We start from the raw sequence: 119,653 nt of genomic DNA on the forward strand, positions 1-119,653 counted from the left end.
TTTTTTTTTTTGAGAGACAGGCTCTGTTGCTCAGGCTGCAGTGCAGTGGTGTGATCATAATTCATTACAGCCTCGAACTTCTGGGCTCAAGCAATCTTCCCACACAAGCCTGCTAAGTAGCAGGTGCATACCACAACATCTGGCTCATTTTTAAATTTCTTTATAAAGAAGAAGTCTTGCTATGTTGGCCAGGCTTGACTTGAACTCCTGGCCTCGGGTGATCCTCCCACTCTGGCCTCCCAAAGTACTGGGATTACAGATGTTAGCCACCACACTCAGCCTGTAACTGGTTAATTTTTTTCTTTTATTAAGTTTTGGGATACATATGTAGGATGTGCAGGTTTGTTACATAGGTAAACATGTGCCATGGTGGTTTGCTGCACCTATCAACCCATTACCTAGGTATTAAGCCCAGCATATATCAGCTCTTCTTTAAGACTCTCCTGCCCTTGCCCTCCCTCAAAAGCTCCCAGTAGGTGTTGTTCCCCTCCCTGTTGCCATTTGTTTTCATTGTTCAGCTTCCACTTACAAGTGAGAATGTGCAGTGTTTGGTTTTCTGTTCCTGCATTAGTTTGCTGAGGATAATGGCTTCCAGCTTCATTCATGTCCCTGCAAAGGACATGATCTCACTCCTTTTTATGGCTTCATAGTATTCTATGGTGTATATGTATCACATTTTCTTTATCCAGTCTATCATTGATGAGCATTTGGGTTGATTCCGTGTCTTTGCTATTCTAATAGTACTGTAATGAACATAAGTGTGCATGTATCTTTATAATAGAATGATTTCTAATCTTTTGGGTATATACCCTGTAATGGAATTGCTGGATCAAATGGTATTTCTGATTCTAAATCTTGGAGGAATTGCCACATTGTCTTCCACAATGGTTGAACTAATTTACATTCCCACCAACAGTGTAAAAGCATTCATTTTTCTCTGCAGCCTCGCCAGCATCTGTTGTTTCCTGACTTTTTAATAATTGCCATTCTGACTGGTGTGAGATGGTATCTCATGTAGTTTTGATTTGCATATCTCTAATGGTCAGTAATGTTGAGCCATTTTCATGTGTTTGTTGGCCGCATGTATGCCATTTTTTGAGACTTGTTTGTTCATATCCTTTGTCCACTTTTTAATGGGATTGTTTTTCTTGTAAATGTGTTTGAGTTCCTTGTAGACTCTGGATATTAGACCTTTAACAGATGGATAGACTTTAAAAATTTTTACCCATTCCATAGGTTGTCTGTTCATTCTCGTGATAGTTTCATTTGCTGTGCAGAAGCTCTTTAGTTTAACTAGATCCCATTTGTCAATTTTTGCTTACAATGCAACTGCTTTTGGCAATTTAATCATAAAGTTTTGCCCATGCCCATGTCCTGAATAATATTGCCTAGATTTTCTTCTAGGGTTTTTATAGTTTCAGGTTTTACATATAAGTCTTTAATCCATCTTGAGTAAATTTTTGTGTAAGGTGTAAGAAAGGAATCCAGTTTCAATTCTCTGCATATGGCTAACCAGTTATTCCAGCACCATTTGTTAAACAGGGAATCCTTTCCCCACTGCTTGACTTTGTCGGGTTTGTCAAAGATCAGATGGTTGTAGATGTGGGATTTAATTTTTGAGCTCTCTTTTCTGTTCCATTGGTCTCGTGTGCCTGTTTTTTGTACCAGTACCATGTGGTTTTGCTTACTGTGGCCTTGTAGCATAGTTTGAAGTCGGGTAGCATGCTGTCTCCAGCTTTGCTCTTTTTGCTTAGGATTGTCTTGGCTATGTGAGCTCCTTTTTGGTTCCATATGAATTTTAAAATAGTGTTTTTCTAATTCTGTGAAGAATGTCAATGGTAGTTTAAAGGGAATAGCATTGAATCCATAAATTGCTTCGGGGCAGTATGGCTATTTTCATGAAATTGATTCTTTCTATCCATGAGCATGGAATGCTTTTCCACCTGCTTATGTCCTCTCTGATTTTCTTGAGCAGTGGTTTGTAGTTCTCCTTAAAGAGGTCCTTCACTCCCCCTTGTTACTTGTATTCCTAGCTATTTTATTCTCTTTGTGGCAATTGTCAATCAGAGTTCATTCATGATTTGGGTTTCTGCTTGTCTGTTCTTGGGATATAGGAATGCTTGTAATTTCTGCACATTGATTTTTGTATCCTGAGACTTTGCTAAAGTTGATTATCAGCTTAAGAAGCTTTTGGGCTGAGACAATGATGTTTTCTAGATATGGGATCATGTCATCTGCAAACAAAGACAATTCAACTTCATCTCTTCCTACTTGAATACCCTTTATTTCTTTTTCTTGCCTGATTGCCCTGGCCAGAACTTTCAACACTATGCTAAATAAGTGTGGGAAGAGAGGGCATTCTTGTGCCAGTTTTCAAAGGGAATACCTCCAGCTTTTGCCCATTCAGTATGATATTGGTGGTGGATTTGTCATAAATGGCTCTTGTCTTTAGTACCTAGTTTAGTACCTAGTTTCTAACATGAAGGGATGGTGAATTTTATTTAAGGCCTTTTCTGGATCTATCACGATAATCATGGTTTTTGTCTTTAGCTCTGTGTATGTGATGAATTATGTTTATTGATTTGTGTATGTTGAACCAGCCTTGCATCCCAGGGATAAAATGGACTTGATAGTGGTGAATAAGCTTTTTGATGTGCTGCTGGATTTGGTTTGCCAGTATTTTATTGAGGATTTTTGCATCAGTGTTCATCAGGGATATTGGCCTGAAGTTTTCTTTTTTTGTTGTATTTCTGACAGGTGTTGTTATTAGAATGATGCTGGCCTCTTAGAATGAGTTAAGGAGGAGTTCCTACTTTTCAATTGTTTGGAATAGTTTCAGAAGAAATGGTACCAGCTCCTCTTTGTACCTCTTGTAGAATTTAGCTGTAAATCCATCTGGACCAGGGTTTTTTTGGGTTGGTAGGCTATTTATTGCTGCCTCAATTTCAGAACTTGTTATTGGTCTTTTCAGGGATTCAACTTCTTCCTGGTTCAGTCTTGGGAGGGTTTATATGTCCAGAAATTTATCCATTTCATCTGGATTTCCCCGTTTATCTGCTTAGAGGTGTTTATAGTATTCTTTGATGCTTGTTTGTATTTCTGTGGGGTCAGTGGTGGTATCCCCCTTATCATTTCTGATTCTGTTTATTTGAAACTTCTCTCTTTTCTTCTTTATTAGTCTTGCTAGTGGTCTATTTCACTGATTTAAAAAAAATCAGCTCCTGGATTTATTTTTTGAAGGGTTTTTTGTGTCTCTATCTCCTTCAGTTCTTCTCTGAGCTTGGTTATTTCTTGTCTTCTGCTAGCTTTGGGGTTTATTTGTTCTTGGTTCTCTGGTTCTTTTAATGTGATGTTAGTGTCAATTTTAGATCTTTCTAGCTTTTTGATGTGGGCATTTAGTGCTATAAAATTTTCTTTTAATACCACTTTAGCTGCATCCCAGAGATTCTGATAGGTTGTCTCTGTTCTCATTGGTTTCAAAGAACTTCTTGATTTCTGCCTTAATTTCATTATTTACCCAGGAGCATGTTGTTCAACTTCCATGTAGTTGTGTGGTTTTGAGTGGGCTTTTTCGTTTTGGGTTCAAATTTGCTTGTGCTGTGACTGAGAGACTGTTTGTTATAATTTCCATTCTTTTGCATTTTCTGAGGGTTAATTTCCAATTATGTGATCAATTTTACAATAAGTTCCATGTGGCACCAAAAAAATGTATATTCTGTTGTTTTGGGGTGGAGAGTTCTGTAGATATCTATGAGGTCCACTTGGTCTAGAGCTGAGTAAAGTCCTAAATATCTTTGTTAATTTTCTGTCTCGATGATCTGTCTAATGCTGACAGTGGGGTATTAAAGTCTTCCACTCTTACTATGTAGGGGTCTAAGTCTCTTTGTAGGTCTCTAAGAATTTGTTTTATGAATCTGGGTGCTCCTGTATTGGGTGCATATATATTCAGGATAGTTAGCTCTTCTTGTTGAATTGAACCCTTTAACATTATGCAATGCCCTTTGTCTTTTTTGACCTTTGTTGGTTTAAAGTCTATTTTATCAGAAACTAGAATTGCAACCTCTGCTTTTTTCTGCTTTTTATTTTCTTGGTAAATTTTCCTCCATCCCTTTACTTTCAGTCTATGTGTGTCTTTGCAGATGAGATATGTCTCTTAAATACAGCACACTAATGGGGTCTTCTTTTTGTATCTAGCTTGCCATTCTGTGTCTTTTAATTAGGGCAGTTAGCCCATTTATATTTAAAGTTAATATTGTTATGTGTGAATTTGATGCTGTCATCACGATACTGGCTGGTTACTTTTGCAGACATGTTAATGTAGTTGCTTCACAGTGTCATTGCTCCGTATTTTAGTGTGTTTCAGTAGTGGCTGATAATGGTTTTTCCTATCCATGTTTAGTGCTTCCTTCAGAAGCTCTTGCAAGGCAGGCCTGGTGGTGACAAAACCCCTCAACATTTGCTTGTCTGAAAAAGATTTTATTTCTCATTCGCTTACGAAGCTTAGTTGGCCGGATTTGAAATTCTGGGTTGGAATTTCTTTTCTTTAGAAATGTTAAATATTGGCTCCCAATCTGTTCTGGATTGCAGGGTTTCTAGTGAGAGGTCCACTGTTAGTCTGATGGGCTTCCGTTTGTAGGTGTCCTGGTCTTTCTCTCTCTTAACATTTTTTTCTTCATTTTGACCTTGGGAAATCCAATGATTATGTGCCTTGGGGTAGATCTTTTCATGGAGTATCTTATTGGGGTTCTTTGGATTTCCCGAATTTGAATACTGGCCTGTCTAGCTAGGTTGGGGAAGTTCTCCTGAATGACATCCTGAAATATGTTTTCCAACTTGGTTCCTTTCTCCCTAACTTTTTCAGATACTCTAATCAGTTGTAGGTTTGGTCTTTTTACATAGTCCTGTAATTCTCAGAGGTTTCATTTATTCCTTTCCATTCTTTTTTCTCTAATCTTGTCTGCCTGCCTTATTTCAGCAAGTCCCAGGTTGACTCCAGACTGCTGTGCTGGCAGTGAGAATTTCAAGCCAGTGGTTCCTAGCTTGCTGGGCTCCATCAGAGTGGGACCACTGAGTGAGACCACTTAGCTCCCTGGCTTTAGCCCCCTTTCCACAGGAGTGGATGGTTGGTTCTCCTGTCTCACTGGAGTTCCAGGTGCCACTGGAGAATGAAAAAATTCCTTCAGCTCAGTGAGTGCCTGAACAGCCGCTCAGTTTTGTGCTTGAGACCCAGGGTCCTGGTGGTGTAGGCTCGCAAGGGAATCTCTTGATCCATGGATTGGAAAAATTTGGGGAAAAGCATGGTATCCTTGGTGGGTAGCACAGTCCCTCACCAGTTCCCTTGGCTGGGAGAGGGAGTGCCCCTGGTTTGTGTACTTTCTGGGTGTAGTGAGACCCCACCCTGCTTCTGCTCACTCTGTGTGGGTTGTGCCCACTGCCTAGCCAGTCCCGGTGAGATGAACTGGGTGCCCCAATTGGAAATGCATTAATCACCCACCTTCTGCATTGGTCTAGCTTAGAGCTCCAGATGGAAGCTGTTTCTATCTAGCCATCCTGGACCCTTCCCCTCTGTGAATTTTTATCAAACATTTCTTCTGCACTAGTTGATATAATCGTGAGGTTTTTCTTGGTCTGTAGTTTTCTTCTACTGTCCTTGTGTTATGGTTTTGTAGTTCAGCAAGCAGGAGGGAATGGCGCTCAGCAATTCTTTTTTTCCTCCTTCATTGCTCAGTCGGTGGGAGGGAGGGTTACAATGTTATAGAATTCCTTTGATGCTACTTTGCCAGCTGGAAATCTCTGTGGCTGCTATGAACTCTGCCCAGGACCTCACTTGAGCCTGCCAGGCTCACTCTGTGGCTCAACCCAGTAGGCTGTGTTCGGTTCATGCCCCAGCCTGGATCCTGAATAGGCTGCGAGATCTGAGCTCAACCGGTGGCTGGACCAGGCATACTGTGACTGGCTTCCATGTTAGGCACTGGTGTCTAGATGAGGGGAATGTGATGGCACCTGAAAACTTGGAGATGTTGGCAATCATGGATCCCCAAGGGGTATTACATCTCTTGCCTGGAGAGTCCCAAAGTCTAAGCCCCCAAGAAATGTTACAGCTCTCTCTCATTCCTGCTGCCCACAGCTTGGCAAATGGGGGCATGTTACAGCTTGTTCCGTCCTGCCACCCACAGCTTGGTGAGTTCTAGTTTTTTGTCCCACAACAAAGAGTAGTAAGGTACACAGACACCAGAGGGTGAGTAGGGTGGAGAAGAATTTTATTGAGTGACAGAAAGAATGCTCTCAGCAGAGAGGGGACCTGAGAGTGGATAGTGAGGATGAGTCCAGGGTTTTTATGGGCCCAGTACATACTAACTGGTCCGTGGGTGGGCCTGGAAAAAGCGCCATTTGATTAGCTAAAAGGCATCAAGGAAATTCTCACTCCACACATGGCTCTATCCACAACTGGCAGCTTGGCTTTCAGGCTTCAGGCCATCTTTGGCTTGAAGGTTGGGTTTCACCAGGGACCTGTCTCTGTCTGCCTAGGAATTAGTCTGTTTTCATTTTGCTACCACTAATCTGGTTTTGATATCAGGGCAATGCCCTCATAAAATGGGTTAAGAAGTGTTTCCCTCTCTTCTATTTTCTAAAAGAGGTCATGTACTATTGGTATCATTTTTCTTTATATATTTGGTAGAATTCACCAATGAAACCATCTCAGTCTGGAATTTCTTCTTCAGAAGATTTTAACTGTAAGTTCAACTTTTTTTTTTTTTTCCAACAGAGTCTTGCTCTGTCACCCAGGCTGGAGTGCTGGCTGCCCTTAGCATTTTCTCCTTCATTTCAACCCTGGTGAATCTGACGATTATGTGCCTTGGGGTTGCTCTTCTTGAGGAATATCTTTGTGATGTTCTCTGTATTTCTTGGACTTGAATATTGGCCTGCCTTGCTAGGCTGGGAAAGTTTTCCTGGATAATATCCTGAAGAGTATTTTCCAGCTTGGATTCTCTCCGTCACATTCAGGTACACCTATCAAACGTAGATTAGGTCTTTTCACATAGTCCCATATTTCTTGGAGACTTTGTTCATTCCTTTTTACCCTTTTTTCTCTGATCTTGCCTTCTCATTTTATTTCATTGAGTTGATCTTCGACCTCTGATATCCTTTCTTCTGCTTGGTCATTTCGGCTATTGAGACTTGTGTATGCTTCGCGAAGTTCTCATGTTGTGTTTTTCAGCTCCATCAATTCACTTTTATTTCTCTCTAAAGTTGTTTATTCTCGTTAGCATTTCATCAGATCTTTTTTCAAGGTTCTTAGTTTCTTTGCATTGAGTTAGAACATGTTCCTTTAGGTCACAGAAGTTTCTTATTACCCACCTTCTGTAGCCTGATTCTGTCAATTCATCACACTCATTTTCCATCCAGCCTTGTTCCCTTAATGGTGAGGAGTTGTGATCCCTTGTAGGAGGAGAGGTGTTCTGGTTTCGGGTGTTTTCATCCTTTTTGCGCTGGTTTCTTCCCATCTTTGTGGATTTATCCATCTGTTGTCTTTGTAGTTGTTGACTTTCAGATTGGGTCTCTGAGTGGACGTCCAGTTTGTTGATGATGAAGTTATTTCTTTCTGTTTCTTAGTTTTCCTTCTCACAGTCAGGCCCCTCTGCTCTAGGACTGCTGAGTTCCACTTCAGGCCCTGCTTGCCTGGGGATCACCTGCAGCAGCTACAGAACAGTAAGGGTTGCTGCCAGTTTCTTCTTCTGCTATCTTTTTCCCTGTAGGATACCCGCCTGATGTCAGTCTGAGCTCTCCTTTATGAGGTGACTCTTTGGATATACGGAGGTCAGGGAGCTGCTTTAGGAGGCAGTCTGTCCTTTATAGGAGCTCAAGTGCTGAGCTGTGAGCTTCATTGTTCATTCAGAGCTGCTGGGCTGATACGTTTAAGTCTGTTGCAGCAGAACTCATAACCCCCTCCTTTTTTTCCCCAGGTGTTCTGTCCTGGGGAATTAAGGCTTTATTTATGAGTTTCTGTTGTGCTGCTGCCTTTTTTCTGGGCTGCCCTGCCCAGCGAGGAGGCAGCCTCATCACTGTCTGCCTGCAGAGGCTTTGCTAAGCTGCTGTGGGCTCCGCCCAGCTGCTGTGTGAACTTCCTTGCAGTCCTGTTTATACTGGTATAGTTAGAACTGCCACGGCAATGGTGGCCCACCTCTATAAGGCGGACTCTCTCTGTAATGGCAGGCTGCCTTGGCAATGACAAACTACCTCTGTAGTGGTGGACTGTCTTGGTAATGGCGGACACACGTCCCTCACAGAGCTGGACCGTGCCAGGTTCAGCTGTGCTTGCTGTGAAACTCTCAATCTAGAGTGTTTCTGATTGCTGTTTTTTTGTGGGGGTGGGGCCAGCTGAGCCTTATCACCTGGCTCCCTGCCTCAGAGCCCTTTCTGTTTTTTTAGTTGAACAGTGGATTCTGTCTTCCAGGTGCTCCAGTCGCCTGTTGAAAAGGTGCTGGGATCTGTGTGATTTCCTGTGCGGTGACCCACTGTGATGGCTGAAACAGCCACACTGATTGTTGTGGTGTTTTTTTGCCCGGGAATGTCCTGGCCGGGCTCCCTGTTTCAGTCCCCTTTTCTATCAGTTGAATGGGCTATTCTGTCTTCCCAGAGCTCCAATCGCCAGCTAAAATGGTGCCTGGACTCATGTATTTTTTATGGAGAACCGCTGCGCTGGGGCACCGGCCAAAATAGCCGCACCAGGGTGCTGGCCAAAAGAGCTGCACTGGCTGAAACAGCTGTGCCAGCTGAAACAGCTGCGCTGGCAACCCATGGGTCTCCTCTGCCTGGGAATCTCCTGGTCTGTGGGCAATAAAAATTCGTCTGGAAATGTGGCATCCACTCACTCTCTGCACTTTTGCTGGGAGCTGCAATCCTGAGCTGCTCCTAATCGGCCATCTTGGATCCGTCTCCTGGAACAACTTCTTGAAGGACACAAAGTATTAAAACTCATTCAGGATCAAATATGTATCCTGCATGTTCCTGTATCTTTTAAAGAAATTGAATTCATGGATTAAAACTTTGAAAGAAAACTCCATGCCCAGATTGTTTCAATGGTGAATTCTACAAAATGTCTTCCAGAACATAGAAGATGGAAAAATACTTCTCTACTCATTTTATGTGACCAGGATTACTCTGATGCAAAAGCCAGACTTACGTAAATATAGTGATACGGTTTTAATGTGTGTCCTCTCCCAAATCTCTGTTGAATTGTAACCCCCAGTGTTGGAAGAGAGGCCTGGTGGAACTTAATAGATATTTCTCCATAGATATACAAATGGCCAAAAAGCACATGAAAAGATATTCAACATCACTAGAGAAATGCAAGTCAAAACCACAATGAGATGCCACATCCATTAGGATGGTTATCATAAAAGAAAAAAAGAACCATAAGAAACAGAAATAATATAAACATTGCTAGTGGGAATGTAAAATGGTACAACTATTGTGGAAAACTCTATGACGACACCTCAAAAAATTCAATATAGAGTTAGCATATGATCCAGCAGTTTGTCTTCTGAGTATATGCCCAAAGGAATTGAAAGCAGGAATATCAAACAGATATTTGTATACACGTATTTATAGCAGCATATTCACAATAGCCCAAAGGTGGAAGCAATTTAAGTGTCCATCATTGAATGAATAAATACAGTGTGTTATATACTTACAATGTGTGATGGTTAACTTTAAATGTCAACTTGATTACATTAAGGAATACTCAGAAACCTGGTAATCCATTATTTTGGGGGGTGGTGTCTGTGAGGGTGTTTCCAGAGGAGATTAGCATGTGAGTCTGAGTGGACTAGGTAGGAAAGATCATGCAATCTGCTGGGGGCCCAGAGAGAACAAAAACAGAGACAAGGTGAATATGTTGAGGTATCTATGGGAGCTGGGGTACACTCTTTTTCTTCTGTCCTTGGACAACAACTCCAGGCTTCCTGGCCTTTGGGCTTCAGGACTTACATCAGTGGTTCTCCAGGTTCTCAGGCCTTTGATCTTGGTCTGAGAGTTCCACTCTCATACTCCTGGCATCTCAGGGTTTCCAGCTTGCAGACAACTTGTTTTGGGACTTCTCAGCCTCTGTAATTGTATAAGCCAATTCCCCTAATGATCTCCTCCTCACTCTCCTCTCCTCTCCCCTCCCCTCCTCTCCCCTCCCCTCTCCTCTCCTCTCCCTCTTCCCTTCCCCTCTCCTCCCCTCCCCCTCCCTCACCACCCCTTCTCTCTCTCTCTCTTTCTCTCTCCTTCTCCTATTGCTTGTTTCTCTGGATAACTCTAATACATATTCCTTTTCAGCCTTAAAAGGGAATTAAATTCTGACACATGCTATAACATGGATAGACCTTGAAGGCATTATGCACAGATAAATAAGGCAGGCAGAAAAGGAAAAATATGGCATGACCCCACTTACTTGACCTATCTGGAATACTCCAGTACAGAGAGAGAAGAAAGTAAGACAGTGGTTACTAAGGGTTAGGACCACTGTCCTGCTATCTGTCAAAGAGGAATGGGGAATTATTATCCAATGGGTGCAGAGATTTGATTTGGGATGATGAAAGTTCTGGAGATGGATGGTAATGATTGTACAATGTAAATATACTTAATGTCACTGCCCTGTACACCTAAAATTTGTTAAAAATGGTAAATTTTCATGTTATGTGCATTTCACCACAACTTTTAAAAAGGGAGGAAAATTATTTTAGCCATCAGTGACTCAGTGCTTCTGGTGATAGCTATGGAACTGCAGCAGTTTGCTACTTCCTTAATTTTCATAGTATTTTGTAGGTAAGCAGAGAAGCTGAGAAAGTCAAGTTCCATCCATGAGTTGTCTTATAATTTCTTTCTTGTCTACCATTAGTTCCTCCCTCTTTGCACATTTTGCCTCCCCTCTGCTGCTCTTTTTTTTTTTGGAGACAGAGTCTCGCTCTGTCGCCAGGCTGGAGTGCAGTGGCACCATCTTGGCTCACTGCAACCTCCACCTCCCAGGTTCAAGCAATTCTCCTGCTTCAGCCTCCTGAGTAGATGGGACTACAGGTGCCCACCACCACGCTCGGCTAATTTTTTGTACTTTAGTAGAGACAGAGTTTTATCATGTTGGCTAGGATGGTCTCTATCTGTTAACCTTGTGATCCACCTGCCTCGGCCTCCCAAAGTGCCGGGATTACAGGTGTGAGCCACTGTGCCTTGCCCTGCTGCTCATGATTAAACCCTTGACTTCATAGGATGGGAATACTAAGGAAAAAGGCAAGTTTTTAATAGACTTTCCAAACTGTAAATGTTTTATTCTATTTTTGTATACTAAAATGTTTTCCTTTAATCCTGAATATTTTATTAAATTTGTGATTTTTCTCTTGAATCTGTTAACATGATATATTATGGTAATATGTTTTCTGATGTGAGCATTCCTTGCATTCCTTGGGATCACCTTACTTAATCATTATGCACTGTTGGGCTTGATTTGCTATTTTACCTAGGATTATCTAAATTAATTTCTGCTTTTCTTATGAGGTTTTGTCCGGCTCTGAAATTTTACCCATGTTACAGACTACAAGTCAGCCTGTTACTGTTTCACAGATGCTGCAATGTGACATGCCTGGGTCACTGACAAAGCACTTTATGACTCACATCAATAAAGAAGTTTACATCAGTTCCCCTTGATCCCTGAGTCCCACAGGAGCAAAGTGAAAAGTTCAGAGTGGGGCTGCACATGCAGGGAGTTCAGGTGGCATTTAGCAGTTGAAGAACACTGGGCTTGGCGAATCCACCTCCTTTGTATTATACAACACCTGCCCTTTGCCTCAGGACCTCATCTTTCAAGGCTGTTCACTGATAACTGACCCAGGCAAAGAGTGGTCAGGTCCTTACCTGACACTTGGATATTCTTGACATATCCAGCAAGAAAGTGCAGGGACTCAGGATCCAAGGCAAATTGCCTTTCCTAACGTGGTTTTGGTATCAAAGTTACACTAACCTCAATTAACATGAGCTTTCTCTTTTAAATCCCAGAAAGTATTTGGATAAATGAGGGATTATGTCTTGAAGTTTTGGTAAAACACTGTAAACTGGGCCTATGTTTGGGGCAGAGAGGGAGATAATTTTGATGTGGGGATCTTTTTTTATTATTTTTTTTGAGACGGAGTCTTGCTGTTGCCCAGGCTGGAGTGCAGTGGCATGATCTTGGCTCACTGCAACCTCTGCCTCCCAGGTTCAAGTGATTCTCCTGCCTCAGCTGCCCCAGTAGCTGGGAATACAGATGTGTGCTACTATGCCCAGCTAATTTTTGTATTTTCAGTGGAGACAGGGTTTCACCATGTTTGCCAGGCTGATCTCGAACTTCTGGCCTCGTGATCTACCCGCCTTGGCCTCCCTCCCAAAGTGCTGGGATTACAAGCATGAGCTACCACGCCTGGCCCATTTTTTTTTTTGTTGTTGTTGAGTGAACATTTTGTATTTTCTCAGAAAATTAATATCAAAAAGTTCTGAAATTATAAGCTGAGTTTTTTAAATCAGTCTGACAAATTTTGTTCCTTCCCAAAAATCAGCCTTTGGTCCATATTCTACAGCTCTTGCATTTTCCTCTCATCTCCATCTTCTGAAACGGAATGATGGGGACTGTTTGAATCTTCCACATCCCCATTAACAGGTTCCAGCTGGAGTGGGAACCATAGTTCCTATTTCATCTTGTTTTTGTAGGCTGGTCCAGCACACCTTCTACCTTCAGAATCTCTGTGAAAGAAGGGACAAGTCTCTGCTCACCACACTCCTAGAGGTGCATTTCCAGTTATTACAAGAACTTCCTCACCTTGCACTCATCTAGCAGTGGCACGATGGTAGGTCTGAGTTTCTGAAGCAGAGTAATCTATTCAATCAAAGGGGATGCTCAATCTCATCCATGCAGGCACTCCCAAGCAGGTGTTATCCATCCCCTTTCATTTGGTCTGAGGAACAGAAATGCTGGTGATGTGGTCTCTCAGTAAGCTGTAGATGAAGGGGAGATGGTATTGCCCACTTGTTACTGAGCGTAGTGAATGCTTACAATTTTATGTGGCCTTGGCACTCATTGTGAATATAAGTTGGACTTTCCCATACAGAAGCAGAGTTCAGTCACCCTTGACAGTTTCCAGTTCTATGTCTCCTAGTTTCTCAGTGTGGTCCATCTAGGTAGCTGCCTTACACAGCTGCTCTATGTCAACCACTTTGCTATGGGACAGCTATATGCAGCTTGCTTGACTGGCCCCGCCGACCCTCACATGGGCTGTGTGGATATGTCACAGTGACCACCTCTCAGTCATAGAATGGTCTCCTGGAACTGATGCCTGCTTGCTTTCAACCTAATTAAAACTCCTCAAGAGAAATTTCTTTGAATAATGCCCTGGACTCAGAAAAGGCACTGGCCCACAGGTCCCTCTCTCCCTGCCTGCATTTCCTGACCTACATGTGTGTGGCCTCCAGATGTGCTATGTACCTCCCAGGACCTGTAAATAATAACACCTGGAGTCTCTCCCAAGCACTGAGTTTCATCCCAAGTTCTCCATAGTAAAGATCTTAAATTAAAACATTGACTCTCTTGAGAGTGTAGAGTAATACTAATGCTTATTCTACAGCTTTAGGCCCTGATTGTTTAAAAAAACAGAAGATACCTGAGAAGAAACCATGGACCAATATTTTTTCAAGTGCCCTTTGTGATAAAAAATTTAAAAATTGAATAAGGCCACTCAATACAATAATATAAATGAATTGATTAGTGTACTACAATCCAGATTATAATTAGTATACTACAATCCAGATTATAATTTTAAAAATCAGACAGCTTAATTTTTTAGAAACAAAGTAAAATGGTAGTTATGAGGGACTTAGGGAAAATGGGGAGTTGTTGAGTGGGTAGTTTCAATGTGGCAGGATGAAAAAGTTGTGGAGATTTGTTGCACAATGTGCATATACTTAAAACTACTGAACTCTACAGTTTAAAATGATTGATAGTAAAAAATGTTTTAAAAAGAAAAGAAAAACAGACGTCTGACACTAAGTGACATGAGGAATTTATTGTGTAAAAAAGAAATATCTAGAGAACGCCACAGAAAGGCCTAGTATGGTTACAGTACTGAATGTAAAAGGCAATTGCTTACAATGACAACACTGAAGTACTGAGAGATACTAAAGTACTTTCTGAATCGAAGTCAAATGATACTCAGCATGGTTTTAATGTCCTCGTGTATATCAAAGTTTTACTAGTCTGATACTTCTGTAAACCAAGTAACCAGAACACCCAATCATACAGCTTTTGGTGATATATAACTTGGCAATAACCAAGTCTGGTGATACATAAAACTACTCATGGTACTCATCTGGTATATATCCACACAAACATTTTGAAATTCCAATTCCTTGGTCAAGTGATATATTGCTTGAATTCATTAAATATATTTAGATTTCTGTATTATACAAACAAAGTTAAATGTACAACTAAATTAATATATGAAAAGTGCTCACTATGTCTTTACAGGAACATTAATCCTGACAAAAATGTTTAATGAATGTACTCTATGCTAATTCTGCCTTTTTATACTTAATTCTAAATTTCTCCCCTCTAATTTACAACAAATTTTGTGATTTTCATAAGAATCTATGCCTCCCCTTAATTCTCAGATTCTTCTCTTTTCCCCCTTATTTCTTCGCTTAAATTCAGTATAAGCTTTCTTGGTATTTTAGGTTTAATGCACATTCTTATTCCTAAACACCAGCAGTTCTTCAGAGACCTAAAATCCAGCATAGGAATTACTGTGTTAGTTCTTGAAAAAGCACTAAAGACATTTTTCCTGAAACATACAGAACATGTCATGCCAAATCTCTTATTTATACAGTAAACTGGTAATACTGGTGAATTGCACAAAAAGATTATATCTCCAAGATAGAATAACTTAAAATATTAAAACGTACCTTTATGTTACCATCATAATTGACTTTGTAACAGACGGCAATATTCAATACAAAAATCACAAAACCCACTAACTTTAATGCTGCACATTAGAGCATACAAACTCATCTCCCTAAGACCTATTCAAACTATAACAACTTTTTAAGCTACTCTAGCATTTAAACCCTAACTAGAAATTTATACGAAACACAATTTTATGTTCAAATATGGAAATAAGTAACATAATTCCAAAACCCAAAAGCATCCCAGCATTCTGTAAAAGGAAATATCCCCAGCGGCTACATCCATGGTCACTAGCATCATTGTGTAGCATTTCAGGCACCTAAAATAAAAAAGGGAAAATAAGAGTATATTAGCTTTATTTGTAGCTGGATATACTGTGAGTTAATTCCTTAAAACATGATTATATACATACTGACTCTAGCTAATAACGTCATACAGCGTTTCCTAGCAGTTTAAGAATGATTACTTTTGATGTTCTGGGAAAGTAAAAGTTTGTATTGGTTCAGTTTGCTCCACTGGAAAATGAAAAGCGATACTGATTTTCCTACGTCAGTTACTGCCTTCATATCTGAGCTGTAGTTTGTCTTTAGTTCAGAGATAGAAAACCTTATACTATATAAGATATATATTGTCTTTGATTGCTTACCAAGTAAAAAATAAAAATAAAATAATAAAGTATAATTTTAGCAGTAAATTTGGCTGGGATCATTTTGAGGACATTAGTGACAAAAAGATATGACTCCTTTGTTGATTAATAAGGAAACTAAGCATTCTGAAGTACACAGCATACCAACAATATGTGTCTCATCCTGGATTTCCTACAAATCTATAGAAAAGTCACTGCCTGATTACTGAGATTGTATTCTACAACAATACATCATAAGGATGTAAATATTTTTGTGAATCCTGATACATATTAAGATAAAGGTGTGATCAACAATCAAAAAAAAAACTCTAAAGAATCTATATTCTTATATTCTACATCTTTCTGCATATAGAATCACTTCTCATCACTACTGCATTGAAAACCTTTTTTAAAAAAAATGATTTTTTTTTTTTTTTGAGACAGTCTTGCTCTGTTGTCCAGGCTGGTGTGCAGTGGTGCAGTCTCAGCTCACTGCAACCTCCACCTCCTGGGTTCAAGTGATTTTCCTGCCTCAGCTTCCCGAGTAGCTGGGACTACAGGTGCATGCCACTATGCCTGGTTAATTTTTTGTTAATTTTTAATAGAAACAGGGTTTCACCATGTTGGCCAGCCTGGTCAACTCCTGACCTCAAGTGATCTGCCTGCCTTGGCCTCCCAAAATGCTGGGCTAAAAGGTGTGAGCCACTGTGCCCAGCCAAAAAAATGATTTTTATTGGGTCCTAGATACTCAGGAGGCTGAGATGGAAGGATCATTTGGGCTCAGGAGTTTGAGACCAGCCTGGGCTATATTCCACTTCCTGCTCCCCCAAAAAGAGAGAAAAAATGAGGCTTTACTGAATATTTTCTCTATTTTATTGTTAGTCAATAATGTAACATGACTTCTTAAAAACTTACCATATCAACTAGAGCAACATACATGAATAAGCCAGCAGTAAGTGCAAATATCCACATAGAAACATTTTCAGCATAATGACCAATGAAAATTCCTGTTGCCATTCCAAGATACGCCAGCATGGCTGACAAAGCATTATAAAGGACAGCCTGCTTCACGGTCATGCCAGCCTTTAGTAAAACAGCGAAGTCACCTTTAACAGAAAATGAAAAAGGAAGAAAAAGTCATTAAGAAATCATTGTTAAGACAGATACCAAGATACTTCTCAGATTTAAGAAAATTTTCTATTATTTTTGAGAGGGGGAAAAAAAAACAAAATTAAGAATTATCTAGCGTTAAAGCAGTGTTACTCAGTAAATCACCCCAACACCTGTATAAACTATTGTTTTTCCTTTTTATTCTTCATCTTTCAATCTTGCTGTGTCACCCAGGCTAGAGTACAGTGGCAAGATCTTAGCTCATTGCAACCTCTGCCTCCTGGGTTCAAGCCATTCTTGTGCCTCAGCCTTCTGAGTAGCTGGGACTACAGGCACATGCCAATACACCTGGCTAATTTTTGTATTTTTAGCAGAAATGGGTGAAACCCCAGTTTCACCATGTTGACCAGACTGGTTTCGAACTTCAGACTTCAGGTGATCCACCTGCCCTGGCCTCCCAAAGTTCTGGGGTTACAGGTGTGAGCCACTGCGCTAGCCAGATATCTTATCCAAAATTTTCTTAAGGCTTATACTTTGTCAATAAATGATAAATACTATAAATTTACCATTGTGATCTTGCACTGTCTTCAAGGAGCTTGGAATTTGGCCACAAAGAAGGGAGGGATGGGTGGAAAATACATGAGGTAATCAGCAAACAATAAAGGTATTACATAACTAAGAGCTGAAGAGTTTAATGCTACAATTATAAAAGGAGAAAACAGACATATGAAGATGGTAATAAGAGAGAGGCTTCATGGGCCTTGAATGTAGAACATAAATTAGAAGTTGAAGATTATAAGGAATGGCTGAACATATGACAAGGAACAAAAGTGAAAATGGCATCAGTGGTATGTGTGTGAATATATCTCCATAAGGAAAAAAAAACAAGGACATGAACTGGGATCCAGAACTAGGGAAGGATTTAAAGCCTAGTGACAAAGAATAATAATATTCAAAACACAACTCATCCACTTCCCTTCAATTCCAATGAGATTCTCTTTTTCAACTTCTGTTAACGGAAGATGATTCCTTTGTATCCTGTAGTCTTATTCACCTTGTAGGTATGAAGATGATTCCTGAAGTCATCAGTATGCTGGTTGGCAGACTTATGAGAAGGCATGGAATTGATGAAGAAGCTTGCTGAACTAACATTAGCAAAAGCCAGTAACACTAGGACATTTCACCCACTTGGCAAATACAATTTATGTGGTTCTCTCACCTAATTCATGAGGCAACTCATGACAGAACACAGCAACAGAGGTACTTAAACCACTCGATAAGCCTTCAGTAAAAGCAGCACCTGTGTAAAAATCAATCAGAAAAAGTTTGGCTACTTTGTGTGTTTTTTAATCTTTTCAGTATGCAAAATGAGGTAACAAAAAAACTATATTTTGGCTGTGAATGAACAGAAGTTTCCCAACCCAACTTTGTATCTTCTTTGTAAGAAATCTTAGAGTACATTCCATGAGGTCTAAATTTCCCAAAGTAACACATCAGGCATAAGAGAGAAGGGAAGGTTTTCTATGCCTTAGTGTGAGTGGATAGTTATACAAATCTGACAAGTAACTCCTACCATATAAAAGGCATATTCAAGAATATAAAATAAACTGTTTGAAAGGTTTAGGAAAAAACTCTACTCCTGTTAAGGGTATAAATATGTTTTACTTGCCTCGGAGGAATTTACTATGTAATTAGATTTGTTTACATTTATTCTTTCCCTATCTCACTGAGAAAACTCTAAGACAAATAGCTGTCCTTTTAAAAACCTGACATATTATACAATCAATCAATTATAAACCATGACTGTACATGTTTTTTTTTAGAGACAGGGTTTCATTCTGCTGGCCAGGTTGGAGTACAGTGGTGAGATCACAGCTCACTGGAACCTCAAACTCCCAGGCTCAAGCACTCCTTCTACCTCAGACTACCAAGCAGCTGGGACTACAGGTGTGTGCCACCACACCTGGCCAATTTTTTAAAAAAATTTGTAGGCATGAGGTCTCACTATGTTGTTTAGGCTGGTCTTGAATTCCTCCTGCCTCGGCCTTCCAAAGTGCTGGGATTACAGACCTGAGCTACCACGCCCAGCCGACTGTGCAGTTGAACATTCCTCCTTTGTCTGTTTTAGTTCCACATAATATAGTACAAGAGGAAGAGCACTCAACTCCCAGGGAGCCAAGACCTGGGCTCATCTTAGCCTAGTTTTAACACAGCACAGCCTCCTTGAGCAAGTGGCTCCACCTTTACAGGCCTCAGCTGCCTAATTACATGGTTCCTTCCGGCACCAAATTATTAAAACTTGTAAATATTCTATTATCTCTCAACTGTGGTATAACAATTTATTAACAAAAGTTCTGTAATTCTTCTTAGGATAGAGATTGATAACTGGACTGAGATGTATTAAGATTCCTTTAGCATAAAAGATGATGGCAAATATAATTTTACCTTTATAAATATTACTTATATTATTGATAAGAGAACTTCAATGCATAGGGAGAAAAAAAATCTCATATATGCATCATACAAATTAAAGGCTGACCTTAAGATCTTGCAACTTAAGAACAGCTTCTGACAGTTACAACTTAGGTCATGGGCTAGGGACAATTCCTAGCATTTAATCACACCTAACATTAACTGAGTACTTCACTGTCAAAGTCGTAAAAGAAAAAATAACATTTTTATAATCTTGGAAGTCACTAATATCCTCATCTAAACTAATCTATTCTTTGTCAGGTGTTTAATGTGACATTTTCAGAATCAATCAACAAGGAACAAATATGCAGATGTATACCAATTGCTAGGCCATCACTGAAATTGTGCAGGCCATCACCCATTATCACCATCCAGGCCAGAGTGGCGATGCCGGCATCTTTCAGCTCCTCCCGAGAGTAGCGCTGGCTGTGACTGTGAGGATGGTGGTTTTGGTGGTGGTGGTGATGCAGAATGTGATGGTAGTCATGATGATGGTGAATGAGATCATCCGACTGGCCGAGTGTATCGTGAAAATGTGAATGGCATTTATTCTTGCATCCTCGGGGTACATATTCATTGTAGACTTCCTGTGGATGAGCATGAGCTATCATGACCTCTTCTTCTTCCAAGACTGCAGGCTGCTGAGAATCGAAGTGGGAGGGCTCTTGTGAGTCTGCTCTTAAATAGCCTTCAGTTCCTAGGAATAAACATAAAGGGCATGTGGACAGTTAGAAGGCTTTGTTAATGAACTTGGGGACATTTCAAACTGCACTGAAAAAGTAAACAGAAGATCTTAAAGCATAGTAACTCCTTCATATCTGCAGAACTAAACACTGAAGTATTAGTGATGAGAAACATCCACAGGTTTTAATGAATTCCAGAAATGGAATGGTCTCAAATATTAAGAATGGATTTTACATGTTAACCTTCAATAACTACCTCTCAGATTCTCCCTTAACTTCTTCTACCTCCCTACCTTTTTAAAGATGACTTTTTTTCTCATCCTAAAAACTTGCTTGTTTTAGAAAACATGATGTTAGATATTTAAAATATTTATTTTAGAAAAATAGCGAAGGAAAATTAGAAATAAAAACCATGCATAATCCTGTCATCTGACTTCCTCTTTTTGGGAAGGCAAAATTCAAGGAAAAAACAGAGAATCTGAATTATTTCTCATTACCAAGAAGCATTTATTATTGGTGCAAAGAAAGTAAATTGCCACGATAAGGTTATTTTTCTGTGTCCTGTACATAGTTATCAATTTTCTTTGAACCACCCCTGACACTGCAGTCCATTTCTAGGGCAGATATTTCCTCCCCATCATTACACATTTCACTGGAGTCCATTCAAAAAACTGAAGAGGGAGCAGATGCAGGAAGAAGAGCGAAAGCATTTTACTTGGTCTTTAGAGAAAAACAGCATGTTGGAGAATACACAGTGGACAGGAAACCATACAAACAGGTGGCAGCAACAATACAGTTGTTCTCTCACCTCAGGTAACAACTGCCTAATACATACCAATGCTGAGCCAGGTACTCCAGAACTAGGCACTAGGGATAGAGCGGAGCCTGACAAAATATCTGCCCTCAAGAAGCTCATGATCTTGTGGGGAGACAGCCACTTAGCAAGGAAACACATGTATTAAAAAGGTACTGGAGGCACTGGTAAGTAGAAATTAGAGAGGGGCAATATGGAGAGTGACTGGGAGACCTGTTGTAGTTGGGTGCTCAGGGAAGGCCTCTAAAGAAGGAGGTATCTGATTTGAGACCTGAACAAGAGGAGGAATTTATGTGATGGTCTCAGAGAACAGTATTCCAAGCAGAAGGAATAGTGAATGCGTGGCCTAGAGACAAGCCTTGTGTGCTCCCAGGGTGAAAAGAGGGCCAGGGAGGCTGGAGCAGAGTGAACAATGCAGGAGAGTGGTGGGCTCAGCAGGACCTTGAAGATCATGGCAAGGAGCTGGGTTGAAAATACGAATCTTAACTCAGTCTGTCCAATGAGATATGCCAAGCAAACAGCCAAGTTACAGGAAAAAGAGGAGAAACATGGTAGATATAACTTTAGGCAAGTGATCACAATTAACACTGCCAATTAAGTGACAAAGAATCCTATCAGGTGGCACAACATGTCACAGGAAAGGACAAGTACCATTTTGTGGTATTCCTGCCAAAACTGATCAACCTAATCATGCAAAAATACTAAACAAACCCCAAATTAGAAGCAACTAATTTGATCCTGAATTGTACTCTGGAACAATATTGTGGTGGGAGTTGAGGGAGTGTTGGGGTAAAAAGCACTATTAAGGCATTTGGAACAAAAGAATACAGAGAATGGCACTGTATCAGTATAAATTTCCTGATTTAATAATTAAACTGGTTATATGAGAGAATGTCCATTTGCCTAGAAAACGCATGAAGTATTTAGAAGTAAAGAAACATCATGTGTATAACTTACATTCAAATGGTTTAGAAAAAAAGTCTGCGTCTAGCTGGCCCTCTAGGCACTAAAAAATTAAAGAAAAAGGTATGTGTGTGTAGACAGAGCTAGAGAAAGAGAGTGAAAGATAAATGTGTGGTAAAATAACGGGAATGTGAGTGAATGGGATACAGGAATTCTTTGTATGGTTCTTGAAGCTTTTCTATGAATACAAATTTAGCTCAAAATAAAAAGTTACAGAAAAAATAAATGTAAATATACATAAAACAACTTACTAACTGGCAATTTTTTAAGAAGTATGAGATATTGAAAAAACCAAAACCAAAAGGACATGGTCCCATTTCTTCCAGATGGTCCAAGCTGCCTGCAAATCATACAGCAATGAACTCCCTCTGGCCCTAAAATTTATGCATAAGGACTTACGATCATCTGTATCTACTTTCTCCTCATTTGTTGAAAGTTGAGATTCGTATTTGGACAACTGCTTCTTAATCTCCATATCATCATCATTTTCAGGTTTCTTCTGATTCTAAAACAGTGAGGGAAAACAATACTTTAAAACAGTAATTTGTTTATATGTACAGCTTTCAATCAATAACCAGGTAAGCAGAAGACACAGAATGCCCCCACAGTCATCTACTCTAATGGTCCCACACTAGCAGCACAGTATCTCCTGGGAACTTGTTAGAAATGCATACTCCCAGCCGGGCACAGTGGCTCATGCCTGTAATCCCAGCACTTTGGGAGGCCTAGGTGGGCAGATCATGAGGTTAGGAATTCAAGACCAGCCTAGTCAACATAGTGAAACCGTGTCTCTACTAAAAATACAAAAATAATTAGCCAGGTGTGTTGGAGGGCACCCGTAATCCCAGTGACTTGGAAAGCTGAGGCAAGGAGAGCATCACTTGAACTTGGGAGGCAGAGGTTGCAGTGAGCCAGGATCATGCCACTGCACTCCAGCCTGGGCAACGGCGCGATACTTTAACTCAAAAAAAAAAAAAAAAAAAAAAAAAAAAACCCAACCCCCCCCCCCACACCCAAAACAAAAAAAAAAAAAAAAAGAATATAAAAAACCCCACAGGTAAATAAAAAAAAAAAAAAAAAAAAAAAAAAGGAATCCATACTCCCAGGCCACACCTCAGACCTAATGAATCAGAATGTGGATTTAAACTACATCCCTGGGTGATTCATACAGACATTAAACTTAAGAAGCTCTACCTCAGCTTATCAATTTAAAGCTAGCCAGTGGCATTTCCTTCAGGCATCTAGTGATCCATTAGCCACCTGCCTGGCTTCCTCCATGCCTCTTCTGCACACTGAAACTTCAAACTTCCCATACTTTTTATAACCTATAACTATAGATTTTTAGTTATTAACCTTAAAATACTTTTCTTTACTAAAACACCGTTAACATGATTTCTCTTTTAAAACAAGCCTCTATTAACCTTGGATTCCTCACTGGGCTTTTTAACCATCCCAAATACTGTACAGGAGAGACTGCCCCTAAGTCCAAGCAACCTTTATGTTCTGTAACAATCACTGTTTGAACAATGGTGCCTGTGTATCACCTACTTCTACAGAACATTTAAAATAAAAGTTATCACATAAATAACAGATTTCTTATTTGCAGTACCTTTGAATATGACAATCACTACCATAACTAAGACTTCATTTGCACTCTAATAGCATATCAAGTGTCTATACATTCTTAAGTTTTAAGAGCTTTTAGGACATGGATCCAAGATGGCCAATTAGGAGCACCTCAGGATTGCAGCTCCTAGTGAAAGCATGGAGGGTGAGTGGACACCGCATTTCCAGATGGATTTTTATTGCCCACAGACCAGGAGATTACCAGGCAGAGGAGCCCCATCGGTTGCCAGCGCAGCTGTTTTGGCCGGCGCTGCTGTTTTGCCAGCGCCCTGAAGCAGTGGTTCTCCGTACAAAATACACGGGTCCGGGCGCTGTTTTAGCTGGCGACTGGAGCTCCTGGGAGACAGAGTCACCCATTCAACTGATAGAAAAAGGGACTGAAACAGGGAGCCAGGCCGGGAGATTCCTGGGCAAAAAAGAGCCACGAATCTCAGTGCGGCTGTTTCAGCCGCACGGGAAATCACACAGATCCCGGTGCCTTTTTAACAGGTCGCTGGAGCACCTGGAAGACAGAGTCGACCATTCAACTAAAAAAACAAAAAGGGCTCTGAGGCAGGGAGCCAGGTGATCAGGCTCGGCTGGTCCCACCCCACAAAAAAACTGCAATCAGAAATGCTCTGGATTGAGAGTTTCACAGCAAGCACAGCTGAACATGGGAGGGCCCAGCTCTATGAGGGAGGGGGATCTGCCATTACCGAGGCAGTCTACCACTACAGAGACAGTTTGCCATTGCTGAGGCAGCCCACCATTACAGAGAGAGTCCGCCATTACAGAGGTGTGCCACCATTGCCGAGGCAGTTCTAACTATACCCGTATAAACAGGACTGCAAGGAAGTTCACACAGCAGCTGGGCGGAGCCCACAGCAGCTCACCAAAGCCTCTGCAGGTGGACAGTGACCAGGCTGCCTCCTCGCTGGGCAGAGCAGCCCTGAAAAAAGGCAGCAGCACAAGAGAAACTCATAAATAAAGCCCTAACTCCCGGGGACAAAGCATCTGGGAAAAAAAAGGGGGGTTTATGAGTTCTGCTGCAGCAGACTTAAACGTACCTGCCCAACAGCTCTGAATAAACAATGGAGCTCACAGCTCAGCACTTGAGCTCCTATAAAGGACAGACTGCCTCCTAAAGCAGCTCCCTGACCTCCGTATATCCACAGAGTCACCTCATAAAGGAGAGCTCAGACTGACATCAGGTGGGTATCCTTCAGGGACAAAGATAGCAGAAGAAGAAACTGGCAGCAACCCTTACTGTTCTGTAGCTGCTGCAGGTGATCCCTAGGCAAGTAGGGCCTGGAGTGGACCTCAGCAGTCCTAGAACAGAGGGGCCTGACTTTTAGAAGGAAAACTAAGGAACAGAAAGAAATATCTTCATCATCAACAAACTGGATGTCCACTCAGAGACCCAATCTGAAAGTCAACAACTACAAAGACGACAGGTGGATAAATCCACAAAGATGGGAAGAAACCAGCGCAAAAAGGATGAAAACACCTGAAACCAGAACGCCTCTCCTCCTACAAGGGATCACAACTCCTCACCATTAAGGGAACAAGGCTGCATGGAAAATGAGTGTGATGAATTGACAGAATCAGGCTACAGAAGGTGGGTAATAAGAAACTTCTGTGACCTAAAGGAACATGTTCTAACCCAATGCAAAGAAACTAAGAAACTTGAAAAAAGATCTGATGAAATGCTAATGGGAATAAACAACGTAGAGAGGAATATAAGTGAATTGATGGAGCTGAAAAACACAACACGAGAACTTCGCGAAGTATACACAAGTCTCAACAGCCGAATTGACCAAGCAGAAGAAAGGATATCAGAGGTTGAATCAACTCAATGAAATAAAATGAGAAGCCAAGATCAGAGAAATAATGGTAAAAAGGAATGAACAAAGTCTCCAAGAAATACGGGACTATGTGAAAAGACCTAATTTACGTTTGATAGATGTACCTGAATGTGATGGAGAGAATGAATCCAAGCTGGAAAATACTCTTCAGGATATTATCCAGGAAAACTTCCCCAACCTAGCAAGGCAGGCCAATATTCAAGTCCAGGAAATACAGAGACCACCACAAAGATATTCCTCAAGAAGAGCAACCCCAAGGCACATAATCGTCAGATTCACCAGGGTTGAAATGAAGGAGAAAATGCTAAGGGCAGCCAGAGAGAAAGGTCGGTTACCCACAAAGGGAAGCCCATCAGACTCACAGCAGATCTCTCAGCAGAAACCCTATAAGCCAGAAGACAGTGGGGGCTAATATTCAACATCCTTAAAGAAAAGAACTTTCAACCCAGAATTTCATATCCAGCCAAACTGAGCTTCATAAGTGAAGGAAAAATAAAATCCTTTACGAACAAGCAAGTACTCAAGAGATTTCATCATCACCAGGCCTGCTTTACAAGACTCCTGAAACAGGCACTACACATAGAAAGGAACAACCAGTACCAGCCACCCCAAAAACATACCAAATAGTAAAAAGCATCAACACAATGAAGAAACTGCATCAACTAACGGGCAAAACAGCCAGCTAGCATCAAAATGGCAGGATTAAATTCACACGTAATAGTATTAACCCTAAATGTAAATTGGCTAAATGCCCCAATCAAAAGACACAGACTGGCAAATTGGACAAAAATCCAAAACCCATCAGTGTGCTGTATCCAGGAAATCCATCTCACATGCAAGGATACACAAAGGCTCAAAATAAAGGGATGGAGGAAGATTTACCAAGCAAATGGAGAGCAAAAAAAGCAGGAGTTGCAATCCTCATCTCAGATAAAATAGACATTAAACCAACAAACATCAAAAGAGACAATGAAGGACACTACATAATGGTAAAAGGATCAATGCAACAAGAGCTAATGATCCTAAACATATACGAACCCAATACAGGAGCACCCAGATACATAAAGCAAGTTCTTAATGACTTACAAAGAGACTTAGACTCCAACACAGTAATAGTGAAAGACTTTAACACCCCATTGTCAATATTAGACAGATCAACGAGACAGAAAATTAACAATGATATCCAGGACTTGAACTCAGGCCTGGAACAAGCAAACTTAAGAGACATTTGCAAAACTCTCCACCCCAAATCCACAGAATATACATTCTTCTCAGCACCACATAATTGGAAGTAAATCACTCCTCAGCAAATGCGAAAGAATGGAAATCATAACAAACAGTCTCTCAGACCACAGTGCAATCAAGTTAGAACTCAGAATTCAGAAACTCAGAACCACACAGTTTCATGGAAACCAATAACAGACTTAAAGAGAGCCACATCAAGAACGAACTGCCATTCACAATTGCTACAAAGAGAATAAAATACCTATGAATACAATTAACAAGAAACGTAAAGGACCTCTTCAAGGAGAACTACAAACCACTGCTCAACGAAATAAGAGGACACAAACAGATGGAGAAACATTCCATGTTCATGGTTAGGAAGAATCAATATCGTGAAAATGGCCATACTGCCCAAAGTAATTTACAGATTCAACGCTATCCCCATCAAGCTACCAATGACCTTCTTCACAGAACTGGAAAAAACCACCTTAAACTTCATATGGAACCAAAAGAGAGCCCGCATAGCCAAGTCAATTCTAAGCAAAAAGAACAAAGTGGGAGGCATCACAGTACCGGACTTCAAACTATACTACAAGGCTACGGTAATCAAAAGAGCATGATACTGGTACCAAAACAGAGACACAGACCAATGGAACAGAACAGAGGCCTTGGAGGCAACACAACACATCTACAACCATCTGATCTTTGACAAACCTGACAAAAACAAGCAATGTGGAAAGGAGTCCCTGTTTAATAAATGGTGTTGGGAAAACTGGCTAGCCATGTGCAGAAAGCAGAAACTGGACCCCTTCCTGACATCTTATACTAAAATTAACTCCAGATGGATTAAAGACTTAAACATAAGACCTAACACCATAAAAACCCTAGAAGAAAACCTAGGCAAAACCATTCAGCACATAGGCGTAGGCAAGGACTTCATGACCAAAACACCAAAAGCATTGGCAACAAAAGCCAAAATAGACAAATGGGACCTAATCAAACTCCACAGCTTCTGCACAGCAAACGAAACAGTCATTAGAGTGAACTGGCAACCAACAGAATAGGAAAAAAGTTTTGCAGTCTAGCCATCTGACAAAGGGCTGATATCCAGAATCTACAAAGAACTAAAACAGATTTACAAGAAAAAAACAAACAAGCCCATTCAAAAACGGGCAAAGGATATGAACAGTCACTTTACAAAAGAAGACATACATGAGAAACATATGAAAAATGTTTCTCAACAAATATATGAAAAAATTTTCATCATCACTGGTCATTATTGAAATGGAAATCAAAACTACACTGATACACCATCTCACGCCAGTTAGAATGGTCATCATTAAAAAATCTGGAGACAACAGATGCTGGAGAGGATGTGGAGAAATAGGAACACTTTTATACTGTTGGTGGGAGGGTAAATTAGTTTAACCATAGAAGACAGTGTGGCGATTCCTCAAGGACCTAGAAATAGAAATTCCACCAGCAATCCCATTACGGGGTATATATCCAAAGGATAATCGTTCTACTATAAAGACACATGTACACGAATGTTCATTGCAGCACAGTTTACAATAGCAAAGACCTGGAACCAACCCAAATGCCCGTTGATGATAGACTGGACAGGGAAAATGTGGCACATATACACCATGGAATACTATGCAGCCATCAAAAACGATGAGTTCATGTCCTTTGTAGGGACATGGATGAACCTGGAAACCATCATTCTCAGCAAACTGACACAAGAACAGAAAATCAAACACTGCATGTTCTCACTCATAGGTGGGTGTTGAAGAATGAGAACACATGGACACAGGGAGGGCAGCATCTCACACTGGGGTCTGTTGGGGGCAAATACGGTAGGGACAGCAGGGGGTGGGTAGTTGGGGAGAGACAGCATGGGGAGAAATGCCAGTTATAGGTTATGGGGAGGAAGGCACCACATCACACTGCCATGTGTGTACCTATGCAACAATCTTGCATGTTCTTCATATGTACCCCAAAACCTAAAATGCAATTAAAAAAATAGAAAAAAAAAAGAGCTTTTAAAGGCAAACACAGACAAATCTTTGCAGTTATGCTGAATATAATGCCTCAATCAGAGAAAGTACTTAAATATTTTTAAAAATAAATGAATTCAGGGTATCTTAAATCACTTTTCCTGGTGCTTTCTTATTGGGCAATTATTCTAGAACTTACAGTTTAACCTATTCTTTCATTCCATAAGTATCAAAGGCCCACACAATGTTCCCTATGCTAAATGCTAGGAGTACAACATAAAACAAGACACACACAATATCTGTTCTCATGGAGCTTATTATCCACAGGGAGAAGGGTTTTACACAGATAATAATTATACAATTCTTTGATTATAACTTTGGATACATTTTACAACAGGAAAGAACAGAGTGTTATTAACAGTGTATAATAACATGACCTCATTAATTTCTAGAGGGCCACTGAAAAAATGTAACATTTACACCAAGACTAAAAGGTAGGCAGGAGTTTGTTGGGGAAGGTGGGGAAGGCAGCATTCCAGGCAGGGAGAATAGCACTTGGAAGGGGTCCGCACTGTTCTGGAACTCAAAGAAGTACAAGGTGGCAAGGCCTACTAGGTCAGAGAGGGTGGCCAGAGATGAGGCTGAGGCAGCTAAAGGAGACCAGACAATAGAACTCTGTTGAGAATAGTGGGCTTTGTCCAACGACTAACGGAGCCACTGAGGGAAGGATTTTGAGTAGTGGTGTGCAACCTCATCATATTTTCATTTAAGCAAATCACTATCTGCTCTGTGAAGTCTAGATTGGGAAAGGAAAAAAATAACGTGACAGGCCCCTATTAGGAGGCAATAACTGTCACTCAGGTAGGGAGACAACCATGGCTTGGATTAGAATGACAGCAAGAAAGATGGAGAGGAATGGAGAGACCATGGACATATTTAATAAAACTTGACTGGATATGGGAATGAGGGGGTATCAGAGATGATTATCCAGTTTTCAACATGAACAATAACCTTCACTAGCAGAAGGTTAAGCTTAACTAGCAGAAGGCAGGTAACCTAAAAATATGATATATAGAATCTCCCAGGGGTGTAGCATGAATCTTTTAAGAAAAGTCCTAAGTAAAATGGCCAGTTATGAGTTTCAGGAACTCCTCATACTCACCATATAATAAATAGTATTTTTCTTTTTGAGAGAATTAGATTAAAAATTATTAAGTAACTTTAATATCTGGATGCCTTTAAAAAAGATAAACTCAACATATTTCAAAAAGGGAAGAGAACATGTAACATTTGCAAAACTTCTGTAGGAAGTCTTCGCCTAGAAATTTTGCTTACTTGCTGTTTCATGTTCCTTAAACATTCAATATTTATTACCATCTATTATGTACCAGACACTATTCTACACATTGGAGACAGAGCTATAAACAAGACAGAGAGATCCTGGCTTTTAAGAGCTTACATTCTAGCAGATATTATTTTAAAGCAGAGAGCATCAAACTACTCTGACTACAACCCACAGTAATATGTGTAATATAAACATAGTAATATATATATATAGAGTACACCCTAATATTACTGTTGCATTTTAAAATATTGGTTATGACACACAGATTGATTTTATAACTCACTAATAATCTAGAGTTACAACCTAGAGTTAAAAAAAATTGCTCCATATCAGATAACAGAGGGCCTATCTCTTGGAGTCCAAGATTAAAGAGTGCTAAGTTAAAGAAAAGCTATCCTTAGCCGGGCTTGGTGGCACGAGCCTGTAATCCCAGTTACTTGGGAGGCTGAGGTGAGAGGATTGCATAAATCCAGGAATTTGAGGCTGCAGTGAGCTATGATCATGCCACTGCATGCTAACCTAGGTAACGGAGCAAGATCCTGTCTCTTAAAAAAAGAAAGAAAAAATAAAAGTTGTCTTTAGGTAAAATTTGGAAACTAAGTTGAAATGAGAATGTTAAATAAGTTATGGCATTTTGACCCAGACGTACAGTTAAAAAAAAGAAAAAACCCATCCCCAAGTGTCCCTGAATAATTGACCTTTTTTTTTTTTTAAAAAAAAAGTAAGAATAACTGCAAAGGACTTAAAAGAAGTAGGAATAAACTAGTCCATATATGGTAGGTAACCTAAAACTATGATACTATGATAGATGGGATCTCCCAGGGGTGCAGGATGGCTCTGTTAAGGAAAACCCTTAGTAAAAAATGCCTGAAGAGCTCAAAGTACTCACTATATAATGAGTAGCTTTTTTTCTTTTTGAGAGAATTAAATGAGATTAGAAACTATTCAATAACATTAAGAAATAGTCCAAGGGAAGTAACTGGGACAATGGGAACACAGAAGATGACTTCCTTGATTGAGAGTAAATAAGCTAGGCCGGGCACGGTGGCTCACGCGTGTAATCCCAGCATTTTTGGAGGTCGAGGCAGGTGGATCATGAAGTCAGGAGTTCCAGACCAGCCTGACCAACATAGTGAAACCCTGTCTCAAAAAAAAAAAAAAAAAAAAAAAGCTTTTCTTATTTTACTTCTTCTCTCTATATTTAGGTCCACTAAAGAGAGGGTTCAAAATTTTTGAGATTTTGGTGAATGTAAAATCCCTAAGAGCAAATACTCCTAGTATAAATACTCTCCTGTTTACACATGCATTTGTTTCCCACAGTGAGCTGTGGATGATTCTAAGCTGAGTTGATTCTATGCTCAGCAAGAATCAACTGTGTTGGTTTTGAAATCTCTTCATGCCAGTTACACCTATTACTGTAATTGCACAATTTAATTACACATTGCTCAAGCTATGAAATGATGATAAGAAATTACTTCCTTTTTGGGGGGTAGAGATGGGTCCTGGCTGTGCCCAGGCTGCTCCCAAACTCCTGGCCTCAAGCAATCCTTCTGCTTTAGCCTCCCAGAGTGCTAGGATTATAGGCGTGAGCCACCGTACCTGGTAGGGGATACTTAATTCTGTGAACACAAAAGCTGAATGCTTTGAAGATTCAAATGCAAGATGCTAAAAAAAAAGATATTAAATTATGTAAGGCTACCACTGCATAATTTTTTTTTTTTTAATTTCCAAAACCTAGATTCTACATTCAGAATAGCTTTAAGTGTGTAACCTCTTGTTCAATTTTAGAGAGACCAAAATTGGAAATCGTAGATGGAACAGCAAGGCTGATAAAGAAAAAAAGAAAAGATGATACAGAATACAGAACTCCAACTCAAAAAACATCCTGGTAAATATCAAATGACCAGAATATGAGTATACAGATGTTATGTTAGATTAAAATGTTGAGATGTGAAGACATAATTTTTATTTATTTATTTATTTATTTTTTGAGACAGTCTCACTGTTGCCCAGGTTGGAGTGCAGTTGTGCAGTCTTGGCTCACTGCAGCCTCTGCCTCCTGGGCTCAAGCGATTCTTGTGCCTCTGCCTCCCGAGTAGCTGAGATTACAGGTGTGCACCACCTTGCCTGGCTACTTTTCGTATTTGTAGTGCAGATGGAGTTTTGCCATGTTGACCAGGCTAGTCTCGAACTCCTGACCTTAAGTGATCTGCCTGCTTGGCCTCCCAAAGTGCTGGGATTATAGGCATGAGCCACGGCGCCTGGCCCCCACGTCAGTTTTAAGAGTCTCCTAACAGTCTTCTGAATGACTTGTCTGATCATATGAAATAAAAAGTGGCAAATTACCATAGGCAACTCAAAAGAGTATGTGTGTGCGTGTGTGTTTTGCCAGAAAGAAAGAGCCTATTGTTTGACTTCATACCATTTCTGATTCAATTTGCAAAGGGTAAGCCTGTAAAAGTCACATACCCTTTAAAAGAAAACAGAACATTCAGCTACTAGGTAAATAATTTGAAAGTAATCACATTAGTTAATCATAACTACTAATAAATATTGATGGTGTACCCATGTATCCACGATGCTTTTGGTCTTTAAGGCCCTGCTGGTTCCTTGTCTGGTCACTCACAGAGATGTTTATCCTGGCCTTTCCTACTCTGTCATGAGTTTCAAGGGAATAGCAAAGATGGAAAACTTCAGAGCTATTAAGATATAAAAATGCTCCTCATAAATATCTCTAGGACCAAAAAGTACTTCAAGGGTACTGAATTCCCTTTCAAATAAAGCTCATACAATTAGGCCTGCTAGTCTAACAATCTAGTTAGGGTACTACTATAGATGTCTGAAGCATAGTAAGTAGTCAGCGTGCTTTTTCTTACCTTTTTTTTCTTATCTTTAAATTGTTTGATCAATGTGAGGACATGTTCAACAAGAAACATGAAATATAGGCCTCCTAGAGCTGTTAGCCCCTTCCATGTAGAATCAAAGTAGGCACTTTCTTCTATGTTTTGAGAAGAAAGATGACTGAAAAGTGGTCCTCTTTTCATTTCCATTGCTGGTTCTTCATGGCTATGACTATGGTGGTGACTTGCATGAGACTGAAGGCAAAACAATTTGTTATTTATAAATGCATCAGTTTCACATAACAAGTCAGAAAGTTGGCTATGTAAGGCCAAATTTGAAATCATTCAGAGTTAGGCAATTATTCACATACTTCAGAGACAAGGTGAAGTTTAGGATATTAAAAATAAAATAACCAATGAATAGCTAGCTATCTAGAAATTAATGCATGCCATGTACTATGGCACTTCTGATACATTCCCAGTGACCCTCACAATACATAGTGAGAATTTTGAATGTTTGACAAATTATCATGGCCACAAGTAACAGGAATACTAGACTGAATGTGCACGGTTTCTACTGCTTATATTTCCAACTGAAAAGTCCATGTTATCAGACTAGCCTTGTAAGAAGACTAGCGTGTATATGTTGGGCCCTGGCAGGTACCTGAGATCCAGGTGCACTGCCCTAGCAGCCTACAGCTAAATGGAGTAATAACTACTGCTACTGCACATTAGGGAATCAGGGTGTGGAACCCACTAAGAGACTGGGGGAAATCACACAGTACGCCTCATATACATGCCACTTTCTATCAGCAGGTATTCCCCAACAACTGCCATTTGGCGGTCTGAGAGCTTGTCAGAGCAACATAGTTTTCTTTTACTACTGAATGGAACATGAGATTTGTAGTGCCCTAGGCATGGTGTGATTTCCTTTTCCTACTTATCCGAAATCCTTTGATGGGAATTTACGCATATTTTTTGAGTGAGCGCCTATCCAAGATATTTGATGGAAAAGTAAATTAACTTTACCAAGCTTGTTTTGTGTGTCATGAAGTATAAAATTCTAAATACATACATACATTCAACTCTGAAGAAAAACCTCCAAGTTTCTTGGGTACATAAAGGGTCACATATTTTATTTCTGTGGCAATTGCACTAACAGGTAACAACTTGCTGCAGTTCATCACAGTACTAACAGCTGGGCAGAATTTGTCTCTTTTTATTAAGTGAGTTTCAAAAAGTTAAATTAGTTTGTGTTTTGTAAAAGTTAAATTAGTTTGCGTTTTGTAAAATTCACAGACATTAAGATCTAGCACAAAAGTACAGCTTTCACTTATCAAACATATTTTAAAATAAGCTTTTTAAAACCAAATTTCTAACATTTTATACAAAAAAATAGTATAAATCAAAACATACTGTTTTTTCAATGTTGAATAATCAAATACTAACACGACAAATTACTATACTCACATGTGGAAGAAGGTGTAAAAAAGCATCACCACTCAAAGTTCCAACGGCCAATGCCACAAGGAAACTCAGGAGAAATTTGAAAAACACCCGATTCATGAGAGGCACTAAGATAACCCCCAGCAAAGACAGAAAACTGATGATGGAAATGGCTATAAAGCCACCAACCCAGGCTGTCAAACAAAACAGAGCAAAGAAAAATTTATACAATTAATAAACTTTACAAGAAAGACTTTTGGAGAGTAGCATAAAGCGACATGTAAGAGCAGAGAAGCTAAAAACACACAAATTGAATACAAATAGGACCTATTGGGACAATAGCACAATAACCAAGAAACCTCTTGTTAGCTCAAATGAACAACCTGACTGGTACTTAAGAACTCTGCAGGTAAGGAGCAAAGCCCTAACGGGAAATTCTTCAGGCAAATACATGGTTACCAAGGATGTACTCTAGCTCACTTAGGAACTGAGCTTTTAGACTCCTATAAACAGCTAAATTATAAAAGATTTTTTTTAGAAAAAATGAAAAGAAAAAAGAGAGGAAGAAACCAGGAACTCAATAATGTCCTCAGAAAACAAAGCAGTGATTTCTTCCTCATTACTTTTGAGCAATGCAACCCTGCACTATAGAAGAGTTTATCCTAATTTTAATTATCAGTAAGAATATATCAGTATTAGGTTCCTAAGCAGCAGAGATGAACATGAGACCTCCTCCCAAACAGTGCGACACGATTTAAAAATCCCAAATTTCAGATAATCCTGACACCTTCTTGTAGGATGAACCCAGATAAGTCATAATTGAAACGTTATTTTCTGGGTTTTCTTTAAAGGGCAGGTCTAACACCTTTCCTTGCTTTCTTCATATTCAAGGTAAAGAACAACTAAGATGACATATTTGGAATTGTACTGGAACAACAATTAGGCTGATGCAAGTCTAAGGAAAAGCACAAAATACATGTATCTACTAAAATTGTTTTTACATAAAAAAGGCAATTCTACCTATTTGTAATGAATAGGTCTTTGGAGGGATTTCAGCCTTCTTTTCACTTGTATGAATCAGACAAGATCTAGCATCAATTTGGTTGATTATAGCTGGACAGAGATAGTTGAACTCAGTTGCATTCAGCGGAACCTGAATGCCCATGCCATGAGATGTCAGTAGCCTTGATGCATTGAAACACTGAAAGAAACAAAGCAGTGAAAATTACCAAAAGGCATCCCCATCAGAGTAGTGTGATGACACAATAACCCTTTTTACTAAAGCTACTTCTTTGTTTTCCCAAGTTAATGAAAATTAAAATCAACTTCTGTTTTGAGCACTTTGGAAGTTGCCTCCATCTACCTGGTGATACTATGTCACCACAGTGGTATCCCATCTCTTCTATCTACTTCATCAGAGAAGCAGTACATCACCAGTCACCTAGGGAGAAAGCCTCAAGTGGAACAAGCATGAGGATGAACGGAGATTCACAAGCCTGTTAACTCATTGTATAAATGTATTAAGGAAATGAGCTTTAATTTCACAATGGGGTTCATCAGAGATTGAGAAATATGTTGCTTCAGTACTAACGCTATCCTACTTGGCCTAAACAAGTCCAAGACATGCCCCTCTTCTAGTAATGACTCTACTTGCAAAAACTCAGTTCTGTCTACGTACCTGGCAAAGTAATGCTCTGCAATGAGAGGATATTAAATTATGCAGATGATTCTTGCGGAGGGCAAGGCTGGTTAATAAAACAAACCTGTACCGGCAGGCAGATGTTTTCAACTACTTAATTGGATGACAAACTTAGTTTGAAGATACTCCTCTGTGCAATCTTTCCCCCAACCAAGAAAAAAAAAAAAAAAAAAAAAACTCAAAACTGGCTTTAGTACCAGTTTCTCATCTTCTGTAAAGACATTTTAAACTCCCACCACAATTCTCAGTTGATACTACTAGGAGCACTTTATCACCAGTGTTGCTATGGCTATGACCACTACTAGAATGATTCCAGAATTAGTACAGTCAGATGCTGGTTTGAATGAAGAATTTAAGTTTTACTTATTAAACTGTAACTAATTCCTTATTTGTTTTTTTTTTTTAAACACAATTCCTTGTTCTTGACATCTCTCAGTCAAGGCGAATTATGTAGAGTCTGGAAGTCTACTCTAGAAAAACCACATGAACTCAGAACCTCACTACCCAGACTTTTCCCTTGTCCAGCAAGACATTCTTGGAAACTGCTCCAATTTCAATCACTTCTCAAGTCATTGTGGACCTCTGTCAAGGAGGTAGCAGTGCTATTCTCAGTGGTCTTCAGCCCCTCAGTCACACCTTTCTCTAAAACATGGATTCTAACTCCTGCTTTCAATCCCTTATTTTCTATTTTTTTACTAATAATATGCACCTTTATAGTCTTTCTCCAAAGATAACCTTGATACCTTTCTCTTTTTATATTCTATAACAGAAAAAATTTTAGGAGGCAGCACTATACTCACCAAAAGAACTATTCCCTAAGTTCTGAATTGGGAATGTTTACAACATAGCAGGCATGCTTTGTGCCAAGTGCCTTGCTGAAAAGGTGGAAATTCCCTTTTTAATAAGTTCACCATTTTATTTTTACTTTAGTAGAAGAGACAGGACAGACACACAGGTATATTAAAATAATAAACAGCACTCAACTTACCTCCTGAGGATTTTCATTCATGTTTCTGGAATACATAAAGCCTTTTCGGGGCTCACTCACAGATTCATTTCTTTTCCTACCAGCCAGCTGGCTCACCCGGCTCTTTTCTGTGACACTGGGTGGAGTGGAGCCGCTTACATCTTTGGGGAAGAGTTTTCCAGGTTTTGGAGTCTCTATTGTCTCTAGAAAGTGAGTTCCTTCAGAGACAGTGTTGTACATGGTTGAGGTCACTTGACTAGCACTAACACTGTCCTTGACATTCCTTCTACCACTGGCATGTTCGGGTTGGTGAGCTCCTTTGCCCTGGCTGTTTCTAGGTTCTTTACCTGAACTATCTGAGTCATGGTCCGGGCAAAGAGCTTTCCGATTATTTTTACCAGAAGCAGCATGATTACGGTGAGAGTGATGATCATGGTCTGAGTGATGCTCGTGGTCTGAGTGATGCTCATGGTCATGGTGTATATGGATTCTTTTAATCTTATCTATGCCTATATTTTGAAGCAATTTTCTGAACCCTTCTACTGACAAAGTATTATTTTCTCCATAGCGGTAGAAAAGCTGTTGTAGATGATATTGGCGTGTGGTAATTGCCAAGTCAACATTAATGCCAGATTCCCAATTTGGATTAATTTTCTCAGTAGTCTGGGGGAATGCAGCTGCTGATTTTAGTTCATGAAGGGGATTTGTGACAGAGAGGGTGAAGGTCAGGATCAAGATTACAGATAACTTCCTCGCCATTGTGCATTCCTAGAAAAGACAGGAAAAAAAAAATTCTTGGCTCACTTCTAAAACAAATTGAATTAAGAAACCTCATAGTGAAAATTAATGTGTAATCAAATAATCAAAGTTGCCAAAGGATCATGTGGTGTGACCAGTGTGGCACTAGGTACTGTGAATATGGAGACAACTAGAATCCTAGGCTCTAACCTTGCATTGCTAAAACACATGAAACCACTGGAGAACAGCTAGCTGAGTGCTAAGAGACTGACATTAACACTGTAAAAGCAATAGAAACTCAGAGATAGGAGAGATCCAGGCGGCCACAGCCATCAACTTCTTACTGAAGTTGAGAATTTGTTTGAACAATTATTTGAATCACTAAGGCAAATGATTCAAAATGAAATCTGGGCAGGGCGTGGTGGCTCATGCCTATAATTCTAGCACTTGGCCAAGGCAGGCAGATTACCTGAGGTCAAAAGTTTGAGACCAGCCTGGGCAACATGGTGAAACCCTGTCTCAAAAAAAAAAAAAAAGAACTACGTGAAATCTAGCTACCTTCATCATCACCACCGTTTCATATAATAATCTTCTAACACCAAAAAACAGAAATAATCATCTCAGAATTCAAGTATTTAAAAAATTTTAAACGAATACACTCTCCTTATATACAAGTCCATTTAAGGCCCTTTTCCCCAATCACAATCCTCAAAGGTGCTCAATTTTGCCAGTGCATCCCTCAAGATATTTTCTATGCATACTCAAATACATGTGTACTTAATTTTTTAAAACAATTTCTTTGTTTGTTTTGAGTAGAGACAAGGTCTCACTATGTTGCTCAGGCTGGTCTTGAACTCCTGGCCTCACGAGATCCTCCACCTCCACTTCCCAAAGTGCTGGGGTTAGCGGTGTGACCACCACCTCAGCCTTAAATAGGTGTATACTTTAAATAAACATAGAATCTTTTTTCCTACTTGACAATGAATCGGACATATTATGTCCGCACACAGAACTCTTTAAGTAAATTCAACATCATGAAAAACTCACTGTAGCATCCTTGTTACTACAAACCAGTCAACATTTAATCACAGACTGTTAATCATTACAACAGTGTTTGGAACCAAAGGCCTATGCACCCAGAGACGAGTTAGCAATTGAGTTGGATTTTGAAAAGCAGAATTGTGTTAAGCAGAGCCAGAATTCGGTTAATTCCGACCCGGCAGGATGTCCAGCACCAACGGTGGACGTGAAGGTGGTCAAACCCACATCTCCCGCAAAAGACGCAGAGGTCGAGTTTCTAACTAAGCAATAGCACAGGGCTACCAAGCTCTACCGCGGCCAGCTGTTCTTCTTTAAACAGGGCTCTGGAATTCATCACCTTATCTAAAACACCGGTAATACCTATTTTGCAAGGCGAATGAGGAAAACACTTGAAGGAATATATATCATAAGTGCTCGTTAAAACTCAGGTGTTGCACAAGTGCAGCGTATCATACAGAGAGCAGTGGGAAATGGACGTACGGCGTGGAACGAGGCTTATGAAAGAGGAATTTTTGGGGTCTGAAGTTTCGAGAATTCTTTAACTGGCAAAAGAGAAACATTTAGGAATCATTCCCAGGAGAGAGGCGAGGAGCGCGATGTGAGGGGACTAGCACAGGGGACAGCTCCAAGCAGCTCCAAGCCTTTCTCCTGGGAGGATGCTGAGCGCGGTCGCGGACCCGTTCGAGAATCTCCTTCCCTGGAAGTTGGCGCGTGCTGGAGAAAAACGGAAAGCAGAAGGGCCTTGGAGAAAAAGGCAACTACAGAAACAGAAAAGAAGGCACAAAGCTCTCTTCTAAAACCTTTTTATTTCTAAACACGTCAGTGGCTTCTTCGGATATGGGATGAAAAGTACGAATCGTTTCCTCAAAAAATCCTCCGAAAAAAGCCCAAAGCCCATCTGAGCACCCTTAGAAGCCCGGCTCTCTAGGGCGAGTGGACGCTTGCGGCGGGATCCCCCCCAGCATCCTCTTTCCGTAGCCCCATGCCCAGCCCGCAGGACCCCGGTCTCCGCAGAACCTCCCTGCCTGTCTGGCCTGCGGGGCTCCCCTTCCCAGGCGCCCCGCTCCCGGACCTCAAAGACTCACGTCTCCGCGGCCTCGTGGTCCCACGGCCCGGCCACGCGCGCAGATTCGGTTCCACGCGGGCGGTCCGAAGGGCTCGGAACGGGCGCACTGGTCTCTTCGAGAAATCTCTACCAGGCGCGGACACGCGGTAGTTTCATTGGGTTGGCTGCCCCTTGGTCCGGGGATAGCGCCGCGCAGCCACCAGGCAGCCGCGCCCCTCGCCTTCGCGGAGCTGGAGGACAATCACTAATTACTGCCGAGCTCAGCGCCGCGGGGAACCACCGCCCCCTTTGGCAAGGACTGCGGGGCATGCGCAGTGCGACCCCGGAACCCTGCTCCGTAGACGGATCCGCTTTTCCGTGTTCGCCGACGCCGAGAGAGTGTGGCGCGGCCCTAGCGCACTCTAAGCAGTTGGGGGTCCTTTCTTGGAGGCCCGGCTCGCTAGTTAGCACCCCCGGGGCTAGCCCTGGCCGCTGCAGGGAGCCGGGCTGTAAGGGGCAGCGGGGTGTTTCTGACGCTGCCCTGGCACATGAGCCCCAGGTCCTTCGGGAGGGTTCCCAGCCACTAGGGTAGGATTTCGCTCTTGGGACAAAGGCCTGGCTTGTGCACGGGGCGGGGCCGCTGTACCAGAGCCGAGCTAGCAGAGCGGTGTCCTTGCTAGCGGGTTACTGTGTGTGTTGGGGGTTGGGGGTGTTCAGAGGACCGCAGTGGGGCGGGGCTGCCTCCGTCTGGCCCTCGGCTGCCTGCAAAACGCGGACCGGGTGACGCCCCAGGAGAAGCCACGCTAGTAGTTCCGCTCTGAGGGCGGAAGTGCGCGTCTGTGTCTGTGCGGCCGACCAACTAGCGACATGGTGGCACCCGTGCTGGAGACTTCTCATGTGTTTTGCTGCCCAAACCGGGGGCGGGGAGTCCTGAACTGGAGCTCTGGGCCCAGAGGACTTTTGGCCTTTGGCACGTCCTGCTCTGTGGTGCTCTATGACCCCCTGGTAAGAGAGGTCGCTGAACGCATGATCCTTGTGTTTTTGAGGCTTGAAACTGTGGGCGTGCTCCGGAGGCGCTGTAGTTGCCGCCCCAGACCGAGAAGGCGAGTCGGGTGGGCTCAGGGGAGCGGGGTTTGAACTGGGAGTCTCCAGTGGGCCCGCCGGACTGGTCCCTCACCCCTTTCTGTCTCACGCGCGGCGTCATCCTAGGGCCATTGCTACCCATTACCTGCTAGTAACCTGTTAGCCCCATGCTGTAACCCGAATGATGAGAATCTTAGCCGGCTTGGCAACTATAGTGCGGTTAATCAGTTTGGGTTTTAAAACAATTGAAATTTATATGAGGATTAAAATCATCCCACAGATGGAGTCTCATTTCTGTATTTCCTTCAGTTTTGGTTAATGAACTTTAGTGGTATTAAATTTCAAGGAAATGTTACCTGTGTTTTAGCTACAGGAATGGACCTCTTAGGGAAAGTGCCAGTTTGGGGGAAAAGTAATAGGGGATGGGGATCCTAAGCACTGATTATAAGACAGGACTTCCCTCGACTTCACCCAGTCAGTTGGTTATTTTCTTGGCATTTTCCTTACCAAATTTCTCAAGTGAATAGTTTTTGCATGCTCTCCAGAATTCATTATAACCCCATTCCCACTGGCTAATTTAATTTAGGTCAATACAGTTAGTCTTGCATCTCAAAAGGAGGCAAAGTATAAAAAGTAAAATGCTGAAAGTTAAAATACAACGCAAGAGATGGCTATATGCATTTCTGATCATATTGCTTTGTTAATTTGATTAAAAATTTCATTATTAGCCGGGAGCATAGCTTATTCCTGCAATCCCAGCCTTGGGAGGCAGAGGCGGGAGCATCACTTAAGTCCAGGAGTTCAATACCAGCTTAGCAACATAGCGAGACCCAAGTCTCTACAAAAAATTAAAAAGCAAATAGCTGGATGTACAAAAAATTAAGAAACAGCTGGTTGTGGTGGTGTGCGCCTGCATTCCCAGCTACTGGGGAGGTTGAGGTGGGAGCAGGAGTTTGAGGCTACAGTGGATGGGGGTTACACCACCGGACTCCAGCCTGGGCAGCAGAGCCAGATCCTATCTCAAATAATAATAATTATATTCTCACACCCTTTGCTGATTCAAATTTATATGTCAAATATTTTTATCCACATTACCCCATCTTGAGCTTGCTTGCCTCTTCGCGGTTTATTATTTGCATTCCCGAATGGCAAAAGCAAGTGCGAAAAACAAGGGTAAACTTTAAAGGGACCATGAGGCAAGGACAGATTATAAGTGAGAGAGACCCCAGCAGGCCCATTCTGATTCAGCTGTAGAATCCCATGTTTTTGTAGCAGTTGAATAGATTTGTTCCTATGCTTTCCATCATATTTTAAATGATAACCTGGTGGCTGAGCTAGTGAATTTTAGCATATTTAGAAAAAAGTTTTGAGTCTAAAAAGGACTTTTTCCTGTTAAATAGTTGCTGGTTGGGCTTTTTTTTTTTTTCTTGGCGTGTAGAGACACAATCTCAGCTCAGTGCAACCTGCAATCTCCGCCTCCCAAGATCAAGTGATTGTCATGCCTCAGCCTCCCCAGTAGCAGGGATTGCAGGTGTGCACCACCATGCCTGGCGAATTTTTGTGTTTTTAGCAGAGACAGGTTTTACTGTGTTGGCCAGGCTGGTCTTGAACTCCTGGCCTGAAGTGATCCACCTGCCTTAGACTCCCAAAGTGCTGGGATTACAGGCGTGAGCTACTGCACCTGGCCTTGGTTGGGCTTTTAAGTAAATATAGGAATAGAAGCATGTCAAATACTAAAAGTTTTGGGAATGATGCTCATTCGGCAAATCTTTGAGGACCATCTGTGTGTTAGCCCTGGGCTGAGTGATGATGACACAGATAATAAAGATAACGCGTGGCCATCAAGGAATTCTCAGTCTAGTGGGAGAGACAATGAAATACAGTAAGTTGCTTTACAACCCCAAATAACCTGTATGTGAAATATATTAGTTTATGCATGTTTGCCTCTTCCTTTTTCTTCGCCATGAGAATTCTAGCTGACATATAAGCAGATTCAAAGCCATTGCCATTGGCAATGAATAGAGAAAGGGGCTGTAAGGAGGGAGACGCAGTAGTCATAGTTAAAATTTAATGATATGTGAAATATAAGAGCTCCAAGTTTGGGGTGAGGTTGGTGAAAGCAGCTTGTTGAGGATCTGTGGGGAATCTGGCAGTAGGCCCTGCAGGAATCCTGATGTGTGAGATCCTTAGTAGTTGTGGCCTTGTGACATAGTGCCACTGCGGCTGAAAAACCCACTGTCTGGCCATGGCATGCAAAGTGAACTGTGAACTTGTACCCATTAATCACAAATTCATCTATTGAAGGACTTTTTTTTTGGCCAGTGGAACCCTCAGATTGGTGCAAGCATGGTGGGCCTGCTTCCAAGGAAGCAGCTGCTTGTTTAGCTTGTGTCAGGACAGGCTGCCTGGGTGAGAAGGATGTGGACATTGTAGGAGGTGAGTAGAACCAGGCGGGTGCAGACCTGAGAGCTCAGTGTAATGACAGGACAGGATGCGGGGAAAGTGGAGTATCAGGAAAGGCAGGACTAATTTAGAGGAATGGATAACTTAAGCCATGGATACAAGTTTATGGATTGAAGAAGGCAAATCTGTTTTATGTAATCCTGATCTTTTTATTAGCATCCAAAACACTGAAATCTGTTTTTACTTATTTATTAATTTTTCTGAAGGATAAATGCCAATTTACAAACTGGTATTTTTTTCTCTAAAGAAAAGGGTTGTTGTTACCAACCTGAATGGTCACACCGCCCGAGTCAATTGCATACAGTGGATTTGTAAACAGGATGGCTGTAAGTATTAACCAGATTGTTAAAGTTGTTCTCAATTGTTTTCTGATAAAGTATCATTAGCCATTTTTTCTCATCACTTCTCTTAATGTGTATTATTATCTTATATGCTGTTATGCAGTTGGAGAAATAGAAGAAAAATGATATGCCCAGTAAAATATCTAAACTGTATTTTTACTTTGTAGACGTTGAAGCTTGGATTATACAGCAGTGCTTAGGATGAGGGTAGTGCAGCCCTAGACTTTGGCAGAATCCCATCCCACCTCCCCAGTTGCCCATAAACTTTTAAAAACTTGTAAGCAGGGCCTACACTGAGGCTGTGATTCAGAGATTCAACTTCTAGGTCTGTTTCTGCCACAAACAAGCTATTGCTTTTTCTTTTTATTATTTTTTCTTTTATTATTTTAAATTTTTGGGTTTTTTTTTTTTTTTTTTTTTTTTTTTTGTTTTTTTTTTTTTTTTTTTTTTTTTACATTTTATTTGTAATTTTTTCTCCCATTTTGTAGGTTGTCTGTTTACTCTTTTTAGCTAAATGGCTGGAGACTAGAATGTTTATTTTTTTTTAGAGACAGGATCTCACTTGTCCCAAGCTGGAATGCAGTGGCTCCCTCAAAAGTTCCCTGCGGTAGTAGGGACCACAGGTGTGTGGCATGATACCTCTCTAGTATTTTTTTTTAAGACAGCGCCATAGCCCAGTCTCCTCTGTACTCCTAATCTCAAGCAGTCTTCCCTCCATGGCCTCCCAAAGTGCTAGGATTACAGGTATGAGCTACTGTACCTGGCCAGCTATTGCTTTTTTAGGCAAGACATTGCATCTCATTTGACCGTAGTTTGCACCTTAGTTACGTCTCAAAAGTAAAAGATTGGACTAGAAAAAGGGAGTCTTAGAATCTGTTTGTAAGACCTATGAGATCAAATTATTTTCATAATAATATCAAGAAGTTATTCATAGTTTTCATTCTCATTCTGTCATGAATGTACAGTGTTTTCCAGCAGCCACATGATGTGTGATACTGCAGCAGATTAAATACAGAAGCAGATAGGAAAATCCGGCTATATTCAAATAAAATCATATGTTAAAGAGATTTGTAGAAATGTGAAAGAGTTCCTCTTTTTTGTTGATTTTTTGTTTTGGAAACCATTGGGGATTTTCCCTATCAAAATGTTATGTATGTTAACGTATCGTGGAACCCATTGTTATTTTTAAGTAAATGGTTAAACATATATTTTTTATATTTCTCAGTTTTAATTTTCAGTATTAATTTCCAATATTGGTACACATGATTCATGTAATCAAAAACTTCTGGGGGGGTCCTCAAAAATTTTGAGACTATAAAGGAATTCTAAGACCAAATGTTTTGAAGATTTCTGGACAAGATTATCTCCAGGTCTCTTCCATTTCTAAGATCCTGAGTCCAGAATTTTCAGTTGAAATATTGGTTGCGTTTAGATGGTGCTCCCAAAATCCTATGATAGTTCTTTAGTTATCTTAAATATGCTTACTGTAGTATTGTTATGGATTCTGAATTTTATTTTTCATTCCACAAACATTTCAGGGCATTTTGAGCCAGGCACAAATGCAGAATTACCTAAATTATTAAGACTTTGCTGTGATTTTATAAATGATGTTTTAAAAAGTTTAATAAGCTACTTTATTTGCGTCTGTAGGATTAGTCACATGTCAGGTCAATAAAAATCATTAAATGGTACAAGGGGTGGCTGTTAGTGTGGATAATAAAACACAATTGTAATTATATTAATTGCCACCAAATAACATCAAAGACTGACTTTCAGTATAGGGATTTGTTATAAAATATTAATTTGGGCTTGTATATTTTATCTTCCCTTTAAAAGTGAGGTTACATAAAATGAATTGCTTATTACTGTGATCTATAACTATGATGATTGATTTCCTTTAATCGAACTGCCGATAATGCAGATAGCCTTTCCAATCCTTTATCAGTGATAAAATTTTAATATCATTTCGTGTTTTTATTATGTCTGAATTTTACGTATTATTTTATGTATAGACATTGTTAAAATCACATATTTTGTTAAGTGGCTTAATTTCTGTGACTCATGCAGTTGAAGCCTGTGATCACAGTTGGCTGGCAGCAGAGTTAGGACTTGAACCTGGGCCTTCTGAGTACAAATCTAATGCTCTTTAGACTATGCCAGCTGCTTCTCTGAAACAAATAAAAAGAAAATTCAAGCCCAAATTAGGTTATTTGCCCCTTTTTTGGTACTATTTTTTCTTCTGTTATCGCTGAGAAGTTTCAAGTGTTTAAAAGATCTATTTTGAAGTATGTTTCTAATTTCAAAAATAAGTCATATTCTTGATAGTATCACGTGACTACAACATTTCATATAATGTTCCTGCCAAGAGTGTTTAGCCTGCATCTAATCATGAGGAAACAGTCAAACAGGGATTGAGGGACATTCTGCAAAACAACTGCCGGGCACTGTCCTTGTCACAAAAATGAGGGGGAGTAGGAAACTGTTCTAGGTTAAAGAAGACCAAAAAGATGTGATATCCAAATGTTCAGTGTGTTTCCTTAGATTCTGCATCCCAAACAAAGTTATAAAAGATATTACTGGGACAATTGGGACATTTTAATATGGACCATATGTTACATAATAATACTTAGCAATGTTAGAATTCTTGAATGTGTTAATTGTATTGAGGTAATGTAGGAAAGTGTTTTCATCCTTAGGAGATATATGGTCTTTGAGGATCAGAGATCACAGTGTCTGCCACTTATTTTTAAGTAGTTTGCCTCCTAAAAAAGTTGTGTATGTATGTGTGTGTGTGTGTGTGTGTGTATATATATATATATATATATGTATATGAAGAGTGAGATATTAAGCGAATATGGCAAAATATTACCAGTTTGTGAATCTAGGTAGAGGGTACAGGGATATTGTTCTTTGGTATAGCTTGGAAACTTTTAAAAAATTGCGGAAAAAAATGAATAAAGATGTTTACTGAAATATAATTTTTTTCAGCCTCTTCTACGGAATTAGTTTCTGGAGGATCTGATAATCAGGTGATTCACTGGGAAATAGAGGATAATCAGGTGGGTAGACATGTTTATAATCATAAGAAATGATCTTGTTTGTTTGTTTTTTAAGAGGCAGAGTCTCACTCTGTCACCCAGGCTGAAGTGCAGTGTCGCGGATCATGGCTCACCTCAGCCTCCTGAGTAGCTGGGACTACAGGTTCCTGACATCATGCCTGGCTGATTTTTGTATTTTTTTGTAGAGATGGAGTGTTAACTTTGTTGCCCAGGCTGGTCTCAGAAATGACTGTTACATTTACTTTTAGTTTTAATTTTTTCCTTCAATTTAACTGTGTTACTCCTTTATGACTTTTCCTAAATCTTGCTCATCAGCAATGCAAATGCTATATCTTACGTACTACTCAGGCCCTTGTACCCTTTGCTCTGATTTCTACTCCCATATTTGTATGCTGTTAACTGTCTCTGTGAATTTCCTGTCATTTTGGAATGATTTTCAAACTGTTCTTACATGGGCTGATCTGTTTTCAATGCTTTTGCTGTACGAATATAGACTTACAAGACTCTCCTCAGTGCTACCCCACACTTCTGTCATATTATGTTTTTAAAAATTATCTGATTGAGCTATACCTGCTTAAAGGTGTGCAATGAGTATTTTCACTAGATCTAATATTTTTAGGGGGTAATGACAGACTTGTAAAAAATAAAAAAAGATTATAAATATGAAAAGTATAAAGAAGGAAAAACCTGTACAAAATCTGAGCAGAGTTAACTTTCTGATGAAAGTCATTCCACATCTCTAGTTATATGTGTATAATTATGCATAACAGATTAAACTGTACCTGAGGGTTTTTTTTTTTTTTAACCTTTTTGAGGTGAGATCTGGCTGTATTGCCCAGGCTGGAGTGCAGTGGCTGTTTATAGGTACGATGTTAGTGCGCTATAGCCAGGGACTCCTGGACTCAGGTAATCCTCCTACCTCAGCCTCCCACGTAACGGACTGCTGACACATACCACCACACCTGGGTTAAGTGTTTTTTCCAAGAAGTCAAAGGCTAATGATTCTCAAGAAAGTTAGTGTACAGACCCTTATATGTGAGTATTACATACCTTCTTTAGTAAGTATTATAATTGGAAAAACAACTGAAAAGACATTTAAGGAACACCAGTATTTCAGTATTTCAGCAGACAGTTCATAGAAGATACCTTTTAAAAGAAGTGGTGGAATATCACACACTTGAAACTTAAAAAAAATAAACCCAAAACATCAGTAGAAGAAATGCCAGAGGGAATAATCTTGATGACAAGCAGATAGACTTGATAAGCAAATGGAATTTCCCACTTCTCTTTGCCAATTTTTCATTTTGCAGACCTACTTGATTTAGGCAAGTATCCTGAGTGGATGCTAAAAGTACTTAGTAAAAGTTTGATGGGGAATAGAATGTTTATTCAATCCCAAAATATACTCAGCACCAAAAAAAAAAAAAAAAAAAAAAAAAATTAACGTCACAGTGAAAAAACCTGGCAGATAATACTTCTACTAAATATGAAGGTTAGCGTCACTAAAACTTGGACAAACTGAAATCACTTGCCTCTTGATGGGATATACTTATGTAGTAATGCTGTCAGAATGTATATCCTAAATCTATTCATAATGAAAATCAGACTAATCAATCCAAATGGAGGAATATCCCACAAAACTGACCTGTATTCTTCAGAAACACCAATGTCATGGACATCTTGCCATGGTAATAAGCATATATTTATCTACATTATCCTTTTTGTTGGCTACATTATATGTCTACAGTAATTTAATTAGTTGCCTGTCTTTAGGTTGATTGCAGTTTTTCACTATTATAAACAGTGGTCAATATTCATTTGTCTTTAATATTTGTTACTCTAGTGCTATTGTCTCCTCAGAGTAGATCCCTAGATAGGAGATTGCTGTGTCACAGGGTATGCACGTTTTATGTGTTGTTGATATGGTCAGACAGACTTCTTGAAAAGTTTTATTCTTTTCAACTTAGAGGACCCATTTCTGGTCAGACGTTTTATTGATATCTTTATCCAATTAAATAAAGGTTAAAAAAATTCCTTTTTTTCCCCCACAATGCTTCTGTTATTCTTTCTGATTCAGCTTTTAAAAGCAGTCCATCTTCAAGGCCATGAAGGACCTGTTTATGCGGTGCATGCTGTTTACCAGAGGAGGACATCAGATCCTGCATTATGTACACTGATTGCTTCTGCAGCTGCAGATAGTACTGTTCGACTCTGGTCTAAAAAGGGTTCAGAAGGTAGGTTTGGAGACATGATAATCCAGACAAACGAAATAATATTTATCAAATGAATGACAACTAGAAGAGCATATATATAATTTTTTAAAACTTTCAAGCAACTTTAAAAATATTATAATTCTAATTTAAAGTTTTCTTTTACACTTATTTAAAATTATCTATGCCAGAATTTTTTTATGTAAGTCATTTTGCCCTCTGTAACATTGTTACAATTTGGCTATTTAACTTCACGTGGTCGGTGCGGGGCTCAGGATTGACTTATCTCATCTCTGTGCTATTACCCGGGACTGTGATGATGTTACCCACCTCTCCGGTTGGATAAGCTCTGAGGTAGTTGTTCATGGTGTTTTTTATTATTTCTTAGTAACGTCCCTTCAGACTTTAAACTTTGGAAATGGATTTGCTCTGGCTCTCTGCTTGTCTTTTTTGCCAAATACTGATGGTGAGTATCCTGCTAAGTATATATTAAAAGAGCAGTATATTTGCATATTGTCATATGATTAGAACTTAAAAGAAATATATTGGGTCTTAATTTAATTTTGTGCCTAAATGTTTCTGTGAAGCAAGTTAAGATGTGAATAACATACTTTGATTATAATATTCAAATAATCTTAGTATAGAACATAAAGTTAAGGGGGGTTTATTAGGATTTTGATAGCTATTGATAATTTGACTTACTGTATACTCAACATTGATACTGTTATCAAATATACTATGGATGTACATAGATCTAATTTGGAGAAAGTATCTAATTCTTTAGAAGGTGAAGGTCTGGGGTAAGTTGAAAAAGTGATGAATGAAGATAGCAAGTGAGCATTTCTCTCAAAATGATAGCTCCCTCACATCCTGCATAATGACATTTTGCCCAAGACCACTTAAAATCTCCAAACAGAAAAATTTCCCTTTTGTTGTGAAACCCATCTGTACTTATCTTTGAGTATCTTCTACAAAGATAATAGCCAGTGTGAGTGAGTCAGCCTCTTTGCCTCCACAGTTACCTGGAAGATAGGCCAAATGGAGAGAGGCAGGACCTCCATTTTGTGCAAGGCTCTGTGGAAAGAGAAGCTGCATATATTCTGGTATCACACATAGAATTTCATTTATTCCATCTGCATTCAGGCCAAGTGACTGGTGTGTTTTTTGTTTGTTTGTTTTTTGGTAGTTGATCTAAATAGTAAGAAAATCTTTGAAAAACACACTTGGTGGCAAGGCATGTCCTTAGAAAAAGTCCCTGTTTTATCTGGCAGAGTCATTAGGGCTGCCCTTTGGTAAAGCAAATTATTAATAATTTTTTCATCTTATTAAAGAAAATAATTTTATAGTCACATCTTTCATAGCTTTTTAAAATTTTAAAATTTAAAATTTATTTATTTATTTTTTAGAGATTGTACTTAGGCTGCAGTGCAGTGGTGATCATAGCTCACTGCAGCCTCAAACTCCTGGGCTCAGGTAATGTTCCTACCTTAGCCAAGTAGCTGGAACTACAAGCATGCTCCACTACATCCAGCTAATTTTTTTATTCTTGTAGAGACAGGGTCTCTTTATGTTCCCAAGGCTGGCCTTGAACTCCTGGATTCAAGTGGTTCTCTTGCCTCCACCTCCCAAAGTGCTAGGATCACAGACATGAGCCACTGCATCTGGATCCCCTTGCATAGCTTTTTGAATTTTTTATTTTTTTGACACAGGGTCTCATTCTGTTGCCCAGGCTGGAGTACAGTGGTGCGATCACAACTCACCTCAGCCTCCTGAGTAGCTGGGACTCCAAGCACATGCCACCATGCCTGGCTAATAGCCTTGTATAGATTTTTAGCCAGGTTGGAGTGCAGTGGTGTGATCTCGGCTCACTGCAATCTCTGCCTCCTGGGTTCAAGTGATTTTCCTGCTTCAGCCTCCTGAGAAGCTGGGATCACAGACCATGCCCAGATAATTTTTGTACTTTTAGTAGAGACAGGGTTTTGTCATGTTGGCCAGGCTGGTCTCAAACTCCTGACGTCAGGTTATCCGCCCACTTCAGCCTCCCAAAGGATCACACGCCCTAGGATTACAAGCGTGAGCCACTGCACCCAGCCTTTTATTTTGTTTTAAACAAAATAAAACAAGGTTTTCAAACAAAATATAAGGTCCTCAAAGTAACAAACATACTCTTAAATCTGTGTGCAGTAGCCATAATGCTGGGGCTTATAGTAGCTGTTCATTATTTAGTTGTCTTAATGACTTTTCGTCTTGGTCTTCTGGCTGACATGGTGAAAATGCTCTCTACTTGCTCTTGAGCTTATTTTTCCACTTCTATCGTAGGTGGCATCGAATGGAGGGAAGGACTGGATTCTCATCTAATAGTCATTATTTACCAAGTAACCACTGAATACGACATTTTAGAATGTTCATTGTATTCCTGCAGAGCTTGAGCATTATTAATTATTCATGTAGTGGTGTGGGAAATAGAAGTCAGGATTCTTTACTTAGACCTTACAATCCAGGATAGTTGATAATCATAATATGTAGTAGAATAGAGAACTCACAGTAAAGCCCGTTTTTTTTCTGCCCCCCAGTACCAATATTAGCATGTGGCGATGATGATTGCAGAATTCACTTATTTGCTCAACAAAATGATCAGGTAATAATATTATTAAGAGGCTGGAATTATGCTCTGCTTAGTAATATCTCAATACAGACTATATCCAGACTATAGAATTTTAGGAATGTTCTAATCTAAACCAAAGTAATCCAATAGAAGAATTTTTTTTTGACAGTCCTCTGTTAAGATGCTTGTCTACTCTGAACATGAAGTAACCGCTGCCTTAGCCATCAGGCTCAGAGTTGTTAGCGGGAAAGGTCATTAGGTGGGGGAGGAGAGATGGAAGATGCTGTGGTAGTTGTTTTTCTCTTAAAAATTTAAATGAGATGTAACATACCTACAATGAAGCATTCCTAGTAGTGTTTATTTGCTCTTCTGAGCTTTTCTTATACTTTGAGTAGTTAAACTAAAGGAGAGAAACTTAGAAAGGGGTTGACTAACTCTAGACTTATTTATTTAATAGTGAGGATACTTCTTTCTTTGCATTCTATAAGAAGGTTAAAAATGGTTGTGAAAGTCCATCTATTCAACTTTTTTTTTTTTTTTAAACGGAGTTTTGCTCTTGTTGCCCAGGCTGGAGTGCAATGGTGCAATCTTGGCTCACCACAACCTCTGCCTCCTGGGTTCAAGCGATTCTCCTGCCTCAGCCTCCCAAGTAGCTGGGATTACAGGCATGGACCACCATGCCTGGCTAATTTTGTATTTTTGGTAGAGATGGAGTTTCTCCATGTTGGTCAGGCTTGTGTCAAACTCCTGACTTCAAGTGATCTGCTCACCTAGTCCTCCCAAAGTGCTGCTGGGATTACAGGTGTAAGCCACCACACCCTGCCTTTTTTTTTTTTTTTCTTGTTGTGTCTCCTGGGCTGGTACGGTGGTGAGAACATGGCTCACTGTAGTCTTGACTTCCTGGGCTCAAGCAGTCCTCCTGCCTCAGTCTCCTGTGTAGTTGAGACCACAGGTGTGTATCACCATGCTTGGCTAATTTTTAAATTTTTTGTGGACACAGGGCCTCACTTTTTTGCCCAGGCTAGTCTCAATCTCCTGGCCTCAAGTGATAGTCTCACCTCAGCCTCCCAAGGTATTAGGATTATAGGTGTGAGCTACCGTGCCCAACCCACCTTTTCTCTATATTGTATCTACAGTAGGTACCATTTTATCTTGTAAACATTTAAAATATTTGAGATTACAAATATTATATTATCTACTCAGAGTTGCTCCAGTTAGTGATTTAGATATTATGTGATGGGTTTTTCATTGCCAAAGGAAAGCTTTTTCCTGTCTAATCAGATAGTGTTCTCAGTAAAAGAGCATTGCAGTAGGACTGTCTGAGACCAAATGATGTCACTGGTATATATGAAGTTGTTAAATTCTTACATCAAGCCCAATGATTTTTATCTTATTAGTTTCAGAAAGTGCTTTCTCTCTCTGGACATGAGGATTGGATTAGAGGAGTGGAATGGGCAGCCTTTGGTCAGTATGTAATTTTGCTCATGCACCTATAATGGGAGAAAGTATATGTTACTTCCAAGAAAGCAGGCTTTTATGTTTTAATTTTTAAGTTTTATTTATATGTCATGTTTTTCTGTTGTCCCAATGAGAAAAGAGGATGCTTATCCCTTTTGTTGGTTGTTAGTTGGGTGGTAAAGGATTTAAAAAATTGATATTTATTAGATGATACTAGCGTCTTATTCACATGCAGACCTTCTTGTAAAGTTCTTTGTAGAGCTTAGTAGACTATATATGAGTACTACATGTTTTAAACATGTATTAGTATTGTATGCATATTTGTCAGTGTTACTAAAAATGAATATAGGTCAAATGAATTGAAGGGTAAGGAAACAATAGAAATATATGTATTATAGAGAAAAAAGTCTTTACCTAAACTTCACAGTATAATGTTTTAAAATTAATAACAACTTATTTTTTTAATTAGGTAAAGATCTGTTCCTAGCAAGCTGTTCACAAGATTGCCTGATAAGAATATGGAAGCTCTATATAAAGTCAACATCTTTAGAAACTCAGGATGACGATAACATAAGACTGAAAGAAAATACTTTTACTGTAGAAAATGAAAGTGAGTAATAATGAAAATACCTGATATAAAAATACTTAGGTCTCCTAGTTGGTTCATTTCTTTTCCCACCACACACCTATGTGAAGGTTAGTTTTTCACAAGTGTCAGATTCCTAGATTCCTACCTGAAATTTCTTTGTTCTTTTTTTTCTTTTTTTGAGACAGAGTTTCACTCTTGTTGCCCGAGCTGGAGTGCAATGGCATGATTTGGCTCATTGCAACCTCCACCTCCCACGTTCAAGCGATTCTCTTGCCTTAGCCTCCTGAGTAGCTGAGATTACAGGCGTGAGCTACCACGCCTGGCTAATTATTTTATATTTTTAGTAGAAATGGGGTTTCACCATGTTAGCCAGGCTGGTCTCAAACTCCTGACCTCAGGTGATCCGCCTTCCAATCTACCTGACTTGGCCTCCCAAAGTGCTGGGATCACAGGTGTGAGCCACTGTGCCTGGCTTCTTTTTTTTTTTGAGGCATCTTACCCAGGCTGGATTGCAGTGGCATAATCACAGCTCACTGCAGCCTTGAACTCCTTGGCTCAAGTGGTCCCCCTGGCTTAGCTTCCTGAGTAGCTAGAACTATGCCACCACACCCACCTAATTTTAAAAATTTTTTATAGAGATGGAGTCTCGCCCATCTCTACGAAAGTCAATCTCCCTTGACGGGTGGGAATTATGGAGATTACAATTCAAGATGAGATTTAGGTGAGGACACAGAGCCAAACCATACCAGTATTTTAGGCTATTAAATTTTCATAATGAATGAGGATAATAAGGATGCTGGCACGTCTGTTTTTCCTTCCTCATTGTAATATAATAGTAGCTGTCTCAGAAAATTGTAAAACTAGAAGATATTCCTTAATACTTATTTATTACCAGCTAGAACAAAATATAAGGAAAAATTAATAACTTTTTCTCCTATAATTTTGAACAGTAGTTGAGATTAAAGAAATTTAGAATGCATGTTCTTTTTGTTGAATCTCAACTATCATATTTTGTTCTAATTTTTTTTTTTTTTTTACATAGTTGTCCAACTGGCTTGGTTATGAAAATATTCTTTTTAGAAGAGCTTTGAGGAAATAATACCTTCACTGCTTTTGTTATAGGTGTTAAAATAACATTTGCTGTTACACTGGAGACAGTGCTAGCTGGTCATGAAAACTGGGTAAATGCAGTTCACTGGCAACCTGTTTTTTACAAAGGTAGGAAGAAAATCGTACACATATCCCTTATTCTAGTTAAATTTTATGGCATGGTAAGCCGACCAAATCAAGTGGAGAATTTTTTTAGTATGATGAGAAATCTCAAGTACATGACATTTTCAAGTTGGCAAAGTGTAATGCTGCATTCCTATTCTGCTTGACTCTCAATTCTATTGAACATTGAACTCCTAAGTGGGAAATGTGTGATTCCTGCCATGGTGCTGAGATTACCACACACCCATTAAGTTTTTCGCTTAAAACTTTCCGCTTGATTATTATGGGATTTAAGAAAAACTGACTCTCAAGCCAACTTCACTGGATCCTTTACCCTCAGCAATAACAAAGTTGGTACCACTGAGATACATTATTTATGAGGAAGTAAGACTCTGTTTCTCCATCTTTCTTTTGCCCTTTATCTCCATTATGGAGTGACAGTTCTGTGCATGTTCAGGCTGGTGCTGAGTGTACAGGTAGGTGAGGCATAGCCTCATATTCTTCCCTAAGGCAACAACAGCAATAATTACTTTTTAGGCAAACCACCATTCAATTCTTCCTTACATTATGCCATGTTTGCTATATTTAAAAAAAAAAACAAAAAAGTTGAATTTATGGATATTGAAGACCCTGTTATGTATTCTTTCCTGAACATTTCCCTTTCATCCTTTCCTAGAGGCAATCATAATAATGAATTCAGTGCATATCATTTTCATGCATGTTTTTATACCGTTGCTACACATCTATATAGCTATAAACAATATTGTTTTGTAGCTATTAAAACTTGGCAGCAATATGTATTCTTTTACAGCTTGCCTTTTTAGCTTACCATGTTTTAGAGCTGTATCCACATTGATTTGTGAAGCTCTAGTTATTTGTCTTTATTGTGCAGTAATACTGTCTGAATATATTACAACCTGTTTATCTTTTCTTCTAATGGTAGACATTTGTGGTGTTTGCACTTTTTTGCTGTTACAAATAATACTGCAGTGAACATTCTTGCAGTACCCATGTTTTTTTGTTTTTGTTTTTGTTTTTTCTGGTAATCTATAAACATGATGCTTGTTGATCACCTAAAGGGATTAGGTTTTATTTTTTAGATGGTGTTCTACAGCAGCCAATGAGATTATTGTCTGCCTCCATGGATAAAACTATGATTCTCTGGGCTCCAGATGAAGAGTCAGGAGTTTGGCTAGAACAGGTAAAAATCTTAGATATTTAAGGAACAGAAAATTAAGTTTTGTGAACTCTGTATTTAAATCCCAAGTCTATATTGATAGACATGCAAATTTTCACTCTTTGTGTACGTTAAAATACTGGAAATTTAACAATCTCTAGAATCAGTGGTTTCTTATGAGAAATGTAGACTATTGGCTAAGAATTGTTTTCTGTCTGTTATTGTACAGGTTCGAGTAGGTGAAGTCGGTGGGAATACTTTGGGATTTTATGATTGCCAGTTCAATGAAGATGGCACCATGATCATTGCTCATGCTTTCCACGGAGCATTGCACCTTTGGAAACAGAATACAGTTAACTCAGTAAGAAAAGAACATTTAAATAAAACATTTCCAATCAAATAGAGTGAATCCTAGCTAAATAGTATTTTACTCATAACACTCTACAGAAAGATAGTAGAGGCATTTTAAGTTAAAGTGACATAACTTTTTTCTGTAGACACTGTTGAACGATTGAAATTTGCATGTAGGTAAATTTTCCGCATAAGTACACTGTATTTCTTTAAGCTATAGAATTTTTTAATGAGAACTTTTCTGAAATGTGTAGCTTTCCTGTCTTCTTAAAAAAATAACATAATTAGTTGCCTTGTTGGACTACTAGGTACCTATTAGTGAATGAATGTCAGTCACAATAAATGACTGACATTCAATAAGTAAGAGCACGCCTGGGCATGGTGGCTCGTGCCTATAATCCCAGCAACTCTGATTGCTGATATGGGAGATTTGCTTGAAGCCAGGAGTTTGAAAACAGCCTTGCTGACAGAATAAGACCCTGTCTCCAAAAAAAAAAAAAAAAAAATAGTCTTCTCCCTTTAGTCATGTAGCTGCCTCTCTACAGCATTCCTTCTCTTACTTTGTAATCTGATTTGCTTCTGATCTGCTTCTAGTTTGGGAACATTAGATAGCAAGAATAGAGTGGCCAAGAGCACAGGCCCTTGGAGCTGGACAGCCTGGGTTCACTTACTAGCTGTGTGTCCTTGAGGACTTTAGTTAATCCCTGCCTCAGGTTTCTCATCTGTAAAATGTGGATAGATTTTTTTTCTTTTGACTGGATCTCACACTGTCACCTAGTGTGATCATAGTTTACTGCAACCTCATACTCCTGGAGTTAAGCAATCTTCACGCTTCAACTTCCTGAGTAGCTGGGACTATAGGTGTGCATCACCACACCCAGCAAATACTTAAAAGTTTTTTTGTAGACACAGGGTCTTGCTTTGTTGCCCAGGCTGCTCCTGATCCTCCTGCTCAGTCTCCCAAAGTGCTGGGATTACAGTTGTGAGCCACTGTATCTGGCATGTGGATTGTTAATAGCAGCTACTTACAGAGTTATTTTTTTGTTTTGTTTTTGAGACGGGGTTTTGTTCTTTTGACTAGGCTGGAGTACAATGGCGCGATCTTGGCTCACTGCAGCCTCTGTCTCCTGGGTTCAAGTGATTCTCCTGCCTCAGTGTCCTGAGTAGTTGGGATTGTAGGCGCCCACCACCACTCCTGGCTAATTTTGTATTTTTAGTAGAAACAGGGTTTCACCATGTTAGCCAGGCTGGTCTTGAACTCCTGACCTCAGGTGATCCGCCAACCTTGGCCTCCCAAAGTGCTGGGATTACAGGCATGAGCCATCGCACCCAGCCTACTTAAAGGGTTTTTATGAAGCTTAAATGAGTTAATATTTATATGATGTGCAAAACAAGGCCTGGCACATACTGGATGCTATATAAGTATATTTTATGTTATTATTTTTTTAACACTTACTGGTGTATTATAAAGGATATTGCAAAAGAAACAGAAGTAGAGACATATAGGGTGAGGTATGGGAGAAGGGGGGCCAAGCTTCCATGCCCTCCCTGGGCGTACCATCCTACAGGAACCTCCATGTGCTTAGCTATTCGGAAGCTCCCTGAACTGTGTCCTCTTTGGTTATTATGGAAGTTTCATGATGTCAGCATTTTTTCCCCCGGGGTGGAACCTTCTCATGGTGGGGTTTAAGACGTACAATTAGACAGGTGGGGAAGATTAGAGTCCTGTCTTGGGGCAGGTGAAAGGAGGTCAGGAGACAGTCTGTCAGAGGCCTGCCCCTGAAGCCTAACATACCCAACATTGTAACTGAAGACTGTAACAAGGGCTGTGGGAGTTTTAAGCCAGGAACTGTTGTCAAAGAAAACCAATGTACATAACATCTCAGGCCATGGATCCCTCAGGCCAGGGATCCTTTACATAAAAAAATATAGGCTGGGTGCGGTGGCTTATGCTTGTAATCCCATTGCTTTGGGAGGCCAAGGTGGGAGGATTACTTGAGCCCAGGAGCTCGAGACCAGCTTGGGAAACATAGGAAGATCCCCATCTGTAGAAATAATTTAAAAAATTAGCCATGAGTGTGCAGCCCTGGGCATGGTTGCAGGCGCCTGTGGTCCTAGTTACTTGGAAGGCTGACGCAGGAGGATTGCGTGAGCCTCGGAAGTTGAGACTGCAGTGAGCCATGGTTAAGCCACTGCATTCCAGCCTGGACAATAGAGCAAGACCCTGTCTCAAAAAAAAAAAAATGTATACACACACGCAAAATCAATAATTAGTCCAGTCCGTCATACTGTATGAATGCCTCCCAGGATGAGGCCACTCAGGTTTGCAGATTTCCTCCAATCTTGTCAGGTTTCAAAAGGAGTGGCCTCAGTACATGTTATGTACAGCTTCACTCTTTCAGACATCTGGGATAATTGAGCTAAGAGACAGTATCATCTCTTGCTCTGAGACTCTCTTCTGAGTTGTTAATGTAATATTGTATTTTCCTCAATGACCCATTTATTCATTTCTTTACTCTCAGCTGCTACTTTCCTTTCTTTATTAATACCCAAGCCTTTTCACCTTTTGAAGGAACATTAGAATTGCCATTGTGCTGGTCTAGATTGCTGGCAGTAATACAAGTCAAGCAAGTAGCTCCTCGGTCCACTACATTCAGACAGGGTAAGGTTAGGTAGATGCTGAACTAGTGAGCTGTTTTTACCACCAGGCAATGTAGCTATTTTCACCTTTAGGCCCAATTTTGCTAGATGGGGTGAAGGTACAAACCTACCCCCATGCCTTAGGAATTTTCATATAATGCTTAGAAATTTAGTTAAATGTCGTGTGTGTGTGTGCGCGCGCGCGTGCGCGCGCGCATCCTCTTAGAAATCATCCCTGCTGTTTCAGCACTTCTTGCAGCCCTGGTCCTAGGACCACTGCATCAGATAGAGGAGAAAAAATAAATAAATAAAAAAAAAATTTTAAGATGATTTGGGGAAGGAAGAAAAAAATTGTAGTCATTTTACCAGTGTACTCCTCCCTTGGCAAGAACTGCATAGTCATACCAGCATCCTCCCCAACCCCCTTCCCCATATCATCAAGAAAAACAAAACCAGCAGAGACATTAGTCATACCAGCATCCTCCCCAACCCCCTTCCCCATCAACAGGAAAAACAAAAATCTAGCAGGGACACTCAAGTTCCACTCATGTTGAGTGTGAGTACACACTCATGAAGGTATATAAGCCAGCCCTTCATGCTTTAATTGCCCTCTATTTTAGCTAACCCGTGTTTCAGTTGCCCATTCTACTTCTCTGTCAAACTATGACTCTAAGGAGGAGATATCTCTGCCCATTGTTGGACATTATGAGCTGTACAGTATATTCTTTGGTCTAAAGAAATGTGGTCAGCCATCCAGATCAGTTTAGTATCTTCTGTTCTGGTTTTTTAATGGCACATTGAGCATTTTTATCTTCTGTTGGATAAGCAAAACCTACTGCACAGTCAGCTTCAGTTCCTGTCAAGACCCATTTATAGTTCCCCAGGGCTACTAGCATCAGTCTTACTTGCCAGCCATGTTCACGGCCTTCCCACCAGAGTCTGTGTCCTGTAGTCATCAGCAGTCTCTGTCTCTCTTGCTGACAAACAGAGCAGTTCTTCCTGGCATTAGTTACCTTAGAATTGCCATCTATTAACTAAGCAGCTCTTGAGAGCCATTGATCCGACACTTTAGAATCCAGCAGTTTTTCACACAGTTCCAGAGTCAGTTCTAGGGGAAGATAAACTCTTTGCTTGTGTTATCTCCTCCTTGCATTCCGCAGGTAGCATAAACTATTTCCATTTTATTATGAACTCTTCCTGGCACTGCCATCCCCATTAGAATGTTTCTCTGATATCACTGGAGACAGTATGGGTATTTCAGGTATCATAGGGTAGTTTCAGCTAATGTTTTGAGGGGCAAGACAGTAAATGCCCCTCAAGTGGAAATTCTCTAGTCCAAACCCCAGTAGTTGTTACTGGGAGGTGCTCAGAGGCTTTAGCCATAAGCCTGAGGAGCTCTGCCACAGTGGGTGATGAAGTAGAGAATTTATCCTTCCCAGCACTCTGGCTTCAACTCTTCATTTTGTGGTTCAGGCAATTCTGGTTCCCATTTAGCATATCCAGTTAATATTGCCTAAAGGTCAGATTTACATGCCTTCTGTTTTACAATACCAGGTAGGGGAAACATTCCCCAGTCAGAAACAACATTCATTCCCAAGATATAATCAGGTAAAAGAGATGCAACCACTTCATATGAAATGTGTTCAAATATACCAACTTTCCTAGTCCTATTAACACTTACATTTTTATGTTCTCTTTTCAGGAACTTCACCCCCAGACCATTTTACCCCTTCTTGTGCAAAAAGCTTTGGGTTCCTTGCTGCTGAGAGTTGAGCCTAAAAACTCCAGCCCTTTTGTCAGTCTTTATCTTCATTAGTTTCCCCCACTATTGTCCCAGGCCAGATCACATTTTTCATTATAGTATCTGCCTTCCAGCTTTTTTTTTCTCTTTTTTTTTGAGACTGGGTCTCATTCTGTTGCCTAGGCTGGGGTACAGTTTTACAGTCCTGGCTGACTGCAGTCTCAACCTCCTGGGCACAATCAATCTTCCCACCTCCACCTCCTGAGTAGCTGAGACTATAGGCAGGCATCACAATACCCGGCTAATTTTTTGTATTTTTTGTAGAGACAGGGTTTTGCCATGTTGCCCAGGCTGGTCTCAGACTCCTGGGCTCAAGCAGCCTACCCGCTTCTACCTCCCAAAGTGCTGAAATTATAGGCTTGGGCCACCATGACCTGCTTTACCTTTCAGCTTTTAACATTTCTTCAAACTGGGAGAAATACAGTAAACTGATTTGGCATCCTTTAATGGTGGGAGATGAGGAGGGACTCCCTTTGGTCCAGCCAACTTTTGGTAGTGTTGTATTAATACCTTTGTTTTAGGCCAGGCGTGGTATCTCACACCTGTAATCCTAACACTTATGAAATCTGAAGTGGATGGATCTCTTGAGCCCGGGGGTTTGAGACAAGCCAGGGCAACATGGCAAACCTTGTCTCTACAAAAAATACAAAAATTAGCCAGGTGTGGCTAATTCTTTAGTGTGAAGAAATAACGATTGGCCATCCAAATCCATTTAGTATCTTCTGTTTTTATTTTTTTGGGATGGAGTTTTGCTCTTGTTGCCCAGGCTGGAGTGCAATGGCGCGATCTTGGCTCACTGCACCCTCACCTCCCTAGTTCAATTGATTCTCCTGTCTCAGCCTCCTGAGTAGCTAGGATTGCATGTGCCCACCACCATGCCCGGCTAGTTTTATTTTTATTTTTATTTTTAGTAGAAATGGGGTTTCACCATGTTGGCCAGGCTGGTCTCGAACTCCTGACCTCAAGTGATCTACCCTCCTTAGCCCCTCAAAGTGTTTGGATTACAGGCGTGAGCCACCATACCTGGCCAGTTCTGGTTTTTTACAGCACCTCAGAGGCTGAGGTGGGAAGATCACTTGGGCCTGGGCGTGGGAGGGAGGGTTAGGCTGCAGTGAGCCGTGATCGTGTCACTCCACAAAGATCTTTGTTTTAACACCATCGGTTTCTGTTTTATTCATTCTGTTTCTTAATAACCATCTAAAGATTTCCATCCTGCTGGTGTGAGTCCCATGACTCTTCCCTTTGTTTTTCTTCTTAGTTTCATTGCATCAGTGTTTTCTTTATTCACCTTATTAATAACCATTTAAAAATTTCCACCTTTCTGGGGTGAGTCCTTGACTCTCCCTTTTACCTTCCCTATTTTTTGTTAACATAATGTTTTTATTAGCATCTGTAAGACTCATGAGGAGAAGCTGAGACAGCAAGTTTGATAAGGCTTTTTGAACTGTTTATAGATTCTGCAGTACCATCACATGGGGTACCCATGTAGAAGGGACCCCCTTAGCCATAGCATTTACCAGGACCTGGGTAACAGGCATATTCAGCAGGTGAATATCCCTGTCATCACAAAGCCAGTCTCACAGGGCCTACATACAAAGCATTTTGGTGCCCCATCTGGTGTGTTACACTTGTTATTTATAGATTACATTAGGCAGTCCCCATTTTCAGGTAAACAGACCTTATAGTGGTTTTTATCCAGTCTACCTGGCTGGCTGTTCCCTCGGGAATAATCTGTGTGTCTGGATTATATCTCCCTATCCATGATTGTTCACTTGGGAGCTGTGGATCCTGTGTCAACCCAAACATACTCTTCCACTCTATAGCATTTAAAACAAAATATGCTGCCCCTAATTTAATCATTCTCATTGTCCATTTTAGCAAAGGTTCCTAAAGAAGCTGATGATACCAGTCTATAAGATGTAACAATTCCTTCACACTATACCCTTTGGTTTCAGTAGTTACTAGGTTTTGCCCTTCCCCCGCATGGCTTACCTTCTTAGTAACCACAGAGCTTAGCATTACTTTCTGTTGTCTCTGCATAATTCTCTCCTTTGTGGGTGACTTTGAGGCTGGTAGCCTGAGTTTACACCCACATTTGAGCTGGGCCCAGCCTCCAGTCCTTACTTAGCACCCTCATGTACTTTCATTTTAGCCATTATAGGTAACAGTAACCAAGAGACTGAATATTGGATTAAATATTTCACTTTTTTCTTATTAGTTTACATTTCCTTATACATCCAGTGAACCAACTCTTGGAGTTGGATCTGTCTCTAAATTCCACTGGTAACTATAACCTTTAGTCGCTGATCCCAACACAGCTGCAGCTTCATACCATTGGTGAGCATGTGATCAAGGATTCCCCATTCCCCACCCTTTTATCCTTTTTATTCCCAAACCACGTGTTTCTGTGAATCAGGGCCTTTCCAGCAAATCCTGCTTCACTAACATCAAGAAGGTAGGGAAAATTCTCTCTCTTACACAACAATAATCATCAACTTCTGTAAGTAAATGTGTGGGGTTTTCTTTGCCCCACATACCAAGCAGCAGACACCAGCTGGGTGTCTTCTAATTCAGTTTCGATACTCTCTACCCAGAGATAGTGTCAGATCCCAGAGGTTCAGGGCTCAGTCCACAAGACTGTCCCCTACTCTACCAGTCACAAGCCTAGGCCTCAGGAACTTCTGACTGACCAGCTTCAAGTTGGGGTTCCCTCAACCCCCTCTTTAGGTTCAGTTAATTTGGGGCAGCTCACAGAACTCAGGGAAACGCTTAACATTTGTTGGTTTATTGAATTGAAAGTGACTTGTTTTTTAAATTGACTTTTTTTTTTAATAGAGCAGTTTTAGTTTAACAGCAAAATTGATCTGAAGGAATAGTTTCCACGACTCTGTACCCCCACACATCAACTTATAGCCTCCCCACTGTCAACATCCCACAGCAGAGGAGTACATCGTTACAGTCAAAGGTGATTTTTTAAAAAGCCAAACACTGCCCTTTAGGACTGTTACTGTGGAAAACTGTTATTAGTCAAAAAGTGCTGTCCATTGCGCAGACCTTTTTGTAAACTCCCATTAGTGCTAACTTTAGAATCAGTTTTTGTTCACAGACGCAGGAACATTTTTTGTCACAGCCTTTTTTTTGACCTGAAGTAATATAGTTTAGTCACTGACTTATCTATCAGACTAGGTTTTGAATGACCTGTTAGCTACTTATACACATTTAATTTTCCTCTAAAGTTTTAAGTTTTATTCCCACTTGAGGTTGTTCAAAAAGATGCTCTGTGGACCAGGCACGTGACATTTTCTATATTTTGTTATTGTTTGTTTATATGGTTGTTGTAGGCTTCTTAGTAGGTGAACCAACTAGGTTTGATTCATTTTTTTCTGTCCTCTACACCTGTAACTCCTTTTACTTATAAAGCCATCAGGCCCACATCCACTGACTCATTTTACACAATATTTTTACATTTTATGCAATTTTTATTTAGCTTAATAAATACATAGAACCTAGTGTATACCAGAATTATCTTACGTACTTTACAAATGTAACTCATTTAATCCTGATAATAACCGTAGAAGGTAGGTGCTGTTATAATACCTGTTTTATTCTATAATTGAGACACAGGTTAAGTAGTGTCTGGCTGCTCAGTAAATGATGAATGGGGGGAAATTTCCCACAGTTACTGCTTTAAAGGATACAACACATATTCGAATGCCTAAGCTCTCACATGATTGATTGGAAAGTGGATCCTGTTATTCTGTGATCCGATCTTGTATACTTAGCTCTTCACCTTGCCAGAGGGCTTTAGTCTTCTTTGTTATCGGACATGAGTGCTTTACTTTGGTGGCAGTCTTTGATTATTTTGATATGTGTCATGAGCACTTTCATTGCAGAGAGAGTGGACTCCAGAGATTGTCATTTCAGGACACTTTGATGGTGTCCAAGACCTAGTCTGGGATCCAGAAGGAGAATTTATTATCACTGTTGGTACTGATCAGACAACTAGACTTTTTGCTCCATGGAAGAAAAAAGACCAATCACAGGTAAAACATCTTCTTCTTTTATGTATTTATTTATTTAGTTTTGGGACAGAATTTCGCTCGCATCACCTAGACTGGAGTGCAGTGGTGCAATCTTGGCGCACTGCAGCGTCCTCCTCTAGGTTCAAGCAATTCTGTCTCAGCCTCTGGAATAGCTGGGATTAGATACACCCACTACCACGCCAATCTACTTACTGTATTTTTAGTAGAGATGGGGTTTCACTGTGTTGGCCAGACTGGTCTTAAACTCCTGACCTTAGGTCATCCACCTGCCTTAGCCTCTCAAAGTGTTGGGAGTACAGGCATGAGCCACTGTACCCGGCCTCTTATTTTACTAATCTATTTGAAAGAAAACATCTATGAACACATGAAAATTAGGGCAACTATGCTAGCTAGCCATTAGGAAAATGCAAATTAGAACCATGATGCACTGGGCGTGGTGGATTACACCTGTAATCTCAGCACTTTGGGAGGCTGAAGCAGGTGGATCACAAGATCAGGAGTTTAAACCAGCATGGCCAAGATGGTGAAACCCCATCTCTACTAAAAATACAAAAATTAGCCAGGTGCGGTGACAGGCATTTGTAATCCCAGCTACTTGGGAGGCTGAGGCAGAGAATTGCTTGCACCTGGGAGGTGGAGTTTGCAGTGAGCTGAGATTGTGCCACTGCATTCCAGCCTGGGTGACAGAGCAATACTCTGTCTCGAAAAAAAAAAAAAAAAAAAAAAGAACCATGATGCAATACCTGCACACACCCTCTTGAATAGCTAAAGTAAAAAATATATTAACAAGTGCTGGTAAGGATGCAGAGCAACTGGAACTTTCACACATTACTACTGAGGATGCAGAATGATACAGCCATCCTGGAAAACGGTTGGACATTTTATTTTTTGTTTTTTGTAGAGACAGGATCTTGCTATGTTGCACAGCCTGGCCTTGAACTCCTGGCCTCAAGTGATCCTCCTGCCTCAGCTGCCCAAGTAACTAAGACTACAGGTGTGAGCCACCACGCCCAGCTAATTTTTAGATTTTTTTGTAGAGACAGGGTAATGCTGTGTTGCCCAGTTTTGTTATGTCTCATAATTTTAGGTATAATTAGGAAGCATTATCAAGTGTATAATAAGAGCCTAAAGTCATATAGTATTAGATGATAGTAGTTGAGGGCAGTTCTTTTTTTTATTTTTTGAGATGGAGTCTTGCTCTGTCACCAGGCTGGAGTGCAGTGGCACAATCTTGGCTCACTGCAACCTCTACCTCCCGGATTCAAGGAATTCTCTGCCTCAGGCTCCCCAGTTGCTGGGATTACAGGCATGCACCATCACTCCCAGCTGATTTTTGTATTTTTAGTAGAGATGGGGTTTCACCATCTTGGCCAGGATGGTCTTAAATTCCTGACCTCGTGATCTACCTGCCTTTACCTCCCAAAGCGCCGGGATTACAGGTGTGAGCCACCACACCCAGCCTAGGGCATTTCTTGTTTAAAGAAATGTTCACTATGTTAGGCACCTAGAATAGAACAAAACGTAAAAGGTGGATTCTGTTTTCAAGGAGATTACCATCTAGCTGAAGGGTAGGGGTATAGGTAGGGGGCAGTGGAACTAAGGTACCTGTAATTATTAGATTAGACCAGTTAATTGCTAACTGCTGGCCTTGAGCTCAAACAGTTGTAAAACTTCACTACTGGTAAACTTTGAACTGCTATGTGGTAGAGAAAATCAGGATCCTCTGCTTCAGTTTCTGATAGAAATTCATGGAACTAACTATGAGTCATTCTGTAAGAGCTAATGAAGTTTGTCACTAACATTATTGCTTCAGTAACACATGATTCAATAAATAGAGTTGAGAATATAGGGAGCAACACCTGTAGTTAACTGAAAAACAAGTCAAATGATTTTGAGTGATTTTCTGTGGCTCTAGGTGATTGTTACCAATACTGCCCAAGTTTGGTTTATTCATGGGCGAATTTGCCCCCATGGTTATATTTCCATTGTATAGTAAATAATTTTTATCTAATAATTTGCTTGCTGAAAATTCAGGTTTTGAACGATCATTTTTGCTTATCCTGTCTTACCCAGGTGACTTGGCATGAAATTGCAAGGCCTCAGATACATGGGTATGAGCTGAAATGTTTGACAATGATTAATCGGTTTCAGTTTGTATCTGGAGCAGATGAAAAAGTTCTTCGGGTTTTTTCTGCACCTCGGAATTTCGTGGAAAATTTTTGTGCCATTACAGGACAATCACTGAATCATGTGCTTTGTAATGTGAGTATTTCTCTAAATATTTTACCTAAATCTAGTCACTTCATTTTAAATTTAAAATTTTTTTGCCTCAGGCTTTAATGGAATATATGGGTAGAAAGAAAGTCATATTGTTTCTTTTTTTGAGATGGAGTTTTGCTCTTGTTGTCCAGGCTGGAGTGGAATGGCACGATCTCGGCTCACTGCAACCTCCACCTTCTGGGTTCAAGTGATTCCTCTGCCTTAGCCTCCTAACTGGGATTGCAGGCATGCACCACCATGCCCAGCTAATTTTTGTATTTTTTAGTAGAGACAGGGTTTCTCCATGTTGGGCAGACTGGTCTCAAACTCCCGACTCAGGTGATCCACCCACCTCAGCCTCCCAAAGTGCTGGTATTACAAGCATGAGCCACCGTGCCTGTCCAGAAGTCTTACTGTTTCTTAATGGTTTGACAAGCTTTTTGGTGCACTGTGAGGTATAATGATTTAAATACTAAAACCAGAAATTTTATGTAGCAAATGAGCTAAAAATACTGTAAAACTGCATTAGTGTTCAATTGAGACATGAATACTATGTTTTGTCACTGCTTTAGGTACCTAGAATAAAACAAAATAAAAGATGGATGCTGTTTTCAAGGGGATTAACATCTAGCTGTAGGGTAAGGGTAGAGGTAGTGGACAGTGGAACTAATGTACCTGCACTTATTAAATAAGACCAGTTAATTGCTTAATCTTGTACTAAAGTAAATTTCATAGAAGGAAGAGATCATTGTATTGGAATAACAAGAACATGTTTAATGGGACTTCATTTGGGTTTTGTAAGAGTAACTTTTTTTTATGTTTATACTCCTTTCTAAAAAAGATTTGAGCTACTTACAATAATAAATGGATTATAAAAATTATGAAGTAATTTTGAAAGGAAAATTAAGAAGATAGTTGTGTTACACAGAAGTCCATATCATTCAGTCCTTCACTTAGAGTTGAGTCACAAATTTGGTTCTGAGTTCTAAAAGGGTAAGTACCCTTTTGATAGGCAAAAAGGAGGAGAGAGAGAACAAAGGGGAGGCCAGAGCTGTTGTGGTACCTCTTGAAATGAAGACTGGATGGAAGTGGAGAGAATGGGGAAAAGTCCATGGTGAAGGATCTTGTGAGGCAGGCACAGTCCAAATGTGGGTTGCCGTTGGAGGCTTCTACACAAAGAGTGATGAAAAGCATTTTGGAAGAGAGTTACCTGGAAGCCAAGAGACTCTGAAGGCAGTGAAACTAGCACCAGTCTGTGTAAGACTGGAGAAGAAAGTGAAATTAATTAGAAATGAAGTACCCAACTGAATTTCCTGGAATGTATACTCAGCACCTCATTCTACAGGCTTTCTTGATTATGTGAAGAGGTTTTAAGATTCTGTTGTGCTTGCTTCTAATAATAATGGACAATAGGAACAAGATTAAAAGGGAAGTCTTGATTGTGGTTCTTAGGTAGAGCTAAGCATATGGAGGTGCAGGGGCAGTTACCTTCAGGATCTCTTCAGTTCTAGGAATTGAAATGGAGTTTTAGGATTCCATGAGAGGCTTAGTCCCAGTTATACATTTGGTTCTGTGTCCTAAGATACAGGGATCTTGTAGTGTGGCGAGCTGCTTGCTCCCGTTTGGGTTTTGCTCCCATACCAAGTTTTGGGATCGGTACGTAGGAATGCCTCTTATTGTTCCTTTCTATGTTAGTTTTTCTTGGTTTCTGAGATAAAGCATACTGTTTCTTGTATTCCTGGTAGACATTTTTGATGGTTTTAAATTCTTACTATTCATGTTTGTGTCAAGTTTCAGCTTCTGTATTAAAATCTCAATTGTACAGAACACTGTTTCTGAGCATGTGCCAGTTTTGATGATTTGGTTATATATAGTTTCACATGTAATAATTTGATTGATTAAATTGCAAAATATAAGCAGATATTGCCTTTTCAAATGGCACTCATACAAAGTTTTAAAATACTCAGTTATTTAGATATGTTTAATGAAAATACTATGAGTAATACTGTAACTGTTCCCTTCTGAGAAGCATCTGTGTTTATATGAGCATCATCAGGGGATGTGCCTGTGAGATTATCTTGGAAGTAGAGCTCTGGGCCTTCCATTTTCAGTCCACTGCATTTCCTGTCAGACCCAGAAACCCATTGAAATGTTATGGTTCGATGAGATCCCTTTATGAATGAGAGGATGCCTGACTTTATGGATTGGGTGAGAGTTGGAGGCCTGATAGGGCCTCTCTGTTGGAGAGCTATTGCTTAGTGTTTCATTGTTGGTTCAGGAAGTGAAAGTACAGGTAGACATCCACACAAGATGGTCTTTAAACTGTTTCTCGGCGTTTATGAGTGTGACTTTTTTTGTAGTACCTAAAGTAACAGTAACTTTTAGTTTTAAAATTATTATGTAAAACTTTAGCATTTAAAACTTAGGTATTATATTTTCTATTCTAGCAAGATAGTGATCTTCCAGAGGGAGCTACTGTCCCTGCGTTGGGATTATCAAATAAAGCTGTCTTTCAGGGTAAGGCTTTTGTCTTCAAAGTTATTAAAGTACCACCTGTAGTGGTACTTAAATCTTAGTCAACACGTGTATAATGTCTACCTAATGTTTGTTACAGCTGATTTTTTTTTAATCGCAATAAATGTATCTATCTTCTCTATCACCAATTTTGTGATAAGTACTCTTTGTTACACACTCAGACCACTGAAGTAGGTGCAGTTTTCACAAAGCACAGGTTTTTTGTTTTGTTTTGTTTTGTTTTTAAGACAGAGTTTTGCTCTGTTGCACAGGCTGGAATGCAGTGGGTATGATCTTGACTCACTGCAACCTAGCCTGCTGGGCTCAAGCAATTCTCCTGCCTCAGCCTCCCGAGTAGCTGGGACTACAGGCATGCACCACCATGTCTGGCTAATTTTTGTGTTTTTAGTAGAGATGGGGTTTTACCATGTTGGCCAGTCTGGTCTGGAACTCCTGACCTCAGATGATCCACCTGCCTTGGCCTCCCAAAGTGCTGAGATTATAGGCATGAACCACCACATCCTGCCACAAAGCATGTTTTCTGGAGTGTTAGAACTACAGATAAGAATGTAGGTAACCTGAAGAATTGGTTGTGTAGTTTAAAAAGTTTGGAAACTGTTACATTAAGGAAAATGGAAGGAACCTTTATGGAGTTGATTAATGCTGCCAGGAGCACGTTTGGAGAATACTGGAGTAATGGAAATATTCTTGCCTTTGGAATCACATGGACACAGCTGTGAATCACACCACTTAGAAGTACCACTGCTTTCTATCTGGTGGCCTTAATATTGAGACAAGTGAAGGAGACCTAAAAATAGTGACTGTATTCATGATGTATTTCTTTAAACTAGGAGATATAGCTTCTCAGCCTTCTGATGAAGAGGAGCTGTTAACTAGTACTGGTTTTGAGTATCAGCAGGTGACCTTTCAACCTTCCATACTTACTGGTAAGAAGTGACAAAGAGAATTTTAATAAATCACTAGAATACACAGTATGTTATCTATTGCTGTTGACCTAAATAAGTACTATAGAATTCACTTTTGTATTTGGATGAACATAGTAAAAAATAGCTTCAATTTATTCTAGAGCCTCCCACTGAGGATCATCTTCTGCAGAATACTTTGTGGCCTGAAGTTCAAAAACTGTAAGTTAAACTGTATTTAGCTCTTTGGTCTGATTCTGCCATAATTTGTGAATTTTCCTCCCCACCCCAGCATTTGCTTTCTTCTTTGTCTTCCTTCTACCTACCTTTTTCCTCTTTTGCTATACATCTCTTAGTGGCACTTCATAAGGAATGAGAATTAAGCCTCAGGTTTATTTTTATATTACTGTATATTATGTTTATTCATCTTATTTTTAAAGTAGAGAAGAACAACAATATGTATTTTTCCTTTATTAAAAAGACTTGGCTGGGCACAGTGGCTCACACCTGTAATCCCAGCACTTTGGGAGGCCATGGCAGGAGGATCACTTGAGGCCAGGAGTTTGAGACCAATCTAGACAACATAGCGAGACCCCATCTCTGCAAAATATTTTTTAAAATTAGCCAGGCTTGATGATGCATGCTTGTAGTCCCAGCTACTTGGGAGGCTGAGGCTGAAGGATTACTTCTGCCCAGGAATTTGAGGCTGCATTGAGCCGTGATTGCACTGCTTCACCCCAGCCTGGGTGACAGAGTGAGACCTTGTCTCGAAAAAAAGACAAGATTTATGGTTATGACTGGTCATTTTTGTCTTTGATGGTTCCCAATGAAAACATTTCCGTGGTTTATTGTTTAGATACTGGCTAGTTGGGGGCAGGAGGTAAAAACTTGTATGTTAATTGTTTAGATGAGTTATATTACTTATAGGAAGCTGGCATTTTTCTCCTGTCTCCCTTTCTCTCAAATGTTTACCTAGACAAACATATAATGTTCCTTAAAAGAACTGTGTGTTAGCTAGAGAGATTGATGTTATTCTTTTCACTTTTAAAAATTGTGTGGCATGAGAATAAGTTCATTTACTAATACAGAGTACATTTTTTTCTTTTTAAATTTTAGATATGGACATGGTTATGAAATATTTTGTGTTACTTGTAACAATTCAAAGACTCTGCTTGCCTCGGCTTGTAAGGTAGGGAATTTTACTTTTGACTCTGCTTGGTCACAGCTTATTTGGGTCATCAGGTTCCTGCAAGTTTGGTAATGAGTTAGGCAGAACTCTACGTGAAAGGCCATTATTGCTGGCTTTTTTGAATCTTTCTCAATGTCTCTTTCCCTTCTGTCTCTTTGAAAGCTTATGGTTGCTTTTTTTTTTTTTTGAGACAGAGTCTCACTCTACTGCCAGGCTGGAGTACAGTGGCACGATCTCAGCTCACTGTAATCTCTGCTTCTTGGGTTCAAGTGATTCCCCTACCTCAGCCTCCTGAGTAGCTGGGACTACAGGTGCACACCACCACGCCTGGCTAATATTTTTTGTATTTTAGTGGAGTCAGGGTTCCACCATTTTGGCCAGGCTGGTCTTGAACTCCTGACCTCATGATCCACCCGTCTCAACCTCCCAAAGTACTGGGATTATAGGCGTGAGCCACTGCACCCAGCCATGGTTGCATTTTAAGTTTGTTTCAGGTGCACATTTTTAGTTTATCTGTGTCCCCCTGCTAAAAGTGATTTAATCAGATGTCTCAGAGTGACACCTGCAATACCATCTACTCAGGAGGCTGAGACATGAGAATCGCGGAGTGAGACTCTGTATTAAAAAAAGGGTATCTCAAAATGATGCCCAAAAATGGGAAAAGTTTTGAATAATCAGAATCCTAGAGACACAGGGAAGAAGTACACAGGGAGGTGAGAAGAGGAAACCTGGAGTGTCTGAGAAGAGGAAACCTGGAGTGTCCATCAGGCTTTTTTTTTTGAGGACACTCTTGGCACTGACCTAAGGCAGATAACTTTCGCATTTACCTAGAAGGATGATCTTGAATTCATCATTCAGTATTTGTCCATATCCTATGGAATGATATAGTAATTATGGAAGATTGTCTGAAGGGTCTGAAACCCATACATTCCTCTTACATTTTCTGAAATTTATTTACTTGTTTTAAATATGATAATAAGAGCTGCCCACCTGCATTGGCTCCTGTCCCTGCTTTTACTGTGGATTTATGCCACTGACCTGCATTAAGAGGCACCATCAGAAATACTACTGTGCTTCCTCTACATCCACCCCCACCCCACTTGTTTATTCTTTGAAGTCGTACTGAGATGACTTCCTTCTCTTATAGGAAATAAGAATCTTTGGGAAAAATGGAGTTTAGTAGTTCAAATGTCTGGGCTTCTACTGAGCAGATAATTTGTTTCTAGTTTAGGGCACTGTCAATCCTGTAATCGATTTTTTTTCCCCCTTTTCAAGTTGACTCACAGCAAGATGTGCATCCTCTAAACATTTTTTAACAGCTTTATTTAGGGTCATTAGCATACTATAAATTGTATGCTTAATGTGAACAATTTGATAAGTTTTGACATGTTTATGCCTGTAAAATCATCACTACAATCAAGATACTGAATATATCCATCAGCCCCCAACCTTTTCTATGCTCTTTGGCAATTCCTCTTTTCTACCTCTCCCTTCCCCCTCCTGCCTCCATTCCTAGGAAATCACTAATCTGCTTTTTGTCATGATAGAGTGGTTACTATTATTCCATGTTGTTATGTCCATGTATACCCATTGTTTAGTCCTGCTTTTAAGCGAGGATGACTGGTTTTTGGCTTTCTGCTTGAGTTATTTCGCTTAAGAGAATGGCTTCTAGTTCCATCCATTTTGCTGCAGAAGACATGATTTCATTTTTTTTTATGGCTGAGTAATAATTCATGGGGGGGTGTATATGTATACACACCACATTTTAAAAATCTAGTTATCCATTGATGGACACTGAAAAGTTCTTTGTATACCCTGGATACAACTTTATCAGATGTGCTTGTGTAGATATTTTTTTCTCAATGGCTTTTCATTCTCCTAACAGTGTCTTTCACATAACAGAAGTTTTATGTTTTGGTGAAGCTCTGATTATTAGTTTTTTTTTTTAATTAGGCTGTGTCTTTCTTGTGTCTAATCTTTGTCTAACTCAAGGTCACAAGGATTTTTCTGCTGTGTTTTGTTCTAGGAGTTTTATGGATTTTTAACTTGCCTTTAAACCTATGATATTTTCAGATTAATTCTTGTATTTGTCATGGCGTATAGATGAACACTGATTTTCTTTTATTGTGGATACCAGTTTCAGCATCATTTTTTGAAAAGACTATCCCCTTCATCACTGTGTTTTGTCCTTTTGTCGAAAGTCAGTTGTTCATATGTGTGGGTCTGTTCCCTAGACTTTATTCTGTTCTGTTGATCTTTTTTGATATGATGCCAGTACCATATTCTTTTAGTAACCTTAGTGTTTTAATAATACATCTTGAAATTAGGAAGTGGAGAGTTATTTTGGCTGTAGTAGATTGTCCTTTACTTTGCACTTTAGAATCAGCTTGACAGTTTCTACAAAAATACTGCAGGAATTTTAATGGAGATTGCATTGATTCTATAGATCAGTTTGGGGAGAATTTTTACACAATATTGAGTATTTTGACATATGAATGTAATATACCTATCATTCATTCGGGTCCCTCATTTCTTTGAGGAATGATCTTTTTTAAAGTGAAACCTTTATTTTGGAATACTGTTTATTTTTTTCCCCTCCATGTCACAGCATTTCATTTCATTTTTTCCCCTTCCATGTCACAATTCTGGTCTTGGAAGAATTTTTTAAGATCTGAGAGGTACAGTGAAAAGGAAAAAAAAAAAAATGAGAAAACATGATTATGTTAGTTCCTGATGATTTATTTTTTCAAATTCTGGTCTTCCCTAATTTTTCCCAGAGATTAGAAATGGTTGTAGTATGTTGTCTCCTAGGGATTTTTTTTTTAATTCAAACAGATAAATAAAATATACTGATAGAAGCAATATTGTTTTTAAAATGTTTTCTCTTCAGTTTATTTTTACTTATTAGCTTCATTGTTTCATCTCTGTCCTATAGGCAGCTAAGAAAGAGCATGCAGCTATCATTCTTTGGAACACCACATCTTGGAAACAGGTGCAGAATTTAGTTTTCCACAGTTTGACAGTCACACAGATGGCCTTCTCACCTAATGACAAGTTCTTACTAGCTGTTTCCAGAGATCGAACCTGGTCATTGTGGAAAAAGCAGGATACAATCTCACCTGAGTTCGGTAAAACAGTTTCTGATTGGGAAAGTTATTAGTGAAACAGTTATGTCCATTTTATGTACATTAAGCAGCTGTTGCTTAAGCGAAAGTTAACAGGGTAAAGGGTAGAGCCTCATGTCTTTGAAGCCTTCCAAAGTTCTTGGATAACTGACGAAGACTTGACCTTCCCTGCAAGATTTAAATGGAGATGATCTCTGTTTGGGTTGATCTACTTGTGATTATGTAGTCAAGATGGCACGTGTTCAGATATCTCAGTTCAAGAAACATAAACATCTGTATGTAGGAAGTTAAGTTTTGCAGATGGTGATAGAATGCTACCACAAAACCTAATGGATGATATATTCTGAGCTAGGATTTTATGGGACAGGAATAATGAAGATACAACTAAGAAAACTCATGGTTGAGTGGTTTCTTCTCTCTGAACTATTTTATGAATATAGTAATATTTTAAATTATGAAATGTAAAGGAAAACATTATCCTTCTTCCTATCCTCTCCTGTCACTTCCTTCGTTGAGAAGAGCATATTGGGCATCCATCTAGACAACATGACTCTTGAGCAAGTTGTTAGCCCACCTACCCACATTCTACTCTGAACCTGGCATAAACTGAAAAAAACAAAACAACAACAAAAAAGACTAAAATCCTTTGTGTAGTTGAGGCAGTGGCCTATTTCTATTTCCCATTTCTTTTGGTGGATAAGTTCTAGAGAGTGTTTAAAGTTTATTTGTGTTGTTTAATCCTGTTTTTAATTTTTCCGTTGATAACACTTGCATACAACTTGATTTTGTGGTATTTCTAGTCTTTGTTTCTTGTGTTTTAGAGAACACCCAGGGACTGTAAAGTATACTCAGCAGTATGTTTTAGAACTGACTGTTTTATTTTGCATCACTATCTTTTCCTAACATGCAGCATCTACTGTTTAAAAAGCTAAAGTCAGCCAGGCGTGGTGGATCTCCTGAGGTCAAGTGTTCAAGACCAGCGCGGCCAACATTGTGAAACTCCGTCTCTACTAAAAATAAAAAAAAAAACAGCCAGGCGTGGTGGCATGCACCTGTAATTCCTCCTACTCAGGAGGCTGAGGCAGGAGAATTGTTTTCAACCCTTGAGGCGGAGGTTTCAGTGAGCCGAGATGGTGCCATTGCACTCCAGCCTGGGTGACAGCAGGACTCCATCTCAAAAAAATAAAAAGTAAATTAAAGTTGGATAGGTGCAGTAGCTCACACCTGTAATCCCACGACTTTGGGAGGTGGAGGCAGGTGAATATTTTGAAGGCAGGTTTGAGATCAGCCTGGCCAATATGGTAAAACCCCATCTCTACTAAAATAATGCAAAAATTAGCCAGGCATGGTGATATATGCCTGTAATCCCAGCTACTCGGGAGGCTGAGACAGGAAGATTGCATGAACCCGAAAGACAGAGGTTGCAGTGAGCCGAGATCCCCCTACTGCACTCCAGCCTGCACACTAGAGTGAGACTTTGTTCCCTCCCCCCAAAAAATTATATTGATAACATGTATTAATTTGTTATATCTTTATGGATTATGGAGTAATAATGGATACACCCTTATTCCCTCCTCATAAACAGTTACTTATTTTTTGTTTTTTTTCCTTTGAGACAGAGTTTCGCTCTTGTTGCCAAGGCTGAAGACTAGTGGCACAGTCTTGGCTCACTGCAGCACCCGCCTCCCAGGTTCAATCGATTCTCCTGCCTCAGCCTCCTGAGTAGCTGAGGTTATGGGCACCTGCTACCACACCTGGCTAATTTTTTGTGTTTTTAGTAGAGACGGGGTTTCATCATGTTGGCCAGGCTGGTCTCAAACTCCTGACCTCAGGTGATCTACTGTGTTTGCCTTCCAAAGTGCAGGGATTACAGGTGTGAACCACCGTGCCTGGCCAACAGTTATGTGTTTGAGGTTTAGTCCATATAAGGGCTAGAAGTTGCTTTACACTTAAATCTTACAAGGAAAATATTTTCTTAAGATTTCTTTTTTTAAACATTATTTAAGTCGTACATTCTTCTTTTTTCTATAGCCTAATATGCAAATCTGCCTACTTTAAGCAAGGCTAAATAGCTTCAGGCTTCTTCTATAGGTTTAAGTTGAACTTCATTTGAGTGTTTGGAAGATGTTTGTCATCAGTCACTAGAGAGTGACCAGTGAGTACAAAAGCATCCCCTACTAGAAGAATAACTGTATGTCCACAGCCTTCTGGTGAAGGTTAGTTGTGGCTTCAGTCTATTGCAAAGTCAGCGCATATAAGTTGAATATTAAGTCACATGGTGTATATGGCACTTAAACATCACTTCTAACAGGTAAAAACCCAGCTCTCTCTGCTTTGTGAATAGTGTATACATATTTTTTTCAGAGCCAGTGTTTACTCTTTTTGCCTTCACCAACAAAATTACTTCTGTGCACAGTAGAATTATTTGGTCTTGTGACTGGAGTCCTGATAGCAAGTATTTCTTCACTGGGAGTCGAGACAAAAAGGTAATTATTTAAAAACTTATTATTTTTTCAAATGTAAAATAATATTTTTATACGTATGTTTGAATAAAAAATGCATAATCTTGCCTTTCTGTTATAGCTTTTAAAAATCAGCTTATTTATTCCTTTCTGTTTTTCATATATGTACATATAAAAAAAGACTTTTCTTGTTAAATTCTATAAATAAATTTCTCTGAATTGTCAAAAATAAAAAGAGAAGACCTTTCAGACATATGACGTTCCTCAAATGGTCCCAGTGGAAGAACAGTAATAAATGAAATTAATCAAGACCAAGAAACCAAGAGGGCAGCAGAGAGGTAGCGGAATAAGGGAAAAATTATCTCTAGCTTTCATACTTTTATGAATTTAACACTTGTCTATAGTGAATGATTCTTACCTTTTGATTTAGTTCCAGAAGTGGCTGGAATATGACCGACCCAAGCTTTAAAAAAATCAGAACAAAGCAGCTAGAAATATGTTTGTTTGTTTGTTTGTTTTTTGAGACAGGGTCCCGGGTGCAGTGGTATAGTCATGGCTCCCTGCAGCCTGGACCTCCTGGGCCCAAGCGATTCTCCCACCTCAACCTCAACCTCCCAAGTAGCTGGGACTACAGGTGCTCACCACCATGCCCTGCTAATGTTTTAATTGTATAGAGATGGGTCTTGCCATGTTGCCCAGGCTGGTCCCCAACTCCTGGGCTCAAGCAGTCCTCCCACTTTGGCTTCCCAAAGTGTTGGAATTACAGGCATGAGTTTCTACACCCAGCCTTGGAATATGTTCTCCAACATGACCTTCACCCTTTTTCTCTGGGAAATGTCCACTTCGCTACTAGTCTTTCCTTTGTTTTCATACTCTTTAAAATATCCTTTTGTTCCTACAGACAGGAGATGGTGAGGCAGTGTAGTGTTGCCTTTCCTCTCCCTTCCCTTTCTAGTCACAGACATGGTACAGATCACTGCAGTGGAGGGCTAGCACAGGCAGGGTGTCACTCAGGCTAAACACCTACATATCAGCCTCTATGGCAGACTTTACGTCTCAGACCCTCCCTTCTGTTCCTTTACCTATTCTTTCTTTCTTGGCATTGGTACGCCTGTTCTGTGCTCAATGCTGAGGAAGCAGGACTGTTTCTGTCCTCCACAGTCATGCTATTAGTGTGTTTTCATGCTGCTATAAAGAACTGCCGGAGACTGGGTAATCTATAAAGGAAAGAGGTTTAATTGACTCACAGTTCCTCAGGGCTGGGGAGGCCTCAGGAAACTTTCAATCATGGCAGAAGCTAAAGCAAACACATCCTTCTTCATGTGGCAGCAGGAGAAAGAAGTGCTGAGCAAAAGGAGGAAAGCCTCTTATAAAACCATTAGATTTCATGAGAACTCGCTCACTATCATGAGAACAGCATGGAGGTAACCACCCCCATGATTCGTTTACCTCTCTCTGGGTCCCTCCCACAACACGTGGGGATTGTGGGAACTACAATTCAAGATGAGATTTGGGTGGGGACACAGCCAAACCATAACACATGCCTATAGAACGTGGTGCAGCTGCTGCTCTCAAGGGTAGGTCAGGGCTCCAACAGACAAAGCAGCATTCACTAGACATTCTCTGAAACATACTTCTGCTTGCTCAGACAAAGCCTTTTGCCCAGAATCTTGCTTTGGTTCTGTATTTAGCTACTGTTGTCCACGTCACTTCTCTCTCCATTTCTTTCGTTTTTAAAACAGAGTTTTACTCTTGTTGCCCAGGCTGGAGTGCAGTGGTGTGATCTCGGCTCACTTTAACCCTCACCTCCTAGGTTCAAGCGATTCTCCTGCCTCAGCCTCCTGAGTAGGTGGGATTACAGGCACCCACTACCACACCTGGCTAATTTTTTGTATTTTTAGTAGAGACGGGGTTTCATCATGTTGACCAGGCTGGTTTTGAACTTCTGGCCTCAAGCAATCACCCGTCTTGGCCTCCCAGAATGCTAGGATTATAGGAGTGAGCCACCATGCCTGACCCACTCTCCATTTCTTTGTGACTATCCACACATCCTTGAGGCATGAGGTTCCAGGGGAGCCTCATTTCTTATGAGGGGTATCATCCAGGTCAGGTTTTCCTCATAGCTGAGTAGATTCTCTGAGCAATGGGTGGTGTAGAGGAAGAGCTAGAAAGCTGATTAGTTCTCAGATGTTTTGTGGTGGCCTCTTGGGGAGGTGCATGAGCTTACTGATGGGGCACCACTGGATCAGAACCAATTTGTGAGTATAGAAGTTGTGTTACACACCCCCTCTGGTCTGTGGTCAGGGACACTTTGTGTTTGGACCAACACACTTACGTAGTTGAACTCTCAGAGATGCATGCCTGCTGCACTGTTCCTTCTTTGTGATGCTTGAAATGTTCTGAAGTCCTGGCACATCATGCACAAATGTAAATGATGCATTTTTAAAAATACTAGAGCAAATACTTGCTTTATCTTTGCCAATGAAACTGTAATACATTGCTAGAAACCTTGCAAAGAGAAGGTTTTACAGTTTGTGATCTGTCTGTATTAGGTGGTTGTCTGGGGTGAATGCGACTCCACTGATGACTGTATTGACCACAACATTGGCCCCTGCTCCTCAGTCCTGGACGTGGGTGGGGCTGTGACAGCTGTCAGCATCTGCCCGGTGCTCCACCCTTCCCAAAGGTCAGTCTCTGTGTGGGGCTCAGTTTTAAGAGGACCACTTGGTGTCTTAATATGTAGCCCTCATGTCATTTCATTTGTGGATTCTCCTGGCTTCTGAGTTACTGCCTTTTTCTCCTGCCTTAGCCTCCCAAGTACATGGGATTACAGGCATGCGCCACCATGCCTGGCTAATTTTTTTGTATTTTTAGTAGAGATGAGGTTTCACCATGTTGGCCAGGCTGGTCTTGAACTCCTGATCCACCTGCCTCGGCCTCCCAAAATGCTAGGATTACAGGCATGAGCCACTGTGCCTGGCCTGAGTTGCTGTCTTTTTCAAAATGCTTATGTTTCTCATAATAATTTTTAAATTGATAGACCCTAATGATTCAGAATGTAAAATACAGGTTAGGAATGTGGCTCAAAGATTCTTACTTCACCAAATCCAGGACTGTAGTACTTTTTCTGTAACAAGCATCTTCGGTGGAATAAGGGTCCCTGCAGCCAGCTGGGGAAACATTGGCTTGTGGGCTTTGCCAGCAGAGGACACAGTTAAATCTGTGTGCAGCGTGTCCTGAGCCGATGCCTACAAACAGAATTTTTTGTAAGACAGAGACAGTTGAGGCACTGTGAAGAACTACTTTAGAGCAATGATGGAGATACTAGAACTTCATGCTAAATTAATCACTGTTGTCCCCCTCCCTTAAAAACAGATATGTGGTTGCAGTAGGATTGGAGTGTGGAAAGATTTGCTTATACACCTGGAAAAAGACTAATCAAGTTCCAGAAATAAATGACTGGATCCGCTGTGTAGAAACAAGTCAAAGGTACTTCTTTCCTATTTTTGTTTCCATCAGATTAGCTAGAAATTGTGGGATCTTTTGTGGCAAATTTTATGCCACATTTTCGTGGAGAGGGCCATATATCTTTATTCATGGTGTCTACCACTTTGTTTTGTGGTAATCTGAAATTACCATATATTATTATATTGTACTTGATTTTTAAAAGTTTGCTTGACCAAATTTCTTGCTTGTATAATATTGTTTTTATAAACAACCATTTGAAATGAAAGTGATTTTCATAATGGTGTGTTTTAGAATTTGACTATAGTAGATTGTTAATTTGATTCAAAATGCTTGTGATTTTTAAAAATATTCTGGATTGCACTTTGGTAGTCATTTCCTTATGATTAAACCCTTTACCTCAGATCCTGTAGTACAGCTTTCAGGCATAGCAAGACTCATGCCCTGGGCCTCATGCCTTTGCCACCTGAGCTGGCATAGAGCACCTGCTGTTTACAACCTCCTCCCATCCCACCCACCTAGACAGCAGGGATCACTTTTAATCTACCCTTTTACATGTTTTATTCTTTTGTGTGTGTGTATGAGATAGGATCTCACTATGTCACCTAGGCTGGAGTGCAGTGGCAAGATTTTAGCTCACTGCAACCTCCACCTCCCGGGCTCAGTCAGTCTTCCCACCTCAGCCTCCCAAATATCTGGGACTATAGACGTGCACCACCACGCCTGGCTAATTTTTTTTGTACAGTATTTTTAGTAGAGATGAGGTTTCACTGTGTTGGGCAAGCTGTTCTCCATCTCCTGGGGTCAAGCAATCCTCCTCTCTTGGCCTCCCAAAATGCTAGAATTACAGGCATGGGCCACCATGGTTGTCACATTTTATTCTTTAAAAATGTCTAAATCTGGCTGGGTGTGTTGGCTCATGCCTATAATCCTAGCACTTTGGGACGCCAAGACGGGAGGATTGCTTGAGCCTAAGAGTTTGAGACCAGCCTGTGCAACATGGTGAGACCCCAGTCTACAAGCAATAAAAGAAATTAGCCAGGTGTGATGGTGCATGACTGTGGTCCCAGCTACTTGGGAGGCTAAAGTAGAAGGATCACTTGAGCCCAGGGGGTGGAAACTACAGCAAGCCATGATCACACCATTGTACTTCAGCCTGGGTGAGTGAGACCCTGTCTCAAAAAAAAAAGTCTAAACATTCAGAAAGTTACTAATATCATTCTGTGTTATATTTTCTTAGACTTTTTCAACCTTCATGTATCTGTACTGTTGAAAATACAATTTCAAATGACAATATGATGAGGATGAGTGCTTAATGGGGAGAGATTTGTGAGCATGTCTTTTGTAAGATATTTCATCCAGCAGATCTTGTCTCCATGTCAGCCAAGCATGTTAGTGCTTATTAAAATTGTATTTTATTAAAATGAGATTCTGCCATGCCCCCATGGCTTCTGTCCTGCCTTTCTGGTGCTGGGTTTAGCAGTTGAGTTAGTTTGTGCTGTTGGCTTGCTGAAGAGGGAAGAAATCTGTTGAAATTCCATGCTTCAGGCATTTGAAATTTTCTCTCCTCCTGGGCACCCTTGCCTTCCACCTTGCCTGCCCACAGTGCTTACTTCACCTCTAACCTGGTGTGAAGACCTCTTCAGTGGCCCCAGTGTGGGACACTGGCGAGGAGCCCCTTAGAAAGTGCAGGAAGGGAACATGTATAGAATTTGAGTTTTTTGTTTGAAAAGGTTGCGTTTTTCTTTGGTCATTTTGGTGACTTAGGATTTGCAAGATGGAACTAATAAGTGACTTAACATATTATATTATTTGGATTGCTAATATTTCCGTTACCAAATTTCAAGTACTTTTCAAATTAAAGCTTTTGCTAGTAATAAGATTTACAAAGGTAACATAAGCAAAAACTACCCTTTAGGTTAGTTTGCAAAACTCTCTGTCTCCTTAAATGTGACATGCTAACATGCTGGATTTAAAGGACATCACCAAAAAAAAAAAAGAAACTCACTATCTCAAAGCTTACATAGCCAAACAAGTACTGTTCCTCAAAGTAACTCCCTTAGAAAGAAATATACCATATATTAAGTTTATTTCAGTGATGTCACTACTTCAAATCATTCTTTTAATGAAATGAGAGCACTTTAATCTATAATAATTGAGATTCCAGTGATGTTGCTGTCACTTAAAATATTCTTGGAACTTCTCTATAGGAATTGTGTTCAGAACTAGCTTACTAGTGACATAAGAAAACAAATCATAATGCCTTTTATGGTATTACTTATTTCAATCATTTCCTCTTTTTAAAGCTTGCCATTTATATTTATTAAGCTTGCCATTTATATTTATTATAAAGCTTACTTCCAGGTGCTTTCAACAACCAAATTCATCCTCAAAGGAAGATGAGCTATCATTGAGCATACTCAAGTCATAGTCTGCATAATATGGAAGCATTTTCTCTAGAAGAATTTCAGAAAATAGTTGAAGCACTGCAGCACTGTTGTAACCTCCCAGAATGACTACTTGTAAGGGCACGCACGCAGTCATCTTGTTACATAGGTTCAGGAGGACTGATGCTTAAAATGTGTTTCATTACTTCATTTTTCCCTTTTTATCATGAGAATGCATCTGGTGACAGGGACTGTCAGCAAATGAAAGTGTAACTTCTGTGCTTTAATATTGTTTTCAGTGTTTACTGCCCTAAAACCTACTTAAGTTTTTCACTTTATTCCTTTTTGGTTTGGGAAGCTAATTTGCAGGTTAAATTTACAGATGATGTTGTATTTTCATAGAGATTTGTTGCTAACCTATGTTTGGTAACGTTCTGGGTCTCCCTTTTTAAAGGACTAGGGGGTTGGGGGACAGGGAGCATTAATATGATGGTCTTTCACAAGGTCATGCAGTTAGAGGTCACACTAGAGTCCAAGACTTTTTCATTGGGCAGTACATTAAATCTTTCATCATCTTTCTTTACCCAGTAGTAAAAATGCAAGTTCATCTGTCTCACAGGGATGTCAAAAGAATAAAATAATCTAGCCGGGTGCAGTGGCTCACACCTGTAATTCCAGCACTGTGGGAGGCCAAAGCAGGTGGATCATGAGGTCAGGAGTTCAATACCAGACTGGCCAACATGGTGAAACCCTGTCTCTACTAAAAAATTCAGAAATTAGCTGGGCATGGTGACTTGTGCCTATAATCTCAGCTACTTGGGAGGATGAGGTAGGAGAATTGCTTGGACCAGGACCTGGGAGGCGGGGGTTGCAGTGAGCTGAGATGGAGCCACTGCCCTCCAGCCTGGGCTACAGGGCGAGACTCCATCTCAAAAAAAAAAAAAAAAACAAAACAAAACAGTAATAGAGCCTCCTTCATAGAGTTGTTTATAGGAATTAAATGAGTTAATACAGATAAAGTGCTTAGACAAAAAAAAAAAAAAAAAAAAGAATAAAATAATCTAGAATATATTGTAAAGTTGAAATTTTTAGAAATACATTTAGTTTTGTTATCTGAAAGACTAACCTGAATAGCTGTTTCGTGCAATTCCATTGATCATTAAAACATTCATTTAAAAACTTTTTTATTTTTTAAATAAAAATATTTTTTATTTTTTTGAAACAACATTTGACAGAAATTTATTGTCTTGCTCTTTTTGATGATGTCATTGGCTAGTGAGTAAGATTAAACTTTAGTCTTACAGTTTTAAGTAAATAAAGTAAAATATTTTCCAGGTTAAAATAAAATTGCTAAAATGTTAATGATGGTATTTTAAAACCTGTACATTTTAATTTTCAGGTTTTAACTTCCAATTTTGTTTACACCATTAATTAGAAAAACGTTTCGTGATTTCTCTATCTTTGTTTTAGCCAAAGTCATACACTTGCTATCAGAAAATTATGCTGGAAGAATTGTAGTGGAAAAACTGAACAGAAGGAAGCAGAAGGTGCTGAGTGGTTACACTTTGCAAGCTGTGGTGAAGATCACACTGTGAAGATATACAGAGTCAATAAATATGCACTGTAATGGACTTAATAACTACATGCTGTCAGGCACTCGTATCTTAAAATATTATGTAAATAGATCATCTTTATCTTCATAACTGAACTGAGTTTCTATTTATTTATTTTTTTGAGTTGGAGTCTTGCTCTGTCACAATCTCCACCTCTCAGGTTCAAGTGATTCTCTAGCCTTGGCCTCCTGAGTAGCTGGGACTAGAGACACACACTACCATGCCTGGCTAATTTTTGTATTTTTGGTAGAGATGGGGTTTTGCCACGTTGGCCAGGCTGGGCTCAAACTCCTTATGTCAGGTGATCTGCTCACCTCGGCCTCCCAGAGTGCTGGGATTACAGTCGTGAGCCACTGTGTCTGGCCTGAGTTTTATTTTTTAAGTCACGTAGCAGCAGTCTTTATTTGAGTCCTAGACCCTTTGAAATGCGATGAAAGCTATGGACCTTTTGCTTTGTTATATAACATGCACACACACCCAGAACTTTACACATACATTCAGAGACTCCTAGACCTATAGAGTTGTGTCTGTGTGTCCCGATTTAAGAACCTCTGTTTTTTTCTTCATGACTGGGTTTGCCCAATTTTATGTTATTTTGGAACTTCATTTGCCCCACTTTGGGACTTTTCCTTATTTATTGCCCTATTCAGAGAGTAGATATAGAAAATCAAGAGAGGAAACCCAGATTACTTAATTTTTATTTTAACATTTTCTATAGATAAGTATACCACACCAAGTGTGCTAACTCTGTCTTGACCCTCCTCTTTCTGGTATATGCCAGTCATTGTAGAGTTTGGCAGGCAGTTGTAGGTTTGAGCTGCAATCAGTCATTTCTTTTATTCTTTAAAAGCACATAGATTCATCTTTTTAGGACTTTACTTAAAGTATAATTTCCTGACATTTAAAATGATAGATGTAGCAGCTAAAAAATAGAGTTCTGAATCATCTGAATTTATGTGATAGCTGAAGTCATGAGATGGGGGATGTATGTACCCCAAGGAGGATACAGAAAGAAGAAAAGTGTGCTGGAAACAGCACGTCAGTTGTGCCAGCTGAGGGCTGGAGGCAGCCAAGAGAGTTGGGAGCCTGGGTGTTGGGTGGAGAGAGCTTAACAGGGATGACACAGGAAGTAGTGTGAAGACTAGTGTGAGCAGAGGACTACTCTGACCGTGTTGGAACATAGAGCCATCTGACAGATTGACAATGCAGTGAAGGCTGTACAGAATGTTTTCAACATGTGGACAGGTTGAAAAGACTAAGGTGAGGATTTTCTTGGTGGGAGTTTATGCTTTTGTTTAACATATTTTGCTTCCAAAGGGGTTAAGATGTTTTGCCTAAATGGAGGTTTCTAGGTCAGTGCTATGCAATATTTCTAATCTATATTTTATAGTGTGGGTTACATATATAATTTTTAAATTTTCTAGTAGCCACATAATAAAGAAAACAGGTGAAATTTATTTTAATGACACATTTTCTTTAATACGGTATATCCAAAATATTATTATGTCAACCTGTTAGTGAAAAACCTATTAGTGAAATATTTTATATGACCCATCTCAGTTCAGACTGGTCACATTTAAGTGTTCTGTAGCCACATGTGGCTCATGGCCATCCATATTCAGACAGTGTACTTTAGACTATTGCATCTGTGTATACACTTATGCCCTCAGTTGGGGGATGGGGTGTGAGTATATGTGCACCAAGGCAGTGAGCATCTGAGCTTGGAACCTCAGAGACCAAGATGCCCTGCCCATTTCCCTGCTTATCAACTGAGGAATCTTTACTCACATTGGCACACGGGCTTTTAACCCCAATACACGCAGGCTTCCAGAGCAGATTCAGAGGCCTAACTTAGTCCTTTAGCTCCCCTCCCAGCACAGAACCCCCAAGGTTATCTGAAAGTAGGCCTTGCCGTAGAGAGACTGAGTTTTCAAGTTGTCAGTTTTCCCAAATGGTCCTGAAGCATCTTCCTCAAAAATCACCTAATTCTGTTCAGGAAACATTCAGAGGACTTGGTACACATCTGGGCAATCTGCATGGTAATTCATACGTGTTTACACACTTGCGTCTTCATCTGCTAAATCACCTTTGAACCATATTGTAATGCATAATATCTGAAGCAATTATTGTGAATTGTAGTGATTCATAATATTGAAACAATTCATAATATCTGAAGCAGTCCCCAGATACGAGTTAGGCATAGCCCTGCTCTGAGCCAGATGGCAAAAGTGGCAGTCTATGATGCAACCCTTGTTACCCCAGACTATTACTAAATGGTGTTGGTCGTTTTGTTTTATCTTAATTAAAATGACATGACCAACAATGGCCCCTTTCCTGTCTCCCAGGAAGAGTTTTCTGTAGTGACACATGTGTATGTGTGTGTGTTTGACGCCATATTACTCATTGCTACAGCAGTTCAAAATGACTTGGAAAAAACAATGAACGCTGGTCATTGATATGTATACTGACGTGTTTAAGGGAAGTTACTGAGGTCTGTAACTTAACGAAATAAACAATAAACTGGGTGGAGTGACAGACATGTGGAGAGGTATGAAGCAAGCACTGTAAAATACTAGTGGTAGTTTTGTATGCCCATGCAGAACCCTTATTCACAGTAGCTAAGAGATGGAAGCAATATGTGTCCATCAGTGGGTGAATGAATCAACAAAATGTGGTGTATGCATACAGTGGAATATTATTCAGCCTCTAAAAGGAAGATACGCTGACACATGCTACAACATGGATGAACCTTGAGGACATGATGCTAAGTGAAGTATTTGTTTTTGTCACCAAAAGACAAATACTGTATGCTTCCATTTATATGAGGTATCTAGAGTAGTGAAATGCATAGAAACAAAGTAGAATGCTAGTTGCAAAGGACTAGGGAAGGAGGAAATGAGGAGTTGTTCAGTGGGTATAGTGTTTCAGTCTCACAAGGTAAAAAGTCCTGGAGATTGGTTGCACAGTTATGTGAATAATGTATACTGACTGAACTGTACACTCGAAAATGGTTTAGGTGATAAATGTTATCTTTATCACATTTTTTTAAAGCATGGTAGACACCATTTCCCAGGATGTAAATTGGTACTAAAGAAAGAAAAAAGTGCTTCAAAGTAAGCCATATTTGGCAAACACAGGGCTAACTAAAGTTAGATAGGTATCTTTATTGCAGGATTTCTAAGAGCATTTAACAAATGAATTTACACTGGGAATTTTCAGTGTGGAAGGTCTGGCTCATAGCATTTCACTAAACAAGCACTAAACTTCAGGGTCCCAAACCCTTTAAATAAAATGTTAAATGAAATGTTAATGATGGAAACTCTTTAAGGGGTGTTGACTATACAATCTTTCAACTTTTCTGCATGCTGGAAGTTTTTTGTAACATGTTGAGGAAAATGGCCTTGGAATATTTCATTCATATTGGAGCCAAGCTAACACAAAGCTATTGCTGCTGGTGGGAACAGCCCTGATGTCCATGTACCAAGCTGCCCGCCCCAACTCCTTCCCTTCCTCTTCTCATCCACTTCTAGGATTAACAGGAAGGGAGATGGAGAGCCCAGCTCAGGTCTAGTTGGGCCACAGCAGAAGGAGGGCCAGGGTAGAGGTTTGGGCCTTGGCTCTAATGCTTGAACGTAAACATACCTAGTCAGAAGTACATCAGTGTAAAGTAGGGCCTACAAAATGATAAGGTCAGAAAACAGGTGAGTGGTTACCAGGGGCTGGGAATGGGGAGAGGAGTGACTACAGAGGGCAAAGTATAAATGACCCAGGTTCTTCAACATGGAAGCCTGTGGATTGAAAGATACCTGAGATGTGTGACTCCAGTGCAATGTATGCACCTTGTTTGCATCCTGATCTGAACTAGCCAATCAATCTTGTATAAATGTACTTATGGGACAATAAAGTGAATTTGAACTCTGACTGGATATTTGATGATGTTAAGGAAACAGCATTTAAATATATGACAGTGGGGCTGTGGTTATGATTGGTTTTGTTTTTTTTTTCCCTAGAGACTGGGTTTTGCAGTGTTGCCTGTGATGGTCTTGAACTCCTGGGATCAATCAGTCCTCCCACCTCAGCCTTGGTTTCTTTAAAACAAAAAAAAGTTCTTTTGAATCATAATTGCAGGATTTATGGGTGAAATGAAGTAATGTCTCGTTTCATAATGATTGTGTGGCGAGGACTCGGTGGGTTGTAGATGTGTGGATTATTAATGAAGATGGGCAGTAGCAGGGGGGTCATATTATTCTAATTTTTTAATATATTAAAATTTTCCTTATAAAAATTGTTAAATGAAGAAAGAATGAGCATATCCATAAGTCAAATACAAAAAAGTGTTACATTGTAAGGAATTCTTTCCCTTCTAGCATGTAGTGGATGGTTCAGTATTAAGCCTCTGCCATGATTAAACAAGAGACTGGCACTCCAAGGACAATGAGGCTGAGACCAGAAGAGAAACAATGTTGGATGGCTGCATGTGGTTGGTGGATAGAGGATTCTGAGGCCCACACTGAGGTGGACTCAGAGATCTGGGACCGGGGCTGGGTGCGGTGGCTCACACCTGTAATCCCAGAATTGTGGGAGGCTGAGGAGGGTGGATCACTTGAGGTCAGGAATTCGAGACTAACCTGACCAACATGGTGAAACCCCCATCTCTACTGAAAATACCAAAAATATTAGCCGGGTGTGGTGGCTAGTTTTACACTGCGCCTATAATCCCTCCTGCTGCGGAGGCTGAGGCAGGAGAGTTGCTTGAACCCAGGAGGCAAGGTTGCAATGAGCCGAGATCGAGCCTCTGCACTCCAGCCTGGATGACAGAGTGAGACTCCATTTCAAAAAACAGAGATTTGGGACCCAGAACTGAGTGAAGACACCAGAGTGAAGGAGAGAGCCCTCCTGCTTTGACAGAGAAGCTCCTCCTGGGGTGGAAGAGAGAGCTCCACAAAGGCTGCTCTTACAGGGGCTGCCCTGCAGCCAGGTGCCTGCTGACTGTTCCCAAACTGTCCCCCAACACAGAGGAATGCAAAGGCAGCGTCTTCCTGCTCAGCCCCATCTTTCCCCTTCCACTCCACACTCACTTCTGCCCTGCTGCCCTTAGGCTTTGCCTTTTGCTAACATTTTCCCCTCCATCTTTTCTCCTGCCCAAGTTCTAGGAATTTTGTAGGGCAGTAGGTGAGGGTTGGAACCTGTACTCAACAGAAACCTGGCTTAAACTGGCTATCACTCTGGGCAAGCTGTTCTCATCTCTAAAAGTGGAGGTAAGATTAGTGTATGAGTCTGGCTTCCATTCAGCTGTGTGTGAAAGAAATTGTAAAATGTTCTTTCTGGTTTACACAGGTTAAAAGTTTATTTCTCTCATATGAAAGGAATCAAGACAGGCTGACCAGGATAGGCTGGGAGACGTTTACAGGATCCAGCCTCTTATTTCGCTCTCTGTTGACCTCAGTATGGGGCTTTCACCTTCCAGGATGGCTGCTTAGCCGCTTGCCATGATCTTTGCATTCCAGCCAGCAAAGAGGAGGAAGGCATAAAGAAAGGCCTGCCCCAGGCTTTAAGAACACTTCTTGGAAGTCCCATACCATTTTGCTTAATCTCCTTAGCCAGAATTTAGTGTTGTGGCCATAGTTAGCATCAGGAGGAGCTGGGAAATTAAGTGTTTATTGCAGATGGCCATGTGCTCAGCAGAGTACTGTTGCCCAGGCTGGAGTGCAGTGGCAAGGTCTTGGCTCACTGCAACCTCTGCTTCCAGGGTTCGAGTGATTCTCCTGCCTCAGCCTCCTGAGTACCTGAGATTATAGGCACACATCATCACACCCGGCTAATTTTTGTATTTTTAGTAGAGATAGGGTTTCTTTTTTTTTTTTTTTTCAGTCTCAATAGAGACTGTCAAAAATTGCCAATGCCTACTGTATTGCAAGTTGTCATGGTGGGGTATTGGGAAAAGTTTTCAATTAGCAATAACTGTGCCTCAGATAAACCTCATTGGCTATGATACTGCCGCTGTGCAGTTTGGAGATGGGGTTTCACCATGTTGGCCAGGTTGGTCTCGAACTCCTGACGTCAGGTGATCCACCTGCCTTGGCCTCGCAAAGTGCTGGGATTACAGGCATGAGCCACTGTGCCCGGCTGTTACTATTTTAAATAGAGACAGGGTCTCACTGTGTTGCCCAGGTTGGTCTCGAACTCCTGGGCTCAAGCCATCCTTCTGTCTTGGCCTCCAAAAAGTGCTGGGATTATAGGGGCGAGCCACCATGCCTGGCCACATGGCAGCTTTCCCGAGGCTGTCCTCCCTCATTGCCATAAGAGGAATGCAAACAGCTCCTACATTACTTTTTTTCCTTGTTAATATGAAACAAAATAACCCTGAGCATTAGATCTCTAACTTTACTCTGACTCAACCATTCCTCAACTAGTTACAGTGGTCAGGGGAAAGCCAGATGTTGAGTAGCTTGGGCCTGCCCATCTGATGTAACGAGCTGTGAGATCACCTATTCTGGATAAGGAGCAGAGGCAGAGGCAGAGTAGGTCGCAGTGGGACCACATAGCTGCTCTAATGTGGTGTGGTTTTCCAAAGCAAAATCAGAGGGACCAATGGATACAGGATATGCAACCAATGCAAGCTCCCTATACAAGCCTGCTAAAGCCTAAACACCTGGGAATCAGATGGTTCCCAGTGTATTGTCACAGCATCTGGCAGTGTATTGTCACATATTTGCTGAATTCAGGAATGAATGAGTTTGGCAACACTGATGGCTGGTGGAGGAGCATTCTCCAATGTAATCTGCCAGTCAGTAAATAGAATATCTGAGATTCCTGTCTTGGTGGCATAAAGGGGTAAGGGGCAAAGAGTAGGAGGGAGGTGCTAGCAGAGAAGGGACCAAGAAGGGGCTCTCCTATCCCAGTGGACCTGCTCATGAATGAACACAGAAGTGAGCCCCCAGAAATACTGCACCAGGAAGACTGCTGCTCTGGGCCCTCCACCCTCTCAGTCCTGTGGTCTGCCTAGTACTGGCGGGTTTGGTTGTTTTGAACATTAGATATAATGGAGCCTTGTTCCCAGTCAAGTCATGATGTTGAACTGCCCTTTTAGCTTCTATTCACAGGAAAGTTCTTGTATCACTCTAGGGCAGGGAGCTTCCTGGGTTTTCTGATCTTTCTTTTCACTGCTCTCAGTTTTTACCAGGGCACTCTGCCAGTCTTTGAAGAGAAACTTGCTCCCATGCTGTGTCTGTCTCACTACTTCCTGTGCCAACACTCTTCTGACTTTCTAGGTACTAGCATCTAGGTCTGTGAGTTCTCATTTTTGGAAAAGTGTGCATTTCACTCTAGTAGGAAACAATTTTATTATCCAAACCAAATTCAGCCTTCTTGGAAATTCCTACCTCCTATCCTGATAATTTGGTGGGAAGTTTGGTTCCTCATAATTGCAGCCCCCAACTGTAGGTTGGTGTGAAAGTAATTGCGGTTTTTGCCATTTTGATGCAAAAACCGCCATTACTTTTGCACCAACCTATTATCTTCCAGTGGGAGGACAAGGTTTTCAGGGGGTTCAGTAGTGAGGAAACCTCTACCCCTCCTCTCCATTTAGGACTTGACCATTAGAATGGAGCTGCCATCCCCACCTGGATAATGGAGCTGTTCCTGCGTAGGCTACTGCACACTGCCTACCCAACACGTTTAACAATCTGTCCTAATGGTTGAAGTTTAACACTTGTCTTAACTGGCCTTATGGCCTTAGATATTGCCAAAGTGATCTCTTCTGACTCTGTTCCCTGCTTCTTTAACTGAAACTTCCCACCTGTGGCATAAGACAGAGACCCTTTAAGTGCCACTGTCCCCAGGGCTCTGCCCTCTTTCCCTAAACACTTCATAGCTCCGGAGGTGACCTGTCCACAAGCCCCTCACATGACTCAAGTCTCCAACCACAGACACTCTGTCCCTCTTGAGCCTTGAATCTCCACTGAGATATCCTGAACCGAGTTCCATATTGTCTCCCTATGCTTGAGACTCCCTGTGTCCACACAGTCTCCCAATCTGACAGCCCCAAGTAACCTTGGGCCAGTCCTCAGTTCCATTAGTCCCTGAATTTCATCACTTCTGCACGCTCTGGGCCTCAGACCAGGCCCTCACTGCCCTTCACCAGGACTTTTGCCCAGCCTCTGCCAGCAGTGCTGCCTGCAACCTCCCCACACCCACCTCCTCCACTGCCGCCTGGGATCTAAGCACACCCCTGATCCCGCCACTCTCAGGAGGAGACTCTAGAGTGGTCCTGTCCCTTCTGGACCAAGGCCAGCTTTTTCCTCTGTACCGTAAAGTCTGACCCCTCTTATTTCTCTCACTCCCTGTCCCACTTATCCCTACAGAGCTGCAGTCTGTGCTCCAGCTTCATTAAAAATCCTGCATCTGGAAATTTCTGAGCCTTTTTGCACCTCTAGGCCTTTGAATATGGAATGCTGCCCTCCCTCCCCCACCTCCTCCTCCAGGACCTGCAGGCAGGTCTCCCAGCAGCCCCAGGTGGGGGAGGCTCTTTACCCTCAGCCTGGACCTTTGTGGGAAAGACTCTTCTCTAGCACTTGGCAGCTGGAGGGGTGACCTGACTGTGAACCTATCTCCTTCCCCATCCCAGGAGCCTCTCAGGCACAGAGACTGACTTGCTGACGGTTGTCTTCCCAGTGCCTACCCTGTTTGTAGCAGGGCACAGCTGCCCAGTGGACACTGAATGAATGCCTCTGCCAAAAGCGCTAGTAATTTTCAAGTGAATCTTTTCTGGTGTTTCAAGCCTGGACAGTTGCAAGAGGTTATGCTCCCAATTCTCACAGGCTCATCCAGCCTGCTCATGGCCATTGGATAGTTCTACCTAAATCACCCATAGGGCACTTTCTAGCTCCCAAACCTGCCTTTCTTTCTTTTTCCACTGCCAACTCGGAGCCTAACTAACTCCGTAAGGACTCATTCATTTTCTGCTAAGTGAGTGAGTGAATGAATGAACTAATGAATGAATGGAAGAATACATGAATAAATGCTTTGTATGTAGTAGAGATTCTTGCAAATGGAGCCCATTGCAAGGAGACACTGGGGGTGGGAGTTGTTAACCTGGGAGCAAGGGGATTTGGGGAAGCATCATCAGGAGGTAGAGAATCAGTCTCAGTGACCCACACCAGGGACTAAGATTCACACAGCGGGAGAGATTTAAAGTACAAAATTGAGGGCATCTCACCTGTCTGCCCAACTGGCTCATAGATACATAATTTTTTAAGTTCTTGGGTGAGAAAGGGCTGCAAGTGGGAATTGAAAGAGCTGTTTTCCTACTAAGCTGTAAACTTTAGGTGCAGAAGCTGGCCTCCTGGGATCTCAGCATGGACCAGCTCAGGTTGCTTGGAAGCTCCAAGGCCAGCAGCTTTACCAGGTGAGGGGTGGCAGTGGTAGCCTGTAGCACAGGGCCCAGGAGATCACTGCTCTCCCCAGGTCAGTCTTTCCTTGGTGGAGATGGAAGGCCTGCTTAAGGCAAGGTGAGAGCGAGCAATCTGACTTCTGATAGTCTCTTTCTGATAGGAGAGGCCCAGGGAATCTTGGTTAAATGCACCTAAGGGTGCCAGTTAGAAGCCAAGACTCCTAGTCTTCCTCACATCCCCTACTCCTCCTATCTTGACCGGCTCACTGCTATGGCCCACTTCAAAGGCTTCCTCCTTTGGGCTACCTTCTCTGGATACCTTGCTAGGAAGTAGCCCCTTCCTCTCTTGCAATTCTATACCTGCATCCTGAACCAGTGCTCCCTGGGCACTCAGCCCACATTGCCTTGTGGCTACATATATGGTTCACTTTCCTACTTAGCTGTAGATACAATATCTTCACATCCACCCTCCCAAGCACACAGTGCCCTAGATGGGCATAGCCAACTGCTTTAAAGTATTTCTTGATTAATGGTAGCTCAGTGATTTTTAATACCCTAGGGGGTTCTGCACTGACTCGGCCTATTCCAATCCATCACTAGGCAAGCTTCTCTGAAGCAGCACCCCCATGGACTGGTGGTTTGTTTGTTGGCTGCAGAACTCTTTGAGGGCAGGTGCTCCTTACATTCCCAGGGAAATGACCTAGGACCTCCCTCTTCAGCGTGCCATTCATGAATGGGCTCCCCTGTCTGTAAGAACTAACTCCTAGATCTGCATATTTAATTACTGAACGATCAGGACAGGTAAGAGTGTACACAGTGCAGTGCCTGGCACAGAGTGAGGCACTGTAACTACCTCTTGTTATTAGTGCTGCCCAAAATCACATTTACAGAAGACAGTCCAGCATCCAAAGTGCCTGCTTGAAGCATGGCCAGAAGGCAAGCAGATGGTGGGGTGGGCAGTGATGTCAATGAGTGAATGCCTGCATTCATCCATCAGTATATTCACTTCTCCCCAAACAACTGTGGGTGTTTGTCGAGTAAGATTCTGGCCATTCAGCAGTGAGGGAGAGAGCTGGGGTGGTTGGTGGGCAGAGGCCACTGAGGAATACAGGTGCCTGGGCATGGCCTCTAGCGCTGCAGTCCACAGACCCCGGGTCTCCAACCAGAGGCAAATGAGCTCTCAATGGCGGGTCTTTCCTGGGGTCTGACCCGGAAAGCCAGGACTGCGAGCTGCATTCTCATGGCTCTCACGCTGGGCATCCATATGCATCATGCATCAGTAAGGGTCCGAGGGCATCTGCGGTCCATACCCTGGGTGATAGCTGGCCTCGATGCAGCACAGGTTGAGATCCTGGGGCATGGGCGCCCTTCTCACCTCGTCCCCAGCCTCGCCACCTGTATACCTCAACGGCCTGTGGGCTGCCTGCACTTGGGCGCCCGCCTTGGATTATCTGAGCCTGCCTCAGAGTTATCTCCCCATGGGCCCCCAGCACCTGCTGTCCATCTGCAGCGGGTTCCCCACCGCCCCAGGCATTGGATTCCTCACGAGGTACCTCGCCTAGGCATGCAGTACTTTCTTGCTTCCACCCCATTCCCAGCAGCGGGCTCCGCACCTGGGATCGCACGTGAGATTCCCCCCACCCCGCAACCTCAAGTCTGGGCTCTACTTTCTACACCTGTCCCCCCAACCCTACATCCCTCCCAGCACTTCCTGCACATAGGTTTGGCCAGATCCTCCCTATTGAAGACAGAGCTGCAGTGCCTCCGGCGCTCTGGGAGCAGGTGCGAGTGGGGATCGGAGGAGGCGCTCTTATTCCACTTTCTGTCCGGGACAGAGGCAGCTTTGCCCTAGGGCACTCTCGCCTCAATAGGGAGGGCCCGGCCACAACCCATGTGCGGGAGGGGCGGTGCGGGATGCAGGGGTGGGGAGGCAGATGCAGGAAGTAGGGCCCAGTACGCGGTTGGGAGGAGTGGAAGCTCAGCTCACGCGGATCCCAGCTGCTGGACCCGCTCCGGGGGAAGCCCCCGACCTTCCCGGTTCCGATGGTGCGCAGCCACTGAGAACTTATTAGCCTCGTGGATCCCCAATCTTTCCCCTTTGCTCAGCTCTATTTTCACAAACAGCAAGCACACGCCCGGCTGGGTGGCACCCACCCGAGAACGCCCCCAACCCAGTTCTCGCCAGACGCTGGTCCGTGCTTGAGAGGGTGAGGGTCCCGGGACCCCTGCCAGGAGGAGGGTCGCGGGGTTCCAGGAGGCCGAGCAGGAAAGAGCATCTCCTTGCTTCTTCCACCGGCCTCTTCGCGGGGCATAGCAATAAACTTGGCATTCCAAGGGTCTGGGAACATCTTCGTAGGACCCATCGAGAGATTGTTTAAAAGCAGGCACCCGCTCCCGCGCCCAGGTGGGAAAGAGCAGGCCAGAGGTGAAAGTCCAGGCGTTTGCGCGCAGGCCTGCCCCGTGGGGCGCCACATGTGGGGCGCGGATTCCGAGAGGCTGGAGGCTGGCGGCCGAGGAGGCGAGGCGGGGGCGGAGTCGCCGTGGGCCGGCCTCGCGCAAGTCCGGGGCCCGGCCAGCCTGGATGGACAACCCCGGGCCATGGCCGGCGCGGCGGCGGAGTCGGGGGCCTTCGCGATATCCTGGGATCCGAGCGCGCCGCGGCTGGCCTACGGCTACGGCCCGGGCAGCCTGCGCGAGCTGCGGGCGCGCGAGTTCGGCCGCCTGGCAGGTGAGGCCGGCGGGCGGGCAGGCGTGGGGGACACGCGGTTTCAGGAACCGACTTGGACGGAGCTTTTGCTCCTGGGGCTACCTCATTTGGGGCGCATTTTGAATTGAAACTTCAGGAGGGACGTGTCCACGCTTCCGCTTCGCAGACGCGGCTCCCCGCAGCAGACTTTTACTACTCTTACTCTTCAGACTTTTCAGTGGGCAGGACCAACGGAGCCCTGTGCCCCTTTCCCCGCCCTCCTGGAGCAGGGCTTCGATGGTCCTTGCCCTCTCTCGTGGGAGACCCCTCACTCTAAAAATCCTGCTGGGGCCGGGGTTGCCAAAGACAGCATGTCCAGCGGCCTTGACCCTTCGGATGTCCGCAGCGGGTAGGAGAGGCGCATGGGCCCCTAGCGCCAGGTTAGGGCCGCGCCTTCTGCTGGGGTAGCCCGTATTCAATTTTGATTTTCGAAACCTCATTTTCCTCATTCTTGCAGCGTCAGAACAATCCCTCTGAGCTCCACCTCGCTGGGGGACTAGGAGAATTAGCAAACAGTGCAATTTCACCTTTAAGAACAGGGCAAGCCTGTGAATTGGATAAGAAGACCAAGATCACATCGTGCCTTTCCTCAGAGAGGAAAGTGCTGATGAACTTGCAAATCAAGCTCCATCTGGCCTTGGCCCACCCGGCCCTCTACTGCCGGAGTCCAAGCTTGTGACTCATCCCTGTGCCAGGGACCTTGAGTGCAGGGCTTCACTGAGCCCCAGAGCCGCGTGCCAGGCAGTCAGTGAGGTTCTGCAGGTGAAGTGGGCACGTCGTGGCCCAGGGCACCTGCAGTGATGAACAACTGGTGACTGCTCCCCTTGTTCGGGGCAGAACAGCAACCACGACTTAGGTTTCACTACTCGGGTAGCTGATTTCAGCCCTTTGGGTGACTTCCTGGTGTTGTGGAGGTTATGTTTTCTCTTTGGGGGCTGTGAGGACTGTGGCCTCCTATGTGTCTCCTCTGGCTTCTTAGGGAGAGTCAGGAGGGAGAACGGGGTGCCTTCTGCCAGCCTCTCTATTCCCTCCTCATCCTTCCCTGTCTCAGGGTCACCTGCTGGAGACAGCCCCTCACCCTTCTGCTTTCATGTTCTCTCTCTCAACTGCTAATTATGGAAATTTCCTACGACTGAGAAATAGACGGATACTATGAATGCCCACAGGTGGTGGGGAGGGAGGCTCTCCATTCTTTGAAGCAACTCTTAAAAGCTGCCTGAGTAATCATTTCAGCACCACGCCTTCTTAATCCCCCAAATTTCCTCCAGCTGTGCTCTCTCACTCCCACTGTTGACCTACCTCTTCCCTCAATGCTACCCTGGGAGAGTAGAGCTATATTCTGGTCCCCTCCTGGTTTCATTCTTGTCCCTCAGAGAACAGCACTTTTTCCCTCAAATGTAAAATTGGGGTGTGTCATCTAGGCTGGCCCTCAGAATACTGCTTACTGTATTTGTGGTAGTGTTGTGGGCAACTTTTTTTTTTTTTGAGATGGAGTCTGGCTCTGTCACCCAGGCTGGAGTGCAGTGGCACAATCTCGGCTCACTGCAGCCTCCACCTCCTGGGTTCCAGCAATTCTCCGGCCTCAGCCTCCCGAGTAGCTGGGATTACAGGCACATGCCACCATGCCCGGCTAATTTTTGTATTTTTAGCAGAGATGGGGTTTCACCATGTTGGCCAGGCTGGTCTCGAACTCCTGACCTCATGTGATCCACCTGCCTTGTCCTCCCAAAATGCTGGGATGACAGGCATGAGCCACTGTGCCTGGTCGTGGGCATATGCAAGTTCCTCGTATTTTCTCTGCTATGGTTGAAGTGGAGATTTGTGCACTAATCTAACGCCCCTCCCGCTGCTGGGAGCCTTGGAACATGTCCACTTGTTTTTCTCCTGGAAGGGCAGGAAAAAAAACCCAAAATAATATCACCTCTTCCTCGCTCCTCCTCTCCCTCATGAAGTTTTTCTTCCAATTTGAGAATTTCTCTGGTTAAGTGGTAGCTCAGGATAATTAAATACTTAAGGTTTAAGTGCTGAAATGTGTTACCTAACTATTTGGAGGGGAACTTCCTTGCTTTTGTCAAGGGACCATATCGAATATATGGATGTGTGTCAAGGGTCTCTGGAAGCCTTCGTGCTGAATGATGACCACTCACCCTGCTGGAATGAGACCTGGAGGGGGATGATCCAGAGTTGACCCTGAAATTCTCTTTCTTGAAGAAGGTCTGATGCCATTTAACTTTGGGGCCATTTTCCTGCTTCTCATAACAGCTACTCCTGTGTTCGAGCATTGGACTGGGTACTGCCATATACCAGTTCATTTAACCTTTATCCCATCTTGCAGATAAAGGAACAGGGGCCAGAATGGCTAGTGGTGGAGGCAGGATTCAAGTCTGGGTTGATTGACTTGGATTCTATACCATTAACCCCTATGCTGCCTGACCTTCTTCTAATATTACATCTATGGCTGATCACACACAGCTTTCCCACGCTTTTGTTTTTTCCTGCAAAATTAACTGTTGGGCCCAAAGCCAAAGCACCCCTTTTTCTCCAATGGCTTCTTGGACCTGCAGAAGACTGTGGCACAGCGTGAGACGGTCCCAGCAACTTCCAGGTCTCACCTGTGGCCTTGATGCCTGGGTGAACAAAAGCCTTTCTTTTGGTTTGGTACCTTTGTGTTTCTGAATCTTTAGTAAAAGCAGACATTGTTTTGAAAGTATCTTTTTGAACTAGGTTGTACATTTAATATGGTTTGGCTTTGTGTCCCCACCTAAATCTCACGTTGAATTGTAATTCCCAATGTTGGGGGAGGGACCTGGTGAGAGGTGATTGGATCAAGGGGGTGGATTTCTTCTTTCAGTTCTCGTGAGAGTGAGTTCTCACAAGATCTGGTTGTTTAAAGTGTGTAGCACAAAGTGAGTATGGTGGCTTAAGCCTGAAATCCCACCACTTTGGAGGCTGAGGCAGGCAGATCACTTGAGCCCAGGAGTTTAAGACCAGCCTGGGCAACATGGTGTAACCCCATCTCTACAAAAATTAGGCAGGTGTGGTGGTGCATGCCTGAAGTCCCAGCTACTCAGGAGGCTGAGGTGGGAGAATTGCTTGAGCCCAGGAAGTGGAAGCTGCGGTGAGTTGAGATCTTGCCATTGCTCTTCAGCCTAGGCAACAGAGTGAGATCTTCTCTAAAAAAAAAAAAAATGTGTATTATTTCTTTGGCCAGGTGCAGTGGTTCATACCTGTAATCCCAGCACTCTGGGAGCCCAGCCAGGCCAACATGGCAAAAACCCATCTCTATTAAAAATATAAAAAATTAGCCTCATGTGGTGGCACATACCTGTAATCCCAGCTACATGGGAGGCTGAACCCAGGAGGTGGAGGTTGTAGTGAGCTCAGATTGAGCCCCTGCACTCTAGTCTGGGCAACAGAACAAGACCTTCTCTCTCAAATAAAAAAAAAAAAAAAGAAAGAAAAAAAGTGTGAAGCACCTCCCCCTTCACAAGCGGATTCTCTCCCCACTCCCCGCTACCATATGAAGATGTGCTTGCTTTGCCTTCTACCATGATTGTAAAGTATCCTGATGCCTCCCCAGTCGTGCCTATTGTACAGCCTGAGCAACTGTGAGTCAATTAAACCTCTTTTCTTTATAAACTACCCAGTCTCAGGTAGTTCTTTATAGCAATGTGAGAATGCACTCATAACATTTAATGGTATCAGATTCAAAAGTTGCCAAAGGAAGGTGAAGAATCGCCAGGGAGCCTCCCTCTCACTCCGCTGCAGCCACTGTGGCTACCTCAGAGTCAGTTGCTGTCACTCATGTCTTGTGTATCTTTCCAGTGGTTGTCTATATTTATGTGTGCATGTGCACACTTTTTGAGACAGGGACTTGCTCTGTCACCCAGGCTGGAATGCATGATCATAGCTCACCACCACCTTGACCTCTTGGGCTTAAGCTATCCTCTCGCCTCAGCCTCCCAAGTAGCTGGGACTACAGGTGTGAACTACCATGGCTAGCTATTTATTTATTTCTATAGAGATGGGGGTCTCACTATGTTGCTTACTCTGGTCTCAAATTCCTGGCCTCAAGCAATCCTTCTACCTTGGCTTCCCAAAATGCTGGGATTATAGGTGTGAGTCACGGTATCTGGCCCTTACATTTTTTTTTTTTTTGTAAACACAAGTGAGCCATGTATTTTACCACCTGCCATCATTCGTGTTTGTTTAAGGTCTTTCTCTGTCATTATCATGCTAGTTTCTATTTTGTTCACTGCTGTGTCCCCAGCACTTAGAACAATGCCTGGCACATAGTAGATGCTCAGTATTTCTTGAATGCAAACACACCCAATAAACTAGGAATGAAGGAAAAATTAACCAATTGATAAAGACCATCTGCAAACCACCACCTCCACCCACCCCTGCCCAGCTAACATCATTCTTAGTGGTAAAAGACTGAAAATTTTCATCCTGAGTTTGAAACAAGACAAAGGTGTCTGTTCTCACCACTTCTATTCAACATCGTACTGGAGGCTGTAGCCAGGGAAATTAGGCGGGAAAACAAAACAGAAGGGATCCAGGTTAGAAAGAAGTATAACTATCTTTACTTGCCAATAATGTAATTCTGTATATAAAACATTTCAAGGAATCCAAACACAAAACTATTGGAATTTAAAAACAAATTTAGCCAAGCTGTAGGATACAAGGTCAATATGCAAACATCAGTTCGATTTCTATACATTGGTAATAGATACTATGAAAACGAAATCAGGAAAACAGTTCCTAAGGCATCAAAAATAATAAAATACACAGCAAAAAATTTATCAGAAGTATGATATACACTTAAAATTGTAAAACATCATGAAAGAAATTAAAGACAACTAAAATAAATGGAAAGATATCCTGTATTGATGGCTCGGAAGACTTAATATTGTTAACATGACAATAATTCTCAAATTGACATACAGATTTAATGCAATTCCTATAAAAATACAGCCGCCTTTTTGCAGAAATTGACAAGCTGATCCTGAAATTTATATAGAAATGCAAGTGACTCAGAATAGCCAAAGCAATTTTTTTTGTTGTTTTTTTGAGACAGGACCTCACTCTCTCACGAAGACTGGAGTATAGTGGAGCAATCTTGGCTCACTGCAACCTCCACTTCCCAGGCTCAATTGATTCTCCTGTCTCAGCCTCCTGAGTAGCTGAGGTTACAAGTGTGTGCCATTACCACCTGGCTAATTTTTGTATTTTTAGTAGAAATGGGGTTTCACCATGTTGGCCAGGTTGATCTTGAACTCCTGACCTCAAATGATTTACCCACCTTGGCTTCCCAAAGTGCTGGGATTACAGATGTGGGCCACGGCGCCTAGCCTCAAAGCAATCTTGAAAGAAAAAATCAAAATTGGAGGAATCACACTAACTTTCAAAACTTATTACAAAGTTACAGAATGAAGACAGTGTGGTATTGGCATAAGTATACACATATCGACCAATGAAATAGAATTTTGATTTAATAAATCCAACATCTATGGTTAATTGATTTTCAATGGATATCAAGAGTATTCAATGAGGGAAAGAATAACCTCTTAAATAAGTGATGTTGGGTCAACTGGATATTGATATGCAAAAGAATGAACTTAGACCCCTACTTCATACTGCATTCAAAAATTAACTCAAAATGGGTTAAAGATCTAAATGTGAAAGAGCTAAAAGATTCTTAGAATAATATGTAAGAGTAAATCACTAGGACCTTGAATTAGATGATTTCTTATGACACCAAAAATATAAGCAACAACAACACAAATAGACAAATTGGACTTTATCAAAGTTAAAAAAAACTTATATGTTTCAATGGATACCATCAAGAAAGTGAAAGGACAACCTACCAAATGAGAGAAAACACATCCACACAAAAGCTTGTATGCCAATATTCACAGCAGCAATCATTTATAATACTCAAAAGTGGAAACAGCCCAAATATTCCTCAGTAGATGAATCGATAAATAAAATGTGGTATACTCATACAATGGAATACTATTCTGCCATAAAAGGAATGAAGTTCTGATACATGCTACAATATGGCCATGCCTTGAAAACATGCTAAGTGAAAGAAGTCAGACAGCAAAGGCCACATATTGCATGGCTCCTTTTACATGAAATGTCCAGAATAGGCAAATCTAGAGGAGCAGAAAGTAGATTAGTGGTTATCAAGGGCTGGGGTTGGAGGCATTAGGGAGCGATTGGTAATGAAATGGGATTTCTTTTGGGGATGAATGAAAATGTTCTAAGATTAGTGGTGATATTTGTGTAACTTATGACTATATTAAAAACCACTGAATTGTATACTTTGAGAGGGTGAATTTTATGTTGCATCTCAATAAAGTTGTGATAAAACAATCCATTCTATATAAAACAAAATATTTGATAAGTGAATGAATGGATCTCTTCACATTATATGTACTTGAAAGTGTATCTTAGAGTTTGTTTCATGTCAGTACTTATTAGATACTGTACAATGTTTCTTTATTTTAAATGCACATTGATGGACATTTAAGTTGTTTCTAATCTTTTGCTATTGCAGGGAATGGTTCACTGAATATCCTTATATTCATGTCATTCCACAAAAACGTGGGTATTTATAAGATGAATTCCTGCAAGAGAAATTGCTAGGTCAAGGGGTGTGGACATTTTAAAGCATGAACTGATGTTGCCACATTGCTGAGTGTGAAGAAGGTGTACCTGTGCATGTTCCTACCAGCCATGTAGCAGTGAGCTTGTTTCGCACTCCTTCATCTGCACAGGGAGGTATCCAACCTCTGATCTCTGCCAAACTCATCAGTAAACCACGGTATCTCATTTTCATCTAAAGTTGCATTTCTCTCTGAGAAAGGCTGGAGGAATCATTTGCATTCCTTGTATTCTCAGAAGCTCTCCCTGCTGCATTAAGGTTGTAGGGTGCAGAGCAGTGTGGGAAAGTAGGATCGGGACTTTCTCCTCAGGGAATCCTTCCAGAACTTCCAGAACAGGGTATGAGTCATAATGTGAAACAGCTTTGCTGCCTTTCATCACGAATGTCTGCCGGGCGCCTTCTCTGTGTGGGATTCTGTTCCAGGTTCATGAAAGAGTGAAGGGAACTGATTGATCAGGAGGGCTCTCTCAGGGATTTAAAGGTCCTTCAACATTAGAAGTGTAGTCCTTCCAACTCTCATGCCTATACTTGGATTAAGAGGCACATATCAAGAGGCTCAGGGAAGTCAGTGGCCTGGTGTTAGGTCTACACATGTTAGATGGCATTGGTTGGGCTTCCCCAAACAAGAGTCAGGTAAAAGTACTGAAAGACTGATGAGAAACAACCTGCAGCTTTTTTATGTTTTCTTTCAGGAACTGTCTACCTTGACCATGCAGGTGCCACCTTGTTCTCCCAGAGCCAGCTTGAAAGCTTCACTAGTGATCTCATGGAAAACATTTATGGTAAAGAAAACGCCTAAAACGGGTTTTAGTCAACTACATGAAGCTGATACACCTATGTATACTAAATGTTGGATTAATAGACCGGGACTCTTCTAACTATAAAAAGCTGAATAAGCCCCATGTCAGTTAGGGGCCAGGCAAGCACTCTGGGTCATTCTGTGTTGTATATATGTGGCCGAGATGGAGGGAGCTGGCTCAGGGACAGACACATAGGTTACAACCAGAAGAAGGGGCCAGTGTCAGGAAGGGCACAGAGATTTAAAGCTGCTGTGTTTGGTGGTGGTGAGTGACCCCATACAGTACAGAGAGTGGGGTGGCAGGAGGGATGTTAATTCAGTCCTTCACTCCGTAACTGTGCACTGAGCCACTATGGTGTGTGGGGCACAGTGCTATAATGGGAACAAAATAAACACAGTCCCTTTCTTCTTGGACACTGTGGTCTAGTCCTGGAAGACAAGATCTTAAGTAAACTCCAAATAAATGTGATTACCAACTGTGTGAAGGATGGACAAAAGGTGCCTGGGTCCAGGGCAGCCTATATCTGCAGTGACAGTGGGCTTGGCTTATGCATGTCAGGAAAAGCTTCCTTTGGAGTAGAGTGGAATGGTTACTGGAGGATGAGCCAGAATTCACTCAGACAAGAGGAGGAGAAGTGTGAGCAGGCAAGGTAACAACCTGAGCTAAGATGCTGTAGTGGTTTCAGGAACCAGTCCAGGAACACAGAGGGAGGGAAGGAGAGCAGGAGAGGAAGCCAGTGCAGAGAGTTGTCGATGCTTGATCTTTGTTACAGGAACAATGGAGAGTCACCAGTGGCATTTATTAGCAGCACAACATGATCTACATATACCTTGGAAAGAAAATGTGAAATCATAGCAGCAGTAGCAATTGTAGCATTTGTGATGAGAATAGCGATAAATAACATTTACCAGGTACTTGCTATGAGCTTTCTCTCTTCAGTCTCACAACAATCAAAGAGGTATAGGTTCTGGTATCACTCCTGTTTTATAGGTAAAGAAATAGGGCCCCAGAGAGGGCAGGTAACTAGCCTGAGGCTGCTGAGGAAAGACTGGAGCTTAGGGGAGCTAGAAGCTTGCTTTCCAGGCAGTTTAGCTCCAGAGCCCAAGCTCTTAGCCTCCATCAGAGTGCTTCGATTCAGGATAGGTCTGTTCCACATTAAGGGGTTTGGATCTTGGCTCTGGGCAGCCAGCAGATTTAAATCTGATAAACAGTCTTCTGGGAAGGTGCCAAGGAGGGATTTATGTTGATTTTAATCTGCAATTTGCAAAGAGACCTGCAATTCTCCTTCTTTGACTTTTGCAAGAGTCATAACTGTGGGAAAGCCTGAGAGATGACAGAGTTGAGATTGCAGGTGGTCCTAATGATGCAGAGCTAAAGCCAAGCAGAGGAAAGGCAACGAGGATAATTACCAGGTCCCACAGGTTACTAGCAATGTGGAAACGGAACATGTAGCTGCAGTGAGCAGAAATCCAGTGTGATCTTTCAATGTATTTTGGAGAAAAAAACATCTAGAACAAAAGGGCCAAGCCTGCGTTAATGAGCACATGTAGTTCCTGAGAATTGCTGGTGCCCAGCCTTATAGGTCAGGCCCTACCAAAGCCTGTCTTGGGGTTAAATTTGAGGGAGATCATAATATTCTGGGACACACTTGGTGGGGATACTGGGAAGGGAGCAAAACTAGAAGTTAAGAGGAAGAGTGAAATTGGGAGGAGGGCATTTATCCTTGAGAGTAGGTGGCCAAGGGCTGCACAGTAGCCCCCTTCACATATTTGGAGGCCAGGATCAGTTATTTCTGTGGGAATAGTACCAGAAGTGGGGGTGGGATCTGCAGAACAGTAAATGGGAACTTAGATTTACTTAGTAACAGCCTCCTGAGGCTGTTACTGCATTCTCTGGAGCTAATGAACAAAGCCACTGGCCAACTCTCTGAAACTTGTAGAACAGACTCTTGCACTGGCTTGCTTTTGAGCTGACTTCCAGCTCTAAAATATTCTTCCCGATCCTATTTAGTTTTACTAGTGAGGAGAGGGTTTTTTTTATTTATTTTTTAAAACATATCATAAAATTTGCCAGCTAAGTACAGTGTCTCAGGCCTATAATCCCAGTGCTTTGGGAGGCCAAGGTAGGAGGATTGCTTGAGCCCAGGAGTTCAAGGCAAGCCTGGGCAGGATAGCAAGAGCCTATCTTTACAAAAACAAAAATTAAAAAAATTAGCCAGGTGTGGTGGCACATGCCTATGGTGCCAGCTGTTCAGGAGGCTGAGGCAGGAGGATCCCTTGAGCCCAGGAATTCAAGGTTGTAGTCAGCTATGATCATGCCACTTGTACTCCAGCCTGGGTGAAAGAGTAAGATTCTGTCTCTCTAAAGTAGTCAATTTCAGGTGTCCAATGGTGATTTTTAGTAATTGATCTAGTGATGCAATTGTCACTATACTTCAGTTAGATGTTTTTATTCCTCCAGTAAGATCCCTCATGCCCATTACAGCTAATCCTTGTTGCTGCCCTCAGCCCCAGGCAACTGCTAATCTACTTCTTTCTGTACCTCTCTACAAGTCTTTTGCTGGACATTTTATGTAAATTGATTAATGCATTATGTGTATTCTTGTGTCTGGAGTCTTTCACTTAGCATACTTTTGAAGTTCATTCATGACACAGCCAGGAGTTTGTTCCTTTTTATTGGCAAATAACTTCCCTGGCTAGGTGCGGAGGCTCATGCCTTTAATCCCAGCACTTGGGGAGGCTGAGGTAGGAAGATTGCTTGAACTCAAGAGTTTATGACCAGCCTGGGCAACATAGTGAGATCTCATCTCTACAAAAACTAATTTTAAAAAGTTAACCATGTGTAGTGGTGCACATCTGTAGTGCCAGTTACTCAGGAGGCTGAGAAGGGAAGGATCCCTCGAGCTCAGGAGTTTGAGGTTACAGTGAGCTATGATCATGTCACTGCCCTGCATCCTGGGTGACAGAGCAAGAGAGCGAAAAGCCAAATCACTTTTTATTTTATGGACATAGCATATTTTGTCTATTTGTTCACCCATTGATGGACATTTACGTTGTGTCCAGAATTTGGCTTTCTGAATAAAGCTACTATGAACATTCTCATGCAAGTCTGTATGGACATAAGTTTTCACTTTTGAGGGGTAGAAATCTAGGAGCAGAATTATTAGGTGATATGATAGTTTTATGTTGAGCTTTTTGAGAAACTGAGGGAGTGGCTTTGGAAGGAACACAGAAGAAGAGACCATAAGTAGTGACTTGGTGGCCTTGTCTTTGTAATCTGCCAGGTAATCCTCACAGCCGGAACATCAGCAGCAAGCTCACTCATGACACTGTGGAGCAGGTGCGCTACAGGTAAGCGTCAGGGATACCTGCCTGACTGGGCATACCTGGGCGGACAGTCTTCCTTCCTACGACTTGCCTGCACCCCACAAAGATTCTGAGTTGGTTTCAGGAGGATCGTAGTAGGCTAAAAGGCAGTGCACGCATCATGACAAACATCAGGGTCAGAGCTCAGGAAGGCAGGGGGGAGTAGGTACAGGGTGGGGCAGATGAGACGCACAGGCGGGTGGCTGTGAGGTGCACACAGCTGTTCTGTGTGGCTCCAGAGACACTGCAGTACAGAGTGACAGGGAGTGACCCAGGAGCCTAGGTCTTGTTTTCAGAAAGAAGAAAAGTACTCTTTCTCTGGTTTTCCTTTTCATAAGAAGCTTTATTAGGCATCTTGTTTTCTTCCTGTCTTTTTTCCCTTTTTTTTTTTATGAGTATTTGTATGTTAAATAGCTCTCTATACTTTCTATACATAATAGTATCTGACAAATAATTTCCAGGTGGTACTTAAAATTATTAACACAATTTCAAGTTATTTCAAATTTGAAAGTGATACTGTTTTGCTATTAGGGTTGCCAAAATTAAAAGCAATGTAAACAGATTGATTACTACTTAAACCTTGTTATGTTAGAGCTGGGTAGAAAGCACCAAGGAAAGAGGGTATTATTAACTCTGATTAAGTTTATTGTGGCTTTTTGTCATATGTAATTGGAGATATCCAGTGATATTTGGGAGTTAAGGGGATTTTGCCAACTGGAAGTCATTCCCACAGCTTCCATTGCCCCTGCCCTACTTTCACAGCTGTGGCAAAGCCTATCCGGAGTTTCTGCTAGCCATGAAGGTAAAGCTGTCATAGTTAATAGAAATAAAACAGCCTGCAAACATTCAGCACTGGGGCTGAGATCCGGGGGTTGCGGGGATGCTGTGCTTCTTCCAGAATCCTGGCGCACTTCCACACCACCGCAGAGGACTACAGTGTGATCTTCACTGCCGGGAGCACGGCTGCTCTCAAACTGGTGGCAGAGGCCTTTCCGTGGGTGCCCCAGGGCCCAGAGAGCAGTGGGAGTCGGTTCTGTTACCTCACCGACAGCCACACTTCTGTAGTGGGCATGAGGAACGTGACCATGGCCATGAATGTCATGTCCACCCCAGTCAGGCCAGAGGACCTGTGGTCTGCAAAGGCACGTCGTGCTTCAGCCAACGACCCAGACTGCAAGTTGCCTCATCTCTTCTGCTACCCAGCTCAGAGTAACTTTTCTGGAGCCAGATACCCCCTGTCCTGGATAGAAGAGATCAAGTCTGGGTGGTTGTGCCCTGTGAGCACACTTGGGAAGTGGTTTGTGCTGCTCGACGCAGCCTCCTACGTGAGCACCTCGCCTTTGGATCTGTCAGCTCACCAGGCCGACTTTGTCCCCATCTCCTTCTATAAGATCTTCGGGTTCCCTACGGGCCTGGGGGCTCTGCTGGTCCATAATCGTGTGGCTCCTCTACTGAGGAAGACCTACTTTGGAGGAGGCACAGCCTCTGCCTACCTAGCAGGAGAAGACTTCTACATCCCGAGGCCGTCAGTGACTCAAAGGTAACCTTGCCACAGGGGAGGGACCAGAGGATTTAGCAAGGTGGGGGCTGGCCTGTTTCCCCTGGAGGATTCTGCAAGGGGTAGGTCTGGCTTTGGGGGTCAGGAGAATTCAGGTTGCTGGCAGGGACAGGCTGATGATAGGGCTTATATCTGGGAGGCAAAGGTTGGCTGGAGGTAACACAGGTGGTTCAGTGAACTCTGCTCCCGTTTGAGGGCTTCTCCAGAGCTGTGAGAGGACCGGGGCCTGCAGATAAGAACTGCATACAGGAGAGGTGAGAGGCCCTCAAGGGTGAGCTACCAGGTCTTTGCCCTCAGCACTGACAAGAGGTTGCAGCAGTTGAAACAATAGCTTTAAAAGGTGGCACCGTTTGGAGCAAGTCTGCCCACACATTGACAGCACAGCTGGTTCTCCAGCAGCTAGGATCAGCTCAGCCTGGCACTTAGCAGGAAGAATCAGGTAAAGCAGAGGCCTCCAGACTTGTGGCAGTGTTAGCAGCAGCCTCTGTGAGCCCCACCGTGAATGAGTTACAGACAGAGGAGTCTGGATGCAGGCTGTCACTTGCCCTCAAATGCCAGAGGCCTCTGCCTGGGTGGTTGGCATATGCCTCTTCCCCAGGCTGCAAGGGCAGGTGGTGTGGGTTATGCCCAGGAATCTTTCAGATGGTGATGGCTGAGACCTGTAAGGTTGAGTGTGTCAAGGCTGAAAATGGTGGCTGACCCAGGGTTCTGCTGGGTCAACAGTGGGGACACAGGTTTGGGTAGACAACTAATTACCTACGGGGGCCAGAGAAGGCCTCAGGCCTAGATGGGAAGAGCTTTAGATCCCCCATGGACCCCACACAGACTCAAGGGTCCTGCACATAGGGCCACAGCCTTGACAATAGAGTCATCGTTAGCTGTGTAGGCCTATGGCTGGACCTCTGGGGAGTGAGTTCCCACTCCTCCACAGCACAGCAGTGAGGGGATGTGTAACTTGTTCTCTGTACCTCATGTGTTTTCTGTAAAGTAGAAATGATAATATTGTTCTTTTAAAGCTAACATAGGTGATGCATCAGAATGGTGGGGATCAAGGTTAGGAGGCTATTTAATGTCTCTTTTATTTAGGACTTGTCCATAGTTGGGGGGCTTCTAAGACAGGAATGCTCATGTAAAACCTTTTGACTCCAAGCGTGATAATTTGCCATGTGGTAGAACCAAGTGAGAAACAAATGCCAGGCATAACATAATGTAAGTTACAGGCAGAACAAAATGATGCCTCAAATTTAATTTGGCCACTAAGGGTCCCTGAAGGACAAGAGAAGTGGGGCAGGTCACTGGGGGCCAGGGCATGGTTGGGCTGGGGGGATCAGACCTCTTTCCTTTGATTCAGGTGGATGACTTTACAGCAGATGACACACCAATATTCTTAGAAAGCTGAATATACTTATTTACCATTATAAGCCATTTTTTTTTTCCTTAGAAACTTAGGACCAGAACTCAAGAGATTTACTACTCAACCTAAAGTTTTTATTGAATGGGCACCTTGACTGTGTTCTTAACTTTATGTATTTTATGACTCAGTGAAATACATCCCTTGATAGAAACAAAAAACTCCTATTTTATTCTAAGGAAGAATCTAATAAGTATTTGATCAATACATAATTTACAACTAATAACTAGATAGTTAAAAACATTTTGTAAAGATGAGGTCTTGCTATGTTGCATAGGCAGGTGGTTTCAAACTCCTGGCCTCAAGTGATCCTCCCACCTGGGCCTCCCAAAGTGTTGGGATAACGGGCATGAGTCACTGCACCTGGCCACCCTAGGAAATTTAAAGCAGCCCAAGAAAACTGCAGAGTGGGTCAGGGCTAGAGGCAGCCAGACAGTCTTGGTGTAAAAAGCCCCTTCTCCTGTAGGGGAGGGCAATGTTTTATAAGATAGCAGAGGGAAGGTATTAATAGATTACAGCTGTATCAGTCCAATTTCACACTGCTGTAAAGATAACTACCCAAGACTGGGTAATGTATAAACAAAAGAGGTTTAATTGGCTCACAGTTCTGCATGGCTGGAGAGGCCTCGGGAAACTTACAATCACAGTGGAAGGGGAAGCAGGCACCTTCTTCACAAGACAGCAGGAGAGACAGAGAAGAGCCCAGGGGAACTTCCATTGATAAAACCATCAGATCTTGTGAAAACTCCCTCACTATCATGAAATGAGAACAGCATGAGGGAAACCACCCCCATGATCCAATCACCTCCTACCAGGTCCATCCCTCGACACCTGGGGATTACAATTAGAGATGAGACTTGGGTGAGGACACAAAGCCAACCCATATGAACAGCTAAGTCTAAAATCTAAACCACATTATATACCATAAAATGCACATGGATTGCATTGGCCACAGCTTGACCTGTTCTCCTCACCCTGTGGTTGTAGGTTTGAAGATGGCACTATCTCATTCCTTGATGTGATCGCGCTAAAACATGGATTTGACACCCTGGAGCGCCTCACAGGTCAGTGGATGTTTCTAACCCTGTAAAATTTCCTCCTGCTGTTTTGTCCTTGAGGGAGCCCTGGCTCAAGTGTGATTCAGATGAGGGAGACAGAGTCTGTGGACATGACTGGCACTCCATCCAGCTACATTTGATTCCAAGTAACTTCAAAACTACTTCAGAGAGCAAGAGAATGAGGTGGAGCTTTTTGGACTGTTTTTTGTTTTGTCAGCTAAAATAACATTTTAACAGGTAGAAGACATTCCAAATCAGTAGATTGCTAGCTTCACAGAATGGAAGAGCCTCCCTGGGTCCTGGTAATGGTTACAGATCCTGAGGCCTTTACCTGCTCTTGCCTTTCTGGGTCCACCCCAGTGACCCATGGGGGAACTCTGCCTGTGAACGAGCTGATGCTCAGAGAGGTTAAATGCCTTCCAGGCCAGGGAGGTGGAAACCAGGAAGGCTAGGATTTAACTCAGGTCATACTGATGCCTAACCATGAGCTCTCAACTGACAGTCTTCACGTGAGGCATGCTTTCTTTCCTGGCCAGTGCTCTTTTATCACAGGAAGGGGATCCTTCAGTTCCTTAGCCTTAGTTCAACATTAGGGGCAGACGAGGTGAGTGGGCATGATCCAGGACAAAGGGAGGAGTCAGTAAAGACAGACAAAGGGAGGAGTCAGTAAAGCACTGAGAAATGAGCACTTTCCAAGGAAAGATATTAACAGGGCCCCCAAACTGCAAGTGACGGGGTCTAACAGGGCTGGGCACCTCTGAATACAAAGGTTGACTGTACCAGTCCACAAGATAGCAAGCCCTGATTTTTTTTCCTACGTAATTGATCCTTTATTTAAAAAAAAAATTGTGGTAAAATATACATAACATAAAATTTACCATTTTAACTATTTTTAAGTATAGAGCTCAGTGATGGTAAGTACATTCACAATGTCAAGCCACCATCACCACTGTCTATTTCCAGAACTTTTTTTTTTTTAATTGTACTTTAGGTTCTGGAGTACATGTCTGGATCATTCAGGACTGTTGCATAGGCATGCATGGCAATGTGATTTGCAGCCTCCATCCCCCCGTCACCTATATCTGGCATTTGTCCCCATGTTATCCATGCCCAACCTCCCCACCTCCTGCTGTTCCTCTCCTAGCCCTCCCCAGCAGACCCCAGTGTGTGATGCTCCCCTCCCTATGTCCATGTGTTCTCATTGTTCAACACCAGCCTATGAGTGAGAATATGCGGTGTCTGATTTTCTGCAGAACTTTTTTTTTTATCATCCCAAACAGAAACTCTGTACCTATTAAACAATAACTCCCTATTCCCTCCTCCCCCTTCAGCCCTTAGAACTACTTTTTGTCTCTGTGGATTTGCCTTTTCTTGGTAACTCATAAATAGAATCATACAACATTTGTTTTTTTGTGTTTGGCTTCACTTAGCATGTTTCCATTGTTCATTCATGTTGAAGCATGTATTCTTCATTGCTTTGTGTAGTGTTAAAATGATTTAAACATAAATAAATAAAAATAGCAAAAATATGTTTAGAGAAAAAAATGTACATTTTGTGATCTGTTACCAAACGGTCTGAATATCTAAGTATTTAAATCACATTTTATATAAACAAAGAGGATGACAGGAATGCCTATGGAGAAATTCTGTTGTTCATTACTGAAGACCTAAACATTTGTCATAAGGGCAGTACCATCCACTACTTACATGCATTTAAAATCATTAATGCGAGGTCCAGGTTTGCCAGTTATAACAAAGTTGTTTTCTTAAAAGTGAGTTAATGGGGCCAGGTGTGGTGGCTCATGCCTGTATACCCAGCATTTTGGGAGGCTGAGTCAGACAGATGACTTGAGCCCAGGAGTTTGAGACCAGCCTGGGCAACATGGTGAAACTCCATCTCTGCAAAAAATACAAAAATTAGCCAGGTATGGTGGTGCATGCTGGTAGTCCCAGTTGCTTGGGAGGCTGAGGTGAGAGAATCACCCGAGCCCAGGAGGTTGAGGCTGCAGTGAGCCGTGATCGTTCCACTGCACTCTAGCCTGGGTGACAAAGTGAAACCCTGTCTCAAAAAAAAAAAAAAAAAAGGGAATTTACATAAAGCTCATGATTCTCTTGTTTTTCATGATTGATTTGAGGTGGAATGGAGAATATCAAGCAGCACACCTTCTCCTTGGCTCAATATACATACGCGGCCCTGTCCTCTCTCCAGTACCCCAACGGAGCCCCTGTGGTGCGGATTTACAGCGATTCTGACTTCAGCAGCCCTGAGGTTCAGGGTCCAGTCATCAATTTTAATGTGCTGGATGACAAGGGGAACATCATTGGTTACTCCCAGGTGGGTTTTCTTTGTATCCTGCCGACCTTGTTACAACTCGTCTGAGTTCCGGATGAGAGCAATACTGTGTAACAAAGTCCACACACTTGAAGAGGCCACCTGGCCCTCAGCCACAGCCTTTCACTCTCATTCACCCTTGCTTTGCAGCCCTCTTTACCTAGCCAAAGTGGTAACTTTCAAGTAGGAGGAAAGAGGCCAGTTCCTCTGAATGCAGTGGAAGGGGACACCTGACAGCTTGTAGCAGGGGTGACACTTTTGTATACACTATAGTATGTACAGAAAGGTAGTGCAGACAGAACACTGTGGCTGAGGTCATTTCACGTCCAGAGTCATCCAGAGTCCGGTGGTTCCTGCGATGTGCCAGACCATATTACAGCATCCCATAAAATCAGAGGCTTGTTACCACCCTTTGTTTGGATATTGTTTGGAACTCAAAAGCCCTTTCTTTTGAGATGCTGAAATCATCATTTAGTATCACAGAAGCCCTATTTCTACCTTAGTTTATGCATCTTGTGAATTCAAAGGATATGGTGAGTTGGCTAAAAGTAGTTTCTACAGGTATAGCCATAAAAAATGCCCATAGTGGCTTACAGGTAGGGAACGGCTGGGTCTTTGCCATAGTTGAGTAAGCTACTCACTTCACTTCCTGGTCCACTAAAATGTCCAGAATTGCACTGAGCACTCAGGCATGGTGGTAGGTAGTTACCAGATGGGGTGTCACAGATAGACATCAGGAACCAAAGGTCCCTTCTGGAGCAGCTCTGTGGGGAACAGATTTGATTGTTGAATGATTGGAAGATGATGCTGGGTTTCCCTTGAAACCACATCCGCCTCCACATTTTTTTTTTTTTTTTTAAAGATAGAGTTGCTCTTTCAGCCAGGCTGGAGTGCGATGGCATGATCTTGGCTCACTGCAACCTACACTTCTCAGGTTCAAGCAATTCTCATGCCTCAGTCTCCAGAGTAGCTGGAATTAAGGCACACATCAGCACACCTGGCTAATTTTTCTATTTTTAGTACAAAAAATTTTTATATTTTTAGAGACGGCATTTTGCTATTTTGGCCAGGCTTGTCTCGATCTCCTGACTTCAGGTGATCCTGCCTTGGCCTCCCAAAGTGCTGGGATTACAGGTGTGAGCCATTGTATCCAGCCCACTTTTTTTTTTAAACGAAGAAAAAAGGTTTATTTGGCCCATGGTTCTGCTGACTGGAAGACTGGGCATCAGTGGATGCCTTAGGCTGCTTCCACTCCTGGAGGAAAGCGAATTGGAGCTCGTATGTGCAGCCAGAGAGGAAGCAAGAGAGAGGGCGAGGGAGGTACCTGGTTCTTTATTTTTATTTTATTTTTCCTTCCAACTTTTTTTTTCCTTTTTGGGGTGTAATCTTGCTCTGTCACCCAGGCTGGAACGCAGTAGCATGATCTGAGCTCACTGCAACCTCCACCTCTTGGGTGATTCTCCCACCTCAGCCTCCTGAGTAACTGGGACTACAGGCGTGTGCCACCCTGCCTCGGTACTTTTTGTATTTTAGCAGAGATGAGATTTCACCATGTTGGTCAGGCTGGTCTCAAACTCCTGACCTCAGGTGACCTGCCCGCCTCAGCCTCCCAAAGTGCTGGGATTACAAATATGAGCCACTGTGCCTGGCATTCTTCCAACTTTTATTTTAGGTTCAGGGGACACATGTGCGGGTCTATTACATGGGTACCTGATAGGTAGTTTCTCAATCTTCCCTCCTCCCACCTTCCACCCTCAAGTAGGCCCTGGTGCCTGTGGTTTTCTTCTTTGTGGCCATGTGTACTCAATGTTAGCTCCCACATGTAAGTAGAAACATGCAGTATGTGGTTTTCTGTTCCTATGTTAATTCACTTAGGAGAATGGCCTCCAACTGCATCATGTTGCTGCAAAGGACTGGTTTCATTTTTTTATGGCTGTGTAGTATCTCATGGTGTGTATATACCACATTTTTTTTAATCTATCAATCATCAATATAGGTTGATTCCATGTCCCTACTATTGAAAAAAGTGCTGCAATGAACATACGTATACATTTGCCTTTATGGTAGAATGATTTATATTCCTTTGGGTATACGCCAGTAATTTAATTAAGGAATTGGGATGGCTGGATTCAATGGTAGTTCTGTTTGTCTGTTTGTTTGTTCGTGACAGTCTCGCTCTCTCACCCAGGCCGGAGTGCAGTAATGCAATCTCGGCTCACTGCATTCTCCGTCTCCCAGGTTCAAGCAAATTCCTTCCTCAGCCTCCCAAGTAGCTGGGATTACAGATGTGCACCACCACACCTGGTTAATTTTTGTATTTTTAGTAGAGATGGGGTTTTACCATGTTATTCAGGTTGGTCTCAAACTCCTGGCCTCATGTGACCCACCCACCTCAGATTCTCAAAGTGCTGGGATTACAGGCATGAGCCAACACACCTGGCCAATGGTAGTTCCGTTTTAAGTTCTTTCAGAAATCTCCAGATTGCTTTCCACAGTGGCTGAGCTAATTTACATTCCCACCAGTAGTGTATAAGTATTTCTTTTTATCCACATCCTCACCAGCAAATATTATTTTTTGACTTTTTAATAATACCCTTTCCAACTGGTGTGAGATGGCATCTCATTGTAGTTTTGATTTGCATTTCTCTCATGATTAGTGATGTTGAACATTTTTTCATATGCTATTGGCTGTGTGTATGTCATCTTTTGTTAAGTGTTCATGTTCTTTGCCCATTTTTAATGAGATTGTTTTTTGCTTGTTGATTTAAGCTCCTTATGGCTTCCAGATATTAGACCTTGATTAGACACATAGTTTGCAAATATTTTCTCTCATTCTGTAGGTTGTTTACTGTGTTCATAGCTTCTTTTGCTGTGCAGATGTTCAATGTTTAATTAGGCCTTATTTGTCAATTTTTTCTTTTGTTGAAATTGCTTTTGGAGTCTTTATCAGGAAGTCTTTGCCAAGGCCTATGTCCAGAATGATTTTCCTAGGTTTTCTTCTAGGATTTTTATAGTTTTAGGTTTTACATTTAAGTCTTTAATCTATCTTGAGCTGATTTTTGTATTTGGTAAAAGGAAAGGGTCCAGTTTCAATCTTCTGTGTATGGGTAGCCAGTTACCTCAGCACCATTTATTGAATAGGGAATCTTTTCCCCATTGCTTGTTATTGTCTACTTTGTCAAAGATCTGATGGTTGCAGGTGTGTGGCTTTATTTCTGGGTTCTGTAACCTTTTTCATTGATTTATGTGTCTGTTTTTATACTAGAACCATGCTGTTTTGATTATTGTAGACTTGTAGTATAGTTTGATATCAGGTAATGAGATGCCTTCAGCGTTATTCTTTTTGCTTAAGATTGCTTTGGTTATTTAGGCTCTTTTTTGGTTCCATATGAACTTTAGAATGGTTTTTTTCCTAATTCCATGAAAAATGACATTGGTAGTTTGCTAGGAATAACATTGACTCTGTAAATTGCTTTGGGCAGTATGGCAATTTTAACAATACTGATTCTTCCTATCCATGAGTATGGAATGTTTTTCCATTTGTGTGGTATCTGATTTCTTTGAGCAGTATTTTGTAATTCTCATTGTAGATACCCTCCCTGGTGAGGTGGATTCCTAAGTATTTTATTCTTTTTGTGGCTATTGTAAATGTGATTTCATTCTTGATTTGGCTCTCAGCTTGGACATTATCGGTGTTTAAAAATGCTACTGATTTTCATGCATTGATTTAGTATCCTGAAACATTATTGAAGTTGTTTATTAGTTCTAGGAGCCTTTGAGCAGAGATTATGGGATTTTCCAGGTATAAAATTATGTTATCAGTGAAGAGAGATAGTTTGACTTCTTCTCTTCCTGTTTGGATGTCTTTTATTTCTTTCTCTTGTCTAATTTCTCTGGCTAGGTCTTCCAGTATTATGTTGAAAAGGAATGGTGAGAGAGGGAATCCTTGTCTTATGTCAGTTTTCAAGGGAAATGCTTCCAGCTTTTGCCCATTCAGTATGATGTTGCATGTGGTTTTGTCATAGATGGCTCTTGGGCTCTTGTTATTTTGACATATGTTCCTTGGATTCCTAGTTTGTTGAGAGTTTTTAACTGAAGGGATGCTGAATTTTGTTATAAGCCTTTTCTGTGTCTGTTGAGATGATCATGTGGTTTTTGTTTTTAGTTTTGTTTATGTGATAAATCACATATATTGATTTGTGTATGTTGAACCATCTTTGCATCCCAGGAATAAAGCCTACTTGATTCTGGTAGATTAGCTTTTTTTTCCTTTTTCTCCTTTCTTTCTTTCCCTTTTTTTTTTTTTTTTTTTTTTTTTTTTTTTTTTTTTTTTTTTTTTTTTTTTTTTTNTTGAGACAGTGTGTCGCCCAGACCGGAGTGCAGTGGTATGATCTTGGTTCACTGCAGCCTTGACCTCCCTGGCTTAAGCGACCCTCCCATCCCAGCTTCCTGAATAGCTGGGACTACAGGTACATGCCACCATGCCCAGCTAATTTATTCTAATAGATTTTTGTGGTACAGGTGGTTTTTGGTTACATGGATAAGTTCTTCGGTGGTGATTTCTGAGATTTGGATACACACATCACCCGAGCAGTGTACACGCTGTACCCAGTATGTCGTCTTTTATCCCTCCCCTGCCCCACCCTTCCCCGAGTCCCCAGAGTCCATTATGTCATTCTTACGCCTTTGCATTCTCATACCTTAGCTCCCACTTATAAGTGAGAACATATGATATTTTGTTTTCCATTCCTGAGTTATTCCACTTAGAATAATGGCCTCCGGCTACATCCACGTTGCTGCAAAGACCATTATTTTGTTTCATTTTATGGCTGAGTAGTATTCTATGGTGTATATATACCACATTTTCTTTATTCACTTGTTGGTTGATGGGCATCGAGGTTGGTTCCATATTTTTGCAATTGTGAATTGTGCTGCTATAAACGTGTGTGTATGTGTCTTTTCCATTTAATGACTTTTTCTTTGGGTAGATACCCAGTAGGGTACTCACCTGGCTGATTTTTTGGTATTTTTTGTAGAGACAGGGTTTTGACATGTTGTCCAGGCTGGTCTTGAACACCTGAGCTCAAGAAATCTGCCCACCTTGGCCTCCCAAAGTGCTGAGATTACAGGTGTGCACCACTGTGCCTGGCTGGATTAGCTTTTTAATGTGCTGCTGGATTTGATTTGTTAGTATTTGTTGAGGATTTTTGTGTCTATGTTCACCATGGGTATTGGCCAGAAGTTTTCTTTCTTCGTCTCTGCCATATTTTGGTATTAAAATGACACTGGCCTCATAGAATGAGTTAGGGAGTCAAATCCACATTTGTTAAACCCCAGATTTCCCAAACAAAATTTGTTTCCCAAGGAATCTTTTCTCCCACTTTTCTGAATAGCCATGAACTTTCTAAAGAATACACTTGGGAAATATTCTTTTGGGGGAGATGTTGGTCCTCACTGGTGTTCAGGGGCAAACACTGTACAGCCACAGGTGGTCTATCAAGTATGTCAGCTGTGCAGACCCCTCGTCCCCACTGCCCTTAGCTGGCAGTACTGGCAGAACCAGCCCTGACACTACTAAGAAGTTTTATTTTAAATGTTTTTGGAGGGGGTAAGGTGGAAAATGCATCAGAGGCAAAAGGTTTGCCTTCTTAAATGTGTTATTCTAGGTAATTGGTAACATAAATTTTATTCTTGAAACAAAAGTAAATGTGGCTGGGCATGGTGGCTCACACCTGTAATCCCAGCACTGGGAGGCCAAGGTGGGTGGATTGCCTGAGGTCAGGAGTTTGACTAGCCCGGCCAACATGGTAAAACCCTGTCTCTACTAAAAATACAAAAATTAGCTGGGTGTAGTGGTGCACACCTGTAATCCCAGATACTCAGGAGGCTGAGGCAGGAGAATCACT

At 41.6% G+C, this 119,653-nt stretch overlaps 3 protein-coding genes and 1 non-coding gene across 9 annotated transcripts in view; 2 read left to right on the forward strand and 2 right to left on the reverse strand.

Moving 5' to 3' along the window:
• Positions 1-14,049: 14,049 nt before the first annotated feature.
• SLC39A6 (solute carrier family 39 member 6) lies at positions 14,050-39,760 on the reverse strand. Of its 3 annotated transcripts, none has more exons than XM_017505816.2 (10): positions 39,485-39,760; positions 36,642-37,388; positions 34,975-35,155; positions 33,979-34,148; positions 32,545-32,763; positions 22,032-22,137; positions 19,492-19,869; positions 17,920-18,000; positions 16,506-16,696; positions 14,050-15,284 (listed from the first exon to the last, which is right to left on the reverse strand). In XM_017505816.2, the coding sequence occupies exons 2-10, from the start codon at positions 37,377-37,379 to the stop codon at positions 15,132-15,134; spliced, it is 2,217 nt and encodes a 738-aa protein (XP_017361305.1). In that variant the 5' UTR covers positions 37,380-37,388; positions 39,485-39,760; the 3' UTR covers positions 14,050-15,131. The 3 variants fall into 3 exon arrangements, with proteins under 3 accessions (XP_017361305.1, XP_017361306.1, XP_017361307.1); XM_017505817.2 differs by having other exon boundaries at positions 14,702-15,284; positions 39,472-39,725; XM_017505818.2 differs by lacking the exons at positions 14,050-15,284; positions 16,506-16,696 and adding an exon at positions 17,108-17,805.
• A 276-nt stretch (positions 39,761-40,036) lies between these two features.
• Positions 40,037-84,501, forward strand: ELP2 (elongator acetyltransferase complex subunit 2). 2 transcript variants are annotated; one of them, XM_017505814.2, is made up of 22 exons: positions 40,037-40,449; positions 43,238-43,316; positions 46,320-46,390; positions 48,468-48,624; positions 48,989-49,066; positions 51,174-51,238; positions 52,603-52,669; positions 53,133-53,273; positions 54,375-54,470; positions 55,565-55,665; positions 55,871-56,002; positions 64,327-64,476; positions 66,550-66,738; positions 69,183-69,252; positions 70,101-70,196; positions 70,337-70,394; positions 71,289-71,361; positions 74,297-74,489; positions 76,851-76,972; positions 79,501-79,634; positions 80,324-80,437; positions 84,271-84,501. In XM_017505814.2, the coding sequence occupies exons 1-22, from the start codon at positions 40,312-40,314 to the stop codon at positions 84,425-84,427; spliced, it is 2,481 nt and encodes an 826-aa protein (XP_017361303.1). In that variant the 5' UTR covers positions 40,037-40,311; the 3' UTR covers positions 84,428-84,501. The 2 variants fall into 2 exon arrangements, with proteins under 2 accessions (XP_017361303.1, XP_017361304.1); XM_017505815.2 differs by lacking the exon at positions 54,375-54,470.
• Positions 84,502-90,284: 5,783 nt separating this feature from the next.
• Positions 90,285-90,423, reverse strand: LOC119467868. The gene has a single exon (XR_005196506.1). It is a non-coding gene; the product is annotated as a U4 spliceosomal RNA (small nuclear RNA).
• Positions 90,424-96,282: 5,859 nt separating this feature from the next.
• The window catches only part of MOCOS (molybdenum cofactor sulfurase), an 85,705-nt gene continuing 62,334 nt past the window's right edge, over positions 96,283-119,653 (forward strand). The window contains exons 1-6 of one of the 3 annotated variants that reach the window (XM_017505820.2): positions 96,283-96,532; positions 103,916-104,005; positions 107,307-107,373; positions 108,287-108,928; positions 111,345-111,421; positions 113,551-113,750. In XM_017505820.2, the coding sequence (XP_017361309.1) occupies positions 96,403-96,532; positions 103,916-104,005; positions 107,307-107,373; positions 108,287-108,928; positions 111,345-111,421; positions 113,551-113,750 (1,206 nt within the window). In that variant the 5' untranslated portion in view covers positions 96,283-96,402. Of the gene's footprint in view, positions 96,533-103,484; positions 103,562-103,915; positions 104,006-107,306; positions 107,374-108,286; positions 108,929-111,344; positions 111,422-113,550; positions 113,751-119,653 lie in introns of those variants that run through there. The other 2 variants (XM_017505819.2, XM_037730376.1) reach the window with 2 other exon arrangements.

Source organism: Cebus imitator, unplaced genomic scaffold (genome assembly GCF_001604975.1).
Source record: "Cebus imitator isolate Cc_AM_T3 unplaced genomic scaffold, Cebus_imitator-1.0 Scaffold342, whole genome shotgun sequence".
In the NCBI taxonomy this organism is placed as follows: Eukaryota; Metazoa; Chordata; class Mammalia; order Primates; family Cebidae; genus Cebus; species Cebus imitator.

Bases quoted from the DNA above. Each gene is read 5' to 3' on its own strand.
- SLC39A6 (XM_017505816.2), bottom strand. From the start codon at position 37,379: ATGGCGAGGAAGTTATCTGTAATCTTGATCCTGACCTTCACCCTCTCT. The intron at 19,870-22,031 runs GTAAGTCCTTAT...GTTTATTCCTAG, and splicing joins GAAAGTAGATACAGATGATC to GAACTGAAGGCTATTTAAGA. The intron at 18,001-19,491 runs GTATACATCTGC...ATTTTTACACAG, and splicing joins CAGTGATGGCCTAGCAATTG to GTGCTGCTTTTACTGAAGGC.
- ELP2 (XM_017505814.2), top strand. From the start codon at position 40,312: ATGGTGGCACCCGTGCTGGAGACTTCTCATGTGTTTTGCTGCCCAAAC. The intron at 56,003-64,326 runs GTAAGAAAAGAA...CTTTCATTGCAG, and splicing joins AACAGAATACAGTTAACTCA to AGAGAGTGGACTCCAGAGAT. The intron at 69,253-70,100 runs GTAAGGCTTTTG...TCTTTAAACTAG, and splicing joins AAATAAAGCTGTCTTTCAGG to GAGATATAGCTTCTCAGCCT.